The 144,179-nt window shown below is 42.2% G+C and overlaps 1 protein-coding gene across 1 annotated transcript; it reads right to left on the reverse strand.

Annotated features, from left to right (window-relative positions):
* Nucleotides 1-6,859: 6,859 nt before the first annotated feature.
* tnr (tenascin R (restrictin, janusin)) lies at nucleotides 6,860-98,605 on the reverse strand. The gene is made up of 29 exons (XM_079285375.1): nucleotides 98,600-98,605; nucleotides 79,003-79,123; nucleotides 76,848-77,070; nucleotides 76,602-76,702; nucleotides 75,810-75,972; nucleotides 74,492-74,968; nucleotides 67,672-67,791; nucleotides 67,397-67,540; nucleotides 66,175-66,290; nucleotides 62,366-62,516; nucleotides 59,546-59,724; nucleotides 59,171-59,261; nucleotides 58,660-58,760; nucleotides 58,235-58,337; nucleotides 57,229-57,318; nucleotides 55,595-55,728; nucleotides 55,216-55,345; nucleotides 51,895-52,161; nucleotides 47,203-47,322; nucleotides 46,679-46,822; nucleotides 37,702-37,821; nucleotides 35,814-35,957; nucleotides 29,137-29,267; nucleotides 25,620-25,752; nucleotides 24,444-24,595; nucleotides 24,145-24,241; nucleotides 18,868-19,029; nucleotides 18,248-18,411; nucleotides 6,860-8,785 (listed from the first exon to the last, which is right to left on the reverse strand). The coding sequence occupies exons 2-29, from the start codon at nucleotides 79,084-79,086 to the stop codon at nucleotides 8,666-8,668; spliced, it is 4,161 nt and encodes a 1,386-aa protein (XP_079141501.1). The 5' UTR covers nucleotides 79,087-79,123; nucleotides 98,600-98,605; the 3' UTR covers nucleotides 6,860-8,665.
* Between the last annotated feature and the right edge of the window lie 45,574 nt (nucleotides 98,606-144,179).

The raw sequence follows: 144,179 nt of genomic DNA on the forward strand, positions 1-144,179 counted from the left end.
GGATGGCTCACAACGCCGCTTTTCATCAGCTTCACCCCGTCACTGGCTCTATCATGGTCAATCCTCTCTAGAGAGATGTGGAGGCATCAGTGGATAGCTACAGTGAGGAGAAGAGAAAAACAAGTATTTATGTTGTTCAGCTGTGTTTCGCGACACAAATAAACACATTTTCTGTCATCTGTGCAGCATTTTCAATCTTATCATTACTATGTGATCAGAGGGTAAACATTGAAATTCGATTTTTCAAAGTGAATGTTGTATTTAGCCACGGGACTTGTCTGGCCAGAGAGATTGAGCCTTATTGTATAAATGGATAAACTAATTATTTTTCATGAGTTTATAGTTTTGGATGTACCCTAGGTCACAAAAAAAGTTGAAAAAAGCGTAAAAAAGTCATAAAGTTATGAACACGTCATAGTATAACATGTCGAAAAATGTCATTAAAAAAGTCAAAGTATAGTATGTCAAAAAAAGTCAGTGTAGCGAGCCTGTCAGGGTTCTGGGTTCTGTTTAGTTGTTTTTTCCGTTTTATTTTGACGTTCCCTGCCTCTTGTGTCCTGTGTTCTCTTCACTTCCTGTCATGTTTGTTTTTTGACCTCAAGGTGCCACTGAGACAGAACCAGCACATTCTGATGTAGCGATTCAAAATGAAAGCCCTTCAAAATCTCATTCGTAAGCTGACTTCAAATCACATTCACGATATCACAAATTTCAATTTATTGCTCACAAAATGATAAATTATATAGTAAAATGAAACAAACTTGAATAACTCAATTTGAGTTCAGGCTACAACAAGTGAAACAAAGGGAGGACAGTGTAAATGTAACGTAAGAACTACAAACAGCCTTTACTGCAGCAGACTGTGGCAGCGAAAACACAAATGAACCAGACAGTATGATCATGTTGTGTCTTTTCAATGGTGCATCCTGATACATTTGATCAGTTTTGAATTCAAAGCACTGCTTCCTATTGAGCTGGTTAAAGGACGAGTTAGGCCCAGTGTGCACCTGTGGCTATAGCAGAACGTGGCGTAAATGATAAAAACGTTAAAATAACAGGGAACTGAAGCTACTCGCAGCAGCTTCTGATACCTTCATACTCCCACATGTCTGGAAGAGAACCCAATCAAACTGTGAGCATTGTTTTCATGACGCAGCTTTTCATGGGAAGTGTTTTGTTTCGATAAAGGCTGAACATGAGCTTATCTCTCTGACCTTTACTGCACTACTAGTGCTGCGTTGCTCATTTATTTGTGTCTGACTCTAATATATTCACAAACCTCATGCATGCTCATTATTTACCAAGTTGCTTCTGCTGACCAGACATTTGAATGGATAATTACTGGATAATTAGAACATGCAGTAATTAAACAACGAATCTCAAAAGTGCTGAATCAAGGTTTTGCGAGTATCTGTTTTTGCGATCAGTGTTTGTGCATAGTTTATATGCATGAGTTAAGATGCTCAAATCAATGGTATTTTTTATAATACAATGTTATTAGAATTAGAATTATTCAAGCTTGACTTATAGTCAGCTTAAAACCGGTGCACTCTTTCAACCGTCTCAAATTCATTAAACTTTCTTACATTTGACAGCTTCAGCTCAGCCAAACAGACCCCATGACTGACCTGCTCGTCATTCTAGCTGTGACCATGTGACCAAACACACGAGAGCGGCACAGGTTACCAAACAATGGTTTGTGAGCAAGTTACTTTTTTAAGTGGAATCACCACCACATTGCATTGTGGGATATCTATGCCGGCTTCGTGTTGAGTGTTTGCGTACTGTAATAGTATGCAGTTCACAAGCTGTTGGCTTCATGATAAGGTTTCAGAAATACAAACAAATCTCTCAAACTGTTTTAGCGTCCTGAGCAGCATGTTAGCATGGGTTTTCATCGTTACTTCCACCATGTCGTCCGATCCGTGACCCGGAAATATTAACCGCTCAAATGCTCTTGCTGGAGCATTATCTGAAGGTTTTTGTTAATTTGTGATTGATTCAATTTCCTGTGACCAGTTATGCTAATTATACCTGCAGTCTGTCACTGTCATGAATTTTAGTTGACTTAATCGTCATACAAATAATTGCGACTAACGATGCCATGGTCTATTTCCGTTCATTTTATGCCACACTTTGCAACTTGAGTACTAGACTGCCGATTAGGGGAAACACAAAGCCTGTTAACCGTTTTTGCTACAGCCTCCAGACTGTGATGGGCACAGGGGACAATTTGTTTTGTCTCCAGGGCCAGAGTTGATGCTCACTTTGGGGTTAGACGGCACATTCACAACAACTAGGCTACTTTAAAGATAATGTCTTCTCTGCTCCAATCGCAGACACCTGCCTCTTCTGAGCGCAGCTCTCACTTAATCACACATTCGCTAAGCTTGTATATGCACTGAGCTATTCCTAAAGGGACCCACGATACTCTATTAACATATTGTGAACATAATTAGAGAAGCTGGATGGATGCGACAGCTCCATCTTAACTTTCCCCAGAGCTGTCAAACACCCCGCCGCACCTGTATGAGCGGAAACACAGTAATCTGCAGAGCGACAGCAGATCGAGACAGCCAAGCTCTCTTTATCCATATTAAACACACTTCCTGCTGCTGCTACTCAGCCAATAGATGTTATTCATACATGTAATTACCATTTTAAAAGCTCCTCTTCGAAGATGAAAATGTAAACGTTTGTAGAATGAATATGCAACCGGTATGTTGTCTTCAGAAGTGTTTCCATGTCCATGCAGGTCTGCTTTGTCTCTGTGCGAAAGCATAAATTAGAGCAGTGATTCTCAACTGGTGGGTCGCGACCCAAAAGTGGGTCGCAGACCCGTTTCCAGTGGGTCTTTGTCAGGCCTTTGCCTGACAAAAAAAAAAAAAAAAAGAAAAAAAAATATATATATATTTTGAAGGGCATTTTTATGCAGCGGAATTATTCCAGCATTTACGCCACTTGTTCAGCGGTGCAGGAAAAACACCCCAATGCGTTGTGAATCACATCACGTGATGAAGCTCAGCCAATCAAATATGAGTAGTCTGTCAAGTTTCCTGACTTGAGTGAGATGTTCACACACCGTGACACACAGGGGAGAGACGAGGACATATGAGCAGAGCAGGACTGTTTATTGAGGTGTGAGTCTTGAAAGTCAAATCATAGGACAATCTCCAAAAGAGAGAAATGGCCAGAGAAACCAGAGTCAATAGACTCTGAAGAATTCACCGATATGAGTCTGTCCAGTCAAACACAAATTTCTCTTTTTAGAAGATGAGAAAATTATTATTATAAAATATTATTATTATTATTTTAAAATATTGTGGCTTTTTCACTTCACCCTGAATGAACTGAATTTAAAGCTGCAGGGCAATTCAGTGAAAATTATTTTGCTAAAATGAATTTCGTTCAGTAATTTATTTTTTAATCCAGCCGTTATTTTACTTGAAATGAGAACATTTATTCATGTATTTTTATGTATTATTTATAGTCCATCCAGTTAAATATGAAAAATGAGATGCATATTTGTTAAAATATAATTGATGTGTACTTTCTTTATTTGATTTGACAGTTGTTTACTACACAGAGACATTACTACTACTAGACCTCTTCAATATAGATATACCCAAATTATATATATATATATATATATATATATAATATTTGGGTCGTGGGTCCCGGCTTGTCATTAAGGGGTGATGGTGGGTCCCGCAGCCAGACCAGTTGATAACCACTGAGTTAGAGGACCTGGAGCCACATGGCAGGCCTTTATGACTGCACTTTCACTCTTCACTTGTAACTGCTGCCGGCCTTACTTCAATTTTTAATGGCCTCCAATTAGAGGTGAAGAAACTTTGAAAAGTTTATGACATGGAGTCAGTTGGCTCTACTTCATTGTTTCATAGGAGTAAAAAGGGGAAGTAGTTGCAGTAAGATGGACTTCTGTTATATAAAACTTTACTCTAAAAGTGAAAAAAATGTTGAAGGCTTTTATCAACAGTTGTCTGAAAAGTGCACATGTAATATCATTTTGTTTTTACAGAGAAGCAGTACAGAGCACCCTGACAGAAAACACTACAAACTGGCACAGGATGTACACGGCCAAGGAGAAGAGGGCTCTACAGCGGGAGATTTAAACCACCCAGAACATCGTTGGTACCCACCTATCGAACATCAGTGATATTGATGACAAGAGGTGCCTGCGAAGAACCCAAAGGACATGATAAGACGATACCCACCGCAGCAACAGCCTGTTCACCCTGCTGCCGTCTGACAAGATATACAGAACTAAAAGCTGCCGTACAACCAGACTGCAGAGCACGGTCTTTCCTCAGGCTGTGATGATCCTAAATTCATCCTTCACCCTCCACATTTAATATATTTTTTCAGTTTCTTTTATGTAGAAAAATGTTACTATAAAATGCATTTTGTTGCACAACCCTGTTTTACAATTAGAATGAATCACCCTGTAACCTTTTATGTAATTAACACACTAAAATATAAACAAAAAAACACCAAATCAGACGATTTAAATATTTTATTAATATGTAGAAAATGTATTAAAAAAGGAACTATATAGTACATGTTTAAGTCAAACTAGAGCTAAATTTGACAGTAATAGCCAAGATGATCCAACAATAAATCCTTAGTTTCAGCATAATGAGCTTCTCAAACAGTCGAGATTTTGTCAACATTTATATTTCATGGCAAGATTTCAAATCAATGCAGTTTCAGTGTCTGGCTTGTATAAGAGATATTAGCATACAGGGTGGTCGTATCAGTTCATTCAACATGTAAAATAAACCCATGAAACAAAGCATTTTCAGTTTGATATCATAGAGGACCATGTGTCAATAATGACTGTATTTTTTTCCACAATGATGCATCAGTCAGTGTAATTGAAAAATAAATAGAAGTTGAATAAATAAGATGAACAAGTTTCCTGTAAGGAGCTCAGCAGAAATAAATAGTAATACAGTGTGAGTGTATTCTAGTGACGGACGGAGTTTTAATTTAAAAAGATGGAGGAGATTCTCTTTTCATCCCTCCAAAAAGATTTAAAATGAAGACTTTGGTAGCTTGCCATGAGGAAAACAAACTACTTGATTTATGTTAGCGGGACTGGCATCATCATACCAAGTAACAAGTCAGGCTCTTTTAACAATGTAATATCAAACATGTTATTACCATGTTATTACCATGACAAGATGGCCAATAGTTGTCCTGGAAGTTGTTGTTTTTTTCAAACAAATGGAAAAAGAATAAAACATATCCACAGTAATGCAACTTGTAACAATTTGTTTTTGTGGTTTTCACATTGAAACTTAAGTTGATGAACGAGTAAAGGAAAACAAATTACAATAAGAGCATCTTATAGTTTGCCATGAGAGAAATCTCTTACAATACAAACAACATTCTGTTTCTTTTCTGCAAAGCTTCGTGACCTTTGACCATCGTACAAAGATGCACCGAGGCAAACTTCATCTAAATAGTTAATGAAATAAGTACTTGGAGAATTCCCTATTCTACTATAAATCACTGTGGGAGATGGATCGCATGAGAGGCTCTGAAACAGTCACTTTGACGGTGAACCATGAGTCAGACCTGGGAAAGGTCACATGTTGAAACCGTTTTCTTATAGATTGTATTTTAGGTTATGTTGGTTTTCATTTTTGCCCATGTGGGCAATTTCACTGTTTGGACAAGAGCTTAGAGTCCCGATGAATCTATTTCATCTACATCTTGTACCGTACAAACTATTTCAAGAGAACCGTTTACCCAGATCAGGAAAGAAATATGTCACAAACACATTCTTATGACATTTGTTATTTACTATCAGACTCTTGATTGAAATTTAGTCAACATGCGGTGGGCTCCATTCATCTTAAACACAACAATGGTTAAAAGTACAGCGGTTAAAAGGGAAATGTTTCAGAAGGCCATCTGAATTAGTTTGCATCTAAAGGGGAACACATTAAAAGTCACATCATCTTCTATATCTACGTGAGTATATTAGTAGTTTAAAGAGGGGAAAGTCACCGAAAAACGAATGAAAAATATATACAAATATACCAGATGTTCTGGTTTGCTTCAATAAGAGAACTAAAAAGAAGAACTGACGAAGGCTACTTAATTAAGAATGAGATTTCCAGCTGTTAATATTTGGATTATTGAACATATATTTGAGAACAAATGTCTCTTGCAGCGATGGTGACATTGATTGTATTGGACGACACATGTTCGTTGTTGATAGTATGTAGCCAGAGAGGAGAGTTTTAGTCTTCAAACATTTTCCAGAAAACTGCAGTCAATTAAACGCACTGAAGGCTTTGTGTGACAATGTGAACACTGAATGGAACAAAATGCTCGGTGGGTATGCTGCAGATTACGCCCACCCTACTAGAAGAATTCATTCTCTGCCACACTTGCTGATCGTGTTGTTTCACTGGGGAGCTTAAATAGCGAAGCAACTTAGAAGAAGGGCACAGAAGGAACAACTTGGCTCCACTCCACGCACTGTTCTGCTTTGTTAAGTTCATGTGAGCTAGCAGTGGGAGAGAGGCCAGGATAAAATATATGCACTATGCCCCCCCCCATGACTTTCTTTTGCATAGAAGGCAGTGTTCACATTGCATAAAATGCCAAGGGACACGAATACCATAAAAGTTCCTTAAAAGTGAGAATCTATTAATACAGGAAGAAGCTGCTTCAGTGATTTTGGTGAGAAAAACAAACTGGCATCTTTCCAAACAGCAGACGGAGTCTTTATTATGCAGATCTTTGGTTAACGCTGCGGTATGCAAGGAATTTTAGGCATCATTGGGAAAGAATTCCATAATAATCTTTAGCATATTGTAGTTTAGGTGGACTGAGAGAAAACTAGCCTTCTGCACCTCCTCCTGAATCCAGCCAATAAGGGCACACTTTGGCCAACCACAGGTCTCAGGTTTCAGATAGAGGGTGTATCCTATTGGCTGTTCTGCAAATGCAGATGTGTGGCTGCGCCGCCCTTCGGTGAAAGCCTGATTGAAAAGCGGGATATCCTGAAAGCAAAGGGTGCTCTTCAAACATTGGCAACAACCTACACTACAAAGCAACCCCCCAAGAAAAGGAAGACGGCCTTTTCAAAAAGAGAGACAATATTAGGGGAAGCGTTTTAGAGATGGAGAGAAAACATTGTGAATAGCTTCACGGCTACTGTAGCTACGGCTACGGTTAGCAGAACGCTTAACGAGTAACATTGTCTCTCCCATCCCTGAAATGCTTTGCTGATGTTGTCGCTTTCTAGAGCCTTGAATCACAGTAAAATCATCTCAAAGGGCTTAACAGGCCCAAAAGATTGCAAAGAGAACAGGACTGGAATTCTTATGGAGTTGCCGCTATTCAACGGTTTAGGACAAAGAGGGGAGCGCTGCAGGGTGAGGGTGGTATTTTCCATCTTTCAGAAAACTCCCTTCCTTGGGGTTACTACTTGAATTACAATATGCTGAAAGGTAATCATGGAAGTTGTTTTTTTTACCAGTAATGCTGAAATGAAGTCCCTCAGCTTCAAATGTTCCATCTATCTGCACCATCTCTGCAAGCAACCGCAGCATCGACGACAGGAGCGACGCAGATATTAAAGTCGAGGAAACAATATCTAAATGCCCACGAACGCCGAAATAAATAATTGAATTGAGTGAACAAGAATAGCTTTGCTGTGTTCCCACTTGTAGTGCAAATTCTCTCAGTGTGGCTACCAATAATAATAGAGCTTAATATTAAATATTCATTCTGCTTAACACAACTGCTGTATTCAACAGTAACACAGACGGAGAGAAATAATAGATGGTAATGAAACTGTTGCTGGTGCACTGCTTGGTGAATGATAATTCTGGATGTTCAGTTTAGTTTTTTTTACATTATTTTTTTATCTCTAATGTCCAGTATTTGTCATCATGTTTTAGGATTACATTAACTTAATATAGGCTCAAACACCAATGCATCAAATCATGTTAAACAGATGATTCTTTTTGTCACAATATCAGCTATAAAAATATATATATATCTTAGTTAAGGGTTTTAAGGGCATGTACAGCATATTTTTCGTTAAAAGTGGGTTTGTTTTCAAAATGGTTAAAATAATGTTAGCTCTCGCAGTCTTGAGCACATTTCCTCGCATCCTAGGGAAAGGCAAATCACAGACTAAAAGAAAAGAAAAAGCTTCTTGGTTTGCCTTTCCTTTCCTTTTTTTTTTTTTTTTTTTTTTTACAGCAAATGGAACCATTGTCATTCAAAGTATTTCATAAATTACATACAGCGTCCTCTATCATCTGGGTAGAAGTACAGCAGGAGAAGACAGCTAAAGCCGGGCTGGAGCAGCGATAAACAGAGTTCGGACATTGTTTCGCCCTCTCTCATATTTCATGACCACATCAATGGTTAGAACAGTTCCTGCGTGTTGGTAGTACATTAATAATGATGAGTTTTGCTTCTTCTTTTTTTTATAACTATATATTAATAAAATATTAGTAGCTTTTTGTCATATCCCCACTCTTTTTTCTTTGCAGCCACACTAAAAGGCATTAAAGAGCACATCAGTGGTGCACACAGACAGCAGAAACATCAGTAAACATCGTCCGAACTCCATTTATCCATGACTCGGGGCTGGGTGGAGGCGGTTTGTTCATACAGGGGCAGACCGCCTCCTCTTGCTGCTGATGCTACGGAAGTTGAATGGCCTCATCTTCATCTCCACAAAAGGAATAGAGAATTCGTGGCCTTTCCAGTGGTACCAGTTGATACCCTGCAAGAGTGAAAAGTGTGGTTTTAGAAGCTGCTTGAACCAACAGGGTCATTTAAAGCAAGGCAAGGGCAGAAAAGAAATGTGAAAGAGACTGAAGATAGAAATGTTATATATTCAGTAAAGCATATTTTTATTTCAACCAAGGGAAGCCGCTAAAAGCAGAAGGGCAAACATCCGGACTTAAGAGCTGGCACAATCATGAATTTAGTGTAATTATTGTCTCACTCCATCCTTTCTAATCCCCGTCGCTACCAAAATCTTCCCATTTGCAGCTTTACGCCAAGAGGCAATTTCTCTCTGCGAGTCATTATGCCTGTCCATCTCTGCTCCCACCTGGTCTCATTGCATGTCAAGTTCTCCCCTTCTTTGTGCAATCTCCACTTGAAGGAGTTGGACATCTACCCAGAGTTGCTGGACTTCACTCAATAACCACACTTTTCTTTTCCTCTTATCTTCTTTTATTTTGTGATTTCAAGGTTTCAGGTAAGTCGGTACTTTGCAAGTAGTTTGCAAGCAAGCAGGTAGGTGAAAAACCTTTTGAACCAATAAACAAGAAAAGGGTTGTTTTTACAATGTTCTGGAAAATATACATTTTTAACAATTATTTCCTTTTCCCTCTTAAATTAAACAAAGTGCGACATAAATTCCCCAACTGTTATTATTAATGCATTTAGGGATTTCATTAAGTTAACTTCAGATTTTAAATATTTTACATTTACTTAATTTAAATAATGCCACCACAATAATATAATATCATAATCATTTTAACTAATTTCTCTGCTACATATAAGCTCACTAAACAATCATGACATCATTAAATTATGAATGAGAATCAAACATGACACACACTGGCATTCATAGGGTTAACGACCGCACTGCCGGTTCGGCCCCGTGGCTAACACTAGCGGCTATCGCCTGCACAAACATTTACTTTCAATTGTCCGCTGGGTCTCCTGATGGGCTTGGTGTCTTACCGGCTGCCTCTCTGGCGTTTGTAGATCTGTTTGCACGGGGTTGGATGTTTTTGCGCTAAGCATTGCTTCAGTTTGCGGCTTCAGTTTGCGGCTTCGCTTCACTTCCTTCCTTCCTTATTGATGTTGTGTGCCACCTCATTTATAGTCCGTGCGGCAACTCGGACTGCCGAAAGGTTCCTTTCCGGTTTGCAACATGAGTTCATTAATTATTTCTTTAGTTTGACTTCACACCTCCCACTCGATCTTCGCCTGGAAACGGTGTGAAGATCGACAGCTTCAAAGGCAAACTTGGTTCTCCTTTCCCTGCTGCGTTTGACTTTCTGCCTGTTCCTCTGCAGGTAATAGGACAACGAGCCGCCTGACGTCCCTGTGAAGGACGGTGGCTTGGATCTTTTCCCTCCTGATTTTGGGAATTGACTTGCCTTTCAGAGCTCTCGTGACAGGGACACAGTAGCTCGGGAAAACTCTTACATTGACGTCCCTTACAACGCCTTTATCATCTGGGGTCGTGCCGATGACTCTGCCAAGCTTGAACTGCCCTCGTAGCGCATTCTGGTCACACAGCCACACAACATCTCCAATGGCAACATTTCTTTGTTCAGTATGCCATTTGCTTCGGACAAATAAGTTTGGACCAGCGAGTTGGCTCCAGCTCCTCCAGAACTTGGTCACCTCCGACTGCATAGCTCTCAGTCTTTTGTACGGGTAGTTGTGAAAGTCAAAGGTTTTCAAGTCCCCACTTTGAGAGGCCCGGCCCAGTAGGAGAGTGTTGGGTGTGACATACTGAATGCAGTCCTCTTTGCTCTGTACTCTTGCGTCAATTGGACGCTCATTTGCTAGGTTGGCTGCGATGTAAAGAGTTGTCTGGAACTCACTGTAGCTTAGTGAAGCCTCATTCCCAAGATTCTGGAATGCCCTCTTTACAATTCGCACAGCAGCTTCTGCAGCACCATTCCTGTGTGGAGAATCGGCTGGATGGATTTTCCACTGCCACTCAGTTCCATTCCTTGCTGCGGTCTCTTCAAGGTTTGCTTTGTCTAGGTCAAAAACCCTGTAGAGCTCCTCCAGGACTGGTTTTGCTCCAATAAAATTGGTGCCTGGGTCCGACCACATCTTTCTTGGATGACCTCTCCTTCCTTCCCTTACAGAGATGACTCCTGTGGAGGAGATTGCCTCCCACTTTGGACTCTCCACAGCTTGGCTTCCTTTGCCAAACTGTTTAGCTGCTCTCCAGATCCATGCAACTGTCTTTACCAGACGGCTCAGAGTGCTGTATCTCCTGACATCCACCAGCGTTTGGATTGCAGACCCTGCAGGTAGCCTCCGTTGCTCTGTTTGTGCCTCCTGTTTCAGTTTGTGTTCCACTTGCTGCTTCTTAGCCTGAGCTCTGGTCAGTGCAGCAGCATATGCCTTTTTTTGAAGTTTTGTGACGTTCTCCCTGGCAGTGGCTGCGAGTTCTTTGGCTGATGTGATTGGCCACTCCTCCACTGGCAAGCTTAGAAACTTTGGACCTTTTTGCCACTCTGAGTCCTCATCGAGATCTTGATGGCTGGCTCCTCTTGTTATAATGTCGGCAATGTTTTGTGGGCCAGGAATCCACCACCAATCCTGGACCCTTGTGTTGCTTTGAATCTCCCCGATCCTATTTGCGAAGAATGTTTGATAGCCATAGCTTTCCCGTTGTATTGCACCAAGGATGGTCTGGCTATCAACAAAATGGTACCACCTCTGAATCTGGATTCGGCTGTGCAGTTCAAAGTACTTTTTCAGCCGTGAGGCAAACACTGCTCCACACATTTCTGCTTTGACAGCATCCCCTCCTTGATCCAAAGGAGTAAGTTTTGCTTTGGACTCCACCAGCCGGATGACCGGGCCCTGGTCTGAACTCCATCGGAGGTACATCACTGCTCCATAAGTATGCTCGATACCGTCAGAGAATGTGATCGCCAGGGGACCATCAGTAAAGCTTGGGGGAGTCAGTGCTCTGGTGAACTTGACTTTGGCAAGTTGGCCGTACTCCTCAAAGAGCTTTATTGCGTCCTCCCTGAGTGCATCTGAGAGCGCAGTATCCCATGAGTCCTTTACAGGTGCACTTCCACCCTTTGCTTCCTGGAATGCCCTACGTACCAGGATAGCTCCCTTCTGCTTGATGGGAGTTACCAGGCCGACTGGATCATACAGCCCTGACACTTGGCTCAGCAGTGCTCGCCGAGTCAGGGGGTTGGGTGTTTGGGCTCTTATCTGCTCCTGCAGAAGGTTTTGGCTGAGTCTCATCTTTTTCTTTCTCTTTGAGAAGTTTACTCCCACCATGACATGGAGTTTGTCCTCTTCTACCATGTAGCCAAGGCCGAGTGCTTTATTACCCTCCTCTCGCATCTGGTTTGGTAAGACCATGGTCTTTTCCGCAGCCTTTTCCAGCTTGTCACTGCACTCTTTCCTCCCACTTTGCTCAGAATAAACCCAAGGTTTGAGCTCGAACCCGCCAGCTTTCAGAATCTGTTGCACATTCGCCGTGATGGTTTTCAGCTGGTCTAAGTCATTGTGGGACGTGAGAATGTCATCAACGTAGCTGTCTTCTTGAATAACCTGCCGTTCCTCTTTGAGGTGAGTGAAAGGTGGGAGGTTGGCAGTTTCACGCATTGCAAGCTGTGCGATGCATCCTGCTGGCTTGTCACCGATGTTTACCCTGGTGATTGCATATTCCCCCAGCTCTTCGTCCTCTGAATCACGCCAAAGGAATCTATGCAGGTGCATCTCCTTTTCTTCCAGCCAGACTGAGTTATACATCTTCTTTATGTCCCCCAGAGCAGCATGCACTCCACCCCTGAATCTCAGGAGCACTGCACGAATCTGGTTGAGGACATCCGGGCCTTTCATCAGTAGGTCGTTCAGGCTCACACCTCTGAACTTTTGACTACTGTTCCAAACAAGTCTCACAGGGGTTGTGACAGAGTGGGGGTTTGGAGCAATGAGGTGACTCACATACCATACTGGCCCATGCCAGTTGATCACTGTGTCTCTGGATAACTTGGTTGCAGCTTTCCGATCTATCATGTCATGGACTTGAGCAGTATAGGCAACTTTCCATTCAGGTTCTTTGGCCAGTTGCTTTTCCGTCCTGAGGAATGTGGCCTCCACAGTCCTTTTATTGTTCGGCAGAGAGTCTGGGTTCTCTACCCATGGATATCTGGTATGCCAGTGTGGTTCTTTGCTGTGGGCGTCTCCTGTGACGTAGGTGAGACCATCTTTCACCACTTGGAGTTCTCGCTCCTCGGCAAGAGTCATTTCCTTGCCACCCGGCTGACAGTTCCCACAGCGGCAGCCTCCACACTTTGGCTCACATCCTGCGCCGATGCTGTCCCATCTCCACCACTTTAAAAAGTCCTGGTTGATGGCTGAAGTGCTTGATTCACAGAGCTGGATGGTGCCTTGATTATTTGCCAGCGGACCCTCTGGGACCATGCTGGTGAGTTGTTCCTCATATCTTGCAGCCGCTGCTCTCATCGACCTCGCAAAGTGTGTCTTCGACATGTGAGCTGACACGGTGAGTTCTTCAAAGAGTTCAGGATGCGTTCCTCCCACTGTTTTCCCCAGTGGACCGTCCCACAGCACAAGGTCTCCAACAGCTCTGATCCTCTGTGGCGCTAGTTGACCTTCTTTGTGGCTAATGAGCAGACTTATTTCTTTAGGTCTCCGGAGTTCATCCAGCGGTGTATCTGGGAAGAATCTCTGGAGCTCCTTTGGTTCCACATGTTTGTGTATCTCTGCAATGCTGTCCAGTCCATAACACACCAATTGGTGGGCTCTGAGAGTGCCTTTTGGTGTCTTCACTCTGATCTTGAGGAGGTATCGTTTCGTCTCTACACGAACCTCCATGCCCCCAACTCCATGGACGACAAGTGCGACTTCTTCATTTTTGAGGTTTAGCCTGCTTGCAGTCCTGTGGGTTATGTAATTGGTGTCAGAAGCCAAATCGATTAATGTTCCAATTTTCTGCCCAGCGTTTGCTGTGACCTCGACAAGCATCATCAGTACTGGCAGCTCTTGAAGTCCGCTTTCCCCTAAAAGGCTTGGTTGGTCTTTGACAGTATTGAAAGCCCTGGATGCAGTATTGGAAAACACATTTCGGCATTGGTTTGCCAATGCAGGAGAGAGTTTCCCGAAGAAGTCCTCCTGCTCCTCTGTGTACTTCCTCCTGCCTTTATCCCCTTCCGGACCGAACCTGCTCCTCTTCTGACCATCGCTGCTTCTCTTCTGACCATCGCTGCTTTTCTTTGCCTCAGCGTTGGGGCACAGATAGAAGTGATGCTCAGGAGTATCTGCATCCTTGCAGTCCTGGTTTCTGCACAGGAATCCAGGTTTGCACTGTGAGCCATCGCCATGAACCTCCAAACATCTTTTACACGCTCCCAACCTTTTTACTGCAGCTCTCTTCTCTGCTAGTTTCAGCGCTCGGAACTGTCTGCAAAAATAGATCTTCCACTTGTGTTTTACATCACTGCAGACCACACACCCTTCCTGGTCGTTGCTTGATTTGGTTGACTTGGTTCTGGCATATCTTGGCTCCACCTTGGTTTCTCTCTTGTTTGGCTCTTCCTCCATCAGTTGCTCAAGCTGTTCATATATGCTCTCCTGGTCTTTGAGGAATGCCAAGAGACCGTCGAACCGACCTCTTGAAGTCACATCATTCCTCCTGTCAGCTGCATACACAAGCCATTCCTTCTTGAGTGTCTCCGGGAGTTTACTTTCAATGGACTTAGTCACAAGGGGATTTTTTATAGCACCTGTGTCTCCAAGGTCACTCAAATCTTGAAGTGCTTTTTCCACAGTTTTAATTAAGTCGACGATTTTCCGTGGCTGGTGACTTTTGACAGCTGGCATCTTCTGTATCTCCTCCACTATTTCTATGGCAATGGATGTTTGGTTGCCGTAGCGGTTCTCTAGCACACGGAAGATGTCATCAGATGTGTTGTAAGCCGTGAGCCGAAGTTCTCGTGTGATCTTATCCTCCAGGCTGTCTAGTAGCTGGACCTTTTTCACTTCTTTTGAGCCTGTTGGCTCTCCCTGACTCTGCAGCGCTTCCCAGTCCTTCTTCCACCTGTGAAAATCACGTTTGATGCCACCAAACTTGGGGAGGGCTGTTGGCTTTAGCTTGATGGTTGGTATCCGATAATTAGATGTAGCTCTCACCTGGGCTTGTCTATCAGTATCCTCCTTTATGGTTGCTTGTATGAAGTCAGCCTTTCTGGAGACCATCAAGGGGACGTGAAGTTCGAGCTCTCTCACATGCCTCTGAAGCTCCCCCTGAGCCTCTGGTGGGGCCCACTGCTTCCATCGGCCATGCGTGTCCTTTGCTGTTCCTACCAACCCTTTCAGTTGGTCCAGCATGAATTGATACGCTTCCTGGTTAATGTTTGGTTGCACAGCAGCGACGCGTTCGCATGCTGCCTCTGCTGCTTGTAGTGCTATAGACATTTCCCTACTTCCAAAATTGACCCAAAGCGTCTTCTGGAGCAACCTCTTGACCTCCTTCAGCTTCTCTTGGCACTCATTTGTAGTTTTTTCCAGGTCGGCTTTTTCCTGCTCCGTTAACATGACTTCATCCGTCCCCAGCTCTGCTTCGAGATCTGCAATAAAGCCAGCTTCCAGCTCATCATTTGCCTCCATGACGTTCTCTCCTAGTGCCTTGAGTTTGTTGAAACTGTCTCTGAGCTCTTCTTCAGACATGTCCGTATGTGACCGGGTTATACTGTTGACCAGACGGGAACACACTCTTTTGGCTGTAGTTCTTTCAAGTTTCAATTGTTCAACTGATTTTCCAGCTTCTTGATTAGCCATGTTTACTTTTATTTTTAAGGTTCTTTAATTGTGAATTTGACAAGTGGTGTTTCCAATGGCGCCTTTACTGTTGCTTATGGTGCTTTATCCTCCACTCTTTTTCCTTTCCAGGATTCCAGGTTTTTTGCTCCTGCTGTTCCAGCTTTAAGCTCCTGTACTTTTTCCTGGCCAGCTTTATGGTACTGGCGGTTTTTCACTGTCAAGTTCTCCCCTTCTTTGTGCAATCTCCACTTGAAGGAGTTGGACATCTACCCAGAGTTGCTGGACTTCACTCAATAACCACACTTTTCTTTTCCTCTTATCTTCTTTTATTTTGTGATTTCAAGGTTTCAGGTAAGTCGGTACTTTGCAGCAAGCAGGTAGGTGAAAAACCTTTTGAACCAATAAACAAGAAAAGGGTTGTTTTTACAATGTTCTGGAAAATATACATTTTTAACAATTATTTCCTTTTCCCTCTTAAATTAAACAAAGTGCGACATAAATTCCCCAACTGTTATTATTAATGCATTTAGGGATTTCATTAAGTTAACTTCAGATTTTAAATATTTTACATTTACTTAATTTAAATAATGCCACCACAATAATATAATATCATAATCATTTTAACTAATTTCTCTGCTACATATAAGCTCACTAAACAATCATGACATCATTAAATTATGAATGAGAATCAAACATGACACACACTGGCATTCATAGGGTTAACGACCGCACTGCCGGTTCGGCCCCGTGGCTAACACTAGCGGCTATCGCCTGCACAAACATTTACTTTCAATTGTCCGCTGGGTCTCCTGATGGGCTTGGTGTCTTACCGGCTGCCTCTCTGGCGTTTGTAGATCTGTTTGCACGGGGTTGGATGTTTTTGCGCTAAGCATTGCTTCAGTTTGCGGCTTCAGTTTGCGGCTTCGCTTCACTTCCTTCCTTCCTTATTGATGTTGTGTGCCACCTCATTTATAGTCCGTGCGGCAACTCGGACTGCCGAAAGGTTCCTTTCCGGTTTGCAACATGAGTTCATTAATTATTTCTTTAGTTTGACTTCACATTGCATGTCATCAAACGACAGAGAGCACAGAGAGCGAAGCGGTGAAGCTCCGAAGCCTCGGCAGTTCAGCCTAATCACAGCTCCACACAACGCCTCGCTTTCTTTGTAGAGCCAGTACGGCATGGGAGAGAGGCTGCATCACACACTCGTCAAAAGGACCGGACAAGCACTCACTCCCACCTCACACGTAGTGAGCAAAACAAACACCTGTCAGTGTGAGAATGGGATACCAGGATTATTTTGAATCAAACACATGTTGTTTCATGTCTTGGCTCTGGCCTTTTCCTTCCACACGTTTCTGTAATTGGAATATGAACCCAGTGGTATGAGTGTTTGGATAAGAGTGTCATTCCCAACAGATGATGCAGGGGCTTTTTATCAGTCAAGACTGAGGTGCATCATCTCTCCAGGTTTGATTGAAATTGATAAAGTGGTGCAGCATTACGGCTCCTCCAGCAGGTAAATCAGTGTAAGCATGGAGATGGATGTAGCCTTTCAAATCAGAGTTTTTTAACCTTTACATAATTGAGCCAGTTTATGTGAATTTTTGTAAATGCCAAAATGCCACCCTGTTAAAAGGGTTCACCCAAATAAATGGTGTTTGAGGTTTTGAGACAACATCCGCGTTTCCTGCTGGCTTACCAAAAACCATGGAGGTAAATTTGTCGTTGAAAAATGACATTGAAGAAAATGTAAATCAATGTGTCTTTCCAAAAACAGCGTCAACGTTCCTTTGAATAATCCTCAGAAATGCGTGCCAGCAATTTTCATTGGACCTACTTTCTACCAATGAAGTAGTTCCTCCGAACACTTCAGCGTGAGGTGACGTGGCCACACGGTGTTTGGAAAGACACATTGATGTTGAATTTTGGGAATTTTTCAATCGTGTGAACGCCACAGATTCATTTCCCCCTCACTTAATTGGGGTGGTGGCTGATATTTAAGATACCAATATCTCACAACCGTGACAAATTGAACCAAAAATATCTGCCGGGCCAGGAGCATAAATAAACCCCCCGCCACTCCTTCCACTCTCTGTGCCTTGTTTACAGCATAAGCATAAACCAAAGGTCTTAAAGACTGACTTTGACACAGGCACGTTCTTTGAGACCTGGCGATAACGTTTAGGTCCCAGATTCAGGACCACAATAAGTAGGAGTGGTCTTTTGTAATTTGGAAAAACAAACTCTTCATTTGTTATGCCGGCGATGGCCAGAGGCGTTATATTTTTGACGAGTCAGTCCGTCCCCTGAACGCAATATCTCCAGAACTCGAGGAGGGAATTTCTTCAAATTTGGCACAAATGTCCTCTTGAACTCAAGGCTGAACTGATTAGATTTTGGTGGTCAAATGTCAAAGGTCAAGCTCATTGTGACCTCACATCTACATTTTAATGAACTTAATATCTTAGGAACGCCTGGAGAGAATTTCATTCCATCTGGTACAAACTTCCACTCAAGGAATTATACATATTCGACGGACATGAATGAAAACTGCTACTTGACTGGTTGGCGGAGGCATTCAACCGCGAGGTTATTCTAGTTACTAGCTAGCACTATTTTATTTGTCACATTCACTCTTTGATCAACTCTTATACAGACGACTGACCTGACTGTGTCTGGACTCTCCGTATTTGCCGTTGAGGTTTGCCCGGTGGCAGTTCTTGTACCACCACGCTCCTTTGTAAGACGAGGCACAGTTAGTGACAGCGATGTCGTTATCTCTGTCTTTTGTGGAGAAGGGCCGGCCCTGGTGGTAGCTCAGAGAGTCACCTGAAATCAGAGGAGAGACAGATGCAGAACCTTAAACATCAGCATATGCCGGAACACATCTACATATGGCCGCGGTGAATAACGGCGTGATGGGGGGGGGGGGGCATAAAGGGGAATGGGACAGACATGAGAGGGAGGGAGAGGAAATACGTCCTGCTACAGGCTCTTTAGGCAGAGAACATTATAATTACAAACATGAGGGGATGACAGGTAATTCTGGCATATGGTCCTGTTGACAGACAGAGGACAAAAGTGGAAATGTGGAGAAGCGCTGAGGCGGGTTCCAGACATCAGGGAGAAGATGGAGGGGAAGGGACAGCAAACAGTTTGCTATATTAAATCAAATAGTGTATTATTGATTGTAAATCATCCACGAAGCCAAGTAAAATACAAAACAATGATGTATGTTAACTTAGAAAACACCTTGTATTCAATGTAATGTTTTTAACCACGTACCAGCGGTGCCATTGTACTCTCCTATCCTGAGCTTGTAGAGATTTCTTGCATCTCCGATGGAGAATTTGTCATAGTTGGCGTAGACCGACTCTTGTCCGTCCTTCATATCAATTCTCAGCTCATAACGGCCCTGAGCAGCAATCCTCTGGATGTTGTCTAGACCTGTGGAGACACAACACACACATTATATTGCATTGAAGTTAATAACCAAAAGACATGAGTATGATAAGTATGATATGGAAGACATTACACTCATATTGGGATTGAAGAAAACTGCACTTCAACTTTACCAATCACACATTTTGCTCAAAGGGCTTTTCGATCTTCACAGCATTCAACACTTTCTAGCCTTTGGCCCTTGATTCAGATGAGGACAAACTCTCGACGATATCAAGTAAATAAAATTCAAAAATGTGTAAGAACATTGACAGGAGAAGACGTAAAAACGTTCCAAAAAGAATGTATTCTTGTGACTTAAAGACATTCTAGCAGCTGTACGTACACATAGACAGCTTGTCCCCGCCTGCAGCTTTGCAGGTTAAAGGTTTGAATCCCGATAAGCACTATGTCGGACGTCTTTGTCAGCTAGTTGTATGGATGAGTACGACTGAAATTTTGGAGAGCAGTGGACACTGTCACCACCAGCCCTTCTGCAAATGCCATATGTCCCAACTTGCTGATAGGGGGGCTTTGCTCTCTATCGAGGCAGCAGATGTGAGGCTCGCTTGAACACCGGCGGGGGAGATAAGAACCCACGCCGACCTGAGAGATTGGAACTGCCTTCACTCTCAGATTACAACAAGCACCTGTTTGGAAAGGAGTCTCTTTCCCTGTTAACCTCCAACAGAAGCGTCCCATGTATACGAAAAGCCTACACTGATAAAAGAGCAGAAAGTAGAACTCCGAGAGAGAAACGACAAGTCTGCTGTCAATGGAAAACAGATACAAATCGACGTAACAACCCAAAGGCACTTAATGTGACAGGGGGAAAGCAATCGTTGTAATAAAATAGTATTTAACACTCAGTCATCTCTAATTACCATTGTATAATATCACTGTATTACCAGCAATTAATCCTGCACCCATCATTTTTTTTAGTTTCAGTTTTATGGGGTCGGACTGCTCTATTCCAAACTGCAGCGATTAAAAATGCAGTTTTGACACACTATTGCACTCCAGTACTATTAAACTACCGATATTACCATCTAGTCACATTTTATTACCAGCCTTTCTCTCTCACTTACACAGAAGCAAGGGGGGGGAGCAAAGCCAGTGTGGGATAATGATCACATATTCACACAGACATCCTGGTTTCTCTCTCTTATTACATCATCAAACTGACATTGTGTTCAGCCTGAAAACTGGCTGAGGTCAGTGAGCAGGGAGAATAGATTGCCCTTGAGCAGCAATAAAAACGGACGTTTCCAAACTATAACACATAATAATGAAAGCTTCATTTCCATATTCTTTACTGCTGACCAGTCAAGTGCCTCTTCCTTTCAGTTTGAGTGGATTTAATGTCGATGTTTATGGTTCCGTACTCTCCAATATATTGCCGGTATGTGTGTGGAGGCAGCGATTAGCTAAATGCTCACTCTAATGGTTCTCCACGGGCTATGAACTAATCTGTAGAAAGAAGAGTGAAGGACAAATGGTCTCAAACTGCAGTGACCATCTGCAGTCTCTCTCAGGAAGACACATTTTAAGGACACTTCTTACACTGTAAATGCTTACATTGGAGAGCAAATACAGTGTGGTCCCAGGACGAAACACAAAAAAACTGCACAGAAGTGTTCTGAAGCCATCTGAAGCGCAGAGATGTTCAAAAGAGTGGTATTATTTTCGAAAAATAACAACATATCCTAAATGTTTAGGCGTTAGTCAGTGACATGTTATAACACAGATATAATGTCTATGGATCATACATTTATTTTATTGTGCATGCCAGTATTCTGAAAGTTAGTTATTGTAGTTTGGCCGCTTAACAACACAGCAGTTGAAGTGAGAGCGACTAAAGGCAGGGTTGGTAATCTTGAGAAACGAACAAGAGTCCGCTGAGAGTAGATATACAAAGTATATCTTGATCATTTCTCTAAAATACCACAGCTGTTTGAGTCAGCCCTTTGACGTGTAGGATCAATGGGATCATTCCAGTAAACTAAACTGAATTTAGGAGGAAGACAGCTCGTTGATGACCGCTGGCTTTCATTTTGAGATTCCACATCACAATGTCCTGCTATTGTGTGAGTGACACTCTGAGGTGGCCTGCTGTCATTTTGAAGTGAAACTGGTCTGTATAAATGTTCCTCAATGACATTCTGCGGCAGCGTGTATTTTGAAGTCAGACTTATCTTTGGACATGTCTTTATTGTGAGGTAAACTCACACAATTCACACAATTGACATCTAAATCTAAATTGTCTCTAAAACACATTTTGCAGCTATTAGTTATTTTAATTAACTGTCATCCCTTTTATCTATCATTTAATATTCATTCATTCATTTTGATCTACTATTGACAGACTGACTAAAACTGCCAATCACGTTCACTGAAAGGTTGCTATTAATTTGAAGATTACACGATCTTACTGTAATGCCTAGTATGTGTGTGTATGTACCGCAACACATTGTTGGGAGTAGACTGTCTTCTTCCAAGTGAAGGCTGGATTGACTGTAGTGTTCTTCACAGGGTGTGTTTAAGTGATGGAACAGATTCGTGGTACTGCTATCTTGAGCAACAATGGTTTTGAGACGTATCTTGCAGAGGATTGTAGTCTCTTCCACATCTGCTCTCCTGAAAACAAACCACCTCCAGATGACAGACCTGCTGTTCTTTTTTTAAAATGAATTATTTTGTGTTTGGCTCGTCTCTGGGACCGCTTGAATTGACGTGAACTCTGGACAATGATTTCAGTAAAACTGATGGATGTGGTGTCTGTCTGTGTGTGTCTATGAGAGGGAGAGTTGGTCTCCTGCATGTGAACATGGCCTGCTTTTAAAAAGCATAAAGGAATGACTGAAATGCGCGAGGAATATTTCCATATAATGACATGGTAATCTACCATATTGCACATAAAATGTAGATAAAAATATCAGATAAATTCGATACATCACCCACTCCTACTTACAACTCCAGAACTTGCTTGAGAATCATGTGTTTAAGTTTTCTTCAGTAACAAAGGAATCCAGTGATGAACAAACAGGAACTGCTAACAGCTTCTTTGGCATACCTTTAATGGTGCCTATTTCCCAAAATGTACGCAAATACAAGCTCAAACAACGGGGCGTAGAATAATAAGAGTGAGTAAAAAACTCGCCATTACAAGCCGTCTTTGGAGGTGCTGACTTTTGTTGAAATGAAACAAAGAACTAGAGTTTTAAAATGAGGGAAGCTATTGTATTAGTTGTATTGCAAAAACATTTCTTGATGACCTTCCTTTACCTCCTTCAAATACATTACAACCATCCCTATGTGAATAACCTTTTAACATCACCTTTTTGGTATTTTGTATTATTACAACCACTGGACCAACAGGACCAGTTTCCTGCAGCAGGCTCGGCATTTTGTGCCGTACTCTGAGGCTACCGGGTTCCCTGCTGGCGTGTTATCTGTAATCTGGCATCATGGGGAGAAGCTCTCACAGGAGCAAAGAGCAGCTTGTGATGCTCCGCACACCCCGAGGTTACATTAAGCTGCTTTTATGCACTGAGAGGACAGAGTAATGTAGGCTAGAAGAAAGACGCGCGGGTGAGTGCAACCTAGAAGGCACTAAAAAAAGTAAAACAAGACCCAAGAGATGGAAGGAGGTGCCGTCGACTAGTATACGTCACGAAACAGTGAGAGGGCAGATTATTGCTGATTCAGCTGAAGTGGAAATGGGTCAGATGAAATGTTGTACTCGCTGAACCAGATATGCTTCGATGTCTTCATTATACGGACAAAGCCAACATAAATCTGCAAGAAACGAGACAAATCTGTGGTGGGATGCTGCTCCATGAGGCCTCCAGCTGAAACACTGCTGTCAGTCTGCAGCTCACTCTGTCCATCCTTTATACGGTGTCGTGTGCACAGAGGAGGGACCTCTGTCCTGTAGGATGTGTGTGGTGTTATCGTACAAAGATGTTTGTCCAAGATATTTATCACACCTCCTGCGCTTCAGTGAGTCATTTTCCCCCACACTTGTTTGTTGACATGGAAAAGCTAATTATTAATATACCAGCAAAAAAAAGCAATCCAACTTATTTCCTGCTGTGGTCAAATGTTAAGAGCTACCCTTGAACACCCTTCCCTGCGGTGCTGTACAAAAGTAACAGGACCAGCTGACATTCTTTCTCGATTCCACTCGACAACACTGCAAACTACTGCTTTAAAAATACCACAGAGGCAACAAATCTGACAGACTCAACTAGAATTGCAGGCTTTTGTAGCCGAATCCGTATTTAGTGGAGCTCCTGTTCACGAGAGGTTGGATCTAAAATCTCTTTCTGCTTTCACATATTACTATGTTTAGCCACTAATGGACTAGAGCGTGCCACATGCTATCTGGTGTTACGATCCAATATGTGTCAGATGCAAAGTAACAGCCTCCGCTCTGTGATAATGCAGTGGCATCAAATCCCCACCCCCGCCGTGTTGTTGTTTAATTTCTCTAATCAAAAGGTTCAAAAGACAGGTTCTGATTCAGTTAATGGAATATTCATGTCATATTTTCCTTTAATCATCTGCACCAAAACAATAACACCAAAACTGGCCCGTGAAGAAACATGAATATAATTCTTTTTTTTCCATAATGAGATTTTTTAGGGAGGGAAAAGAGCTATTCAGCAGTCCATCAAAACAGTGAGGCTGTTCCGTTGTGTTGTCTTTGAATCAGAGCGACGCCAAAAACAAGACGCCTTCACAAAACTGAACAAATTGGGCAGCATATTGCAGCTTAATATCTGCCTGAAGCCCATGCAATGCAGCTGAAATATGTTGGGCAGGGTGACAAGAAGTAGGAATAAGGACGCAAACCTGACCATACATGTGAATTGTACACCTACGTGTTCATCGGTATCATATTAGAAACTGCTCCTCAATTGCTGTCTCGAATGAGGACAGATGTTTATCTTATCCTACAAGTATTCTTACAACTGCAGAAGCTGTTGTTGTATCAGACATCAATGACTGGTCATGGTGATGGGCTTGGTCTAAATGCTTGTATTTTAAACTACGGTACACTCTACACATCGTATTCTCTGTCTTAATTAACTCGGATTAAGTCTGATTAAGTCTTACCAAGCCAGAATTCATCCTCCAGGTTTCCAAAGCCGACCCGATAGTCACTCCACTTCCTGGAAAAGTCTGTGTGGCCGTTCTGACGACGCTGAAATACCTAGACACCAAAATATGACGACGTGACAAGATCAGAAAAATACAACTCGGTTGTTGTAGCTGAGAAAAACTCAGTACTATGATCACAAGGACATTCAGTACTGTATGTAGCCCTTTCTCTTAACCTAATTGACACAGTTTCATTCATTTTCTAACAAAAGTGCTCATGAAAGAAAGAAAGCATTATCGTCACAGTGACTCACAATCCAGCCTCCTTCATCGGTGGTCATGTCGCAGTACACCTGCACACCCTGGCTCAGGTCTCTGCTGATGTAAATGGTGTAGACGTCGCCCATCGTCTCTCCGTTCAGCAGGTGTTGGGCACAATTCTGAGGTGTCGCAAACAGACGGCTCCCTGGAGAGAAGAAGAAGAAGAGGTTTGAGGACAAATTATGATTTACTTGTTTTTGTGCTTGTAGAGATTTCTGGATAGAATTTGAAATGATGTGGCGTTGGGCAACATTCAGGATGTCTTTTTTTTTGTTGTTCTTTAAACTGCAGTTATCTATATTCAACTATCAATATGCCGATGTGTAATGTAAAATGAGATCCATGTAGTGATGGACCCGCACCTTTCAATTGCTAACTAACTTATCTTAAATCACATTTCACTCAACAATTCATCAGCTGGGGACAGCGCGCCACAGCTGATGAAATGAGTGCTTGTGGAAATCAAAGATAACATGAAATAGCATTAAATATTTGCAGAACATAGCGTCAACAGTTTTTAATAATATTTTCTAATACTTCTAATACTATAGAATCCAGAGGGACCACCTCACCCACAAGCCCCTTCATTTCTGCGTCCGACAATTCCTTTTCTTGGTCTTCCTCTCAGTAGTTTCCCCTCGTGATTACTCGTTAAGAACCATTGATCAGCAGGCCCATTTTCCTGCGTCAGCATTTATGAGGTGCTTTGCATTGACCATTTAAAGTTGAATGTTGGGGCGAGGCGGATCCATGTGAGCACATTTCCTAGTTGGTTTTTGGATTCATAAAATCCTTTGCACTGTTTTATAAATGAGACGCCAGGTGATTAGCATCTTCACGACGCTTCCTAACCCTTATTTGAGTGACATATCCGGCATCTAATTACACACTGAAGATTAGAGCACCCTGTTCAGCTCTAGGTTTGTAGACAGCGACCCCGCAGGTACAGCCTAATGAGAACTATGCAACAGGGAAGGGAAATGAAAATTGTGTCAGACTTTGGGGACCCATTATTGTGCACCTTGGTTATGCTGACAGTAATGTGAAACACCAGGAACAAAATCCAGGATAAGAAAACTCATCCCGTAAGAATCTGTTTCCAAACTTAAATCAAAGAATACCAATACATTGTGTGTGTGTCAATGTGAGTGAATGTCTGTGTACGGTACCGGTAGTGAAGGTAGTGGAGACTACAGCGCTGGTGTCAAGTCCTCTTGCAGCCTGGAGATTGACAGTGTACTCTGTGGTCTCTGCTAGTCCCTCTAGTCGGATCCATGTGTCCTCTGCATCCAGGATCAGCTCCTAGTACACACACGTGAACACATTCACACACAAGTTAAAACATATTAAGATGAAGAAATTGCCCTCCATCAAAACCAATAATTGAATGTGTATTCAGTTTACTATGTTCATGTTATACACCAGTACACCAAAGCCAATTCCCTGTTTGTGAAAACCTATATTTTCAACATGAATCTGCTGTTTGAACACATAATGAAGAACTTTTGTGTATCTTCTATGTAACTGATGGGCTTTTGCATTGTAAAAACAGTGGTATTTTGTACTGCTGTGTGTGTTTGGCATGACGCAGAAATAACAATCAACTAAGCCGTAAGAGTTACTCTTCCAACGTCTGCAGAGCAAGTGTGGCTGCCTCCACAGATGACTAGAGCCATAGAAAACACGGAAGGGGAGGACAAGTGGGGCCAACTAGACAGGGGATACAAGATAAAAGACTCTTATCCGACAGCCAAGCTGAGAAGCTGCTAAGCAAACAGGAAACAAATATTTCTGTTTGTGGTTAAGGAGCCACGACGGTACAGTCGATTTACTTCCCTTTGCTTTTTTCCAATCGCCTTTCACTGAGCCTGTCTCGGGGAGCCAAGACGTTTGACCGAGTATTCTCTGCGACCTCAGTTTTTTTAGACGAGACATAAATCCACAGGCAGAACGCTCAATTGATGAACAGAGACTTGTCTATTCGTGTGTGTTACACTTTGCCCTGGATACACATTAAATATGAACAAGTAAAAATGAAATATTCAGCCAGTTTGGGGAAAAAAACACCCATTTCTAGGCAATGTGTCCATGTGAATTATGCAGGGCAGCAGCTGGTAAATGGTGTCTCTCTGTCTCAGAGGATCTGACATATTCCCACCAGGTTTTCAGGGTCAAGATAAGATTTATATTACAAGCCAAAAGGCCTTGTTTTATAATACATATACCAATATACGCTTGCTGTTGATTGTGTATGTGAGGGTGAGTGGTTGGACGTTTGGTGGATGTGTATTTATCCTTGTGAGTGTGTGAAGGGGGAGATCTTTGTTACTCCAGGCACGAACAAAACCAACGGTGATACGTGCATTTACAAACTGGCAAGTACATGTTAATCAGATAAGAAATAATCTCAAAGCTCCTGTGTGTAAATGACAAAAGTCCATTATCTCTGTAAGAGCTGGCGGAACAGCTGCGAGGCTCACCAATATGTGGTTAAGATCAGAGCCGAGGTAACGCTACTGCATGTCTTTCACCAACGCCAGACCTCAAGTGAAGACGACCGGAGGAATTTCTCACAATGAGTACTTCAATCTTCCGCCACAGCAATCATTTTTGCTCTAAGCATTAATGAGGGATGTGACTCATTACTTGTTGAACAACATGAATTCAAAATGTGCACTTGTTGAGGCAGCTCACAGTAATGAACAGAGTCGAATACAATTTAAAGGAACATGCTCAAAGAGAAATTTATTGATTTTCAATTGATTGACAATTAGTTTAAATTGGATTTGCAAGATCTTCCAAATTTCAACGCATGGATTTAATAGGCAACTACTGGATGCAATTGGCAACGAAAAAACTTCAAAGCAATCTTGAAACTCATTGTTAATATTTTATATTATAAAAAGAAGAAGAAAAATCTTTGTATGCATGTATGTATCAAAAAGGTTCCTTTTCCTCTCAGTCTCTGAAGGACAAGACGCAACATGAGCACACTTTGGCGGGAAACCGTTGCTACTAGCTGTGAGCTAACGGTATTTTTGTTTGCAGTGGTAGTGAAGAGTCAGGACAACGGCAACACCTTAACAGACGGATATTACATCTGAGGAACTGATTAGCTCTCAAGCTTGCAAACTGATGCTAGCAGTGCACATTTCTCTGATGGACGTTTGTTTAGTCGCTCATTCAGCAACCACAGACATGTGTCCTTGTTTGCATTAGCAAGAAAGCTAACGTGTGTTGATGCTCAAAGCCCGTGGCTCTTGTTTTGTGTAGAATGCTGCTGTTTGGTCATTAGTCAGTATGACCATCTGCCTATGATGGAAGAGTGGAGTTAAAGCTCTATGCAGATATGGTTTAAAATGAATTTGATTAGCTGTATGAAAACAACATTTTTTTGGGGAATTCTAAAAAAGGGAGCAACTAATGAAACCAACCAGTATTGAATACAAATGTCTCCCTGTTGGGCACTGATTATGTACATGTATTATGCAGATATGTATGTTGTAGGAGAAAAATTATTGTGAAAAAATTATTTTGGTTTGACTTAAATGTACGCAGAGTCATGCAAGTGTATAAAATGTTGATTTAATATTACTCCTACGTAAATGCCATAATATTTCTAGACAAATGTTTCTTTCGAAAACGAACCATTTTTTTGGGGAAAAGGATGAAAAGGTAGAACATGGATCAACATGAAGACTGTGAATATATTTAAGAACAAATGTTGATAGAAGTCTGTATCGACTGGAAACAAGTGAAACTTAAAAAAGGGACGATCTGACATGTTACCGTTGCATTCTTTGTGCATGAGTGACACCCGATGGTCAACCACACAGCAGATTGTGTGTGTGAGAGAGAGACTTGAGGTCCATCATCACTGCACATAGACGTGAGCGTGTTTTATGACCGTTCTTTTATTAAATCCTGACACTACGGTGGCTCTGGGCATTAAGGGATACAGTCGGTGTGCATCTAGTTACATGTGTGCGCTTGTGTGTAAGACACGGGATTGCCAATAAAAAGGAGTCTGTTGCAGAGCATCGTGGGAAATGGTTATAGTCAATTCGTTAACAGGCATGGCGCGTGTCTTATTGCCATTACTCAGCCACATCAAAAACTTTAATCAAAATAAACAATGTCTCTCCTGAGACACATTAAAGTAATATCTCTATTAGACAGGCAATTTCACTGCCTCGGTCCCTTGTGTGTGCGTGTTTTTCAATCTGTGGGTTTGTGTGTCCCAAAATGCTTGCACGCTCCACATCAACATGATTGAAAGACAAAACTTGGATTTTTGAAGTGTTTGTCATGAAGTTGTGATTCCGCATTCATTTTCTTTTCCTGAACAACGTTCAACTCTATTATAATAAGTTGATTCAATTGGGAACATTTTCTCTTTTTTTTTGCAGAAATCCAAGAAGAGGTTTCAAATATGTGCTTCAATATCTGCAGAATTCGGTTTGTCTTTTCAGGTGTGTGGATTAATAAAAGTACAGCTTACCTCCCTGACACATGTTGGTTAGCATGCATTTTTTAAACAGGATTTGAATAAGATGGAGAGTAGATAAGGAAACACAGCCATTTTTTCGATAATGGAAATACCGTGTATAGGATATCAACAGTATTTGTGTAAATGTGTACAAGACAGAGTTGAGACACGAGAGTTCAGCTGTGTGCGCTACATACTTTACGGCTGCCGTCAAGTGTCTTGTAGGTGAGCATGTAGTTGTCAATTTCCGCGATTGGCGGCTGCCAGGAGATGAGAGCACTGCGGTGATTCACTTGACTGGCTGTCAGGTTCAGGGGCGCGTCCATGGCTGCCAGAACGAGAGAAAAACAAACTTATTGTAAAACATGGCATGTTTCCGACATACTGTAGTTCCCAAATAATGACTGAGGTGTCGAGTCCTCCGCCCAGATTTGCGAAACAGGATCGTTGTTATTCATACTCATTGTTTCAGCTTATTATAGGTATTCCACAGGGTAGGGTAAAATCTCCACGTCAGTAATCCTTAATCCCCACAGGACTGAGTGAGAGGAGCCCTTTTCCATGTTTAGTCAGTGTATGACAGCACGCAGCAGCATTCGAGCCCTTGATCAGCAAGCCCACCCACGTTTTACTGCACATTACATCACACCATCCAAGTATATTCTTAGTTCCTGCAGCCTCAAACAAGGCTTGATGATAGTGCCTGCCTTGATACCTTTAACCACATCACAAGGACACTCAGCTCCATTTCCCCACCTTACATCACCCCTTTTTTTGAGTCAATATCTGATCTTCCGACATGGTAGCAGAAGCATTGACACGTGGTAACCTCATTTTAGTGCATAATAGAAAATAGATGACCTTCTCTTCGAGAACATCGGTTTCCTGGAGTTACATCAGCGGTTCCCAAACTTTTTAGGCCACGCACCCCCTTCTACATCCCGACCGGGTTCACGCACCCCCAAAACCCCCCCCCCCCCCCCACACACACACCTTAAAAAATAAAAAGCAACAGAGCCTAAAAATCGGACCAATGAGAGAACAGCCAACACAGCGTAAATAAGAGCATTGCAATCAGACGTCACCACATATGAGATACAGATATTTACTGCATGGCTGTCGCTTTCTGTGATTCCCACTTCTTCACTGGCTTTCCTCCCATTTTCCTCTTTCTTCTGTGTTGAAAGTAACACTGGACTTCTGTAAACAGCGTGCACTGTTAACTTCTCCCCGGGACTTCTCCTTAACTTTTAGCTCAACATCTGACCCTACATTGAACCCAGACCTCACACACTCCTGTCTGCTGCATACACACAAAAACCTTTTTGTTTTTTTTACCACAAACACACACTTCCTTATCTGTGTGCACATATGGTAAGATCAATGACGGCTCAGTAATTAATAGCATGTGCCCGCCTTGATAACCTGCTGAACGAGGCGGTGGGCCTTCCCTTGGAGACAGTGAAAGGCAGATCCACATTGTGTGACGGGGATTTAGAGAGAAAGACACAAAGAGAGCGGGAGGGAAACAAAAGGGAACATGAGAGTGTTTAAGAGCGAGAGGCTGCTTTGAGATGAACTCAGCAGATTGTGCTAAAGTCCGCAATGATGTGCCGTTCTCCTCCTTTCCTGCACCTTCACGTCTTTATTGACTGCATCTGCATCTCATTTCTGCTTTCCCTCCTCTTTTGTCTGTTTCCTCCTATTCCCACATCAAACTGGCATCTTCCTCTCATTCACTCTCCTCCTTATCTATATGTGTGCTTGTGTTTGTCTCTCTCTCTCTCTCTGTCTCTCTGGCCTTCCCATTCTTTGTCCACCACCTTTTTTTTCCTGCTTATCTGACAGGCTGTCATTTTAACTCAATGTGCCACAGAATGAGCGGAGTTTATGCTTTTGTTCCCGTCTTCCCCTTGATGGACACTGTTGCTGCATTATGTGTGCGTCGAGGGATAGATGAGAGCAGGGAGAGGCGGGAGGGGCGTTTCATAGGAATGGACGGCCTGCCTATATTCTGTCTTTCTCTTCATTCACCAATTAAACCTTTCTCCTTGTCTCGTTCTCGATCACGCTCTTCCCTCCAATTAAACCTTTGCATGGAGTGTGACCAAGCAGGTGAGCAGGTGTCCTCTGAGTTGCTGGCAGCTCTGAAGCTCTGTCTCCAGACGTGGTGGTTTGAACAATGGGATTGAGATGAATAGGTTTGGCTTCATCTAGTGTCTCATTAACACACAGTCTACACAATACAAAAGGGACAAATATTAAACGCACACAGAGCAGCAGATGGGAAGGGCAGCATGGGCAGCAGTGATATGTTGTAGGAAGATAAGAGAGAGGAAAATGATTTTATTTTCACATCTCACATCTGCCGATTTGTAAGTGGATGATTCTGCCTGAATGATGTAAATGTAACTCCTCGCAACAGATGAAGTCTCCCGAATTCAACCAAATGATTAATCTCACAGATGGTATTACGATGTCACACCGTGTTTTTATCTTTTAGAAGAGCCAGAGCCATTAGCATCATGGACAATATCAAAGAGCCATACGTGCATGTTAGTGCAGGTTGTGGCCGCCACTCCGCACTGCGTTAATACAGCTGATAACGCCGTCCCTAGCGGCTGCGTCATCGCGGAAGCAAAGCACCCACCCTCCAGCTCCCGCTCAGGTAAACACTGTTAGCTCCGTCAGCACTGTTGTGCCGTTGTTTGCACCGTTAGCGACGTTAGCTGCAAGCCTCCAACTCTCCGTCACCATGTTGAGGCAATCGATGTGCTCTGGATTTAGCTTCAAACTTCTGCATCGGAGAGCACTTCAGCACACAAGGTACAGACAAGTAGGAGCAGAAGATAGATTAGATTAGATTGGTACTTTATTAATACCGCAAGGAGACATTCTTTTTTGCTACAGCAGCATTTATAGGTACAAAGAAGTTTTCTTCTTTTGCAATCGCTGTCACCTTCTTAATGAAGTTATGATAAGCTGAGCTTAGGAACAAAGAAGACACCTCCATGTTTTACAATTGCCTGTGTCTATTCCTGTGCATATTCTGCATACGTTCTTTATTATCTCTCACCTGGGGTGAGATAAGAGCAGATGCCTCATTGAGACGGTAACTCTGACATCTCTCAGCAGCATCACTACTGCTGCTAGAAAATGTCATTATATTCCAGTGCAGTTACTTTTCTTGCTGTCCAAATATTGCACAAAGACTGTAAGTTCTGGCTTTGGGGAACTTATTAAACCTTCTTGTCTTTCACTTCCTTTGCAACAAAACTTCCAGACTCACTTTGAAATTACAAGTTTAGATTCAACACTCAGATGCTGAATTCTACGTCATTTCACAAATGCTTTACAGTAATGGCTTTCAAAAGTATAAGTCATTATTTTTGCTATATATATTGCTTGATCAATTCTCCACAAGATCAAATTTGGAGATTTATGATGGATGCCATATCACCTTTTTTAATTTAATGTCCATGTCATTTGTTTTTTCAGACTGACAGAGTTTAATACAAGAGACAGCCTTCATGTATTTAGGCAAGGTCCTAACATATGTACAATAAGCCTTTCTTATGGTGATAAGGTTGAGACGAAATCACACTTCTCAGGCTCAGGTCAAGAAAACATTTTTCACATCTGATGAAATAAATTATTCATAGTAGAAATGCTACTTTTAAATTCTATATACAACAACATTTTGAAACAGTTCCAAAGTATTTTACATTAAAATGATTACAAAAGTTCTTAAAAGTACATTAAACTGTCAGAAATGCCTTAATTGCCTGAATAATCAAGATTACATTTCTGTGCTAGAGGTACTCTCAGTCCTAGGTGAACAACGATTAGCCGTAACTCACTAAAGCTGCCCGCATCAAGGATCTCTGCCGCTTCAAAAACCTGCCAAGCACTTTGAGCAAGTGGGCTCAGACACATCTGAGGGGAAAAGAGTCCCGGTGCTGCAGCCTACAGGCTTATGGCGACACCCGTAGCAAAATCCCTTATTTTCCGGTCTTATAGCTTAAACATCAGCTGATGGAGAGCCAAGCTGTTTTACTCTGTGTTGAACTCTCGAGGCATGGAGGCCAGACAACCAAACAACTCTCAGAGTGGTTAAGAGGCTTGGGAATCTAAAGAAACCACCCTAAATAAAAAAAACAGTCTTGGCCACATTTGTATATGAAGCCATTGCTTTCCCCTTTCTCTTCTCTCTTTGTGCTGTGGAAAGACCATCCTGACAGCAAAGCATATGGAAAGCCCTTTAACATGAAATCAGTAGGATAGACTAGTAGTAGTAGTTGATTATTACAATTTTTTACTGTTAATACTACAATTATATTTAAGTTATCTGGAATTAAATTCTTACTAGTTACAATTCCATGCTGCCATATCAATAATTTCCACTAGTATGAAAATATCCATTATGGAAATGTAGACTTGGAATGCTAACTAGTCAAAAAGCTCTGATATCTGCAATTTCTATCACTGCTAATTCAAACGGCCCAGCAAGACCCTTCACCTCTTTTACATCACACCTTTGCATCTGCACAGCTGCTGTAAACAAAAACGTGGAGACATCGTCCTACACATAGTAATCTGCTCTATGGAATAGTTTGTCTTTTAACCAAATATGTCAAACCTGATCCATCAGTCTCAAGAACACTAAACTACCGAGAAGAACTGAAAGCTTATCTTAAAATACCCATCCCCAGTCCAGATGTTGAATTCTATTCTTCAGCATGGGGCTCAGTAGACGGACTGAGACTCAAAGAGCGAGGGGCCGATGAAAGCAGACAGAAACAGAGCGGCGGACACGGGCAGACGGTAACAGAGCCATAGCTGGGGGAGTTGCCCAAACCAATCAATGGTCTCATCTTCCTTTACAGCCCCGTTCACAATGGGACATTTTCCACCGGAGCACAACAGCTGGAGAAAACAAGCTGTGTGAGTAGAGCTGGAACAGGCTTTAAGATTTCAATTAGGAAGTTTAATTAACAACACTAGAAGTTCCCTGTGATGTTGGGGTTGACTAAGGCGCCCCCTGGTGAGACATGTCATCATCAGCCCTGCAAAAGGGAAAACTCCACTGCTGTGTGTTGGTGTCCGTACGCTGAACCTTTAAACATGAAACACTTGTAATCCAAACAGTGTTAATAGTTTGACATTTGCCCAAGAGTATAGCACTTGATTAAGCTCAGGGATTATTCCTCATTGCGACCTTATTGAATTCTAGTTCCTCAATGGAATAACGCATGGCATGTTCCACTATGTCAGTATGCATACAATAATGTACACATTGCTTCTGTGATTGCAGGATATATTTGAATAACATTGGTACACCTCTGAATGAGCTGCAGCAGATGTCCCTTCCTCTTGTAGGGAAGAATTCTATCTCATTGTGTCTTTTCTACCCAATCACATTTCCTCTAAAATGGAGAATAAATTGAGTCTATCTGACAGAGAGGAGGAGAGCAGAAAGTCAAGCACCCGACTGTTTGCTTGATTCAATAAGACATGGTATTTAAAACTCTTTGTTCGCTCCGTGGTGCGTCCTACGTCACAGCAACTTAAATTCCTTTATATGCCAGAGTCTAGCCGGGGTAGAAATGCATGTTGTTTCTGTTCTCTGGAGAAGCTGAGGTACATAACGCACGAGGCAGAGCATCTGTTTTCCAAATTAGAATCCCCTTAAACTGCAAAGAACATTTGTTTATGTATGAGTTACTATATGCATGTACAGCATTGACATACATTGTAGGTACACCAAACTTTCCCGAGCCCCATTTATGTTTTGATGTCTCTGCAGCCCTGCTCTCATACGTTGTCAGAGTTTGTTTCTGTCTCTGCTGCAGTGCAGGACAGGTAGCTCTGCTACTCCTCAGGGGATATGAACTCCTCTGCTGACTGAAAAAGTTCTTATTTGTTTTCTGCAAGAACCCTAGAAAAAACAAACAAAGTTTGCAGAGCTGCAACTCAGCGAAACTGGAACAATTCCCTCACCCCTTAACTTTGCCCTCGATGGAGCAGCGGGTAAAGGTGAAGATAATTGGAGAGGTGGGTCACCTGGAGGTGAAGCAGGCAAAAAAGTTGAACAGAGAGTTCACAAATTGAATCCTCACAGCTGGTGTCTTTGACCATGTCAAGGTCTCTTGCACGGTACTACTGACCCCCGTGACGTGTGTGACTCTGCAACGAGTGTTACGCATAAAAGGATCAAAGAAAAACCACCCAGAATGACAATAATACTGTAACTTTATTTATATTGTGATGGTGACATGGCACTGGTAATGATTTGTTCTTATGTCTAGGGGAATTCATTATCACTGAGATCAGCGGTGACACCAGCCTGGCATCCTCTGGACTGGTTCACTTCATTCAGGTAAAAAATATGAACACAAACAGAAACTAAACCAAATCCCTTCAGGGATTCATTTTATTATTAATTGCTATTCTGCAACACATCAGTTTTAATTGATCTTTTTCTGGGTTAGTCATGGTGGTGGTGATTAACTGGTATAGCACATAGACACTGGTTGTATATTATTTGTCCATGACGTAGTTCTGTTGTTTGTACTGCACTTCATTAATCCCCCTGAGAGAAATTCACCAGCTGCATTTGACTCATCCTGATTACTTTGGCAGCAGTGGGTACAGCCATTGCAGGGAAATGTCTACTTAACATATTTGTTGGCCGTGAATGAAGCTGAGCGCCCGACCGAGGAAGCCCACGCAAATGCGGCGAGAACATTTAATTCCACACAAGGGCTCCAGTTGGGGCCCGGAGGAGCCTCCTGCTGTGAGGCGACAGTGCTAACCACGGACTCATGCACCGCCCACTGTACAGAGACCAGCTGAATAAAGATGGAGCACATACGTGTTTGGAGGTTGGTGATGACGGTGCCGCTGGTGAGGGGTCCTTTGGTGGCGTAGAGGGCTACAGAGTAGGTGGTGCTTGGCTTAAGGTTGGACAGCTGGTGCTCCTGCTTGTTTCCTTCCACAAGGAAAGTATCAGCTGTCACTGGAAAACACAGGAGGATTATATGTTTATCGTACATCTTCTGACCACATTCAATTGTAACTGTTAGAAAGAAGCTTCAGCGTGGGAGAGAAGTCAGATCTGAACCTCAAAGCCTGCACTGTTTGGCCACCTTTGGGGGTCCTCTTTGAAGTCGAAGAATTTCTACACTAATTATGCTTTTGGTGAAATATGCCTTTGGGGACAACTCTGCAAAAACGAGGCCCACTTTCCATGTCTTCTGCTCTAAAATACGACTGAATACTGAATACAAGACTGACAAAACACCATTCATCGCTTCTCTTATCGAACTGCATATTTCAAGAATCAATGTAAGATATTTTCATTCATTTAAAGGGGGTGATTACATATGAATTACCAATCTTCATTTCCAGTCTCTGATTTGATTCTTAAAAATAGTTGATTACCCTGTTTGCTGCTGCCACAGACAAATTTCCCCTTGGGGATGAATAAAGTACATTTCAATTATATTCTATTCTGAAAGTAATTGCAGTAATGAAAGTAATTGCGTAACACAAACAAGATATAGAATTTTCTAGAAAAGACATTTTTTGTGTCAGTGGCTCACTGACAGGATCTTGTTCAGTTAAAGAGTTTTAATTCAATGAGGAGAGCTGCATCAACGTACCAGCATGACCCTCACACTGGTGTGAAATGTGTAAACATCACAGTGACAGTGATGCTGCTGAACAAACCACATTATGTCCGCGATACACTGTTGATCTGTTTTATATGAAGTTTGACAGACTGACACCACGATGGTTTGGATTTCATGTGGGTGCTCCTGGTTGCCAATACAAATGTATTTTGTAATGCAGGACAGTATACTCGATAGAAATATGAGGTTTATTGACCTTGACTTAATACACTGACACTCATTTGTCCACAATTTTACATTGCGCTTCTCCAAACCCTGGCCGGGGCTGCTTTCTGAGTATGTGTCCAGCATATCGATACGATCTCTGTATCTGATCAGGCTGGAGTCCAGTCAGTCGGGGTGTAACATACACATCGACTCTGGGAGCCGAGTGATATGGATTCCTTCCGGATAACTCCCGGCATGGCTTCGGCTGTGGGGTCGTGTGCTAATGAGAAATATGCTTTCCATAACATTATACTCCAGCCGCGTTATAAAAGTCAGAAGGGAAAAAAATAGTTGCGTTCAAGTGTCGTTAAACATTTGACTGGTGAGTTTAAAATATACATGCAAAGGCTGATGACTGAATACACGGGCTGGTGTTTCTTTAGAAAACACGACTCCTTTGAAGCTTTTTATACTTTCATATTCCAGCACTCTCACTGTGTGTATGTCAAGCATACTTAATTGTCCAGAGAGCTCTTCTCAACAGCACGTTAGTTTAGTTTACATTTACTTAAACAGTGCCTTTCATAACCAAGGTTACGAAGTGCTTGATGAAACACAAACATGACGCCTACAGACGACGGCATTCAGAAAAAAGCTGATGTGTAAGAATCTCCCTGTTAAAATGAGCTGTTAAGCAATGTAAGCAGCAACGCTGTAGTGGTGATGTGATACAGACAGATGAGCAGCTGAACTGCTCACTATGGAGGCATTAAAAAGAAATGGGTGCTGATGATTTTATCGAAATGCTTTAATTCGTCTGATTATTGTCATTCAGAGGCTGTTTATTAGATAATGAAAGGATGAGTTGCATCCTTTCATTATCTAATAAACAGCCTCTGAATGACAGTCTGGATAACTCACCCTGGTTGTGTGTGAGGGTCAGCACGTAGTTGTCCACGATGGAAACAGGTGGATTCCACCTCAGCAGGGTTCCTTGTGGAGTGATGTTGAGAGCCGTCAATTCCGCCGGCATGTCCATCGCTGCAACAGAATACGACAAAAGTATGTATTGACAAAAACAAGAGCCGAAACGTGCTCATTCCAAGAGATCAGATTTCAGGACATTACTGAGACGTTATCAGTGACCAAGTCAACGTGTTTGCTTTTTCCGAACAGAATCATTGTTGCTAAAAAAGTTTGAAACGATTTATCAATCAATTTGGAATACTACTCTGCAATTAATCTGTACACAAACTATGGATCTGTGTTATAGTTGCTTTCATCAGAAAATATTTGTGATTTTGTTTTTGTAATGCTGGTATTATGGTAGAATTGCAAAGAGACATAAATTATCAATTATACCGGAACGGAGTTCTATTTGAAATGGAAAACCGTTATTCAAACCACATCTCAGTTGTAATTATAGAAGCCCAGACACAGAAGTGCTTTGCATTCATACTGATTGATAATGACTCTCTTTGCCATTTGGATCAGTGTTTCCTCAATTCTAACACACATCAAAGACAAATTATGCAGTCAAAAAAGGCTGTAGAGCGTCTCAGCTACTCTCCCGAGCCCACCCTCTTCCTGATTTCATTCTCAGACTGCTGGACATGCCAAAATTGAGTTTGAATTTAATTATACCTTTAACCTCGGTGTTTCAACCCCAATTTCTCCTCAGGCGTGTTATTGCAGCGCGGCAGTGAGCGTGGCAGGAGAACACAGAACACTGCATGTGCTCCAAAAGCTCGGCCCAGACGTGGTAATTAATATTGCCCTGCCCTCATCAGAATAAAAAAAAAAAAGAACTGTGCTCATTAGCACCACCAAGTGAGTTTGGGTCTTTCTTATCTCTACAATAGATGGACAAACCTGATTAAAATCATTACTTTAATTCCAAAAAGGTTTAAGTGAATTTAATGGATGTTTGCCAAGTCAATTAGACCAGCAATGGAGATGGAGTAGCGATGGCCAATAAAGAAATAAAATAAACGGGTCATCCACTTTTATCAGTCCCAGTGATAATCCAATCATCGCTCTCCATCTCCTGATTGCACCGGTGAATCGCAGATTGAGCCCCACACTGCATCACGCTCACATGATCTGGATCTGTATCTGAAAGTCAAGCCCCGGTGCGTATGATTCAGGACCAGAGAGACACGGTTTGCACTGAAGTCACATGTCAAAAGTAGTTTTCAGGAGTAACTCATAGTCATTCACATCGACAGCAGCACTGAAGTCAAGCAAGACAGCGCCGACAGTTTTTGTTGTCATTCATTTGACTCAGCCAGTCATCAGCCATCTGTGTTGAGGCGGTAGAGGTAGAGTCGGCATCTTCTCAGGCATGCTGAAACTCAGAATTAAGGCCATTGACAGAAAAAAAACCTCAAAATGTGATCGTATACTAGTCTATCGAAGAGTTTACGAGGAGCAGGAAGAATACTAATGGGTCTGCTGTAATCCCCATTGAATGTACTACAGTTCTTCCTCTCAGGTGAAGGTTAAAGACGTGAGATACAGGTCTTGTGATGTAATCAGCTATAATTCGTATTCATCAAGGTTATCCAGTCCAGACTGTTCATTATCTAATATGAGAAGTCTTTTTTTATCTCCTCCAGTAGAAGTGGTTTGAGGTTAAACCTACAGCTTTAGTTCTTTTATGATAAACTCTTCAATTCGTTTCTTTAGAGAATGAGCCATTTGAGGTATTCATATTGAGTCTAATGCTGCGTTCACACCGGTCGCGTTGATTTTTTGACGCACTGCAAAAAAGCGTCCAACGCACTGCAAAAAAGCGTCCAACGCGCCGCCGGTCGTGTTCACACCGGTCGCCGCAAAATCTCGTAGCGCCGGAGAGGGGGCGTGGTTTATCGTCCTGGAAGCCTCGATCTGGCCGCCATTGTTTTCCGCCGTCAACCATGACAGGAATAAGGACAATTGCTGCTTTGTACGTGTTGTGGAAGTCCCTCAAACATCGGAATGCCAAACGCCGTCATGTCTGGTTCATAATATTGTTCAGAGGAGCTCCGTGGATTGTATCGAGCTGTATTCACTGTGTCTAGCAAGCCACCGGTCGCTGTTTACTACAGCTGTAGGAACACAAAATAAACTGATTTGGCTGTGATTCAACGGCAATAAACCGACAAAAAGGGACTCCGAAATAACTACCTAATGATGCCGATTTGTACTTGTCTTCTCCGACAAAAAGGGACTCCGAAATAACTACGTAATGATACCGATTTGTAGGTTACTGGTCTTCTCAATGGAGCTCTGATGGATCGGTGCTAGGCTATGCTAACATCGTAGCAGCTCCACCAGCACTCAATAACGTCACGTAGACGTAAATACGGCAGCGTCTATTTATTGTTTGTACCGTATGGTTTACACACACACATGCATACACATAGTTTGGTCCGGTCTCTATTGATATGAGGTATCGTAGCGCTCTGGGTGAACACAGACGGCGACAGGATTTATTTCCTGATTCAACAACGGCAGGAAGCCAGTGACGACAGGGGGAGCAACTCAACGCTGATAGGCTATCGCGCCACAGCGTCACGCGATTATGTCGCTGAAGTTGAAAAATTTCAACTCGCGCGTTGGCGATTTTGCGGCGTCCAACGCGTCCACCGCGTCCACCGCACTGCAATAACGCGTCCAACGCGCCGCGGGATCGCAAAATCGAGGCGCGCCAGTCTCATCGCGTCTGTGCATAGACTTTGTATGTAATCTCGACGCGCGTCAAAAAATCAACGCGACCGGTGTGAACGCAGCATTATGCTGCGTTCACACCGGTCGCGTTGATTTTTTGACGCACTGCAAAAAAGCGTCCAACGCACTGCAAAAAAGCGTCCAACGCGCCGCCGGTCGTGTTCACACCGGTCGCCGCAAAATCTCGTAGCGCCGGAGAGGGGGCGTGGTTTATCGTCCTGGAAGCCTCGATCTGGCCGCCATTGTTTTCCGCCGTCAACCATGACAGGAATAAGGACAATTGCTGCTTTGTACGTGTTGTGGAAGTCCCTCAAACATCGGAATGCCAAACGCCGTCATGTCTGGTTCATAATATTGTTCAGAGGAGCTCCGTGGATTGTATCGAGCTGTATTCACTGTGTCTAGCAAGCCACCGGTCGCTGTTTACTACAGCTGTAGGAACACAAAATAAACAGATTTGGCTGTGATTCAACGGCAATAAACCGACAAAAAGGGACTCCGAAATAACTACGTAATGATGCCGATTTGTACTTGTCTTCTCCGACAAAAAGGGACTCCGAAATAACTACGTAATGATACCGATTTGTAGGTTACTGGTCTTCTCAATGGAGCTCTGATGGATCGGTGCTAGGCTATGCTAACATCGTAGCAGCTCCACCAGCACTCAATAACGTCACGTAGACGTAAATACGGCAGCGTCTATTTATTGTTTGTACCGTATGGTTTACACACACACATGCATACACATAGTTTGGTCCGGTCTCTATTCATATGAGGTATCGTAGCGCTCTGGGTGAACACAGACGGCGACAGGATTTATTTCCTGATTCAACAACGGCAGGAAGCCAGTGACGACAGGGGGAGCAACTCAACGCTGATAGGCTATCGCGCCACAGCGTCACGCGATTATGTCGCTGAAGTTGAAAAATTTCAACTCGCGCGTTGGCGATTTTGCGGCGTCCAACCGCGTCCACCGCACTGCAATAACGCGTCCAACGTGCAGCGCCATCGCAAAATCGCGGCGAGCCAGTCTCATCGCGTCTGTGCATAGACTTTGTATGTAATCTCGACGCGCGTCAAAAAATCAACGCGACCGGTGTGAACGCACCATTAGACTGTCAACCTTTTCAGTGAAGCGATCAATGAGATAAGTTAGCAATTTCAATGAATGCACCATCTGATTTTATATAGGAAGGATTATTTGCTTTTACTTAACGACTATTCCGTTACAGGTATTCCAATAATTTCTTGCCATCAGGCTTTAGTTCATGAATCTTGTTTTGGTCGCAGCGTGTCATTTATTTGAATCTACTTATTCTTGTGGCCTTGTTTCTGAGTCCACGGTGTTCATTCTCTTGATTTTATTGCCGCACGTTCCATAGCTACGGCCACTAAATGATGTTAACTTCAAACCAACAGGCATGGATATGACTCTAGAGAAGGTCTCGCTAGCATCTGTGTCAATATGCTCAATGCATGAGGCTGCTATTGGTAGGCCAGGTCATCATCTGAGTCAAACACATGATTACATAACACATGCTTACAACAAGTAATTGCTTTTTCCGAGCACAGGTCGAAGAACTGTATGGATCCGCCTGAAAGTGTTTCTCCATCAGCATCAGTGCCTTTCTGCAGCGCGGCACATATATCATCAGCGTATTGCATATTAAAGCTTGGGGGTCGATAGAAAAAAAGCAATAAATACTGGTTTGATGTGAGGTGAATTTAAGATCTGAAGGGCTTTTATAACTGGATCTTAACTGGAATGTGGCTTTGAACATATATATCAACACCTCCGCTCATGTCAGGTGTGGCTACTTCAGAGTCATGAACTGAGATGTGTTTCTGAAATATCAATCACAGTATATAATCATCTCTGAGTGGCATCAAGAGATCTTGAGACTACAGATATTAAGGTGTGCAATCCTTCGGTAAACCCAGAGACATTATTAAAGCAGTGACATTAAAGGCTCTGCTAAAACCCAAGCAGGTCCATTCAGTTATCCTGGTCTGACCCCTGTCCTCCCTTAGGCTGGCTTCATGGACCCTCTCTCTCTCTGGCAGCTCGAAGCTCAGGAAGTCGATTTCTCGGGAAGGTCTAATTAGTGTTTTTCTTGAAGTCAGCTAAAAAGAACTTGATAATCCATCTGAGTATAAAAATACACACCAATGTCGTGACCAATGTTCCCTCTAATTTTTCATGTGTCTGGGCATACACACAAGCTCCCTGAGCACACTGAGGACCACTGTGAGCAACATCAGATGTGCACGCTGTGGCCACACACCAGTATCACACCTGTTCAAAACCTTGGATCATAGCAAGTTACATGGCTTATTAAAAGAATCAAATTACAGCAGCAATTTTCACTAGTTTACTTTTAATATAAGTGATTTGACAAACTTTAAAGGAAAAAGACAAACATCTTGTTGTTCATGAGATGTGTAGTATGTTTTATGTGAGAGTCCTGCTTGGCCATGGGAAGAGTCTTGCTTTGGCCTGTGTGAGGTCCTGTTGTGGCCTGTGTGAGGGTCCTGTTCTGGAAGAAATGATACATATACACCTTTCAGACATAACATTTTGTTCACATTAAAACATTCACATTTTGCACAATGACGTGTGCTGTAGCTTGTGATACAGTGTAAATTCCTGTAACTCTGTCTGTAAAATATGTAATTACTCAGTTTTTTATTATCATTTCTACTACCCATAAATTATCTAATAGTAACATAATTTAATGATTAATATCCATAAGTAAAAAATCTTAATAAATGTCACTAGAATATGCACAAATCTGACTTAAATGTTACCTTATTTTTCACGTCTGTCCTTCTCACTTCTCCAATGGTTGTACACTTTGTCCAGGTTGATGGCTTCGTCTGCTTCTTGCTTTGACTTTATGCGCATCAGCTGGTCCAAATGTGCCACTTCAAGACGATTTCTGGATGCTGTTTTGATTTAATTTTTTGTTTTTTCTGCTGAATGTGACGCTTGAGGTAGTCCAACTTCCATTCAGTCCACATTTTTCCCTCGGAAAACTCATTTGCTACTTTAGCTTCGCTGCATGTTTTGCAGAGTAGACCCTTCTCACTCGAAAAAGAAAACATCTCACCCAGTTTCACCGCTTGTTCTTCTATTTGAACATACTCCGACAGCCATTCCATCTTAAAAGAACCACATTTCTTTTTTCCAATGGCTTGGTGAGTGGATGTGTCGCTGCCCGTTCGTTTCGCCATGATAAGGGGTTAGCATTTGCGTCTCGTAACTCCGCCGCACTGTTGTTAGCTAGCTAACCTGCACGGCGCGAATGGGCAGGGCAATAGTGTCAATGCTATGATTGGCTGCGTAGCGTAAGTGAACCGAATCGTATCATTGGCTGGACACCTGTCACTCACTGAGTTACGTTGCAAAATAGTACAGAAAACAAAATTATTATTATTATTATTGGTTTAATTGATTAGATAAGATTAGGACTAATATTAGATATTAATTAATACGTTTATGTTGAATTTTATTTTATGCGCTGCATAGATTTTCTTGTGCGCTGAGACTGTGCGAGCAGTGCGCGATTGCTCAAGCGCGCAGCTTAGAGGGAACATTGGTCGTGACGTTTAAAATCACTTATTTGCATTATTGTAATCCTTACATTCAAAAGTGGAATAATATTCAGTGGTGAAAGCTATGTGGTTGTCTGATGACAAACATCTAGCAAGTCACGTCTGGCAATTGAAGCTGAAGGTATCAGATGTCATCTGAAGGAGCATATTGAGAGCTCCGAGTCTCCTCTTTTGGCTGCGGAACTCACTTAACTTAATGTTAAATTCACCCGCTATTCCAAGCTGGATTAGGACAAGCAGTCAGCTACCGCACGATTGTTGACTGACTGACAGACGTATCACTCTGATGGTCTTTGTGAAAATCAAGGATTTGTAACTTTGTTTGTGTTTTTTCCCTCTCCAACAAACAGAGTGTACAGACATCAGCGTGCACTGCACGTTCACTAAGTAACAACGAACAGATTGTTTTGTAGTTTAGCGTGCCCACACAATTACTGGCAATGTTGATACAGTTCATAAGCCTGCTAACGGCTTTGATAACAACCTTGATTTCATGGGGGACAATTGGGCACATGAAGATTGTTATAAATGGAGATTATTAAAGGTCCCATATCATATTGTAAACAGGGGGATTTTCACGTCTTCTAGCAGGTCTAGGTGCTATATAAATGGTGTGAAAGAATCGAAAGGATCAATCCTTGGAAAAATACACAGTCCGTATTCAGAAACTGTTACTCCTAACAGTAGTGATGTTACAACTGTACAATATATGTACAATGTTACAGTTCTTTCAACATTTTAAATGTGTCCCGGTTTATTTCCGGTTACAGTTTAGGTGAATGACATCAGCTGACAGAAAGTAAAGATGGACCCAATGTGTTTCCTAGCACTACAATCCTGTTTAAACGAGAATACAAGTACATTCAGACGGACAGTCAGCTGTGACAGTGGACCGTGAGGTCAGTCTGCTGTGTCCATTATGTAGACCACACTGCAGCAGACAGTACAGTTAGTGAGACACATTGGGCCATTTTACTCCCCAGTCCTTCTCTACATCCCCTCTCATTACTGTGGAAGCTGTACTGCCTCCAGTACATAAAGAAGCAGGTTATCAGTGTTCTCCACTCTTAGTTACACTGGATGTGTCTGTGGCGCAATACTCAGACTAATACTTGCGGCCACAGCCATGCAAACATTGTACCTGTACTCATGCTTTTATTCTGCATGTGAGCGGCCCTTTTCAATGCTGATTTTAGTTTGTGAATGTAGAGTACTGTAGAGTACTGGACTAAATGGTTTCTCTTCCAACTTAAGTTTTGGGACAAGTAATACTTCACTAGGGGTCCTGATACTTTGCTAATGAGCACCGTTATTAGCACTCCATTAAATGGACCTTCACATCGTCTATTTAGTGTCAACCCTCCGAAATTCATCTTAGATTAGCGGTACCTGCTGTGTTAACACAGTGAAATATGGCTCCCTGCTTTTTCGTCCCCTGCGACAACAATTGATTACGGAAGTCAAGTAAGTAGCAATTCCAGCGTTGTTCAAGTCATTACATACTTGGCCAGGCACTGCTGGATTACTGCTCCAAATCCCCTGTTTCTGTTTTGTTGTTGAAAGCGGCATTAAAAAGTCCCTGGCTGGGCATTGTGCGATGTGAGAAAAATGTTATTTACCATTTCTAACAAGCTTGACTTTGGAGTTATGTTCTTTTCAGGCTATTACAGCCCTGACGGCTCTGCTTATTGTTAGTACACAGGGATTGTCAAAGGAAGACGCTGATGATAAAGAAGTGGAGAGGAAGAGCAAGACACACGAGAAGGTGAGAGACTCTTTTGCTTCTTCTTTTCTCACTGGATTGCTGGTGAATTGGCTCTCATTGGCATGCAAACACACCTCCTGCTCCCCTTTTCTCCCTCCTATCCTGGGCTCTCCTTAGCTCTCTCGCTTTTTCCTCTCTAACACACAACGGAGATTATTATGCATAGCACTGGGAGAGTGTGTTAGTGGAAGAACGGTATCCCGTTCCCAACGGTGTTTACATGCATAACTTGTGATTTAGTGCCAAGTAAAGAGTCTGAAAGCAAGGGAGCTTGAGGTTTCTTACGTATATTGACGAATCGGGAGGAAATTAGTGGAGAGAGACACCAAGAGAGAAGATTAAAGAATGGAAAGCAGAGAGGAAATGGAAAGGGGGGACAGAAAGATGGAGGATAGAGAAGAGAAGGATACTGAGAGACAGAGAGCGGCGTAACGATACAGTGGAGAGGTGAGGCTTAAGTATAAAGAGATAGGAAAGAAGGGGAGGGAGATAGAGGAGAGTGAAATGGAGCTGGGAGTAAGTTACCAATTACTGGGTCATGGAGTGGACAGTTTCATCTATTGCAGCAGTAAGGATTGCACCTCCTGCAATGTCAGCTGTACCCTTAGAGTTTGTCTGACGTCTGTGTCTGTGTGTGTTGCTCTTTCTGGCACATACAGTGGATCCCAACGCGCAGCTATTCTTGTTGTATAAAGAATAATTGGTCTGAGAGTCTAGCAAACATTTCATCCATGTCCCACCCCCTCTCACGGTGTATTCTCTTTCATTCTATTCGCCCCGAAATAACGTTTCCTCATCAACTCCTACCTGTGAAGATGGAGGTGCTGACCACTTTGCTCTCCTGACTCCCTCTGACAGCGCTGAGGCTGATGTCGTATTCTGTAGCAGGAAACAGGCTGGACAAAGTGTAGTTGGTCACATCGCTGTCAATCACCACGCTGTCCACTCGACCTGCAGGAGAACATCAAGACTGTTGCTATCGCTCCGATCTTACATTTCTTCAGCTACACGGTAACTGGTGTGTGCTTTGAATCGCGTGGCTGAATATTGAATTACTTTCTTTATGGAATAATTATTAAATACAGCATTTTAATTAAGAATACAATTACATTTCGCTGATAAAATGTTATCAATTAATTAGATACAACAGTGTGTGTAACAGGGTTCCCTGCTACAAAATATCTTACATCAGAGAGACGTGCTACAACAAATGCCATGTTCATTTCGCTGAAACATGAGAGCGCAGAGTGCCGGCGTGTATGCCAACGTTTATTAAACACCATGTTATTATCATGCAATGAAGGCAGGCGTAACAGAAAAGGATATGCTACCTCTGGCTGATTGGTAGGACAGCTTATAGTATTCAAATGGAGCCAGCGGTTTGATCCAAAAGATAGTCACTGCGTCTTCCATCACATCTGACACAGTCATCTCTTTAGGTGGGTCCATGCCTGGAAGGGAGAGGATGTGTGTTAGCAATGAATCAAAAGGGCCCACAATGGAAAACATGGGAGAACATAAACAGACCTGTCCTTGGTCTGTGAAAGCACACACATTTATAAATAAACAAACACCATCAAACGATACTCCAGTAGAAATATAGCTGGTGAAAGAACACAATAAGGCAGCATTAGACTGAGCAAAGCTTACTCAGAGGAGATTTACCCCCCCGCAGATAATTTGCTTTATGCGTCTCCGGAGACTATCGAGCAGCCATGGAAAAGGTTAGGGCGAAAACAATGTGAGCAAACAATTAAACTGGTGACAGGTCCTTAACTGCAAGAGAAAAAGCGGGATAAAGAAAGTTAGAGAGGGGGAAAGAAAAAGACAAAAAAAAGGGTGGAGGAGATTAAAAGATCACTTCAATCTCTCCGTGTGGACAAGAGGCGAAACAGGCAGCGCTTGTAAACTGCACCTGCTTAAAGAATAATGGCTATTATTCAAGCAGAGGGGGCAATTCATAACTCCTGGGCTTAATTGAAATTCAACCTTTATGACATACAGTAGTAGCTTTGCATGCATATCTGACGAATAATGTTTGCCTTGGCCAGAATAACGGCAGCAAATTTGCATTTTCTCATGAAGCGTCCTGAGAGGGTCTGAATGGGAGCAGTTGCAGAATATCTACCGCTATTGACCTGAACCCCCCCCCCCCTCTGGAAGAACACAATTCACTGTGTAAGCATAATAAATGAACGTGGCCGTCGGGCTGAGCGACATCAACGCACCCTTTGAACTGACCGCACAGAGTGACTATCAAAGTCTGGTAAATAACAAACCACCAACTGTATCTGGTTCAAAACTGGGCCGCAGACAATTTCAAATGCAGGAAATGCAATGCTAAAAGCATCCCTAATTACACAAGGAAAGACAGAGTGCAGTCTCTCATCAGCACTCGCATTCAAACATGCGAGATCAAAGCATCGCCGCAGTCTAAAGACAGGTGCAGGAAATACTGTACATCTGTTTCATAATCCCTGTCCAATTTCACCCTCAAAACCTGCTCAGCATCATGTGTGGGTGAATGTAAAGAGAGAGAGAGAGAGAGTGTGCTCGAAGCTGCTAAGGTATTGTGTGAAACTGGCACAGTAATAAGATGACAGCATGCAGGTGTCTCTGGCGCTGATGCACAGTTAATATCTCTTTTGTTCAATGCTCACATTCACCTCTCCTCTGCATTTGTCTTCAGTCCTCTCTTTGTTTCTCTTTTTGGTGATTTTCCTTTGATGATTTTCCAAATTTTGCCCGCTGTCTCTTTCTCGGGCAGGTTGTTCCACTGACCCCTCTTCTCACTCATTCTCTTCCCAGATGTAATTAGCGCACTCGTAATCAAAAGAAATGTTTCTGAGAGCCGCTTCTGACAAGAAGCCAATTAGCAGCTCAAAGAAGTGGCGTGGTAATTCTGTATAATATGTTAACAAAGACAGAGAAAGGTGTGGGGGATCATTGCGGCGCAGTGGGAGGATATCAATCGGAAGAAATGGAGAGAAACGATAGAGAAACTGTAAATGAGAGAGAGGAGACAGAATAAAGGGAAGCCGAGAAGGAAAAGACTAAATTCAAATGAATAAGACAGAAAACAGTCTCATCTATAAAGAGAAACTTTGCAATTATAATTTGGAACTTAGAAATGCAAGGCAGTCATTCTTCTCTGACATCATAACCAAAAACAAGAACAATACACGCGCCTTATTTGCTACCGTCGACAGGCTAACAAACCCTCCAGTGTCGGTAGCTGCTGAACTCCAATCCACTTGGGCATGCAATCAATTTGCCACCTTTTTTACTGACAAAATTCTGAAAATTAGACAAGCAGTCAGTGCCTCCACATCAACCACAGGATATGTGTTGTCCCGATCTAACATCCATTCAAATATCATGACACAATTTCATTCAATCGACCGTAGAAGCCTAGAAGACATCATACAACATCTGAAGTCATCCTCCTGCTGCTTGGATATTCTACCAACACACTTTTTCAAAAATATTTCAAACTGCATGACCACTGATCTTTTACAAATTGTAAACACATCCCTTCTCTCAGGTGTCTTCACACAAGCTAAAAACTGCAGTTATTAAACCACTCCTAAAGAAGGTTAGTTTAGACTCTGCAACGATGAAAAATTATCGGCCAATATCAAACCTCCCATTTTTAAGTAAAATAATTGAAAAAGCGGTTTTCCAACAGCTGACCGACTTCTTGGCCGTAAATAACTGCTTTGATGTTTTCCAGTCAGGCTTTCGACAGCACCACAGCACTGAAACTGCTCTTGTTAAGGTTTTCAACGACATCCACTTAAACATAGACAATGGCAGAAGTTCAGTCTTAGTGTTACTGGATCTCAGTGCTGCATTCGACACGGTCGACCATGCCATACTCCTAGAAAGACTACAAATCTGGGTGGGACTCTCTGGCACAGCACTTAACTGGTTTCAATCCTACTTGAAGGGCCGAGAATACTTTGTGTCTGTGGCTCATTACACATCAGAGCTGACTAAAATGACATGTGGTGTTCCCCAAGGCTCAATACTGGGGCCTCTACATGCTTCCACTAGCTCAGATTATGGAAAACAACAAAGTGTGTTATCATAATTATGCAGACGACACACAAATCTACATAACTATGTCACCAGGGGACTATAATCCCATACAAGGGCTGGGTAACTGCATTGAACAAATCAACAACTGGATGTGCCAGAATTTTCTTCAATTAAACAAAGATAAAACAGAAGTAATTGTTTTTGGTACCAAGGACGAACAATTGAAAACCACCGCTCAGCTTCAGTCACTGATGTTAAAACCCACAAACCAAGCCAGAAATCTAGGTGTAGTTATGGATTCAGACCTCAACCTGAACAGCCATATCAAGACAATTACAAAATCAGCCTACGATCACCTGAAGAATATATCAAGGATTAGAGGACTTATGTCTCAACAGGATTTGGAAAAACTTGTCCACGCATTTATCTTCAGCAGACTGGACTACTGTAACGGTGTGTTTACAGGTCTCTGTAAAAAATCAGTCAGAAAGCTGCAGCTGATTCAGAACGCTGCAGCTCGAGTCCTCACTAAGACCAGGAGGGTGGACCACATCACTCCAGTTCTGAGGTCTTTGCACTGGCTTCCTGTCCAACAAAGAATTGACTTTAAAATCCTGTTGTTGGTTTATAAAGCACTGAATGGTTTGGGACCAAAATACATCTCTGATCTGCTGCTACCTTATGAACCATCCCGACCCCTTAGGTCGTGTGGGACCGGTCTACTTTCTGTTCCCAGAGTCAGAACTAAACATGGAGAAGCAGCGTTCAGTTTTTCTGCTCCACATATCTGGAACAAAGTCCCAGAAAGCTGCAGGTCTGCTGAGACCCTCAGCTCATTTAAATCAAGATTGAAGACCTTTCTGTTTGCTGCTGCCTTTAATTGAACCACGTTCAATTAATATATTAATCAATTTCCTGCATTTCTGCATTTTACACTGTTTTTTAATTGTTTTTGAAATCTCCTTTTGTTTTGCCTTGTGTTTTGATGCTTTTAATGGTTTTATGTGAAGCACTTTGAATTACCTTGTTGTTGAAATGTGCTATACAAATAAACTTGCCTTGCCTTGCAAAGCACAAGACTTCTTCTCTTACACTACAGTAACAATATGAGCTCAGCCCACACACTGCACCTTTCCTCCCCCTCTCTCATTCTTCTTTCCTCTGTCCTTGTCTGTATTAGAACATTTCTCAAATAGCCTTAAATGTTATGATTGCCAATGAGTTTAGAATGAACAGCAAACAGCACTGGATCGTCATACACGCCGGCTATAGACACACATTCCATCTGTGTGGCAAACCTCCGTCATCTGATAACACAGGAGAATAAAACAAGCGTGTATTTGTGGTGCTGTGTCTGTAAGTCTGGCAAAGAATTAGAAAGGAAAACACCTCCAAGGCAGATCTCTAATTACAAAACTCATTCTGCTGCGGTTCTGTGCAAATCAGATGCTAAAACAAGCATTTTTTTGCAAATACATATTCATTCAAAATCACTTTGTGTTTCCATTTATTATGCCAATTTATCTCCTTTCCCACTTTACCTCACACTTGCCACAGTGTTTCCCCACTTTCTTTCCATTTCTCTACTGATTCCAACCTTCATCTTAAATAGGATTCAAGGACATTCCAGTTCCTCCCGTCTCAACAAACCCTAAAAAGAAGAGTAGTTATCGTTTCTCTTTTGTGAGGATCTGCTGCATCGTTATGGACATATTTTCACTATTGTCTGTAGACCAAACAACCAATCAGTCTGCACATTCATTGACAATGTAAATAATTGTTAGTTGCAGCCCTAACCGTGACATTAAGGTACAGAACAAGTCATCCATGCATAGACAAACAGTATGATGCAAGGTTGCGCAACTACTAAAACAGATCTCATAAACAAAGCCTTTATTGTGCTGCTCATGCTTATTCATCCTCGTGTGTGTCTTCCCTGAGTTACCTTTCATACCACTTACACATGAAATCAAGCAGCTCACCTGTCGTGAGCGACGCTGTAATGGGCTCAGAGGTAACGTCCCCCTGTATCGTGATCAGACTGACGGTGTACTGAGTGGACGGCAGCAGCCCCTGGACCAGTGACCTCGTCTTGGAGCCGTCCAGCGTCACCTTGGAGGTGTCGGTACCGTCTGCGGAGCTGTAGCTCAGGATGAAGAGGTCAGCGGGCGGTGCTGGGGCGCTCCACGCCACCGACACCGAGTCTGAAGTCACCTCTGACAAGTAGAGGTGGGTTACGGGCCTGATTCCTGGAGGAACGGGGGACCGCAGAGTTTTCAAGGACAGGTAGAACGCCGACCACAAGCAGGAAACAGCGACGAAAGAAAAGAAAACAGCTGCCATCGTTATGGAGATGTCAGACAAGCGATGTCAGTGATGGATGGAAGCAGTCCTGGATGGTGTAATAGATCGTTTATAATAAAGAAAATTAGCCTTGGGCATAATCTTGATGAGGCAGGTGAGAGTCAGAGAAGACCACAATCATGTGGAAGTGATGAGATTATCCGGCGTAAAGATGAAGATGTGATGGGACTGTTCACAGTCAGGAAATGGGAGGAATGATGATGATGACAGCAGATGCCGTTGTCAAAATGTATGACCTGGAGAGGAGATGATGTAATGAATACGAACCAGTGTAGCAGACGATGCAGCAACAAATGCAACATGATTGGAATTTAATTAGCCATGTGTGGACGTATAAATAGTGGGGAAGATGCAGTAACATTGACTTCACCTTTTATTTGTAATCAATCATCATTTGAAATCTGCGCAGTTAACACTGGTCTGCAATTAAGTTCTTCTTCTCTTTTATTAGCGAATAGCCGCTTTTTGTGGTGCATTTCCTTCAGCAACTGTAGCCATGCTTTCAAAAGAAAATGTATGTCGCGTAAACCTCCATAGTGGCGTCCTTGTGTGGAAGCCAGGAGAAGAGGTGGTACAAATGATCCAAGGAGACACTCGTCCAAACAAGGCTGTATAGCAGCAACAGTTGTTAAAAGCGCAACATGGCTTGGCTTTAATCTTGGATGGAACATTGCAGTAGAAGGAGGCTCCATTTCATGTGATGGTGGTGGTTATGGCGAAGATGCCGTTGATCAAGATGACAATGATACATCTTTTGTAGAGTTAGTTAGGACCTAAAAAGCCAGTTAACTGCAGCTACAATGACCTCACAGGCAATGTACAGTAGGTAATGTCAATTGATAACTGTAGGTTTTAATGATAGTTTTACAGATAAAGGTCAGAATACTAATCATGAGAAGTGTGACTTTGCCTGTGAAAAAAGATTGTGTAATGTCTTCTCTGTCTCTAAAGGAATTTCTAAAAAAAAACATGATGATGTCATTGCAGTTTTCTCGATTTGGCCTTGTGGACTTTGAACTTATAATAGAAAGCTGCATTACAAACTGGGGGAGCTTAAAAGGGCATTGATTAGGCTCGAACAAAAGCACCGGGCTTTGAAGACGCAGTGGCCAGTCTGTGGAATTAATGAATTAGAAGTTCGAGGTCCATCTCGTGATCACATTTGGCCCAAACAACGTTTTTCCATAGACTTATATTGGGAATTGACACCTGTAACTCAGCGGATTCTTTTTTTTTTTAGGTAAATCAACATCGCAGGGCAAACACTTCAGTAGCCCTTTTCAAATGATTAGGTTGTAAAAGTTATAACTAACTACCGTTCATGTGAGCGAGCTGTTACAGAGCGGCTCGGAAGCGGGATTAAAGAAAATGCTAGTGCGCTAGCTCTATGGACCCATGGATGCATTGGATTTTTGGAACAGGCAAACCTTCTTGGCTTCATGCATCCCAGTTGTCTTCTCATGCATCCATGGGCAACACAGATCGAATGAAAAAATGCTAGTATGTGTTGCATGATGGGAAATCTAGTTATTTTTAAGCTAGTCCTATACTATGGACGAAAAGTTAGGATATCGTGGCCTCGCTAGCTAAAATAAAGTACATTTCTCCTTATGGAATGGGTTTCACTCGTGCTGCTATTAGTATTACAAAACCTTACCTGGAACCTAGGAATACATGAATAAACAAACAAATGAACCCATTATAATGAGATGTAAATTAATACATATTGTTAATGCGTAATCCTCTGATAGAGAGAAAAAACACGGCTGCAACGATAAATGAATAATGATAGGCTTGCAGACAATTTCTTACAGCAAGCGGCAGAGTTCATATTCAGTGACAAAGAGATCAGGTTTGGGAAGAGACACACCTGGAGCTGAGGATAGGGCTCTTGACCGAGCTAGGTTTTCGGTTTTGCTTTGGTTTACTTTGAGTTATATGGATATGTTGATCAAAGTTCAAGATCAAACTTTTTTCCCCCGGTGATGAGGCAGACAGATGTTGCCAATATGGCCAAATGAACAGTGGATGAGTAGATGACGGGTAATTAATAATTCTTCCTCTGATTCTCTTCATCTGTCATTTTATCAGTCTCTCATCTCTCCTCTCCAGATGGTTCGAGATGTGTTGAAAGATGACGATGATGGTTGCGATGGTGACAACTGACACGACGGTCACAGTGGAGAAGCACAGAGATGATGGTGATGGTGATGATGAGAGAGGTGAAGAACAGAGTGACAAATCTGCCAGCAGGTAAGCTTGTGCCTATCCTATCTGACGCCATGCTTTGTGCAACTGATGATCACATCAGGCTTTCTGTAGAAATAACAAAGAACCAACAGCGGTGGGTAGATTGACAGGCAATCCCACATTTAGTTGGACGGCTACACACGACTTGTGATAATAAATTCTCAGAGAAAGAGGGAACTGAGAAAGAAGAGCAGCGCAAGCGAGAGGGTGTGGTGTTGAAAAGGAATCAGAACAAACAAGAGACACAAACGCATTCGGATGCAAAACGGAGGCGCAATTACGGAACGCTTGTAACAAGCTCATTAGCCGCCGTGAATAATTTACCTCCCCTAATTGCTTCTGCGATGCCTTTTAACGTCTTCCATTTTCCTTTAGTGTGACTCACCTTACCTGCTGCCACACTTTAGTTCATTATATTCACTGTTCAACTCCATTACGCGCCACTGTTGTTCAAACTGCTCTACAGAGTTGTGCAGTAATAGGCTGATCTTTTCACGTCATTATCTGAGCAAAGAAAACACTGGAGTGAATTTATCTTCGCGCTGTCTGATAGTTGAGTGGATCAGCAGCTGTACTGCAACCTTGATCCTCGGGAAAAAAAGTTTCTGTCCGACTGTAACAAAGGCAAGGGAGACGAAAATAACACTGTCTACCTGTTTGAGTACATAACACTTGAATTGACTCTCTACCTGTGTACGCATCTATGGTAGCTGCAGTGCTCTGCTGCCTTCCTCGTCTCGCTGCCACAGTGATGGTGTACTCGGTACCGGGCTCCAGGTCGGTCAGAGTGGTGGTGGTTACGTCTTTAGGCACATTCAGCTGGAAAAAGAAGACACGGTTCAATCACTCATATCGTGCTTTTCACAGACGTAAGTCACAAAGTGCTGAACAGGATCGTTATGACATACAAGACAGAAAATCACAAGTTCAATAGGACTGCTCTAGACACTTCAAGACTACTTCATAATAAAAGGTCATAGCCTTGTATTGGACGAGTATTGGGCGTCTGTGTCCAGTATACACCTGCATAGCTATTTATATTCAACGTTCATCCGTTCACTTCTTTACCTCAGCAGTGAGGCCAGAGGAGGACGTGTAGGTGACCTTGTAATGGTCGATGGGGCCCTGGACCACGCCCCACACCAGAGTGATGGTGTCGTCTGTCGAAGCCATCACAGTGAGATCCAGGGGCACATCCAGACCTAATGTAAAGGAAACACGATTTAAGAAAATGCTTTCCAAATAAAAATGTGGAAAGAAAAGAAGACCCAGCACGAGCACATTAAGGCGGTTAGTTACCCGCCTGAGTGGGCGTGTACCAACAGGGGGAGGGGATTTAAGATATTACATGACTTTTCCATCCAAGTGTCTTCATGTGCACATTTTCAAATTCCAAATAAAACAGCTGAGCTGAAACGCCAGACAATAGGAGGAAAGATATTTTTTTTAATTCAATGTATTCATCACTTACTTTTTAAATGTACTGTGCCCTCCCTTTGGTTGGGCTACCCCAAAAAATGATCACCGTGAAAAGTTCACAAAGCTTGATTTCTGTCGACTATTGAAGTTATGATGTTATGTTCTGGTATGTTTTCTGTTCGTTGCTCTCGTGCCTGATTTTCTTATGGTTTATATTTTTGTATTCCACACACAAAAAAATAAAGGAAAAGCAGCTGTTGAATGTCACAACCTTACATTTTATTTTATAAATTGTGTTGATGGAAACATTTCGGTGAAATGTCAGAGATGTGCTCCAACATTGTGCAACATTTTAGCAGAAAAATAACTCGTTCTTCCGTATATATCTACTGTTTATCCTCGTCTTTGATGCAGCACTGACATCAAAAGTAGGAGCGTTCCTGATTGAAATGTAAGAGTCAGCTCCTTCCTCCGTATTAACATAATGATCTCACGTTCTGTGTTTAATCTTCTGGTATTCGTTTTGTTCTCATGATTGCCATTTTCTTTCCTGCAGCAGGAACTCGCCCAATAGACTTTTTTTTGGGGGGGGGGGGGGGGGGGGGAAGTAAGACGGAAAGAACTTCAACTAAATCCACTGTTGGTAGAAATGATGCTTTGCGCTTTCAGCAACTCAAACTTAGCAGACAGGAGATGTTGTCATATTATTTAAAGCCATTTGAAAATCACGTGATAGCTGAATTTCATTTTTAAAGTTCAAAGAGTGGGACAGAAAGTGCTTGTTTGTAAAACAAATGCAGGCATAATTTAGCAAAGTGCAAAAATACTTTCAGCCATTAAAATGATTGCAACTGGAGGAAAGATGTGCTCGACAGTCAACGTTACGGGAAAGATGATTGAAGCACCTCTGTGCACTCACATTTCAAATAGAAGGTTGAATGGGATCTTTTTTGTCTCTCCGCCTAAACACAATAAAAATTCAAACGGCCGATCAAGTGCTGAGGTAAAGAGAGGGCCATTAGCAATTAATGCTATTCATGATTACAGCTTTAAAATTCCGTAATGGGAACTTCGACCCCAGCTTGTGATATAAAACTCCCTCTCCCTAAAACAGCACAAGTCTTGCCAAACATCTGATATGCTTAATGCCACTAAAATGTATTTTTAATGGTTGGAACAGGAGCACTGACCGGCCTGCTGTGAAGCTTTCTAGTACAACGCTGCTGTGATTCACTTAGTGTGTTCTACTTGCATCAGTGGAGTCTAAACAGTAATCCACTCACCCGTCCTGGCGTTCATTGTTGCCGGTGTACTCTGGTTGCTGCCTTTCATGGCAGAAATGCCGACCCCGTACTCTGTGCCTGGCAGCAGGTCTGAGGCACAAAGACACAAAAAGCGGTTAGTAATGTAACACACGATACAGCAAGAAGGAACATCACGCCGACTCGTTTCGCACTCGCCTTCTGAGTGCATGTCAACTACATTCATGTCAACTTCATTTTATTCTGTGTATGTAATTTATTGACCCTAGGGTCACATTGTGGTTTTTTATGCTTTTAAATTTCTGCTGTTAAGCACTTTGTGATATCATGTCTGTGAAAAGCGCTCTATCAATACATTTCATTCATTCATTCATTCATTGTACTTTCTCATAGCCCAAGTTAGCTCTCCATCGGCGATGAGGTCTTGGTGAAATTTACATGTACACGAGTATGATTTCTGAAGAAACGCTTTATTTTTTGTTGCCAACAGCACAATTAATCAGTTTAAAATCAATTCAGGACATCCCCAGAGATTCTCAAGCTACAGAAATAAGGTAATGAGGAATAGAAATGAGCGCGAGTGTGACAGAGATTATCAGCAGGGAGAAAGTGAGAGTGACAGAGAAGGAATGAGGGCGGTGGCAGCATCGATTGCAATGGCCCAACACAATAACACAAGGACCTTTTCCTTCTATTCTTATGCCGGCCGTGACCTTTCCAGCACTGTGGCCTTTCAGAAAAAAAATAAACATCCCAGCTGACCCCTTACTTTCTGACAGCCTTTCAATACGCCCGCAGGACAACAAGCGTTTCAATAGATACAATCAGTCGTCCTGTCAGCTAAATGTTAGAGCTGGAGATAATACCGCCATGTTAAACACAAGGGCACTTGCCAGCTTCTTCAGTACACATTAGATGCACTGCGATAACACTCAAGGCATTAGCAAAAGACCCCCATTCAATAAAAATAGACCAACAACAATAAGCAAATGAAAGACAACACAACACATGACGTCTCACTGCTTACCTGTGAGGGAGGTCTTAGTGGTGGCTCCCTCATTGCGTGGTACAATGACTTTATCATACTGGTCTCCTGCTAAAGTGCTGTACACCACCTGGTAGCCCTCCACCTACATGTAAACGTATACATTTAAACACTTACAAAAAGGGAAGGGAATACAACGCGTTCACTATGAGCCAAAGCAGCTTTACATTGGTTCATAGAATAAATGCTTTATTTTGCATTAGTGCAGCACGATATCTGTCTCTCTGCCAACACTCTGCAGAATCATGAGGATGAATACAGGCATCATGGCAGACTGGCTTCATGAGTCTGGTTGTGTACTTAGTGAGGCCCCGAGTGAAACAACCTGATTTACCACATTATTAAAACAACTAAAGCAAACTATGAAAATGAACATGCAAGTGCTTTTTTCACCCAGGTCTAATTACCTCAGCCTCACTGTTGTCCCATTCAAGCTCCAGGGTGGTGGAGCTCTTGGACAGGAGCCGCGGGTTCTTGGGGGCATCGATCTCTGAGAAGAACGATAAAGCTGACAATGTTGGGGACACTGAGACCAATTCTCAGGGATCGCGAACAAGCAAACATCATCAGACACAGATACAGTTAGTTATCAACTGTTAATTACTATAGTTGATCTGCATGTATAATGACATCACCTACTGTACACCAGATGCGATACATGTCTGTTTAAAGAACATTTTACTCAAGATGGAGCTGAAAGTGATGTCATTTTGATGAAGTTCACTTGTTGTTTACTTTCTTCTGCACAAACAAGGTCAATAATTGCCTTGAACAGATGTTCACTTCCATATATATCCAATATGAATGAACAGTATGTTTTACATCATCAACTGTTGACTCAGAGGCAGGCACAGGATCTCACACACACACACACACACACCACTATCACACAACTATCTACTAGCTGTCAGGCCTCACCGGTAGTAAATTCAGTGGAAATAGAGCCGCTCTCGTTTCCTTTTCTCACTCCACTCACGGACACCTCGTAACGTGAGCCGGGACGCAGAACCTGTGGAACAAAATAACAACAACACAGGGACAGTTTAGTCTGTGTAATCTCCAGACAAAGAGGGAAGGCAGACTCTGGGATGATTTAACAAGCATGACAAACGTACACACACGCACACAATATCATAACCCCAAAGCCAGCTCTCAACCCAAAGATAAACGGTTTAAGTTGTGAGGACGGGCCTTTCTGTCCCCAGATGGCAGGTGAGTGCACACATTTGTGTCTGTATGATCAGATCTGTGACACCACAACGTGATTAATTGCACACACATGCCACCGCTCACCTGCAGGGAGTACTGGCTGAGGGTGGGCTGGAGGCGGAAGGTGGTCCGTGGGCCCTCTCCTCCCACCAGGCCGTAGCGCAACACAATCTGATCAATCTTTGCTTTTGCCGGTGTCCACTCCACAAACGCTACGCTGTCCGACACGTCCCGCACAATCAGCTGAGTGGGGCCATCAATCACTGCGAAGAAAACAAGGACAGAAGAAGAAGAATTATTGAGAGTCCTGTTGCGATGTGTTCTTTACCTCACCATCTATTGCTGCACCTTTTTTTTTTAATTGGTCAAGGTATTTTTCTACACAATCACCTGATTTTTGGTTAGAATAGTAAGTTAGTGGTAAGTTAGTCAAGCCTTTTTAGATAATTCGCGCTTCGGGAGGGATGCAACTTAATTATTTTGACAATAAATACAGTGAAAAATGCCTGTGACAATTTCATGAAGTCCAAAGTGATGTCTTTAAATTGCTTGTTTTGTCCAACTAATGCTCCAAAACCTTGATAAATTCAGTTTACTGTCACATAAGACAGTGTGTCCCATATTTCTGGCTTGTGATCCCTTAAAATAAAGCAGTGTTTACATGCGACCCCTCTCACCAGAGGTGTCAGGAGTCTAAAAGTTACAAGTTTGACATCTAATCTTTTGAGATTGTGTCAGTTGAATATATTTTTAAGCCCAAAAAAGAAAAACAATCTGATATTTTACAAGAAACTAAGATAGATTTGAGAAAATAATTACATTTTGTGCAGCAGAATTAACCCAGATGTATGTTGTGACTCATTGCAGGGGTTCCTATGTTGTGAATCACTAACGATTAAGAACAAGAATTGCCGCCTCGCGGTTGTTTGCCATTTTACATCCATGTCTGTAATACATTTCATCACTTCATCATTTTATCCTAATAGATATTTTTGTGAAAAGCATAATTAGCATATCAATTCTTGCTTCATGGCTTGTGTTTTGTGAGAACAAAGTGACCTTTGACCACCAAATGATGGTGGTTCAAGTGGATGTTTGTGGGAAATTTGAAGTCATTTCCTCCAGGCGTCTCTTTCAGTTTTAAGTCTGTCAAAAAAATCATAGAAGCTAAACTTCTCAAATGTTAAATGTTATCTTACTACAACTACAGAGCTGTACAAGAACTTGGCGTGAATAAAATACAGCCTTGGCCAAATCGTGATAAAATAAACAAAATCAAAAGAATAAGATCTGATCTGACAAAACATTTGGTGCCAACTTTTGGTTTGGACACATTTCAGTCAGTGTGAAAAGGGGAAGCCAAAATGGAAAACTTCAAGCCCATGCAGTGGTATATTTAATTATCTGAAAAAGCTGTTCTCCGACAGCCAAGCATGTAAAGCTTATCAGCCCTCACCCACACACACACACCGAGACAGGAGGCTTTATCTGTGCAAGGTGTAAAACATGTGATAAAAGTCTCTCTATGCCGATTGCTGGAAAACCACATCTAGTGGTAATGTGGGCATTGTAACCGACCGCTGTGTTCTTGATAAATCAACACTTTTATTGATGTTTTTACTGCAGTTAAATGGGGCTCAAAGCGATTACTTAAAAAGTATGCACAGTGTTTGATGATAAATTAGCTTTTGAAATATCCAAATAGGTTTAAAATAAGGTGACAATCATCATTTAATATTGAGGTAGAAATCTAAATAGCACATGACACAATGTTTAGTTCAACAAACGTTTTAAATTGAAAGCGCCGCGGTGGCAAAGATAGCATTAATATTCTCCATTGATGGCCTCAGAGGGAACGTATGTAAATTATATAGTTCACACACAGGACCAGAACGTCTTCCTTGAAGCTTTTGAGATCTAAATAAGTCCCTCACTAAGTCTTGACATATTGCCGGTCCACCCCGATCCTTGATGTATTCGAAATTGGTCCCTCGGGTCTCGTCCTAGAAAACATCCTGAGGAAGAGCAGTTGCTGAAAACCTGGCTGCAGACATCGGAGCTTGAATTGTTATGGACGAGGTTTGAATTGGATCTATTACAGCTGACTAGTAACAGTGTCAGAGGGTGAGCAGTGGGGGCAATACCTCAGTGAGCTTTATATCAGGGACATAAATGGCGGCAGACCAACAAATATGTCAAGGTGAGTCTCACTGTTTATGCCAGGGTAGTTAGCTGTGTGTGTGTGTGTGTGTGTGTGTGTCTGTGTGTGTGTGTGTGTGTGTGTGTGTCTGTGTATGTGTGTGTGAGAAGGGGCAGGGAATACTATGCTACATGTGGTACTGAAATGAAAAGTTCATCAATTGACTGATTAACAGAAACTTAATTGCGGACTGTTGTGATAATCGTTTAATCATTTAAACCTTTTAAAAGGAAAAAATGCCAAACATTTGCTTCTTTCAGCTTGTCAACAATGAGGACTTGCTGTTTTTTTTAATCATTGTAAATTTAAAATCTATCGGCTTTGGACTGTTGTTTGGACAAAACAAGCAACTTTGAGATGTAACCTTGGGTTTAATAAACAGATGTATAATATTAAATAAAACCTGTCATTTGCAGTGCTGCTCACATGCATTAAACCTTTTTTTTGGTATTATAGTATGTGCATTATTTAAAAATGGCAGTGACTAGTTAGTCTCAGGCCACACATTTGTAACTTGTCTTAAAGCCTCTGAAGTATGCTATATTGCATCAAATGTTTTGGACTAAATGAGCAACAACCAGTTGTTATTGAAAACATAGCTTCTATATATTTTCTAGAGAGAAAATGTGCCCGTATTTTCATTTTATCGATGACATCGTATCCTGATGTGATAGTTTATCTTCACGGTTCCCATGAATACATACGTGTGACGACAGTAGCAGTGAATGGCTGGCTTCGGCCCTGGTCTCGGAGCGCCACTAGGTTGACAGTGTACTCCTCCCCTGGTCTCAAGCCAGTCTGAACAAAGGAAGTGATGGTGCTGGGCAGCTGGGCAGTCATCCCGCCATCATTGTCCTGGGAAAAACACAGAGATAGGAGGACTGTAAAGCACAAAAACTCGTTGCATATTTTGAGTAAATGCCAGATACTTAAACTTCTCTCAGTGGAGATAAGGGATCTGGCAGATAAAAACTATCCCCATCAGTATGACATTAACAATGCTGTAGATTTTCTGAACTGTATTTTTTTTTTACAGAATGTAATATTTTTTGGTTGGTTTCGAACATTAAATTCCCAATCCGTGCAGCGTACTGTATGTATGCTGTAGTGATATTTCTCAGGCCATATTCTGCCGAGGCAGCACTCTGTTCATTTCCAAAGGCCTGTCACTCATCCATATGGAGCGCCTGCTATTCCCAGCTGTTCTCAGAGAGCCAGAGTTGCACACGCACTTCCTGCCGACAGACAGATGTTACACCTACTGCTGCTCCAAGATCCCCAGAAAAAAGCCTGCGCTACGAAAAGGCTCATATTAAAACAGAACATATAACAGCTTGCTTCCTTTCCTGAATCAAAACTGTAATTAGAGATGTAATCCATTTAATCACCTCCGCTAAATTACCGGGGTGGGCAGTAACACACAGCGGTAATGTTCCAATAGCAATTGGTCCTCAATCTCAATAATAATACAGATGAACGGTGAATTATACAGAACAAATCAACGGCAGTACATCCACTCCCATCTCCGATGTGGCAGTCGCCGGTGATTAGCGGGCGGGAACCTCCAGGTCTTAAAAGTAAAGCCAATGCGAAAAAGCCTTAAACGTGCATTATTTCTAATAGCCATCAGGGGGCGACTCCTCCTGTTGCAAAAATGAGTTCAACTGAAACAAAGTCTAAGAGAAAAATGACTCTTGATGTATTATCACACAACATATTATGAACGTGAGTTTGTAGCCTCAATCGCTGGTTTTAAGTCTTCTGCAATACAGCATGGCGTTCATTTTGTGATTTATGGTCCCATTTAGAGTGCAACAGACGACAAAGCAAGGTCTGCTTTAGGGCGTGGCTACCTCGTGATTGGCAGGTCATTACCGCAGCCTTGTCCTGTGTGGGAGTTGAGACTTCAACCCCTTCGCAGTGTTTTCAGTGCATAGTTGTAACATTTTGGCAGAGGTGGGTAGTAACGAGTTACCTTTACTCTGTTTGATGTACATTTCTGAGTAAATTGTACCTGTCAGAGTAGTTTTATAGCAATACTTTTTACTCCTACTAGAGTAGAATTTAAGAGAGAAAACATTAGTTTTACTCCGTGACACTTGGACGGATTCATTGCGCTACGTTTATTTATTTATTACTTTATGCATTCATGATCCGTTAAAAGGCAAGTGGTCAGCTTGCCAAGCTGGTCCCAGGTCTGCTGACGCTCTGTTATCCTACCGCAGCCACAACTTCACATGCCTCTCTATTCAGAAAAGCATGACTGAAACCTCTGCAGGCCCAAATGTATCTATTTTATTTTTGGACAAGCAACTTCACGCTGAAGGCAAATTACAAACATCTGACAGATATTCCCCGATATCCCATTCTTTGCAAACATTATGAGAAGCAGATTAACACAGATAATGAGGGGAAACAGCAAGGATGCTCGTGAGATGCTAACTGGTATTATTGGGAAAAAATATAATTATTGTCTGTGACAATTTGTGAAATTTGATTTTCTTCATGCAATGCCTTGACGTCCTTCAGAATGCATATAAATAGACAATTGTGGGATGTCATACAGATTATATCTTCTGCAGAAAGTACATTAAATTAAAACTGTTAGGTGTGAGGTTTGTCGGGAGTAACAGGAACATTGTTTCTGGAAAAATGTGTTGAATATTTATAGTAGTCAATTTCTCAGAGAGGGAGATCTTAAAAACAGGGCAAATAAAACATTGCTGGATACCACCAGAGGTAAGTGATACAATATATTTTCTGATTTGGGTACGCAGATGAACAATGATACTAAATATATCTTTAAACTATATAAAAGTATCACAAGCTGTTTGTGGTTTATGTCCCACTTAACCACCTGATTCCTTCAACAAGATGCAGCTTCAGACGCTCCAATGAGCCATAAAGATTGATTTTTCCGTTATTGCCTGACACTGTCTCGTCTTCCCGGGAGTCAAGGAGAGAGTCACAAAGTGCATCTGAACGGTGTTAAAGGCACGCTTTAACATCGGGTCAAGTCCATGTTAGACGTCATGTGAACACATGCTTTGTATGAAGAGAATACTGCATATGTGCACAGCCTCATCATGTATGGTGAACTGTAGGCTTTGCACATTTGCTTGACTATTCAACGTGAATGACAATGCTTCAGGGAAACCTCAACAGTTATGCAGGTGTCATGTGTGCTTTTTCAAAAGAAACCTACAGCAGCTTATCCAACAATGAAAATGAAAAAAGGGAGCTTCCAGGAAACTGAAACAGCTCTTGTGTCCTTGACAAAGTCACCCAAATGATATAAATCATTACTGAGAATATTTATTATGGCCAGCCTAATCAATTTATTACAAAAAGCCCAAAATATGATGTTTTATTGGAGCATCAGATGTATAATGTAGCTGTTTCTAACAGTGTCACCGGCAGGTCTCAAATCTGGCCCTGCCGCAGTCTCTCTCCCTCCGTTTCCTTTTTACAGAGGAGAGCGTTCTGTTTGTTTGTATGGGCCAATGCTTTCATGCCTACTTCCATTACAAGATTGTCAAAATTCACAATCGCCATTGCTGGATTTAATCCGCAGGGGGTGGGAGCGGCAACTCGTAATGGGATTTCCCCCCATGGCTGGAGCGAGGGAGCGGCCGCGTGGAAAGATACAGGGAGGAGCGTTTACACAAGAGGATGGAGAGGAAGACGGAGGTGAAGGAGAAAGAAAAGGACAGAGGGCACATTCGGGGGCCAAGAGGTGGTAGATGGAGAGTAGAAACAAGCGATTAGGAGGAAAAGGGTAAAGGGATGGAAAGTGCTAGAAGAAGAGAGACATGAAAGCTCGGGAAGAAAGAGGAAGGAAGGCTAAAAGCAATAAAATGAAATGTTTATTCTGAAATGTTCTATCCTTTAAGGGATTGAAATAACACAAAAAAAAGCATCTTAACATCAGATTTGAGGCCGGACCAAAGGATATCTCCCCCGAGAACACCTTAAAGGAGAAAACCAATTACTGTGAGAGGGCATGAGATTAGAGTGCAGTGAGTACCTGAGTTTACAGCGGGAATTAGACAGAAAAAGCTTTTTGCTTTCTGGCTTTGAAGCTGGCCCTGCAATGGTTTTAGTAAGGGTTATTCTGCAAAAGGGTTTAATGGCTCATCCACCTAATAGCCAATAGGCTTAAGACAATCCGCTTGTCTAATTTGGTATGGACTTCAAGTTGAGGAAAAACCCAGAGAAAACCTAAATCCATCCAGTTATTTTTCTTCCTGTTTCTACACAGAAACTCAAAGTCATTTATAGATTAGAATTAGTGAGATTTGAAAAATAAAAATTCATTTTTCCTTCTGTTCGTCTCACACAAGGACAGTGCGCGTGTCTTTCAGCCTGCTATAGTGCTGTAGTGTCACATTGGGACGGACAGCAAACACATACACTGACGAGCAAATTCACAAGGAATGGATTTGGGCCGCTGATAGGCGGCCTCGCCATGTGTTTGTTGTGAATTAGCCCGCGTGTCACAGCTCTACTCTACCTTGGGGATGAAGCTGATCTCCCATCCGTCGAAGGAATAGTAGAAGGGCAACCACTGGACCTCCACTGACGTCTCCGTGATGTATTTGAAGACTAAACCATCCGGATTGGAGAGATCTGGAGAGGGAGCAAGAGACGTATTATTGTTCTTCGGTGACCCACACAGACCATAAATCACTTCCCCATCTCATGCTGAAGGTGACCAGTGCTGAACCTTTCTCTTTTAGATTTATTTTTCTGTTCTGTTCTTCCCTCTGTCTTTATTCATTTGACTATGTTTCGATCACCCTGATGCTGCACTAAATGTTAGGATTGACAGTTTCTGATAAAACAATGTGCTGTTTGTATAAAATGATGCCAAAAACTGATCAACAAGCAGTTATTTTCTGCCCGCTGAGAGCAGGCATCGTACTGATGATAGTTGTATGTAAAACCCCTGCAACATCAGTTTGAAACAAATGACTCATATTTAACAAAATGCTAAAATTACTTTTTTTTATTTTTACAAGCAGCCGTGTCCTCATAAATCTTTCCAGATAATCAAATACTACATTTCATAATTAAGTTTCGCAAAGACAACCCAACAAATCACCTCACATATGAAAAATGGTTGCATCAAACTTAATTGCCCTAAATTGACTTTATAACTCCAAACTCTGCTATCACTGAAATTAAAGTCACTTATCTGTGAAATGGGGGATCATTTAACCAGCCAAGACTAAAGTAATGTCAATAGTATGAAGCCAGCTGATGTTGAGTGGATACAATATTCTGTACGGCATTGAAAATAGGCTTTTGATCAGGGGATCGGTGTGTTTTCATACCTCTGATGAGCATGGAATAGTATGTTTTTTCTAGCCGATCCAATGACCTGCCATCAACACGGGCCAGGAGGTACACATTCAGACGGTGTTCATATTTGTGTGCGTGTATTTTTGTATGAGTGACATCAAGCAGGTGTTACAATTGGGCTTCATAACCAGTTGGCACAGAGGAGCAGCTGGTATTCTCACTCTATTGACACTGAGAAACATCTTTGGGAAGATTTAACCACAAACGTGGTTCCCCACGAGCGGCTGTGTCCATGTGACAATGCATGCACACAGCACACATTTGAGTGATTAGATTAATATACAGTTGGAACCAAACATGGCCTCGGTGGAATATGCTTCAGGGCTCCCACGAGAACAGATTTTCAAAACAAGCGACAGGACTGCACTCACAGGTCGAAACGGTGACGCTGGCAGGGACGCTGATACTGTTGTTAATGACAGCGAACACGTTGATGTTGTACTCCATGCCTGCCTCCAGGCCTGAGATAGTGTAGCTGGTGGTATTGCCTGGAATCCTTATCTCTAGTTGCACACCTGATAAAGAGACAGGTCAAAAGATACACTGGTACATTTAAACTGTGTGTGCTTCAAGACATTTTGAATCAGCTGAAACTTAAATCCCTATCTTCTCTGCCTTCGAAAGGCCGGTACAGGTCTGCACATACCTCCAGGGCTGCTTGGTGTGTAGGTCACTAAGAAATCTGTCAGCACAACAGACCCCTCCCACTCCACGTCAACTGTGCGATCAGTCACGCCTCGTATCTTCACATCCATGGCCGGTGCCACTGTTGAGACAAAAAAACACCAAATCATGTTTTTACGTGTTTTTGCAATTATCTTCATACAATGTAACCACTATATCACCTTTTGAAAGACTCTCTAGTATATTGCATGTGTCACAAGATTGCAGTAAGCCATTACATTTATATGGCATTTATAAGTTTTTCCACACACATAATTCATTATTTCAGTGTCCGGGGGGGGGGGGGGGGGGGCATTTTAGTTTAGTATATTTGACACAGGGAGAGAGAGCAGCCCACATCACACATATCTGCATGTACATGTCAGGCATTTGATGATGCAACTCATTCCAATTTCCTGCTAAACAGAAGCTACAGGAACAAATACCCATGTTGGTATTGTACGTTAGCAAGCTAAAGTCAGCAACACTAGCGCTAGTCTTTGTTTGAAAATGTGTGGTCTTGGGTTCAAATCCAACACAACACTGACCAACTTGCTCTGAGAGATCTGCCGTAAACCACGATCAGATTGATTGATAGTCAAAATGACTGACAGCAAGAGAAACAACCAGCAGTCTCAATGTTGCTTTATTGAGCTTTATTTTAAGAGGGACACAGCAACAGGCTACAAGTCATTTTCAATAGAAGTCAATGGCAAACTGACACGTTCGAAATGAATGGTGAGTCAATTTACGGTGAAGGCGTTTCCTTTGGTCTAAAAGCTGTTCGTCAGTTCCAAGTGCTGATTAGCAACATTACTACGTCAACGAGAGTTTGAGCAAAAGTTGTACAGCAACTCGACAACAATGCAGCTGGCCACGCTTGGCTGTTCTGTTGCTTTTGTCACTCGAAGTGTGAAAAAAAGATCCTGTACTTCTAACAGAGAGTTTAGCAGGAGAAATCTAACCGTCTAAAACGACAGTGGGCCTAAACATACGTTTGCTAGCACGACATGTTTTTTGGTGAAAAAACAACTTATTGTCCACAAACCAGTTTTTAATCTTTCTGAATTCTTCACTCACTTCACCTCAATTTGTTCTCATCCTCATGTGAAGCCTAACAAACTGAGTAATCAGCACGTCAGAAGGCATTTTCAGTACAAGCAGATCCCAAAACATCTCAAAATAATAGAAATAAGAACGTTCCTGAACGCTCCACTTGTTCGAACTTCAACTTTCTGCTGAGTATGAAGCAAACCATTTCTTCAGACCATGGTCGACAGTTAACTCTTTAAAATACTGACAAAATTGCTCATGCACATTCACCAGCACCGGTGGGCAATTCGTTTTATGCACGCCGTTACCAGCTGCACTATCAAGCAGCCCCTCCAACTCCCGGGCTCCCAGGCATGCAGTCCTCTCCCACTGCAGCACCTGATAGTTAGCCCTTGTGTGAAATCATGCTCTCCATTACATAGCACCGGGATCAGCGGGGCCGTGACAAGGATTAATTGTGGAGAGTCCACTTTAACAGCGGTATCAGTGTGGATGGAAAATGGACCGCAACACTGATGGATATACCTGGAGATTAAAAAGCCAAATTTCAGTTATGAGAGCCTCTTATTTTAGCCGGTCAGGCAGGTTCCTCCTTTCACTGCATGATTGTGTCGTTCAGAGGAAATGAAAGTCGAGTAAATGTACCATCAGTACCATAACCAAAGCACTTAAAACGATTGCCAACGCACACAACTTCGCTACATTTACCATCATCTCGCCTACTCTGCATCCGTAATCTTGAAAACCAGACCACATGAAAGACTGCATCCTGTGGCTCAGTGTTGGCATGAGAGGGAGACGCACTGTCACTGACTCGGGCTGAAGTGGAGCTCGTCAAGCCATAAGCCTGAGAGGTGGTGTTGAATGTAAATGAGGAGGCATAAACAAGAGTGTTTACAGCTCCCACTGCCAAAAACAACCAGGAGGGGGGGGGGGGAGATAAAGGTGAAGGACATAAAGGAGACGAAGACAAGACAGAAAGTACAAACAGTTTGAGTTGGAGACAGATTCACAGTCAGACAGAGGACAGGAGGGAGAAAGACGAGACGAGTAAAGCCTCAGGAGAGCGAACGGCTAACATAAATAGACGGTTAAATGAGGGAGAATGAGGATGAAACAGTAAATGAGAGACAGGGAGGGGAGTAAAGTGAGTTTGATGGTATGATAAACAACCCCTCACCCTCCTGTGATGCAGGAATCTACTGCACTGCACTGAGTTCTCCTCGGGCGAGCCTCCGGACACTCTGGTAGCCGTTTCGTCGACTTCCTCACACACTCGACAGATGGGGGCGCATGCTGCACGGTAGCTCGTTCATTTACCAAACTGTGAACCTGCACCGGGGACTAATTCTGCAGCATTCAATTAGCTCGATTCATTTCATCAATGACCCTCGGCTTTGTCACGTATATATGGAGGGAATAACAAATCAAATCAAGGAACAATAATCCGCGGCATAAGAGGAGAGTGATTGAATGAGGTCATGCAAGGAGGCTGAACAGACGAGCTGCTTGAAAGGCACTAACTCACAGAGAAAGTGAAGGGCAGGCTCTGAAGTCCACACTTCTCCTCTCCGGGCTCCTCTGGAAAGTTAGTCAGAGGAGCTTTTTACTGAGCGTACAGCAAAGACGGAGAAGCATCGAGCACCTCACCTTGTTTTTTTTTCTCGTTCTCAAACATGTATGTTTCTAAAGGTTTGCTTCAAAAGGGCAACTTGCTGAAGGCTTTAAGTCTTATTAGGTCTGATCTGTATGTTATCATGGGCCTATACAGCAGTATGTACTGAATTAAAACCTTGCGGCGGTTCAACTCCAGCTGACAACGGAGGTCAGTGAATCATCAGAGGACTAACTTACCTTCAGGTTCCTTCATGTGATGGAATTCTCTAGTTTGTTTGCTTATAAACTGAAACTTCCAGTGTGAAGTACAATATTTTGGCATGTATGTGGAGTAGAAAACATCTGAATAATACAGATTTTTAATGCTATTTTCTGTTTTTCACCCATGAATGAGGTTTTTAAACATTGGTGATCCTGGATAACAGGTATCACAAAGCTGGCAGCCAGCTGTCTCTGATAATTCAGCATTTACCAGTCCGGCTACACGCTTGGATGCATTTAGGTATGAGAAGAGAAATCAGGTAATTGTGGTGATTAAAAGTAATATCCAACAGGATAGAATAAGAAGCAAAGACAGTCATGTTGCAGTTTGTATCCATGTCTGTCCAAAATGTCATCACTTCATCTTTTTATTCTTATTATATGTGTGAAATTGTCATTTTAGTTTGGCTAAAACGTGTTCTGTGAGGTTAAACTTCTAATCAGTTCAACCTCACGTGCAAGTGGAAGTTTGAGCCACGTTTGAAGGAATTCCCTCAATGTTGTGTTCACGAGAATGGGTCAGACGGACGCACACATGTACGGACAAGCCGAACACATAATGCCTCCGACCACAGCTTTCTCGCCAATGCAGAGGAATAAAAACAATAAAAAAGAAATAATACCATGAAGAAATACTACAAGAGGGCTACAAATATATATGCCGTAATATACAGTTTACATGTTAAGTCGTTTTGAAGGGAGCTATGATAAGTTTAAAGGACAGTGTTTGTTATTCTGCCCCTTTTGTAATACTCATTTTGTTACTTATGATTCTGTGGAGTTCATATTCGATAAGAACTAAAAACCTTTTGGGGTGTCATATAGTAACATTTCACTCGAAACCAACTCCTCCAAGTTGCAGATTCACATTTGTACCTGCTCTGAATAATGCAACTGTTCATGTGAAGGTTTGAATAAAAAGATGCTGGGTGCTTGATGTGTATTATTGTAATCTTAGTGCACAGCTTCTGTAAAGTATATTCAAATAGTCCCACCACATATAACAGCTATAACGTTTAATTATTGCTGAAACATAAATTAGCTGACGTTAAGCTAAACCGGTGGGGTTTCTTATCCTACACTCTGCTACAGCATCCCAACAATGAGGAACACACTAGACTTTAGCGAAACCTCGGTGTTTCTTTTAGTTGAGTTCAATACATACCGTCAAAGATCCTTTGTCATACAGGGGAGGAAAAAAAGAGAATCGATTTCTATTCAGTGCAGGAGAATGCTTCTGGATATCGAGTGGCTTTTGTCACAATCTACAATCACAATTTTAGTCAAACCTCGATAACAGTGTGTGTTCCTCAAGCTGAAGAGGCAGACTGTGAATGGCACCGATAAATAGCATGGCCTTTCGCCAGCAGCTCAAGTGATTCTATGAGCATGTGACGAGGTGGACCGCCACATGTCTGTCAAAGCCCTATTTATATCACAGTTAATACAGCTAAGCTGGCTCATAATAGACACTGATAGACACAAGAAGCCGTACTGTTCTGTCAAAATCGATTGATGCAATACATCAGAATAGTCCGATAAAAATAAGGACAATAAATAAACACGCATAAGAGGCGACATCAAACTTCTTTGTAGTTTTGATACGCCACACACACACACACACACAGACACACACACACACACACACTGCAGAACTTTGAAGCTGCAACACAGCTCTGAGAGCCACAACTAAATGTCAGTTGTCTCCACTGCCGCACTCAGAGGATGTCAACAACGTGAGAATGTCACCGCCACTTTTCAACTGTAGCATCAGGACTCATGGAAATGATGCCGCCGAGATTAAATGGCACTCTTCAGCGCTACTTGATCTCTGCTTTGTGGGTGGATACATTTTTTTATGTGAAGATTCACTGTATCCTACCCGTACGCCTGGAACATCCCATTTAAATTCAACAGCCTCCGTAATTTGTCATAGTGGGGGAATATTGGCCGCCGTAATGGAGCACAAATACATCCCGCTTTCTTCAGCTTTTGATAACATGAAACACTTAAGCCTGTCACCCTACAGGTCTCTGGTAATTGAACTGCTTCGTTTTGTATTCAGCAAACTATCCCCTACCAGCGTTGGCTAGTTTAGCCTCTAATTGCAAAAATAAGCAATTCGGACTCCCTCACTTTGTACAGATATTTGACGGGATGGCAGCTCTCCTGTCTGTCCTCATCCTTCACTTCGATGACAGCTGCCTCAAATAATGCAAATAATGTAGCATATCTCTCTCTCTCTCTCTCTCTCTCTCTCTCTCTCCCTCCTCCTCCTCCTCCTCCTCCTCCTCCCAATAAATGAAATCCCCTGTTGAAATCCCCTGCTATCAGCACTCCATGGCACATGAGTGCCAATACCCACACACTACTGTATTTGTTATAAATTGTATGAAGTGTTCGGATTAATTCGTTGCTTCATCAATAAGTCAATCTTCAGAAAATGTATCTCCAACCAAATTGATTATTGTTTCCGTAATATGTCGTGCAAAGAAATGCACACTTAGAAGAAGAATGCAACAGCGTAACATCACATGACCATGTATGAAGGCCTGTGCTATAAGCTGGTATAAATATGAAATCCCACGAGGGTATGGAGAGGCCAGCCAGTGAGGAATAAATAGTCAGCAAGGGAATGATTCTTGACTGATCTTCATTACTGCATACGTTAATGAGTTTGCTTACCCGATTGTAAACATGGAGAGGATTATTGTAGAGGAGAATTAGACTTCAAGTGCGTTGTAGCCCACACCAGCATATTCCTGACTCATCAGAACCTTTGTAATTAACAATCATTTGACCTTATTTATTAGCTTTTATTTATTTGACACCTTGACTCTAAGATTTATTTTTTTAAGTATTGTTTTACTAGAAACGTAAATGCATTCTAACTGAATGGGAATAAACAAAGTTACAACAGTAAGGTGTGTAGTCCCGTATCTAATCCAGCCTTTGGATTATGGCTGCTACCTGTTTTTTCCTAAGTAGCCTGTATATGAGGATGTCCCCTGTCCATGCAAATAAATGCAATTCTTCATCTATTTCATCATCAGTTACTTTGCTAATATTTGTCAAACACTAAAGACGACTCTCGGGACACAACCTCTCAGCTGACCGGCACGTTTCTCAATCATCATGGCCGCATTGTTTTGAAGTGGAGCCTAGCGGTTTGCAGATTGCGACTTGTTGATAAGAACTATTTTATTATAATCAAAAATCTATATAATAAAGTTGGTGGATTGATTTAAATGCCTAATCTGCTGTTTGGCCGGCAGCTGTCTGATGTCGGGTGGTCTCGCCACTCAGAATGAAGCATACAGAGCAGCCACAGAGTGGTGTATTTAAAAAAACACTCAGATCTGGATTCACCCCGACGTGAAAAAAGTTACATTCGCCAAAAAAGCAAGTTGTTTGCATCCCTGATTGTTTAGTGTCTGACATTTTATGGTGTACGTTTGACAACCAGTATATAGGACTTTAATCTGAAGTGTGCTTTCAATGTGACCGCCCAAATACACCTCAGAGATAGTCCAATTCAAGGACAGAAAATGTGTCCACATTACAGTCAATGTCTCCCGGTGGTAATGCAGGCACTCAATCTAACGGCGCAGCTTTTAATTTCAAAAGGAACCTGTTCCTGCTTAAGCACTCAGGCTGAACCTGAATCTGAGGGTCACAGAGTGTCGTTGTGAAATGTGTTCCGGCTGGATTTCTGCTCTGAATTACTTGATCCTGGCCACACTGACAGCAAGTGTAACAGGAAACACATTTCTGCTTCAGGGAATTCAACCACAAATGTCTTACGAACTACTTTGACAACAGTCAAGAGGATTAAACTGACCAAAAGGTTAAAAAAAAAAGTAATAGCCTACCAGAGTTGCAGTCATCTCCTGCAAAGCCATCCTGGCAGACACAGAATCCCTCCTTGCAGACTCCCTTCTTGCTGCAGTTGTTGGCGCAGTAGACCAGCGAGCAGTCCTCCCCCACGTAGCCGGGCCTGCACTGGCACGCCCCGCTGACGCACAGCCCCTGGTCCGAGCAGTCGTTGAGACACCTCCCGACCATGCAGTCTTCGCCGGTGAAGGACTCCTCGCACACGCACTCCCCGTCGATGCAGAGCCCGCGACCCGAGCAGTCCGAGGGGCACCGCGGCTCCGAGCAGTTGTCGCCCCCGAAGTCCCGGTCGCACACGCACTCCCCTTCCACGCACACGCCCTGGCCGGAGCAGTCGTCCGGGCAGCGGGGCTCCGAGCAGTTTTTGCCGGCCCAACCTTCCTCACAGATGCAGCCGCAAAGGTCAAAGCTGAAGCTGCCGTGGCCACCGCAGCCTGGGACAAAGTCCAAATGACCTGGTTTGAAATAATTAAAATCGATATGTACATTATTATGTGACAAAATGATGCTCGATTCAAAAGATCACAATGCAATCAAACCTAAAGGGACAGTTCGGTTTTAGAGGATTATTACGTGTGCTTCTTTTCTTCTAATATACACTTGGACATGAACACATCCAATCCTCTTCATGTTCACATTAGGCCTGAGTACCAGAGAGACAAGACATCATTGAAAAGCTGTCTCGCTTTGTGCATTTCCATCTAGCCACCGTCCTCTCCGGCAGATCATTTCATCCTCATTCTGATTCACGTCGTGACTGCTGCGGATAATCATATTCCCACTGAAGAGACGGAGCATTTTCAGAAAACATTTGAATGGGGGTGATGGTGTCAATAGAGCAGATCCTTTAACCATAATATAGTCTATAACTCTATCCATTCTCCTCCCCTCATATTATAATGGCGGCATCTCCTGAATAGTGAACAAAATTTTCACCAGTCGCAAAAGGTTTCTCCACACCTTTTAGACCGAGACGGCGTGTGGGGGAAAAGAAGTCCTCCAGCATTATCATTCTGCTGCCGTCTGTCTCCTCTTCATTCACAGTATAAACAGGTTTTTTCGACATCTTTTACTTATAACACCTGTTTTTTTTTTTATTCCTTTTTCCACATATGAGACTGAGTCTGTTTTGAATGAATTCCTTGCAGCTTTTTCCATCTTTCCCTTTCAAAAGCCTAATGGTTGACACCAGAGGGTATTTTTGGTGGTCTGTCAGTAAAATGGCTCATATAAACAAAAAACAACATCCTCCAGCTTTATCCACATACTTTGTTGTCACTGTTTAACAGCACTCACCCATGGCTGAGCTCTCCCCACAGCATCCAGACCCACACTGAGCTCTGAGCAGGGACACTTCTCTCTCCAGCATCTCCACCCTGGTGGCGAGTTGCTGGATTGTGGTTGTTGCCGGACAGCCACATGCAGCTTTTGGGATGTTGATGCGGTGAGTGAATGTTACCTGAAGAGGAAGAAGTAGTACAGTTCGGTTAAGAAGCGCATATTGTCACCTCGGGGCAATAATTAAGCTTATCGGGCAATTTATCGGCAATTTATGGGACAATGCGGATTGTGTTAACTCTGAAGTGATACTTCACTCTTTTTTTTTTTTTTTTTTAAGTATCAAACACTCACCTTGCCTTGAAGGTTTGAAAAGTAGCAGTGAGAACTGAGGCCAGCGTCAGTGTTCATGGTGTAATGAAAAATATCCACATGTCCGTAGAAACGTATTACATCACCCACCTCTTCTTTGATCTTTAATATTGTAACTTTTTCCCCATCTTGTTAAACTGGTAACTATCAGTCCATCAATAGTTATGGACTTGAATTCACGACCACCGCCTCTAGATTCAGCAGTGCTCGGGGGTTAAGCACTCAAAAAACATCCTGCTATTTTGTTTTTGCTTCAATTATTTCTGAGCTAAGCAACATCAGTATGTAAATGACTGTGTGATGAAACAGATGTTGTCCTTTAGATGACGCCTTTGTTGTCGTTTCTGTGCAACGTGAGGCAGTCTGCCTAAATCACTTGCATCCTAATCACTGTATAACTCTCTATGATTTACTACAAAATACTGCTAAAACACATACCTGACTGTCTGCATCCAGCGTCTGCTCCATGTATTCTGTTGGTCCACTGGGATACATTGGTCCCTCCACAGAAGGTCTGGACCCCAACTCAGCACGAGAACCTTTGGATCAAAAAGACTTGGTCTTAAAAAGAGTCTAAAAACAACACGCTTGTGTGTCTCTCTGTGAGAACAAGAGGGGCCTCCAGGGCATGAGATGACTCTAGCGAGTTTAAACCCAAACACTCGATCGATGAGAAGCCCTCACCATCCCCTGGGGCAGGTGGTGCGGAGGCGTCCAGGTCGACGGAGCACAGAGACTCCAAGGGTACATTGATGTTGTACACGTGGTTAAAGACCACGGGTTGCTCCCGCAGGCTCTCGTTGGCTGAGGAAGCAGAGGGGGGCTGATCCCCCCCTGGGGTCTGTCGCCTCACTCTGGTGGTACGAACCAGCTTGTTGTCTCCTGATGGAGCAGCATGAACGACGCCCTGGAGAGAGAGAGACAATACGAAACAAAACAAAAACACGGCACGTGGTTTGGACTCAGGGTTTTGTTTTCGTCCTTTATATATTGTGTTTATAGCAGATGATGGAGTGAAGATAACAGCCCAGGGAGGACAAAAAAAAACAAGATGACACTAATACACAGCATATGACGGATTCTCTCACTGGTTGGCTGATAAAACCATTTTTACATTCAAATTTTGGATCATTTTCAAAAGATCTGGTGACAGTTCAGTATTTTTTAAGATTGTGCTTTCTTTCTATCTGGCAGAAAGCACATATCATTTCTGAGATTGGATAAAGCGAGTAACATTTCGAGGGAGAAAGAATGAAAAGCAGAAAATAACTATAATAATAATAATTTATAATGTTGCATTTTTTCTTATCATACTTTCAACCCTTGTGTTGTCCTGGGGTCATTTTTGACCCCAGAGGACGTTTAAAGTCTCTAAATAAATGAGACATCATATTTTTGGTTTAATATTGAATGACTTTTCCTAATTTAATGGGGACAACTGGGTAAACACAAACTCAACATGTTGATATGTAAAGTGATATTTAAAGCCATTAAAACACCCAAAAAACATCTCTTTCCAATTTTAGGTCAATCAGTGAGATTTGATGGTGATCTGCATATTTCTCCATAGTCCCGTAACAGGGATTCTGGATGTGTACGGGTTTGGGTGCCGGGGGGGTTGTTTTATTTAAAGAGCTATTTAGGTAGTCAACAAAAAACTAAGTACCTGACACATAAACTTTGGTAGCAATTTTAATTCGAATGATGTTCTGCAGGTTCAAATTGCTGGGGTCAAAAATGACCCCAGGATAACAAGTGTTAGTAAATGTGAAGGTAACAGGAGGCTTAAATGTTGCAGAAATGAATGTTGACATGTTTTATATGTCAGGTAATGACTTGGAATAAAGTTGACTAAGGAGTTGAAACACAGAGGTGGGTGATAATTTATACTGTATGCTTTATAAACAGTCAAACCTGACGGGGTCATTTTTGACCCCAGAGGACAACATGTGTTATTATGTGCTGCCATTAGAAAAATTCAAATGATTCAAGAACAGCATCCTCAGTAAACTTTGACATGTACCTCTCTGTGATCAGTCAAATTGTAAAAAATAATATAAAGTCAAAATAATTCATTGTTTCATTGTATTTTCACTCAAAACCAGGGTCTACTTTTATGTAAGGTCTATTGGCCCTAAATTCCAAAATGAAGGGAAACATTTGTGGTAATGTGCTGGACTGAAGTAAGACTAAAGGTGTAAAACAGAATTGATTGACAATTTATACTATATGCTTTAAAAACTCCCAACATTTTTGACCCCAGAGGACAACAAGTGTATGGCAGTCGGGAGGACAACACAAGGGTTGAAGCTCTACACTGCAATGCTGTTTCCTTATTTCCATGTCTTCGTGGCTCTTATGATGGTGAGTTTCTGCTTGGCAGCTTTGGTCTCAAGCATTGTATGTATATAGCCTTCAAGTGCATAGACACCTTTTTACAAGACTATCATTTAAAACCATAGTTGGAAAGTTAGCTTAATTAGCTTCGGTAGGTGGACATTTTAGCCGACAACAGTGGCGGTCTAGAAACGAGTAACCTGCTCTCGTCTACCTCTGTCTGACAGCAGGAACTATTCTTTACTGACAGTTTTGAGTGGTCAATTGTACCACTTTGTGCTTGCTCCCTTATAACAAAAGAAAAATGTGTACTTTGTAGGAGCAATGCACAGGAAAACACTAAACTGCAAATGATCACTTCTCTCTGAGTCAAGTGATTAACATGGCTGCCAAAAATAGTAGATTGAAAATAAATAATTGATATGGCGGAATAAAAAAAAGCCCAGGGCAGCTCGGGGTGGGGAAATGGACAGGGTTATTTTTTAACCCAACAAATTGTTACCTGTAGAGCAAGAAACAGAGAGAAAGCAAAGATCCAGACTGCTGTGGGCGCAGCGGCCCTGTGGTGCTGCTGTGCCAGTGGCATGCTGGGAAGAAAGCTCACCACTCCTGTGCACCGACACCTGCGGACGAATGAGAAAAGGTGGGAGGAGAGAAAAAGCCGTCAGTGGTGTTGTTTGTGTTGCATTAAAAATACATACCTCACACCTCACTGTTCCAGTGAGGTGTGATAAAATGGAAACATATGTGTTTGTGTGTGTGTGTGTGTGTGTTCAGTCCCACTGCCATCCGCTTATCCTCTGTAAATGGTGAATAAATGCCTTTGATCTGATGTGAAATAATTGGCTTCAGAAGAAAAAAAAAAAAGAAGAAACTGCTCAAGGGATTTTGGAAGTGGCTAAGAACCTTTGGGTGTATTTCACAAACATTTGATCTTTCCACTTGGGAGGAATACAGAGATGTTTCTCAGGGAGAGAGTTGATGGATGGATTTCAGTAGAGAGATGCTTTTGAGTGATGTCGCTGTAATCCGCTCTGCATTGAATGGGGGAAGTGAGAACGGGAACACAGCCGCTCGGAGGAAAAACTGATGTGGATCCTTCAAGCCGACAGTCACACATCAGCTATTTGACTTTATTGAGGTTTGTCACCAACGGCAGCCGAACCAAACATCTCTCTCAAGCTGCAGACATCGACCTAGCAAAGTGTGTCGACAGCTTGTGTCTGGAGCGAACGAAGACAAGACCGAAAAGCAATTATATGTCGGTGCGTCAGCCTGTCATAGCAGCACACTTAAGCACGATTCCCTTGAGTTTTAGCATGTTCACGTCTGTGTGCGTGGGCAGAAGACTGTTCAGATGGGGGGGGAAACACATCTCGTGGATGAGCCTGTGCACAATGCAGCTGATGTTGGTGAGGCAGGCTACTGCTCTCAGCTGGTGCCTCTTGTGAGGGCCAGATGGAAGACTTCTTATCACACCTAAACTGGCTCTGCCGTCTTTTTTGATCATTTAGGGTGAAAACGTTGAAACATCTGCACATAAAATGAGAAACAGGGAGAATCCCAGTGTGTGTGTGTGGCGTCCTTTTAAGTTTGTCTCATTGAGGGAAAATGAAAATGTTTGTTGTTGTTTTAATTCATGCATACTCACACTGTTCGCACAGTCACACTTCCCTTTCAAGATCTTTGGCACCCACCTGAACATCAAGGCAAAGTGGAACCACCTCTGTGTACGAGGTTGTGTACGTGTGTGGTGATCGGGCCCACTCGCATAAAGAGCGTTGACACATACAGTACATCATAAAAGTCCCGTAGGGGAACGATAACTGCTGATATGTTACAATCTACACAGCATGCCTCACTTCAGACGGTGCCACTAATGCTTTTAACAATGACTTTGTCCTTGATAGAATACGCTCCCAACCAAAGAGATGGAAAAATGTTCGACTTTTTTTTTAAACTCTCCCCCTCAAGCGTGCTGCTGTCTGACACGACACGAGCCGTTTAACTGGTGAGTTCACCAAACAAATGAGAAGCACGCCGACGATGAAGGAGCGAGATGGACAAAGCCAACTGGAACCGTCTTCTTCACAGCCATTAGCCAGAGCCGCGTCCCTTTCGGCTAGCTTCAGTAGACGGCTCCCATGCAGGCTGAAAACACGCGATGATGATAGATGGCACTGCACGGATGTTTCGCTCACTTCCTGTAACATGCATGATGGGAAAACAGCTCCCGGATCAAACGATGTGAAATTGGAGGCCGATACGATGTTTGGAATAACAATTCTGCAAATAGCAGATTTGTGTTGTTTGTTTTGGTTTTGTTGGTATTTCTGTGCCAGGGAAACAATTGAATCTTCATTCCAAAAATAACTGTTTTAAAGTCAGTCATCTCTGTGTTACGCTATCTTTGAATGAGCACGAATCCAATCGTACAAATGTGTGAAGAACCGACGCAAACATTTTTTTTAATGAAATATAAATTAAACGTAAAGAAAATTCATAAAAGCAAAAAATAAATCAATGAATAGATACAAACATAATTATCTGTCACCGCTTGTACAAACACGCTGGCGTAAGCCCTGACAGAGTAAGCAACGCTGCTGCTGAACTATAGGAGACCATGACAATGACGCAACATCGTGGCTGCTGACTCTCTGTTAGACGGGTGAACTGGGGGGACTCAGTTGCCTGTTTTGCACAATGCAGCTGGCGGTAAACGATGAAACAGGTTATCGTTACAGTTGGGCAGCTTGTTAGCACTTCTATCTTGTCGGTTAACAAGTTTCAGCTTTTGGTCAGAAAAGACCTATGAGTTTTGGTACAGGGAAAATACAAACCTTGAAAGAAAGATGAATAAATACAAACATTTAAATGAATAAAGACATAAATAAATCAGCTGTGACTTCAAAAGAGCTACCGATATTTCAGACAGGTTCTATGTTCTACCAGCTTATATCATATTCTGAAGCTTCTTCTCTACGACAAAGAAACACAGGTAAAAATAGATGTATCGTGAGATAAAGGTGTCATGCAACCTTCTTATCTCACTACAGACAAAGGAGAAGTCTTGCTTTAAGTCTTGCTTTACGCTGGCAAAGACACAAGTTTGAAAGAGTTTCAAAGTCACAGGGTTACACTTTAGTCAACGGGTCATGGTGCAGGCTGATGCCCATGAGCATTTCATCGCACAACGAGAGGAGGGTTTTTTTTCTTGGAGGCTCAATTAAGGACAGACCCACTCATTCAGAGTGAAGAGAATCAACATGCTGCAGGCACTAAAAACTGGCTTCATTTACTCGCTTTTTTTTCCCAGCAGAGAGAACACACGAGCAGACAAGCCCACACAAAACCAAGTGCACGGATGCATACTCCTTCAAATCTACAGTACTGCTGCATTTCTAGGCATACCCGCACTGGGAAATACACACAAGCACATCATCACACTGTCACGTATCAAGTGTTTTTTCGCATTTATTTTTTATACCTCCACCTGCGTTGATGGTAATTAGATCTGTCCGTAATCAGCCTCTCAAATTAGAGATGCTTTCCAAACGTGCAATTACAAAAAAAGGGACGCTGCAGGGAAACCGAGCGCGCATGTGTGTGTGTGTGTGTGTGTGTGTTGCCGCGTGTGTTTCAACGACTCTGTCTGAGAATGCTCTGAAACAATACTGTCACTTTATGTATTTTCCTGAGATAAATCGGAGGGGCTCACCCCCTGTGGGGCTGAAATGAAACTTGCCTGTTTCAATTATAACAAAAACCATCAGGACACGTAATGCAGCGGCACAGAGGAGAAGGTAAAATATTCTTTCTATACAGAAAAGGCAACTCTGCAAAATACCCCGAGTGTAAAATTAACCACAAAAACCAACATGCTTGAAAGTTGAATGTAAAAAACCCCAAAAAAAAACACTTATTTTTTTTCTGTAACTTTTTTCATCTTTGCTAGATTACATTTCTCTCTGAGGTGAGCGTTTGATAATTTTGTCTTGAATCTTGGGTATCAAGATTCATCCCAGTAGTGGTTTACGGGCAGGAGAGTCGATATCAAAAGAGAATTGAGTTTTAAAATGCACAGTGTAATGACACCGATACAGTAATCCAATCTTTGTCATGTGCGTGTACTTCAAACAGAGCCTGGGGACATGCTGTGGATACAGATGTGCTGCTGGATAAGAGCTAAATGACAAATAAGTGAATCTGGGTTTTTATGGTAAAGAAGCCAAATAACGAAGGAGAAAAAAAGAGAAAATGTATTTAAATGACTTGACCTTAATTCTGGTAATGATCTTTACAATGTGTAAGGAACAAATCAATTTCTAAAACAGTGTAAAGACATTTTAAAGTAGAATTCTTCAAGCTGTCCTTTGTTGAAATATAGTTATCAGCATGCTCAGCATCTCTACAGATGCTGCTGAACAAAGTCAATGACATTAAGAGAAAGATCTTGCTGGGAACATTAGCTATTGGAAAGACAATAGTAAACTACTCGGCTTTTTTCCTCAGGGAGAAAAATAAACATTTACACACCAATACAATTACATTAGTGTCGGATCTTTCACAAATGGCCCCCAAAGGTACACGAGGAGTCATTAGCGCTCACACTCTTAAACACAAAGCATGCCCCATGTAATGGATCCGATGCAGAATGAGGAAATGGAAACACATTGTAGATGAGGACACAAATATCCAGTTTTGAGTTAAATGTGAATGGAAGAAAAATCCTGCATTTGTTGAATTCCTGCCTTTGATTTTGACATTTGAATGGGTGATATTGCTGTATTTCGTAGTCTTCTCATTTTTAGAAAAACAACAAAAGAAAGGAGAGATAAATTGCCTGGTGCTACACACCATTATTGTTGGATTAAGTGAATCTACTGTCGCTCACTTGTGGCTACCTAAGAACAAACTTGCTCCAACAAGAATCCATGTCGTCAGTTGTTACACAAACTCCTGCATCGTTGAGGTAAGTGCTTGTGTCTTGTTTTTTTTTTTACCCTCAGAGGAGTCTTATTTTTTCAACTTGCAAACATTAAAAAAAGCCCTTGAAGGCTTGTAGTTCTCGGGGAAGCTCCCAAGCAGGCGGATCAAAGTTACAACCTCAGATCTAGTACGATATCTCCAGAAGGCTAACATTTGCATGACTTACCTCAAGGATTGGAAAAGCAACAATACTCTTTCGCCCAGCTCCATCAACATGGCCTCTGCTCAGGCTAATGAAATATTAGCAATGAGTTCAGCAACGTACAGTGTGCTCTTTAGACGAACACTCATTTTACAAACTCCAACGACACACAGGGGTGTGTCTGTGCTCCACCAGTGAAGAACTAGTGGATTAAATGGACCTGTTTGGCATTTTGGTACTGCTGCGAACTGTTAGAAGAGACAGAGTAGGAAGGGTGTCTGTAACAAACGGTGTGAATTTCACTTCAGGGATTACTGGCCTTTGTGGTTGCATACTCCAGGTCAAAAGCTAACGCTGCAGAAGCTTCTATGCAGCTTTGTGGCTTCATCAAGAAATGCCCATGCCGATAAACATATTCTGATTCAAAGGCTTACTTATCCTTTCTGTGGATTATATGTTGAGCTATTTGACCTCCATAATCACACTGTAAACACTTTATTAAGTATACCTACACACTAGTGGATAGGAGGTCCGATCCTTTGAGGCATACATCGTACATGTGCTGGGGATGCTCATTTGGGTCTTTGGTATATAATCTGTTCTGTTGCTGTATGGTGCTATCATTGTTGTTTTCCAGCCACACATTCACTCTGCTGCTTCGCTCCCTGAGATGTGATGGGACAACAGATGTCCCCTGTCATGTTTCTTAAATCATCCAGAGGTGACTCACAGAGCAGTCATCCCCTCGCTTGTTACTCTCCTCCCTTGTGTTCTCGTTTGACCTCTCTCGGTGACAGCTTAGTTTCTAAAGGCAGCGCACTGCACACGCTTCTTGTTTATTACGTTATCCACTGTACACAGTCTGTGGCAGTAACAGCCACTCTGCTCACATCACACATCTTGCTGATTTCAGGCTTCAGTCTAGCAGCAGCTAAACCTCTTGACCCCGTCTGCATACTTCACATATTCAGCTGCAGTCGCATCATTCAGTGCTCAGAGGAGCCGGCGGTTTGAATTAACGAGCGAGTTTATGTTATAATGTAGCCACTGACTGTACGTCCCTCAAGCAGCAGAAAACAGTTCATTAGTTTTTGTTATTCTAGCGCTTTTCTATTCGCTTTTGAAAGAGTTGACTTTATCTCACTTAAGATAAAGCTTTTTCGCTTGAGATGTTAGGACTAATGCTGTTGTGATGAAGGCATTTCCCCCTGCGGTGATAATAATTGTGTTTGGTTGTTATGACATGGAATATACACATGAATAAAAATCTCGGCACAAGGTAGAGTACTTGTTCTGGATGAAGGCTGAAGCCCGTAAAGAGAGAAGACGGGCCTGCGGGTCTATGTGTATGCGTTTCTATTGCTGTTACCGTTTGCACTTGTGGCCTCATGTAGGATGTGAAGGGGTTGGTCTTTCTGGCATTCGTCCCAACACTCGTCCATTGTGATTGGACGGCTGGGTGACAGTGACAGTAACGAGCGCCGCGTTTCACCCACAGTTGGAACATTTTTCAACTCTCGGCGACCAGAAAAACAAAACGTGCAGCGCTCAGCGCAATGCAGACGCTCGTAGATACGCGGCACTCCCACTGCAACAAAAATCCAAAGAAGAAATAACGTGGACATGGCGGTTGTGGCGTTTTCTTGCCGTACCCTGCAAAAGGCTTTTCAGTAACGTGGTATTGCATGATTGCGATTCTTTGGTTCCCATGTTCACTATAATGAACTGATATTTCTCCCAGCGTAACAATCAGGCTCAATGTGTTTTTTTCATGGGGTTTATATCTATTTTGATTATATATAAGATGTTCTTGTTTTGGAGGGGGAAAAAAGGCTCACTCTTGTGTCAACAGAAATACATAAGGCTTAATGGTGCTGTACAGCTTGATTTGAGTTTTCCCTGGATGTGTGAAGAGTTGTCTTTCATGGCTCCTGGGTAGGAAGCAACAAAAAGACCACAGCATGTTATTACCACAACAGTATTAACAGCTGCTGTGAGCGCTGCTCCGTCCCTCATCCATAATGATTCACTCACCACGGATGAGTGAAAGGACCAATGACTTGTGGGAGTGTATTGTGGTTTGCAGCTCTACAGCGATACCAAGTGGATGGCAAAAGCCACCATGGGCCATGACTTCTCGTACCCGCGAGCTTCCTCTCAAAACACATCGCACAGATTGCATTTACGCCAAGCAGAGCACCTTTGAAGCTGCTGCATCAGCATGTTTCCGTTATCCGCTTATAACTTTGTATATATTTCCATTAAGTCATCCATAAACAGACCGCATCTGAAGTAAAGTGAAAGTGACTTGCGTAAGTTTGGCCCTCAAAAGATGAACACACTAAAGTAGTAGAGATGAAAAGAGTTAGAATAACATGATTAGAGGGTTTTAATGATGAACAAAACAGGACAAATAATAAGAGGGTTCAAGAGAAACAGGAGAGCAGAAGAAAAAGAGCAAACCGCTGAATAAGCAAGTCCCTGGTTGCCTGTTCATCCATTCTATCCCTTTCAACTGTTGGTTGTCTGGAGCTTTGTGCTGATCCCCCCCCCCCCAACAGATCCAATGGCCCATCAGCAGTGAAGTCCTTGTGGGTTCCTCACGTGACACCAACATCAGTTTACCCATCGTCCGTACTCTGCCAGCTGACATCCCCTCTCACACACAGCTGAGGAGACTGGGATGCATGTTTTGCTGCTTGCTGTCCCTACTCTCATGTGTTATAAAGTAACGGCCGAGACTCGATTGTAAATTTCCCAAAACGGTTGCCAGTGGCAACCTGGTAACCCATCACTGTCGAGCCTCGCTCGTCCATTCGGCCTCTGAAGGCCTCCCCCTCCGACGCACTGCTCTCTGATCACGGTCTCCCTCTGAGTGAATGCGTGTGTGTATCTGTGTGTACCAGCAGTTAGGGACTCACAGGAGATTAACATCCACATTGGATTAAGGAAGGGATATGCAGTGGAAAGCTTCATTAACTCTCACTGTATGTGTGTGTGTGTGTGTGTGTGGTAGCTCTCTTCCCATGACCACAGGGCTTTTTAGACTGTTGCCTCCCGACTAAGTGCTCGCTGTCTGCCCGGCAGACATATGTCTCAATCTGTGTATGTGGTCTCGTTCCTCTCTGCGGCCCTCGACGGGGCTCGGCGAGAACCGGTAAGTCAGCCTTGGGGAGCAGCTCATTGTAACTATGCTTTTTACGAGTCGAGGACAGCGAGAACGTTTAATGAAGCAATCGCCTTCTGGAATCCAGCTGCGATGGTAATCTCCAGCGCCTCCCACAGCTGCTGACACACGCGGCCGCTCAGAGAGCCACTGTGATCACGAGCAGTCAGTCAGCGCCAAAGGACGGCGTCAAGTGTGGCGCTTCTGTTTTTAAGACGCTGGATGCGGGCTGGATGTCGGTCTCCGGCCTGAACTGGTACCAGGGGGACAGCGTTCCTCCATCTGCTGAAGCCGCGTCGCTGTCACAACGTGGAGTGAGGAGAGAGGAGAGCAGCCAAGTGGACATTTATTTGCCGTTGCTCGCACTTTCCCTCGCCCGTGATTTTATTCACCTCTCTCAGATAATGACCTTCTGTCTTTTTTCATTTGCCGCTCTCATTTTTCATCATCTCTGGTTGTCATTTTCGCCATCTTCTTTTATGTCTCTGACAGGCTTTTCATTTTCTCTCTTTCTTTCTCCGAGGATTTTCTTAATCCCCGAAAGTAATTTTTTCCCCTCTGCACTGTAAACCTGTTCTTCCACAGATGTGCTGCATAATGTCCTGATGAACAGTTAAATCAGTCGTACACTGTCAATAACACTGAAGCATCAAGACGTCAACTGCTCCCTATTATTGATGAGAATTTTGTGGTTTTTAATGCAGCAATCTTTTAGGTATATACATATACAGTCAATGTAAATCCTGTACATATATTATATAACCATCTTGTTTTTATTGTATTGTAGGTCATTGGTTATTTTTTTATTTTTATACATACAGTATTCATATAATATATATATATATATACATATATATATATATATTATAAAAAATAGCTATATATATATATATATATATATATATATATATATATATATATATATATATATATATATATATATATATATATATATAGCTATTTTTTCACATACTTATCGAATAGAACGAAGCTTCATTCATAACATTTACATCGACGTTCAAATTCTTAATCAACATTCAAATGTTGTTTTTTGCTCTTTTGATCCTGATTGAATCCAGCATTTCTGCACATTTACAGATAAATAATGACAAAACAGTGTCAGTAACATAAATAGTGTTATACTATTTGTAGAATTAGACTCCAGTGGTGACTATGTAGGATTGTTTCAGACTCATGCGATCCAAACAATTAAAATAACTCCAGAGCGCTGTTCAAAGAAATGATTCAAAGTCAAATTATATTGAAAACAGAAAAAAAACATGCACTGGATTTTGGAAATGAAAACATCGAAGGGAATGTTCTGCTTCAATCTCTATTTGTTGGCGTTTAACCTTTCAAAAACAACACTTTCACTGCGGTCAAAAAGCTGTTTCCTCTCCCGCTCGCTGCACACAAAGCCAGGCAAACACTCACGAGTTATTAAAAAGTTGATTTAATAAAATAAAGACTTACTCATTTAGTCCAATGAATCGCAGGCTTTTTGTTCGAGGATTCTAAGGTGATTATAAGGTCATAAAATATGGTGACAGACATTCAAAGCTTCATTTGAGACCTCGATACAGCCCCAGTGCCCCACATACTTGGCTAATGAAGGCGATTCTGGTACGATCACGCATCTATGGCTGAGTATCAAGCTGAAAACCACACACAGTCGAGATGGAAAGGCTACATTCTCTCTCCGCTATGTTCGATGCGGTCTCTCGCTCTTGTTTCTGTGGCAGCAGCAGCCCTTGTTAACTGCTCCTTACTCACCCTATGGAAGTAAAGCCATAACCCCCATTTGCACAGGTTAATGTGCAGCCACCTCGACATGAACACAAAACCAATAGCAGGCCTTCTTGCGTAGGCGATCGCTCTCTCTCTCTCCCCCGTTCTTTTATTCCTTCTCCGTCCCGGCTTCCCTTTTAGCTCTCAACTGTCTCTCTTTCTTTCGCTACCTTGTAAATTGGACTCTGGCACCATTACAATGCTTTTCTCATTATTCCTATGACTGACCAAATTGCCTTGTCTTTCAGGACCATTGGGCTCTGTTCATTGGCTGCTCCCGCAAAGCGGAGGGCTGCACGAGTCTTTCTCTCTTCCTCGTGGCTGTTTCAGAGCAAAGACGGGACCATGAAATGGATTCCAGTCTACAGCAAATAGTACAACCTCAGGCCACTGATGACTGCCTGCTCCATGCCGCACACGGAGAGCGATTTATCAAGGCAGATGTAAACAAATGTTCACGGGGAGCGCTGAGATAACATGCACTGAAGAAGTGCTCGGCAGTATTCAATCTTCTAAAAGCATTGCTCTAATCAGCTACTCGTGATTTGTCTTTTATCCTAATTAAAGGACTACTTGTACTATTTAGTTTCTGCTAATTAAAAACTAGATCCCAGTTGGAGATGGTATTAGAATAAAAGTAATCTAAAATACTCCTATAGGTTCTGCTGATTGCTGTAAATAGTTTCTTTCTTCAAAGAAATACATGCAATTTGTGTTTTCTTTAAATACAAAAGTTTTCGACCCATCAGTGGACAGATCTAAAAATCCAAATAATAAGCGTACCTGGCAATCCACAGACATGATAAAACAGTTCATGAGTGATTTTGGTCTTGGCGATATTTGGCGATTACAGCACCCAAACTCAAGAGAATACTCATTATTCTCACCAGTTCACCACTCATACTCACGCATTGACTTCTTCCTCAACAGCAATTCAATCATATTTAATATTTCAGACTCGAAGATCCATCCTATCATTATTAGCGACCATGCTCCCGTAACATTTATTTGGAACAGAGTTACCCTACATAAACCTATCACTAGATGGCGCTTCAATACATCTCTTCTCAAAGACCCTCAGTTTGCTGGTCTTATTAAAAAAGAGTGGGCGTCCTTCTTAGAAATAAATGATTCCCCAGAGTCATCACCAACCCTTCTGTGGGAAACATGGAAATCAGTTTTTAGAGGAATAATCATCTCATTCTCTGTTTACAAAAAAAAGAAAGAAAAACAACAAGAAGCTGAACTGGAACAACAAATCAACCGACTCGAAACCATTAATGCAAGTAACCCAACAACGGAAACCCAGAACAAATTAAGAAAGTACAAATTCCAAATAAATGAAATTATAAATAATAAAACTCAATTCCTCATACACAGACTTAGACAAGAACATTTTCACCATAGCAATACATCCGGTAAATATCTGGCAAATCAAATTAAACGAAATGAAGAAAAAAAAACAATCTCAATCATCAAGGACTCTGCAGGGAAGCCCACAAATTCACCCGATGAAATAAATAAAATCTTCAGAAGTTTTTATGCCAATCTATATTCATCTAAAAATAACCCAAATCAAGAAGACATCAATTCATTTCTCAACAGCATTGATTTACCACAGCTTAACAAAGAACAAATCAACATACTTGACTCACCATTAACACAGGATGAACTTTTTACTGCCCTCAATCTTATTCCCAATAACAAAGCACCAGGTCCCGATGGCTTCCCAGCTGAGTTCTATAAACACTTCTGGTTCATTCTAGCTCCACTCTTTAACAAAATGATAACTGAAATAAAACAAAATTTGCAATTTCCAGCCAACATGAACACAGCCAGTATATCACTCCTCCTCAAACCAAACAAAGATCCAACTCTTCCTTCTAGTTACCGTCCCATTTCTCTTCTCAATGTAGATATTAAAATCATCACTAAGGCATTAACTCATAGATTAGACAAAGTCACTCCATCCATAATTCATCCAGATCAAACCGGCTTTATCAAAGGTAGACATTCATCCACTAACACACGCAGACTGTTTAATTTAATCAATTACTCATCATTACAACAAACTGGTACCATCATAGCCTCCTTGGATGCAGAAAAAGCCTTCGACAGAGTAAACTGGACATTTCTCACAAGCACATTACAAAGATTTGGCTTTGGGGAATCATTTATTAACTGGGTTAAAATTCTATATACTTCACCGTCAGCCACTGTCATCACTAATGGACAAACCTCACAAAGCTTCACACTGCACAGGGGGACTAGGCAAGGATGCCCACTCTCTCCCTCACTTTTCACCATTTTCATTGACCCGTTAGCTGCAGCTATTCGTCAGAACATCTACATAAAAGGAATTCAAACACTCAACACCCATCACAAGATCAGTCTCTATGCAGATGATATATTGCTCTACAAAACCCCTACTCATCACTACAGGAAACTATTAAAGTCATGGAATCATTCTCTAATATCTCCGACTACTCCATTAACTGGAGTAAATCATCCATCCTTCCATTAGATAGTAACAGTTGGGATGGGGCAGCCCATACACCACCTATCCCTTTCTGCACAGGTGCCATCACGTATTTGGGAATACATATTTCCCCCAGGCTGTCAGAGCTGTTCACACTCAACTTCACTCAATTACTTAAAACAATAAATGACGACCTCCTCCGCTGGATGAACCTACCATTGTCACTCATGGGCAGAATAGCTACAGTTAAAATGACAATACTTCCTAAAATAAATTACCTATTCACAATGATACCATCTCAACCCACCCACTCCTGGTTCAAGTCACTTGACTCAATCATTACTCAATTCTACTGGAAAAATAAAACGCCAAGAATTAAACTGGCCACTCTACTTTGCTGGCTTTTATCCCACTGTTCTTGTCATCCTCTTGTTGTTATGTATATGTATTCTCTTAATATTGTCTCGTGTCTTTCAATAAAAAATGTATAAAAAAAACAAAAGTTTACGTGGTTTGTTAATTGATATGTTGATTAATTATATTATTATTTGATTCATTTTCACTACAGAAAAGTCTGAAGTTCTGTAATCTGAGCTTTCACCAGCTCTTCTGTCAGCTGAGGCAGAGGCCATTACAGCAGAGGTGGGCCACGAGGCGAAGGGAAACCCTGCAGACTTGTGAGATGAGCATCTTACGTATCCATCCTCTGCTGCCCTAGTATGTGAAAGATGAGCAACCAATTATAGGAAGTTTGTCATTTATTGTTATTTTTTCCATTGTAATTGTACTGTCTAGTTAGTGTCGCACCGCGCAGTAGACTAGAGCAGTACTGTTTCCTGATCCTTTATGATCAAATCCAACTATTAATATGGTTTATGTTGTTGATAGCATCACTCATATGACAAAATAACGTAATGACCTTTGGTTACATTGTAGCTGAAGTTTGGTTGAGGGAAAAGATGTATTCCTTTGACTCGGGCTCGTCTTGGACTCGACTCGTGTGGTCTTTCCTTCATCTCACGGTTTGGCCTGAGCTGAAAGATTACTGGTCTCATTACACATTTAAAACTAAAGATATTAAAAGAGACAGAGCAAAGGAAGCATTCAGACAGACACGCTGATGAAAAGAAGAAAAGTGGATAAGAGAGATTTAGACAAATGGCAGAGGAGACACAGAGGGACACAGAACGGAGAGATGAGAGAGCGTGAGAGGACAGTTACAAATTTAGAGAGTGAAGCTAAATGCTTACATCCTTTTGAGTTCAACCAGCTATGAGGTAGGAGGAATTGAATGGATCTTTTTCCCCCTCCTTCTCTCTCCCTCCCTCTCATTTCTGCTGCAGCTGAACCCACTGCTCTTCTATTGTATGTTGACACAATACATGGCTTTTAGCAAACTCATTTTCCATTTCACAGCTGCCCGCTGGTTATTTTAGAATGGACAGGAAGAATAAAATTAAAATAAAACTGGATCAAAGGTAGAAAGTGCTTGCAAACTAGATCAAAGGTTGCTTAGCATCCCAGGCAGGACATTTTAAAACAGACAACAAAAGCAGAATGCACAAAACAAAAATCTCTTTGCTTTCCTGTCTTTTTATCTTATTAGTATTTATATTCATGTGTATTAGGCGCAAAATCTACAGGGTTTGTAGAGTTCAGCACTATTTTCCAATCTACCTCTCCTCTATATGGCGCCTGCATAACACACGTCAAACAGTCAGTGCCTGAGTTTGACATGTGCTTGTAAGTCCTCCACCTCCCTTTCCCTTCACTCTCCTCCCCTATCTTCTTGCTCAGGCATGACCTAAAACAAAAAAAGAATGGACTAAACTTCAAAAACCTCCTGCCTGTCACCTCATGAGCTGTTTTTGTCTGTTTGTCTCCTCTTTCTAGGCAGCCATTTCTGTCATTTCATCTTCCCCTTTCAAAGGCTTCTGCTTCCTGTGGGACAGCGTTGACAGCGCGTTCTCCTGTACCTTTCACATACAGCGAATAGGTGGGGAAAAAAGTCGGCCTCCTCCCACCTGTGCTATCTGTTTTTTTCCCCTCCTCTATTCTGTGATTTGAAGGTGGGGTTGAAATGACACACAAAACGCAGCAACAATCCAATACCATAAGCTGTGCGGAGACGATGAAGCAACTACGGAGGATCAAAAGGATTGACGCGTCCTTCTGTCGCTGCTGTCTGTTCAATGCCACGACAGCGAGGGGAAGAAGAAGAAGTGCTCTCGGCGCTCAGTCCGGATTGTATTCAATTACCAAAAAAACAGCTCAATGCAGAGAACCACAAAAGGCGGTTATTTTAAAGCCTGCGCCGCGTTATGGCTTAGTGACATACATCCTATCGGCCTGTTTTTGTGGTGACACGGTCCCCGTTTCTAAATGTTGTCTTCTCTTTGGATTGAACAAACACAGAATAATCTACTGTAATGATCAGTGTGTTTCACACATGCTGAAAAAGGCTCGTCAATGACTTTTTTGTTTATTTGTTATTTCTTCATTACAATTCTAAAGAGAATATTTTTGGTGGTAAATGTGCTCTTTCAGTGGAACGTGAAGGAAAAGAAAACAGATTTAAATCACTTTTGTTTTTGGTCCATTAGACTCTGCATCTACGTCAGACAGAAGAAAACAAAGTATCTATACCAACAGATGCCATTCATACATAAATGTATACATCAACACAAGGTGCATCAGGTAAATGTCCACAGTGAATAGTTACACGCAAGTACATTTATCTCGTGATTTTGTCAACGGGTCTTTTCCCCGAAACGACCAAAATATTGTAACTTGTATAGATACAGTTTGCCCCAGACGTGTTGGATTGGTTGGACCACCGTTATGGACTGAGGTCAGGTCGGGTCACACTGGTTAGACATAAACTATTGGTCCTGCTAGAGTTGAACTCGTGAGACTTTTATTGTTGATTAAGCTACAAACTGCTGGAACACATCGGTGAGCCTTTCATTACTGATCAAGCTGAAGAGAGATCGCTCACACTTTAATCCCTGGAGCGATATAAAGAGTTCCAGCCGTGAAATGTAACACCAACAATCTGATTGGTCAAGTCCCTTGACGATCATTTTATGAGGGCAGGCGTCTTCAGGCACAAATCAACGGGTAAGTGTTCTTGTTTAAAGAAGCTGGAGGATCAAAAATGTATCTTAAAGGTGGATTCAACACAATCTTGTCGGAGAGTTTTCCCTTAAATAAGACTAGCCCTTACCTGAATTTATTGGCAACCATGTGCAAAGAAGGACTTCTCTAGAAATGTTATTCATTATCTTTAAGACACATCTTGGACTAGCGCCGAGCTGTCTGAGCTTTTAAGCCCTGATGAGCCCAGGCACAGTTTGGGATGCTGGCGCAGCGCTGCTCAGGTCATTTCACAGTCCAGACAGACGACTATGGATTGTCAAGCTCTCTCCATCAGAGCCCAGGCAGACTCTTTGAACAACCTTACCAATGAGATCAATCTTTAAAAATGTACTTTGAGGACTGTTTGTTTTCCAACTGCAGTGTGCTGGTCTGGATTCTGACTGCCCTGAGCTTTACAGTACATCATTTATTTAAAAAAAACACCTAATTCAAGACAGAGAGGAAAAGATGAACAAATAAAGAAAGAGACAAAGCTCGCCAAGCTTTGTGGTTGCTAAGCTGCCTCTTGTAGTAATGAGCGGTTTTACAACTTAGAAAAGACAATACAGCGTTTATCTAAAAGCTATAATACTATAAACATACATTACTTATTGCACCTGAACATAATCACGGTACAGAAAACCACCCAGGCATCAGGATCATAATTTAAGGAAAGGTTCAGGTTTTAAAGAGGTGGGGTCAGCCTGGTAAGACATCCAGTATTGATTGTGCTAACACAGGGTCAAACTGGAGGGAGGCACAGTCAGATTGAACGGGTTATCTCTGCACCAGGACATCAGATTGTGGTGCCATCGGCTCCAGGAATAGCCTGGTGAGGAGGAGATACAAAGGTCCAGTTCATTAGCAGAGAGCCTGTCAAAGTAACGGACTGCTCTGACTGCTTTCAGCAACATGGTCAAAACCGGGCAAAAGTAGAAATAGAATCAAATCTCAGCAGAATGGGAAGAGCTATCAATACAAAAAAAAAAAGCATCATGTCAAGGACAGCTCTTGTTTCCAAGAGTTAATTAGGCATTTATTTAGTATTTATTTGGCATGAAACGAGGTCAGGGAAATCTGTGAAAAAGTGGATGACATGGTTTGGTGGTGTGGTAATAAGTTCTTCTTCAGTTTCACCAGGTTACTCCTTAATGTTGGACTCTAATGTACACTTGGGTTAGTGGCATTACACTCTGGACCAAGAGACGTTTCAGCTAAACGTTCACCAAGCCTTTCAAACCGCAGCTGAACAACTATGGTCACAGGATCTATTAAGTCTGACTTTACAAATGTTAACAGAAGATTCCCTCCGGTTCATTTTTAGCAGACGCTTTTTTTTTAGTTACCGGTAATACGTTTGTTTCACCTAAGGCAAAAAATGTAGACATACAAATATAAGAAGTCACTATCCAACCTAAATCTTCTCATGTCTGTATGTTTGGCTCAAGGTTTGTCAAGAACCCTGAAGCCTTCAGTACCCGGTCAACACTTACTCGACTCACCTTTGTTCCACAAACCAGTTTGTCCTTTGTGATATGTTGTGGTTACCATTTGAATATAGAACAAAAGTGTATTTATTTTGTTGTTTGCTCAAAGTTGAAATTTTGTAAATAGCAGACGCACATTTGTGTGTCTAGTAATCTAGATGTATGCATCTGTTCTTGTACTACCTTTTGCTGTTGAGCCACTTTCTCTGCGTGGGATCAATAAAGGTTCATATAAGCTTGACTTGACTTGACTTTGGAATGAATAGAAAGAAAAACAACATTCCAATTATTATTATTTTTTTAAACATATATAGTACAAATACTATTATGGAGGTCATTTCATTAAAATGACTGCGATATTGATTATGGTCTTAAATTGGTCACGCAAAACGCAAAAAAACAAAAAGGTTGGAAACAGTGTGTTCGGTGTCATATTACAAAAGCTGTCATGGAAACCGCTGCGATGCTGCCATCTTCACTCCCTCGATGTACGCGCGGAAATCCTGGAAGTGGAAGTTGAAAGCATTCACATTCAAAGATTTGAAAGTGCTTCTCCAGGGTCCGTCCGTCCTCGTGTTGCAGTTTATAGTCTTCTGTTTGGTATGATTTCCTGTGTCGGGTATCCACAATGTGCACTCCCTTTCGCACTCCCGCCCTGCCATGCATGCAGTCACAATGCAACACTTCTCTTGCCTATGTGTGACAGTTCAGTCTCTGCAGAATGACATTTGTGCATGCCGAAGATTTTCATGCTTGGTTTTTTTTGTTATTCGCACTGTTTTCTAAATGCTAAATCTGTCTGCACATTGAATTTCTAAATCCGGACAAAAACAATTCAGACGTCTGATCCGATGCATCGAGACAGGGTTGTGCAGAACACGTCTCTCTGGAAGGAGGAGCTGTTTGTACTCTCCTAGCGCTGCAGCCATAAGCAGGACTGACACAGGCACACGGACCATCATCCCCATTGATTAGAAACCTAAAATCAAAGGCTTCCAGTGCTGTCACTCTCACCTCTTGTCTCCACTCTGCTTGTGCTGCTTCTTCCCTTGCCTCTCTTGGTCCTCGCTCACCTCCGAACGTCTCTCTCTCTCTGTGCATGTTCCTCCATATATTGAAGTTAACCTATTTTTTGCTCCTATTCCCATCGTACACATTTGTCATCTCATCCTTTGCACCCGTTTCAATAGTACGTCGTCAGAGAGGCCGTCATTCTGCTGATAACGAAGCTAAGCTCCATCATAACACATCGGTTTAACCAAACTGTTTCTTTCAGACACATTTCCTTCTTGCTTGGACACACAGGGTTTAGTAGCTTGGCAGATTCCAGATCATGGCTGGCGCTGCGGGCGACTCGCCCTCCCACGTTTAATGACTGCAGGAGTAATAAAACGGTTTCATCAGTGGAGAGGTTAACATTAAAATAACAGCAATTGGCTGTCCCCCCAGCTCACTTTCTCTATTTGGCTTCCTGTCCTTCTCCAATCTGCACTTCCCTTTTCTTCAGGTTTTACATTTAGACAATGAATACGTTACATCCCCAAACAGCTTCCCTGGTTCATTCGATTCGGAGTTCCCTTCTGTGGGAAACAAATCTATGAATATATTTTGCAGACACACCGCTGCACTATAGGATGCGCTCTTCGGTGTTAACCTCATATATATAGGATCAAACCACTGACAAAGTAAATCTCAGAGCCAGCTACAGTGAGCCGTGTGCACACATAGCATTGCAAGTCACGTTGCACGGTCGAACCAGATCAAACCTGCAGGGACTCACATCTGATGATTCAAAATGTAGATAAATGTAGATTCAAAATGAGCAATTAGATGACAGCTGTATCGGGGAAAAAAACCCAGTTCTGCATACTTCGAAAACAAACCGCTGCAAAGAATATGTGGGAAGCAATGGTGATGGAGCATAAACTGAGAGCTCCTCGTCATTTTCATTATCCAGAGAAAAATATTGAGTTTTGGAGCTTGGGACGAACCCCGAGCACAGTCCTGATAATCAATGTTTCAAAAGTGAAATCTGTGTGGAATATATTACCAGTCCGGTGTGCAAATAAACACATTGTAGGTCGTGGACCTATTTTGTCAAATCCCAGGGCTGAACATTTAATTAAGTGATAAAGATACCCGGGTTGTTTAAACTTCTTGTGCATAATTAGGCAGAGGAACGTCGCATACTCCCAAATCAGCGGGTGCAAATGAAATGCACGTATCATTGTTAAAGGCAGTCGCACATTTTCCAATTTTAATATAACCGAGTAGAGACGTTGACTTTAAAAGTGTACTTTGCAGTGGACAAGGACATGGCTATAGTTACAACAGAAACTGAAGAAAAAAAAACAGAACTGCACGAGTCAGAGATGAGAAAAAACACGTAAATAGCTGATTGGTTACATGCTTTCTGGTGACTAGGTGACGTTTTGTATCAGTTTAGTGAAACAATCCTTTTCAAGCCTGCATTCAAACAGTCAAGTCCGCATTTCTGCGTTTCAACTGGACGGCATCAGTTGGTTTATAGTCAGCTGTGTTTGTCTCGGTTTGATGAGCTTTAATCCCTTCGTCGAGCCATAGACAGAAAGACAGATAGAGGTGTGTGTGTGTGTGTGTGTGTGTGTGTGCGTGCGCCCATGTGTCAGGGAAGTGACAATCCATTTGTGTTCCTATTAGACCAGCAGTTATGGTGATGAATACATACATGGAAATTAGCCCAAGATGAGGGCTAATTGTCTGATTAGATGTGCTTCAGGTTGATAGATGCACAATAAGCCCATGCACATAAAGCAGTCATTAAGGGACATTAGACCATTAAATTGAACACTACACTATAGCTAGAGGGAAAAATATGGTTGTTCATTAATGCGTCTTGTGTGTGTGTGTGTGTGTGTGTGCGCACCGTACCTTTTCTGTGAGCACTTTGCTCTCTTGTTGCCAGCCTCTCTCTGACTCTGCACCTGTTCTGGAGAGGGGACGGATCAAATTAGTATTGCAGCAATTACACATTTGAACTGCTTTCTCACTGACTTAACAATACCGTTCCCTGGACAGAATTCCAAATGCTAATTGCTTTTCAATTCGATTCAACACGAGTTTATCATTCCACGCAGGCGATTGGATTTCGGGGCAGGTAAAAACTTGGTTGGTGTTGAAGATGCACATTCAGGAGTGCTTATTAATGACTCACACACTACGCACAGCAAGATGTTTACAAAACACCAGTGGAAACACGTATTTAAGCCTTTTCAAGTCTTCTATCTTATAGTTGGCATTGTTCATTAGCTAAAGCACCAAGAGGTGTTGTAGATCATTAGCAACGGAAGTCAGTATTTACATTCAAAAGGCAAACAAATGCCGTTCTTATAACCATTGAGGAACAATGAGGCATTGCAGGCAAAACTTGAGGTGCGCACACACACACACACAATGATATACACACAAACACAAGTTCAGAGAGGCATAAGTACATACACTGCTGAGACAGAACAGGCACATATCGAGGCTCTTCAATCAACATAGAAAGAGGAATAAGTACTCATATCCCCTCTGGTTTGCTGCTGAGGTTTTGTTTATTATGTTGTTGCAGCACACCTCCTGAGGCGCACACTCAAACTCACTCACTCACTCACCCACACACACACACAGGCTCTTGAGGGTGTGTCGCTCACCCTCCGAGAGTTTAAATGACATGCTTTGCTGGACAGGGGATCAGCTTAGAGAAATTGCAAATTCTCTGAAAATGGTGGGTTTCCTCGAGTAAAAAAAGGTTGATTAAATAAACAAAGGAGCGAGGCTCAACTGCTGGTTCTTTGGACATAGTATGAAGGAAAGATGCTCATCGATGTCCTCCTTAGGGAAATCAACATGCAAATTCAGTTTACACATTTGAGTATCATTTTCCACCCCAAAAATGTACATCACATTGTATTCGTTACACGATGATATGAACAGAAGTGTTTGCTGCGCTTCAAAAAATCAGCTGCACACTCACCGCCACCTCTGACATCTACGAGACCCGCAATCAGTGCAACGGTCTAAAACCACTGCAGGACTCATCCTGCCAAAACCGTCTTCATAACTCAGGAAAAAGACGCAGGGCTATTACAACTAAGGTTTCCCGTTTTCTCGACTTACTGCCGAATCATCCAATTACTAAATAGAAATGGAATGCCAAAGCAAAGCACTAAAGCACTTAAAATTGTGTTTTAAAGCAGCCGACACTTAGTTTTCTATTTTGCTCTCGTCTTGTGACGATCACACATCCACGGATGTATGTCATGTTTACGGGGATTATGTTTTAAGTGTTTTTATTTCTTGTAATGTGTCTCGACTTCTATGCTGTGACTGTCGTGAGCACCCTGAGGCAAAGTCCCAACAACGAAGTTGTACGGCAATACAGTATTACCGGTAAATCTGTATATATGCAGCATGAGGTCTATTTGGCAAGAACTATAGACGGTTTTAGACAACAAGCCCTTCAAACTGGCAACTGACTTAGCTTTCCATATTCATTGTTTTATTTACATATATTTATATAACATTTACACATATTTTACCAGTACTTGAATACATGACAGCCCTGTCTGTTCTTTACCTTTATCTGTGCAGCTTTGTCGTTCTTGTCCTTGGCTGCAAAAAAACTGAGTCAGATTCCCTGTGTGCAAGCAAACTAGGCCAATAAAGCTGATTCAGATTCTGAAAACGACACAAGGAGCATTTTCTGATCTGATGTCCCAATCAGCAGGAGGATTCTTTGTTTTTGTTGGTGTCTGTGCCGTCTAAAACAGTGACATTTGACTGTTTTGCCAGGAGGATACATATTGTATGAACGTTTTCTGATTGATGATACGGGGCCGGGGAGGGGGGGTTTCTGCAAAAACAAAAAACTGTCTCGCAAGCCTTACATGGCACTGCATGCATACACAAACATACACACAGGGTTTGTTTTGCCTGTCTCAGTAGGAGAGGAGAAAGTTACAGATGATCCTGTTTCCCTCCTCAGACAGCTTTGTAGTTGTGAGAACAACACAAAGATATTATGTTGCCGCAGTTTATTTGCCGGCCCAGCAGCCACTGAGAAATGCTGACATCGGGAAAAATCTGAGCGTACATAAAAAAAGACAACAGAAATGAATGTGTATCATAAATAATTTGCATTCCAATATGTTGGTTTGAGCCTAACCAAACAAACAGCAGTACGTTTTATAGAGAGCGTTGGAGGGGGAATAAATTACTGATGGAAGTGTGTTATAAAACAGGGATTGAAATCAGGGAAGCAACGATTCCACTTCTTCAGTCCTGATCCCGATACCTCGGCTCTGGATACTGAGTACCGATCCGATACCAGTCTTTAATTCATAAGCTGTGTGCCGGGATCTTTCTTTCACGTGTAAGGCAACATCTGGCCTGACCTAAAGTAAACATTGCTATACAAATAAATACATAGATATAGATTCATTGGATTGTTATTTGTCATTCAAATTATAAAATACCAATGAACATTCAATTGGTGAAAACTTACACAGGAATTACGATTACTCGTCAATAATGTATAACGCTATTTCAGTCAGTATCGGTGCCTCCCTAATGGAAATCATACGTTTGTCTAACCCATCAAGTGACTGAATTCTTACAGTTCACACAGCGTGGCGTGAAGGAGGAGGCTAAAGGGATTTAGTGTCATTGGTACCTCGACAGCTCTCATATGCTGTTGTTTTGCTTGCAAGCAATGGGTTTAATACAATTACAGATTAAAGACAATCAAGGCACTAAAGTGAATCCAACTTAATTTAATACAGCGTGCCAAGATTAGTGCATGCAGTAGTGTATTTAGTTTAAATAGCAGTGGCATAATAATTTGCAACAGAAAATATATTATAGAAGCAAACAGTGCAGACTGGATTATGTTTTTTATGAACAAATTACAAGAACGTGGCAATATATCCAATCTTGCAAAACAGTCACCTCTTACATTGACTTGACTTGTTAAGGAACTGGCACACGTGGTTAAGGTTAAGGTAAGATCATGGTCTGGTTTATTAAAAGTCAGCAGTGACTAGAGACACAACGAGGGGATATTCAATATTTTCACCTTTACGATATTCACATTATTTTTAAACATTACACACACATAAGCCCAAAATACATGCACAATCAGGGCGTATACACATGGATGAGTGGAGAAAATTAGGATTAAAGGGGGCAGCTTCTAGCAGTTGGGGGTTCGGTGCCTTGCACAAGGGCACCTCAGCAGTGCGATTTAACCAAAACTACAATCTTTGTGAGCTTTTGACCGCCACCCTGTGACTCCGATGCAGTTCATAAATGTAGCTCTTCATTCACTCAGTGATTACATATTTAGGAAACTAATTTAGTACTGAGACAGCCTTGCTCCCTCATTAAAGATAAAGTTTGTCAATATGCTAATATTTTTCATCTCAACCTGCCCGACACACAATCTCCTACCTCACTGTCCACTCTGTGTCCATGCACTTTGAGTTTTACTTCAAGCTTGTGTAAGTTGAAAACTGGACCATGCCACCAAAGGAGTACATATTTGTCATAAACTCAGATTTAAGGTGAGCACAGAGAAACGGCCTTCTGGTGTCAAAATCTGCACGAACATCATTCTACACAAAGTCACAACAAGCAGGAAGCTTGCTCCCTGACAGGCTTAGAACTTAGTTTCGTTGAATACAATGTAATTGCATACAACGCGATTGAATCTCCTGAACCAAAAAGTTCAAACACAAAGCCTTTAATGCACATTATTGTCCGTACCCCTAAACCTCAGCCTTATTCTACACCAAAGCAGCCCGAGCCACTTCATAAATCACACGAGTTTATTGAATAGAGGAAGTATGAAATATCTCAGATGATAGATAGTTGGTATTTTGTCCAGACAGCCCACAGCCACGAGTGGATTTTAGTGTGTGTGTGTGTGTGTGTGTGTGTGTGTGTGTGTGTGTGTGTGTGTGTGTGTGTGTGTGTGTGTGTGTGTGTGCTTGTGTGTGTGTGTGTGTGTGTCTCCGTGCGCTGTACTCCACTTGTGAGTTTGGGTCTTGTGTTGTGTGTGAATTAGGCTCGTCTCCAAGTGTGTCGTTTTTTCGTTTTTATCAGTGGACGATCCCGATACCGTGGTGTTCATGCAGCAGATGGATTCCATCCCGCTAACCATTCATCACCCGCTACACCAAGTCCTGCCCCCCCCCCCCCCCTTTACACCATTGAAAAGTAGGTTTTGGACATTCTTTCTCCTCTAGAAAATAAAAGCCGTTTACTGTGTCATCAAACAGGTCTCCTCCCATGGCTGCTTCTGGAGCTTTCTGACCAGGAGAAGTTTTTATTTGATTCTAGTTTCACAACACCAGGTGCCAAAGGGCAACGGGGGAACCTGACAATTTGCTGTGATCGTCAACGGACAGTGAGGAAACACAAAGTTATCAGTGATCAAACAATGATCATGTTTAGCCTGGACTACTTAATTAAATTGAAGTCTTAAAAAAAGACACATTGTGTCTGAATATTTAGCTTTTGTCTTTAAAGAATCATTGGTTTGACACAATGTCCCAAATTAATTCAGATTTTTATTATCATGCACCAATTCAAAACTTCCGCTGACAACATAAACCAATGTGATAAAAGCAAAGTCATTTGTGCATTTTTTGAACAAATGCGACGTCCTTTCACTGCGTCTTCAATGCTGTGAATGTCTCGTGTTTTAAATGAATCCATGCAGAATTATTGATATTTTGAAGAGGGATTTCGTCTGAGGGAAACAGCATTCATAACTCCAACAGTGATGAGGACAAAGGGAGAAACATTTTCATTTTCTCGGTCTATCAAGGTTATTAGTCAATAGCTGAATTTCAAATGCCTGGCTTAGTTCAGAGACGGCTCCACTGTTTCAGTCAAAGTAATGAAGGCGACGCCTTTGTTAGTGACACTGTTAGTGCAATGAGCTCGTTTATGGGAGGGAGGGCGGCTGAAAATGAGACATTTGTTATCTTTGCAGAGCATGAAATGAAATTCTGAGTTAACTACCCTTACAAGAGGGCTACTGCTGCTTAATGCCTGTGAGAATTAAAACTTTAGGGATGGAAGGCAAAAATGTGTAATTTTTAGTTTTCCATGTTGAGGAAAAAGATACGACAAACATAAACTATGTATGACACATTCCATTCTGACCTGTTCTGTGCTGTTCAGGCGTTCTTAAACACGTCTACAACATATTTACATGGATGCTACATCACACAGTAAAGGCCACACAGTCAATGAGCAAGGTGAGTGTTTTAGAGCATCGCGTAATGATTCATTCGATGTGATTGAGCTCAGCGGGTGGCGGTGAATGATCAGTCACATTGTACATACGCTTAATTAATCAATAAGAGCAGCACGTCTCAGTGTTGAAAAAGTAGAGGCCAACAGCTCAGACAGTCACATCACAGGAACTGAGCGCAGGGTCTGAATCTACCGGTAGTCGAGTTATTCTCCCAAAATCTCCTTCATCGAGCAATTCATATAATTCATTCCTGCAGGTTATATAATTAGACAGCACTATTCTTTATTTCTACGATCTTCAAAACGACAATAATGCGTCTGCTATTATGGCAATACAATAACTGGCTGTTTAATAATAGCAATAAACCGAGGGCTCTTAAGATATAAACGCAAAAATGGGAAAATAAGTGACTACACTAATGTTGTGCAATCAACATGAAACAGTTTGATTCACTGTGGCTAATTTCTTCAAATTGAATATAATCCAACCAAGTGTGTGAGTGTGCAAATCTGCTCTCTGTATTCCTTATGCATGTATGTTGGAGTCAGTACACTAAATGTTGCCGTAGTAATGTTTACAACATTGGGTATTGTTTATCTCAACTCTGCTACGTGTGTACACGCACACCGAGTAGACACAGAAACACACGTTAAACCACAGGTTTGCAGAATGCAGGTCTCCTGAATCACTGGGCCTTTATGGCTGACTGTTAATACAGACAGACAGACAGACAGACAGACAGACAGAAACTGGAGAATAGGCAGAACAAGTAAATGAATGGGAGAGTCGGCAGCACAGATCCACATTGTATCTGATGAATCATCGTGTAAAATAAAAGAACAAATGAAAAGCCCATGAATCAATATTTTAGCATCGGGGGTTTCAGAGTGGAGCTCAATAAAATAAAGCACACCGGTACCGAGGTAATGGGAGATCCATATTAAATCGGAATAGTTTAACAAGTTTGAAATTGAGATTTTATATATTTATCGTGTCAGATAACATTTTCATTACACAAGGTAACAAAATAAACGTCAATCATCTGAAATGATTTCATAGCATTCTCATACGAATCCCTCAGTGTGACTTGTGTTTAAGATATCAATGCATGTGGATGTATTATGGGAACCATCAGCTGCCCTCGCTGAGGCTCGTCAGAGCTGTAGGACAAACGTCTCGGACCAATCAGATCGTTGGAGTGAATTTAAGCTCCTAAGTGCTTTCATATCACTGCGTGACTGTCAGAGGTCAATACACCACTTATTTAAGTTGTCACACCAACTCAGATGTCTTTTGTGCAGGTAAATACTTCAGATGAAAAGCCGCATTTACCTTTTCACTGCCACGACATTGTAACAAAGAAGTACTATTAAAAATGACGTGTGTGACATTAGTTTTTGGTTCGTCAGGCCTTTTACCTTTAGAAATACGACTACAATTAAAGCTGCAGGCTGCGTTTCTCCTGCTGCTTCGATTGATCAATCATTCAACAGAATTAACAGCTGAAATAATGTGTATCAAAGCTTAATCCTTGATCCAGAGCTTGTATGAAATGTACTGTTACAATCTCCACTTAGGAAGTGAATGAACGCTGTTGTGCTCTTGTTGGTATAACCATCAGCAAAGTATTGAGTGTTGCATGTTGGGTCAATTTTACTCTGTGAAACAACTTGTTACAATACAGAAATATCATCAGGACTACAGTAGCCTCAATCACTTGTGTGCTTACGTAGTAATACGTTAGTTGTGTGAATACACTGTGGAGATAAGGTTTCAACGCGGTTTTCCATTGTTTGAGATCCGACACCCCTAATATTACCCACAAAATCCCCACTGCCGTCCACCCCTCTCTCTCTCCACATCCACCTCTCTTGTGCACACACACACACACACATCAGACAGCACGGTCCGAGTCAGAGAGGTTAGGGCTGCAGGTCTAGCCGCGGATATCCTGGGATTGTGGAGGGAGCGTGAGAGAGGTAGAGAGAGCACCACTCAATCAATTTCTATTGAATCTCTCTCCAGTGGGAACATGATAAGTGATATAGACCTATGGGATGAAATAAGCCGGTGCATTTCTTCAGATCTGGGGGAAAACAGCCAACTGGGCTTACACACTAAATGGCAAAATTGCTTCAGAGTCCTCCTCAATGTGAGAGTCGGAGCCTTTTGTTAAACAAAGACTTTATAGAGACCGATGGGAAGCGCAGTATAATGTACACGGTACACAGCTGTACCCTTGTTGTGCCCTTCACCACATTCAGACAAATAGGACATAATGATAACATTTCCCCAGTTGGGGCTGTTTTTGCCTGTTTGCCTAACCAAAGAACACTTGTCAGAAAGAAGAACACAAACATTGAATTAAGAGGTTCTGTGACAACAAATTGCAGAAAAAAAGATTCCTTTTGGTGCAAAGAAAAGAAGGAAAGCCAAAGAAGCGAAGGGAAGTAATTTAGACGGTATGTAAATGCAGACTTAACCACGGATGCACCCTGCATGTTGAGCAGGTATGTGAAAAACCCACAACAATACTGGCATGAAATTAGTGAATTAGGTCCCAGGAAGGTTAATCGTATTCCAGATGCAGCAAAATTAGAGTGCATCAGAGCAGTGTAATAATACTGAGGAAAGCATTTTTGGAATTACGTTTAAGTGGTAATTGTTGTTAGTTCAATGATCACATTCATAAGACAGGTATTTTACAGCTGTGACTGGTTTATAAATGCAATGTGGAGAAAGTGTTAAGTACTAGACTGGAAGCCTCAAACTGATCTTTTTGGGAATATCCAGATTGAAATCAGATTTGATCAAATTTGGTCTGCAGGACAACAAAACCAGATTATTGCAGATTAAATGTACCCCACATGAAGAGGGGGGTCAGACAGGTGTGACACGATCATGAAACACGGCTGCATTCATCAGCCTCCATCACTGAGGTCGCCTGATTTGACAGACAAAAACTATAAAAATATATTTCCCATCGTGATGGTTGGATAAAAGAAAAGGAGATCTGATAAATACATAATTATGCATAAATAATGATCCCTGTGGGACAGTCAGACTGCAAGAAATGATGTCAAATCACAGCTGTGGTCTGAACAAAGTCAAAGAAAGCTAGAATTCATGTTAAATAATCTAATTGAATGTATAAACCCAGGAAATGACCAATTATTATCCACTCTTGAAATCGCGCACATGCCAAATAATGTAGGTATAAAGATGGATGGGATCAAACCAAAAACCAGCCCGACAAACATATTAGAGCATCAAGTGGAGTTGCTTGTTTGAAAGGAGGGTGGATTCAGTGAATGAATTATTAAATGGTTCGAAGCCCAGAAACTTATTGTCGACTGATTGAGGACACAAAACTAATTCTGGCAACTATTTTGATAATCATTTGCGTCATTCTTTAAGCAGAAATGCCAAATGTTAACTAATTGAATGCTTTTCTTTGTCTTTTATGATCGTTAACTATATATATTTTAGGTTTTAGACATCTGAAGGAGACATCTTGGGCTCTGTGAAGATGCAAAGAACATTTTTCTTTATTTTCTGACATTTTATCGACAAAAATGATTCATTGATTCATCAACAAAATAGTCGACAGATTAATCGACAATGAAATCAATGGTTGGATTTCGTGCTGACCTCTAGAATCTTTTAATGTCACTGAACAATTTAACAGTTAAAAGTCCTTAATGTTGAATTCGTCTTTCATTCCTGGAAACGCGGTCCGACTTAAAATATTTAACAACAGCAGCAACGTTGTGAGGTCACAGTGGAGGATCTGGAGTAAACTCTGAGCCGACGTTTGACGCGATGCTCAAACTAAAAGCCTTGAATCCCTCTCGTGGTGGACATACAGCACTAACAGGTCCGGATTCATATTGTGTGGCTTCCAGCTTGATTTGACTCTGGAATGTGTCCTGCAACTCTTAAAAACACCGAAATAAGTAAGATACTACAGAAAGAAATGTGTGTGTGAGCGTTGCATGTGCACTAAATCCTTTTCTGTTGAATAACAGACCCTTTAATCGTCTCAGGAGAAGGCTCTGCTTGACAATGAGCAGAATTACCCTTGGAGTAAGGGAGAGCTTAGATAGAAGTTTTTCTATTACCTTAGTTATTCAAGCACAACCGGGGGAATCAACATTTCATGTTTCATTGATTCCCGCAAACCTTTCCATTTGTTTAAAATGCACCTGCTTGAATACAGATTCATATTTTCAGACAGAAAAGGGTGCGTGCTCTCTCTCGTTTCCTTTTCTGTAAAGGTGATTGCACTATTACGGCGCATGCTTTGTTTATAGGGGATTGAGTGAGGTTGTGGTGAATCTTAATCACAAATATAAAACACAGATCTTCATAAAAATACTGTGCGTTTACATTTTACTTTGGCAAACAATGCTGTCATTTACTAGCAGCAACACATGAGCAGGTACACCTAATAATACGGTTGTATATACCCATTGTGTTTAATTAATACTGAACTGAAGCGTGAACACATTACATCATGTGGACCACAACATTTAGTCATGTAGCTTTAAATGCAGCAATCACACCTCCTGTTCATGACACCATTCTCTCTATTAGGAGTGGAGCTTAGTTGTTAAAGAATACTCCATGACACAACCCGTGAAGTGTTACTCATGCAACTATCTGGAGATGTTCCTCTTCTCAGGATGTGATGCGATGCCAGCTGGCCCATTTAGAGAGACTGTCTCTGTGCATGCAAATTGACCCAACGACTAAGCAATGAACTCACAAATAATATCCTCTAAAAACAGATGAGAAGACTGGACTTGCTTCTGTTTTGTCTTCAGTTTTATTATTTTATCTCTCCCTCCCGAGTTGCCTATTTCTCCGTGCTGTCTTCTTGCTTCAGCGATGTTTGTTATCCAGAGAACAGAGATCAAGAGTGCTTCTGCACTGATTCCTTTGCTTTGTTATGACACTAAATTCTGCCTCAGTGCTCTCTGCTAAATGTAGGAGCGCCACAGATACTCAAGCGCGCGCTGACACGCTATGACAGATGGCTATGAGCACATAACTTGATGCGAGATAATTTGTTATTTCGAGACTATTGATTTGCGAGTTGTGCAACGAAACAAGTCTCTTTCAGCAATCAATTTTAACACGCTCGCCCATTTATTGCATTGTAATGACACGATCGATGGATCTAAGATGCTGACTGCACAGAAATACAGAAATAACACACAAAAAAACAAATATGACAAGAACACTACTGTGAGATGACATTGTTTTACATGTGAGGCTCCTGAGACGCAGACTGTGGAAGCACACAGCTTCCCTGAATATCATCCATCATCCGAACATCTCGGAAAAAAAGACGAATACATTATTCTATTTTTAGGGAGGTATCTCCACACTATAAGCCTCTATTATATTGCAACAAAAAAAATGGTTCAGTTGATATGTAAGGCGGTGAGTTCAGCAGGGAACGTCATTTACCGATGACGGTCAAAAGTAATGGAAAGTCATTTCACCGGGGGCTGTTTTCCATGTCGGATAGCTCGCGCGCTGCCAGCTAAACTAGGACAAATGGCGGCCTCATGCCCAAATCATTACGGTAACCTCGACTGAGATGCTAAGTAGTCCCAGCTGAGGGCTTTGGATGCCCGCATGTTTCCCTTGACCGTAGTCACAGTGCTGTCTGAACAACCTGCAGTGTGAATTACAAGTTGTTCACATCGGGTTTCATTAAACCCTGTTTTTCATTCAACTTCTTCTTGAATTTGGGTGTGTTTTTCAATCCAGATGTTCAGCAATTCAAGGTTTTATTGATAAAAACAAATCATCAGATGGTGGTGTGGATATGATATCGGGCTTATGTCAGACAAACCAACGATTGTTGATACTGGTAATGATGGCCAAAGCGGTGGGGGTGGACATTCACACGTCATGTGTCAGGAGCTGGAAGACAGTACAGTAAGTGACGGTTCACAGCTGTATTGGCGGGAGGGTGTTGTTCCCGGTAGTGGTGAGACATGAAATGCGATCGAAGGAAGTCCAGTTTGAGTGACAGATCAATGAGTATGAAGACGTTTCAGATGCCAAAACAATAGACAGCAGTTTCTAATAGCCTGAGACTGGATTTTTAATTCGAAAAAAGCAATCACGGCAGCAATTATTTCGGCATGACAAGATCAAAGTCCGTATTATGTTCTCGTTACAATGCAATCTAATAGTAATGTGCGCTTTCTTTTCTTTTATTGGCCACAGCAGCATCTTGTCGCATGACATCACTTCGCCTTGTTAAAATGAACGAGGAGGCTGTGTTCTTTATGGAGGTCTAAAGTCAGTCCCAGTGCGGTCTAAGACACAGCAGCCACTGGGCGGCTAATGAGCGACTGGCTCCAACACCGGGGGGGAGGGAGGGAGGGAGGGAGGGAGAGAGAGAGCGTGAGAGAGAGAGAGAGAGAGAGAGAGAGAGCGGTGAGAGCGTGAGCGCGAGAGAGCGAGAGAGAGAGAGAGAGAAATCCATTCACTATGTATGAGGGGTCACAGCTAACAGTCAAGCAGTTATTTATAAAGTGGTGCCAGGCAAAGCTTCAAATGATATCATATTATTTGAGCAGCTCCAAATCGAAAATAGAAAAAACAAAACCAGAAATGTTGAGGCAGATTACTCGAGTATTGCATTTCAGTCTCAAATGTCAAAAAGATCAACTCCGTCTTGCGCTGCCTCTCTTCCATAACTCAGAAATAAACTGCACGCAGTGGCAGTAAATAAAGCAAATTAAAGCCTCCTTTGAATTAAAAATTCAAAATGGTTTTAACTAGATAATGCGAGCCTCTTAACAGTTAAGCAGTAAAGCAAGTAATTGCTTTTTTCATGGATTTAAGATTTTGAATTTCTATCATGTGGTGGGACTAACAAAATCCAATCACATGGATAGCAATTAAACTCTTCAGTGAACTTCTGACATGGTTCAGTTCCAAGGTAATCACAGAACTTACTGTGATCCATACTCAATGTCCTCCCAGGATGTCGACGATGCTTTCTGCATGTAGCGTCGCTAAAGTTTTGTTAAAGCCTTGTACGACTGGCATGCACAGCATCTGCAACTCCATATGACAAATCAGAGTTCATCGCAAACAAGTTGGAGTTGTTTTTTTGGGGACTACTTTGCAGTGCAATATGAATGCAGGAGCTTGTATGTATGTATTCTTGTGAGAACTTTGCAGGTTATAGTTGAGAAGACAGCATTAGCAGGGATATCTGAAAATATGACTGCGTGATGTGATGTGATATGATTTCATTCTGTTGCTCTTGAGCTTAGTTTTGTACTGCGAGTATTGTTCATTTCATATCTTGTTATGCCGCAGCACACAGAGAGACTACCACACTGCACAATGTAAGCACTCATGTTCCCACAGACTCACTTCCCTCCCTCTGTCATTTCCTGTTTGCGCAAGTATCTGCATTTAATCTTATTAGGGCCCGAGCACCGACGTAGTCGGAGCGGAGGACCTATTGAAACCGTAATGTTTATTCTTATTTTATGTGTTTCGTCGCAAAAAGGAGGTGCTTGGGATATTGGGAATGTTGTGAAATTTGGCGCGCAAGCCAGAATTTGCGAAAATTGCAGTCTGATTGGGGTGTCCAGCTGCGGTATGAAATATTGGCTCGCTAGCGCCCCCTATTGAGTAGCCCCAACATCAGGATTCACCCAGCTGTATGAAATTTGGTCGGTATGTGGAACGTGATGAGACGCACAAAAAATCCTCTTGGCCGTTTTGTCTAAACCAAACAGGAAGTCGGCCATTTTTGTTTTTATGACGTTTTTTGGCCGTTTCAAGGCGTCATACTTTAACGAACTCCTCCCAGAGATTTGACCCGATTGACTTCAGATTCGGCTAGTCTGCTCTTGAGACCTTGGCAGTGAAAAGTTACTCAAAGATCAAAAAGTTATCGAACTATGTGGCCGTGGCGTGGCGTCAAAGAAACACTATTCGCCACCAAACAGGAAGTTGTTGTAACTCGGCCGTACATTGTCGAATCTGCTCCAAATCTCTCATATGTCATAACATCCTGACCCGGAACACACCTGTATGATAATTTAGAATCATAGTGATAGCGCCACCTAGTGGCAACCGGAAGTTGTACGCTGCGTACTTTGACATCCTGCTCCTCACAGATTCATCAGATCCCTCTCAAATCTTGTCAAACAAGCCTTAAGACCTTGATAATGCTTCATTGTGAAGATTGTAAGAAGTTACTGAAGGGCGGCGACGTGGCGGCTCGGCGAATTTCGATCCTTCGCCATGAACGAATAAACTGATGTAACTCGACTCCACATCATTAGATCTTTACCAGATTTCACGTGTTTGATTAGACTCCAGGCCTGAAGACATCTGCAGGCCAATTTTGAATCATAGTCATAGCGCCACCTACTGGTAACAGGAAGTTATAGTCTTTATACTTTGGCTTGTTTCTCTTAGTAGGTAAATCAAATCAATATCAAATTTGTTCCACACAAATACAAGAAGTTCATAATGCCAGATCATGAAGCTTTTGATGTTTCGTCGAATGCCGTTGCCGTGGCGATGCAGTCTTCGCCGTTAACAACGAAGGTCATTTTGAGAGGCTAAAAATCCTCTTGGCCGTTTTGTCTAAACCAAACAGGAAGTCGGCCATTTTTGTTTTTATGACGTTTTTTGGCCGTTTCAAGGCGTCATACTTTAACGAACTCCTCCCAGAGATTTGACCCGATTGACTTCAGATTCGGCTAGTCTGCTCTTGAGACCTTGGCAGTGAAAAGTTACTCAAAGATCAAAAAGTTATCGAACTATGTGGCCGTGGCGTGGCGTCAAAGAAACACTATTCGCCACCAAACAGGAAGTTGTTGTAACTCGGCCGTACATTGTCGAATCTGCTCCAAATCTCTCATATGTCATAACATCCTGACCCGGAACACACCTGTATGATAATTTAGAATCATAGTGATAGCGCCACCTAGTGGCAACCGGAAGTTGTACGCTGCGTACTTTGACATCCTGCTCCTCACAGATTCATCAGATCCCTCTCAAATCTTGTCAAACAAGCCTTAAGACCTTGATAATGCTTCATTGTGAAGATTGTAAGAAGTTACTGAAGGGCGGCGACGTGGCGGCTCGGCGAATTTCGATCCTTCGCCATGAACGAATAAACTGATGTAACTCGACTCCACATCATTAGATCTTTACCAGATTTCACGTGTTTGATTAGACTCCAGGCCTGAAGACATCTGCAGGCCAATTTTGAATCATAGTCATAGCGCCACCTACTGGTAACAGGAAGTTATAGTCTTTATACTTTGGCTTGTTTCTCTTAGTAGGTAAATCAAATCAATATCAAATTTGTTCCACACAAATACAAGAAGTTCATAATGCCAGATCATGAAGCTTTTGATGTTTCGTCGAATGCCGTTGCCGTGGCGATGCAGTCTTCGCCGTTAACAACGAAGGTCATTTTGAGAGGCTAAAAATGCTCGAAACATAAGCAAACTTGGCAAGTAGATTACAAGGCCGAAATGTAGTTAGGGAATATGATTTTATCGGTTCAGAGTGGCAAATCGGCTCAATAGCGCCCCCTACAAAATTTCGACGAAGCAGCCCTCGCAGTACGTTTGACCTAGATGTATGAAATGTGGTAGGAACATGTATCGCATATGGACTTCAATAAAAGTCTCTTGGGGCTATGCTCTAAACCCAACCGGAAGTCAGCCATTTTGCATTTTTTATGAATTTCTCATGTCGTTTTTGTCATTTCCAGGCGCTGCACTTTAACGAACTCCTCCTAGGGAATTCATCAGATCAACTTCAAATTTGGTCGGTACAGTCTAAAGACCTTTGTGATGAAAAGTTACTCAAAGCTTGTTGTTTCGTGAAAAGCTGTTGCCGTGGCGACGCATTCTTCGCCGTTAACAACGAAGGTCATTTTGAGAGGCTAAAAATGCTCGAAACATAAGCAAACTTGGCATACACATTTAAAGCCCAAAATGTAGTTGTATAATATGATTTTATTGGTTCAGAGTGGCAAATCGGCTCAATAGCGCCCCCTACAAAATTTCAACGAAGCAGCCCTCGCAGTACGTTTCACCTAGATGTATGAAATTTGGTAGGAACATGTATCACATATGGACTTAAATAAAAGTATTTTGGGGCCATGCTCTAAACCTGCATGCAGTGTCTGACGGTCACAGAACTGAATGGCAGCATCGGCCAGAGTCCTCGCGGCGTCCGACGGTCGCGGACGTTCTCGGCCGCGCAGGCCGGAGTCCCGCCGGCACCCCGACGTGCATGCACCCCGACGTGCATATTGCGAGGGCCCGCCCATCGCTGCTCGCAGCTTTAATTTCAATTAAAATGCTTCACAATACTGTTAAATTACAATGTTGAAGGCCGTGACAATACAATTTCACGTGACACTTCCCTTAAGGTCACTTAATAGACATTCTTATGTAGCAAGATGGTAAGAGCGGCGGCCATTTTGCTTGTTGCGGGCTAACTTCTAACTTCCGTACATACTGAACCAACTAAGGTGAGGTTAAACGATTATAAGTAACTTTATGAAGTCACAGAGAGCCAGATAGTACATGAGTAATAATTAACAACTCCCTGCTTCATCCACAAGCTCTTTGTCACAGCATAGGAAAGCACATTGCTATCGTAAGATTCATTTCCTGTAACCAGTGTAGCATTACAGCATGGCGGAATTTGCAAGCTAACTAGCGAACAGCTGGCTAGTTAGATTGCTTGTAAATTCAATGCCAGTTCTACTCCTATTTTCTTTCTATGGTTACTTCGTTATCTCCCTACAAGTTAAGTTGACCGACAGTATGCACATCAAGTTAGTTGTGAATTAAAATATTTAACATTGACATCTGCATTAACACATTTGATATGATTTTTGTTGTCATTCCGCCACTACAAATGTAAGTAGTTTTCAAGCTTATTGTAAATAATTGACTAAATATAGAAGCATGTACATACTGTATGTACATACACAAACTGCTGCAGGTATTACAGGATAACATGTGCCAGTTGTTCCACAAAAGCTTTCCAAAAAAGGACGGATCCAAGCATTGCTTTTGATTTCCTGCTTGTTCCGTTCTTGATCCAGCCTGAGCCACCCTGTGACCGCTTCCATATGGTGACCTGTCCGACAGCAGGGACAGATTGCATTACTGGAATGGTCACAGCGAGTGGTTGCTGCTAACAAGTTGCTGCTCCTCTCTAACCCCTGTTTGTGAGTGTGTGTGTGTTGCTGTGTGTCTCCGTGGATGTGTATCTGTGTGTTTGCATGTGTACGTAACCCCGAGTGACTTCTTTCCAATGAGGAAATGAAAATCCATTGCAGGGATTTTCTTTCCCCCCCACCAGCGAACCATTTTCTTTTATTACTTCACCTGCACTTCCTTGAACCACTGGGTGTGCTCCCGCACCGCAACAAACTCCCAGACGAGCATCGGCAGCATCTATCTTGTGGACAGAAGTGCTGAGTGGCTATTACTTCTCAGCAGACCACATAAAAACCACAGCAATTAAATGCTATTGGGCCATTCGACTTTGTCCTCTTAGAGGAAAAAGAAAAGGGAGTGAGCGAGCGAGAGAGAAAAAACGCAGAGAAGAAAGTGGGCCAGAAAAAGTCTGATCCAGCAGACAGAAAGATTTGTGTGTCAGTCGATTGAAATGGAGAAGGAGGAATTAAAGAGGGTGAAGGCGGCTGTGAAATCGCAGATGATGAAATACAGAACCTGCTCTCAAAGAGACATAAGAGAGCTCTTTCACTAAGGTACAATGGAAAGTAAAAGTTACAGTGAGGTCTCCACTTTTAACTAGATTTATAGTTTAAGTGATTCTGCTGGAGCTGCATTGTTGTTGTGCCCTCCAGAAGGAAGCTTAAATCATATTCCGTGCTCTTCAGAGTGCTCAACTGAGAAGCACTTTTTGAGTTATGTCTTTTTTAAATCGACTTTGCAAAACTGGAAATTGCTCAGACGGGCGAGAGCCAAAGCTGTAGAGAGCGTCCTGTACGAGGTACTCCTGGCAATCCGTGTGTCGTGTGCATTTTCTATTGGCGACACATTAAGTTTCAACAAACCAAAAGAGAAAATTGAATTACACCGGATAGCAACACAGATTAAAACTGATGTCAGCCAGCTACTCATAAGGGTTCTAGATTAATTTTAGATGTATTCAATGCAATAATATAATTTGTATTATTATTATATAGGTTAGTAAAAGCATAGGGAGTTTCTCCTTGAAATCCCCCCCAAAATATGCACATTTAGTTTTTTCACTGTAATCAGCAGGTACCGAGAAACACAGACACTTGGCATGGGTCTGGAGCTGCTGTAGCATTTATCGGCCGACTGCACTAAACTGCAGACACGCTGCACTGCCACGTTCACGGTAGTGATGCACGGGTCGCAGTTATCGCCGGCATACGGTTAACGTGTGGATCGGGCAGGCCAGCTCATAAAGATTCATATTTCTGATTAATAGCAGATGGGCTGCTGGTGTGGTGAAATAAATGCATCATAGATGATGAAAAATAACTGAAGAATAGTTCACAAGATTTCTTTAAAAAACATTTACTGCGGGCCCTGGGTGGAAATGAACCCCGTGTGTGTTGTGTCACGAGCAGCATGTTGGTCCAACGAGGGGTGAGCGGAGTGCAGCAGCACAGCAGGCCGCTAAAGTCGCACCGATTGTTCCAATCGGAACACAAAAAGTCTTCATTTACAGTGGACAATTAGAGTATGTCCATACACACCATTACCATCAGTAAAGGAAGATGAATCTACAATACAAATGCAAAACAGAAATACACTATTTAAAACAGCTCGTAGACAACTGAAGCAAAGGGTCTCTTCTAACTACTTCCACTTGTACTAAAGATGAGTCAGACTACAGAGACTACACAGACTCGTCTGGCACACGGAGAAAGAATAAAAGCCTCCCCCACGTTCAGACTGAAGTCAGCAAGACGTCTGATTTTGGCTTCAAATATTACAATAAATCAAATGTGTTTTTAAATTGGAATGAATATTGTTTTGCTTGAGCTCATATTTCACACATGCAGCGTAGTAACTAATAGAACTACAGCAAATGTCTCAGGATATTGCGCCAGATCTGTGATAATGTGCCGGTCACAAAGTGTTGTGGATTCTAAGTGGAAGGGATTCCTCCAGCATGGTCACCGTTTTCACTCCTTCTTCCCGTTCGTTAGGCAAAAATTTGGTGTTTCTCCTGCCGACTTAGCTCATCCACGAGCAAACTCAGCAAATCCAAGCTAAACTTTGAGCGAACAAAGCCCTGTTTGTCTCAGTGTGATGTAGTGACAGCATTATTGCCAACGCTACAGTCAAACCTGCGACTGTTGTTGTTGCCGCCACAATGGAGGACCGTCCCCATTCATCACCGTCTGTCTGCGTACCTTCCAGGCAACTAAAAATAAACGTCTCGTACTGCTCGCTAATCAGGACGGGGATGTAGGTGCACGGCGCGCAAAAAAAGCACGACGAGAAGCCAACTAACACTGAAAATTACAAATGGCTGCCTGTCTCATTACCCACGCAAATCACATTAGGTATCCTTTGGAAGCCCAACACAGATGCTGCACTGTATGGCCCTCTCGCTTACGATCAGTCTTCCTATCCGTCTTTCTCTGCGTCTCTCGATATGTCCCTCAGTCTCTTTGCCTCACCAACTCCCTCTCTTATTGTCTTGCTTTCACTTGTCGTCCCGTTGCCTTTCTGTACTTCTGTCTGAGCCGCTCCGTCTTTGTCACTTTCTATCTCTGCTGACCAGACAGATATATTCAAATGGCTGCTGAGAGCAGAGTGTTGCATTATTCAAACCCCTCACAGGAACAATGACGGGGAAATTCCCATTAAAGCAAGCCGTTTGCTGAGACAACACATCCTGGGGCCACGGTAAAGCCAGGTTACAGGCAGCAGCACTCAGGAGAGGAATTAACACATCCACACTGGGGACAGAGTCATCATCGTCACCGAGGCATGCGTTTTTAAATTATCAAACATATATTTTTAATACTAGAAGACTCAAGCGTAGAACCTGTAAGCATCCCTACGACTGGCTCGTGTATCCAATACTGACACCTTTGAGTTTTAAACACCCAGCACACAGTTAGCGTAGGCTAACCTGTGCTTTGAGATCAAGGGGGCAAGACTGAGCGGCCCGGTAGCTGGCGAGCTTGCTGTGAACCTCAGTGGAAATACCTGTCGCATCACGAAATGAATGTGGAAAATCAAGGGGCTGGAACCAATATCCTGGATACAGCCAAGCTGGCTCACAGCGCGCTCCGATAGAGCCCTCGGGGGTCACATCGAACGCTGTGTGTGATCCACATAATCAAGGTCCCGCTAACGCCGGTGTCATACACGGGGTACTCAAACTCAGGAAGTGAGCAGCTGGTTGCGTGTTCAAATTAATTCACTTCAGTCAAACTGCCAAGACCATTTTGATGTTCGAGATAAGTAATACAGGGTGTGGCTGGATGATGCACGGAAAGCATCTGCTTTAGGGAGGGAGGTGTTGCAATGAGAAGATAGAGAGATTCTTAGAGTTTTAAGACTCAATAAGTCATGGCTCACACTTTGCAAGCAGCTCAAAGTAGAAATATATGAATCAGACAAAAATGAAACCTCTGATAGTGTTTGTATCGTCATTTCAGGACGGTAGTATGCGTTGGTTGTAAGTGTTTACCATGATGCAGTAACATTTGTGTAAAGAGTAGGAAAACTCTGTGATTATACTTTTAGTTTCACTGTATTTCTTATTTTTTGTAGCCCATCAGATAATTAACTCCACTGGCTCTTGATGTTGAGATAAACAAGCATCTGCACTCGTTTGCACTTGACATATATCATCATCTCAGCATCTGCAATGCAGGCATTTCATTCATAAATAACTACGGTCTGTATTGAACTGTGGCATCACATAACATTTTGTTCCCAAAAATATTGAAGGACACCAGCTGATTAATTGTAGCACTCTTTCTGACCTTCTGACATGGTGATGTGTTTAGACCACAGGGAGGGAAGTCTTGTCATTTTAGCCAATGAGAACAAACATTTTGCCGATAGCCTTCGGCTATCTGGATGTGCAAGTAAGCACACTGTTTCCCCCGGCCAGATCGATGTTCCTCGATTCGGCTGGGCGGGCCAAAACCAATGCAGCAACTTTCCTATTCGTCAGCTACCCAGGCCCATTTTCATTTAACACGTGCGCACATAAATATGCAGCAACACACTCTCATGGACACACACACACACCCACGTTTTAAACACAAAAAGACAAACTGATGTCACAGACACCGCCGACACACGGACGTCATTCGTCTTGTGGCATTTAGCGCAAGCGTCAAAGAGTGTAGAGCCCTGCTAAAAAAAAATCAATGTGCATTTGCAACAATCAATGGCCGGGTTCCTCTGAGAACTAATTAGAAAGGCAAACATGCAGCGCCGCCTCCTTCCTCCTCTCTGCCCATCACTGCGAGTTCCAAACTAAGTGCTTCTCCACCGGCGGGATCAAAGCAGAGTTTAACAGTGAAATTTGGAAGTAAAGATCAAATAGACACAAAAAAATAAGAGTATTTGTGATATATTACTGCTGATATAATGTGAAATTGAGAAGAACAATAAATATCGAAGATGAAGAAAGGTCTTGTTGTGTCTTTCTTGTGAAGATGGACTTTTTGTTTCCGTAAAGTAGATAATAGTTCAACTCAAAGTCTTGTTCCAAGTGACACTTTCTTCACAAGTACAATTCTTAGCACAAGAGATGTGATTCCTAATTATTTGGTCTGGCTCCTGGCATGCCATTCAATCCACTGCTATTAAAAGGCCTGTGACCCCTGAGCACCAATAAAGCATCAATAAAGCCAGCGAATTTGTTTTCATGCATTCTCTCACACATTAAACTTTACTCCGACACGCCACTACCAACATGTGGAGGGGTGGATGGACTCTCACAGACTCGCTCATCTCCTCTTCTGTGCAATTATTCTGACTTAATGTACTTCGCTGAGCAACACTAGCAATGAGTTATCTCACCTTCATTGTAAGAGGAATTGGATTGGTTGACGTGTTGGATAATTCCTCAGTTTGACGATGCTGAGAGGAAATGTGAATAAGGCGATTTCTTTTCCCAGATTGATTTTCTCTGGCTCTCTGTCTAAATATCTCCCATAGCTCATGATCTATCTGCCGCACTATTGACTCCCTCTCTCTGCGACACACTTGAGTCCAATGAGCTGGACACTGGGCCACGCAGCCATGCGGGGTGTGTGGTCGTCACTTTCTACTTTGCTAATTTCTGACAACTCTGAAAAGGCTCAGTCTGCCCAGAGGCCTGTTGGCAGTTGGCAAACAAGTCGGGATATTAAACTTACTGTACAAACATCTTTGGCTGAAAAGAACTGAACCTCGTGCCCCGCTGAATGCCGAATGGGACGGTGACACACAAACTTAGTACAGATGATATACAGCTGTGGAAGTGTGAAGTTAATACATTACCTCAATGGAGTCAGCTACACAGTAAACCTATTGCAAGAAGAGTAATGCTGTCTGTAGGTCATTGAGATATGTGGCGCACAGTGATTGGAACAGCTCCTAAAGTATGTGCTCCAATGCTAATGTGGCTAAATCCAGGGAAACAGACTCATAGAAAATGGGCCTTGGGTTATCCGAAAAAAAGTCCATCTGAGCTTCACACAGATGATGTAGAAGGGTTTCAGAAAACATCAAAGATCAACAGACAAGGTATGCAGCTGCCTCTTTCAAAGGAGCATTACGATGTGGATTGAAAAGCAAAGAGAATGATTCCCTTTTCATGTCTTTTCGGCATTACAGGTGTCACGCTGAGCTGCTTTTCTCTGAGTGTGTGTGCATCCATTCGTGCATACTTTGCCTTGCATAGGCTCTCATACATAAAGAGAAGGAGAGTGCCTTTTAAATTGAGGAAAGGAGTGATCATTACGCACACACACGCACACACACATGCACAGAGGTGTGCTGTAGCATGCATCTGAATACGCAACGCACCTTGAGGGCTCCGACCGGAGTTGATCCTTTCAGTGTTGGTGTTCTGAGCCGCAGCTGTCAACACAAAGGAGAGAGGGTGCGGATGTTTTAAACATGTGAAGACTTATTCTCTGCTCCAGATATCCAGGAGGGAACAGGAGGAATACTAAATTATCACATTCAACTTTAAAAAAGGGAGGCGATGAAAGAGGAGATGAAAAAAAACTAAAAAACAGATACAAAAACAGTGCATCATCTCTGATCTAATAACTCCTTCCCTAACTAACCCTCATATGCGCAATACAAACACAAACATTTACAAAATCGCGAATTCAGCATCACATGGCAAAGATGGTGGAAGCTACAGTAGCATAAAGCAGCAGGAACAGTTGGTTGATTGTCGTCTTTCGTTTCAATTTCCTGCCCCCGTGTCTCAACTCAAACTTCTGGTGAAAGGTAATGAAGCTGTGTATTTTACTTAAAGTTGTTGTTAAGTTGTGGTCCACTTTAAACATTCCTAACTGTGAGTAGTAATACAGTTCTGTATGACAACACGTACTGTGCAAACATGCGTTCATTAGCATTCTCAGTGGTTTTGAAGGATGCTAGAAATGACTGATTTTACACTTGAGACATGAGCCAGCACTTGATTAAGATTCTTGATAGAGTCACAGGATGCAAGCGTGTGTGTGTGTGTGTGTGTGTGTGTGTGTGTGTGTGTGTGAGCAGCATTACAGGAGATGACCTTTCCTGTTGCATAAGGTACTTGTCTTATGAGCTCCTCTCATCATCCTAATTAGGCAGCCATATTGTTCCAGCACTTAGACTTAATATCAGTGTTTGGTCAAGTTCAAACATTTATTAAACATAGTATTAAAACGCCTGTGGCACATACCGTATGTAGGCTTTTACACACACACACACACACACACACACACACACACACACACACACACACACACACACACACACACACACACACACACACACACACACGTGCTCAGCTGTAGCTGTTATCAATCTCTCTGAGTGGTTTCAACTGAGCCTGAGGTCAAACTGTAAAGCTCCATGTTTCAGAGAGACATATAAAAGCCCATCGTATCCAGGTTGTGTTCAGCATGTGAGGAGAGGTGGCTTACTTTGGTAATAAATGTATATCATGATGTCAGAGTCTCGGCGAGGTCAGACTCAAGTGTGAATTAAACATTTGTCTCTCATCGTTTGTAAAACACAGCTAGAATCAAACAGATATAAAAAAAAAAACAAGCTGCAAACTGAAGTATTGACAAGGACAGAGAGGGAGAAAAGACTCAAAGAGACATTTACATCCAGCGCAGCAAGAGCAGGATGTGAAAACACTCAGAGGGTTTTTAAGACATGAACACAGGTATGTTGCATTTGCAAATAACGGGCTCCAAATAAGAGATAAATGAATCAAGGCAGCACAGGAGTTCCATATTGATCTGATTTCCCCCGAACTGTATAATCTCTCCAGAAGATGGGGAGGTGAACATGTCCAAGAAAGTACAATTTTTAAAAAAAAGGCTGAAAAGGAGCCAAAGTTGAAGAGACAGGCTTTTGACTGTTTCGGGAAATCATCCGGTTTTTGATCCTACGGTGTCCCGCGGAGCGACTGCTCACATTTTAAGAGCTGACAAAGCAAACCACTCCACTCTGCTGAAAATGGGACTTTGGAAAACAACCAAGGCTAAACTCAATCAGCGGGATGAAAGCACAGAATCAATCTGAGGCAAGGAAGATAAATAGTGAGAACTTATCTGGTTCCTCTTAAGTGGCATAAGGGACTCAGCGTGAGTTCTGTACCCGTCTGTGTCTGTTCTTGCTTTAACATATATTGTGTACATCCTTTTCATATATGTACCATTTTAAAAAGGTGTACAGTGCTTTTTTTTAATAGGATTTCTCAGACTAAATGGCATCTGTTGTTCAATGTGGCACTGGATGCAAAGCAAAACCGTTATTGAATGTCCTTGTTTTGTTTACTTACAAAGGATAAAGAAGAGAGCCTCTAAAATGACTCTGGAATACAAAATAAATAAGGGAAATTACAGACGGTGATTATGAATTATAAATTCCATTACAAGACACAAAGAGATGGAATAAGTGACAGTGATGACTTGCATCCAGTGACATCTGCTGCCCCGGCAGACAGAGCCGCTAGTGAGAGACAGTGAGGGTGTGTGTGTAGGTGTGTGTGTGCGTGCGTGCGTGCGTGCGTGCGTGCGTGCGTGCGTGTGTGTGTGTATGTGTGTGTGTGCGAGATGGGGTGCATTTTTATTTTCACAGCTTTCAATCCATCACTCATTCATTCTTGGGGACATCCACGAGTTTGAAGGAGAGAGTGACAGAACAAGAGGGGTAGATGGGAGATGCAAGAGTGTGGGAGGTGAGACAACGTCAAAACTCAAAGCTCAAAAGAAGAGAAGACGGCTGGTTGATTTTATATATTTTTTTACTCCATCCAAATCCGAGGCTATAGAAAAAAACAGCGACACGTCTGCAACACCGCAATCATATGACGGCCCACCATTTGGCTCCTCACCGCCATCAAAATCTAGCACTGGACGTGGACGGCAGCTGCTGCATGTGTCACGCTTTACACGGCTCAAGCCGTTGGCGATATTCGTCACTACAGGACGTGCAGAGAGGAACACGCGTGACGCCAATACATTAAATGATCACAGAAAAAGAAATCTTCAGCAAAATATAAATACAGCAAGTTATGATCCGTCCTTACATTTTGTCTTTACAAAATATGTTATGTGACGATGAGAAAATGAAAGAGCTCATTTGGTTTTATAACATGAGCTCAGTTAGTAAAGCACGTGGAGGGAACAATACAGCATCGTAGAATATGAGAGAAAACCTACATTCAAACTTTCTTACGATACATTTTAAATCATCTAAATATCCAATTTGCCTTCAAATTATGGAAAAGCTAGCTTCAATTGATTTGATCATAATTACACATCATCCTCTCAGGGAAGACAGGGGCTCACACTGTATTAGTGTCAGTGAGAGATGTTACAAAAGTTGACTTTCTCTGGTGGATGGAATCATTACTGTCATTACCCTGATCTTTCACAGAGGAGTGCACTGGCACACAAATTTAATTGCCAATTTTGAAAAGAGAGCCGATTGTAAATGATACAAACTTCTGAATGAAATGTCGAGTAATGAATATTTTGTCGGAGGTAATCCCGACACCGATTCTGTGAGGTTGAGGAGCGCATCCCGTACAGTAAGGTGTCACAGCTTATTGTCTAGTATAGTGGGACATATCAGCTGCTGAGCAGAAAAAAGTTTGGACCGGATTATTCAAATGACTGATGGCAATTTAGGGCCAGTGTAGATTTAAAGTATGTATCATGGACCAGGTTGAATGAGTAATACTCCAAGAAAAAGCTCAAGATTTTCAAGATTTATGTTGTAAATGTATGAGAAAAACAAGTGTGAAACCAGGGGAATGAAAACTAGCTTTGGTTTTTTTTTTGTTAAGAAACCACATCGCTTCACTTTGAAAGGTTGCGTCAACCTCATCACACCACAACTTCCCCCGTTAAACACTGCGGTGAGCCGGTGAGTCGCCGGACTCTCCATCCATCCATCCATCGATTCATTCATTCATTCATTCATTCGTCATCCTGTTATCCGGCACTGGGTCAGACTGAGCAGAGTATTCCAGCGTTCCCGCTCTACACTACGAGGTCTTGCTGTGTTGTTTTCCTCTTCACACACTGTGACACGGTGACGGTTGGGCATGGTCCCTTAAAAAGCTTCAGTGTGTAACGATGGTAACGGTTTCTCAACAGTTGGGTTTTTATCCTTCACTACACACGACCTTTGTGTAGTGAAGGATGGAAGTGGTTTGTCAGTTGTGGTCATAAGAGAACACAGATAGAACATGTATGTATCTTTCAGGACCTTCACCTCGCTCAGGGGCCTTTTTTACCATAAATATGCACTTTAATCAGACTTTTTCTTGTAATTGAACGACTTTTTTTTAACCTACAATGGGCTTAATACGCCATCACAGTATTAGAATTTAAAATACCAAGAGATTTACCGTATTTTCTGAAATCTAAAGAATAGCATGTCCTAACTCCGTATTTCAGTTGGTTTTATGTATTTATTTTTGATTGTCTCATCCCCGCTCACAAAGCTGGCATGCTGAAGCTGAAATGTCACAGTGAGCTGAAAGTATATTGCACCAGGAATATTTCCACGGCCAGCTCCAGAGCCTCTGTCAGTCGACAAACTTCTCAGCTATTTGTCCTCATTACAGACCAGCCTCCGACTGCCCACCTTAATCCCCCCGCCCGTCCCTCTGGGGGCTCTTTTTTGAAACCCTGCCTTGGCATGAGTCATTTTTACGAGCGCCACTTTGGCCCCCGTTGGCCCGGGCCGCCTATGCTTTAAACCCAGCAAGGCGAGTAAATCTGCCAGCTTTAATTAAAATAGCTTCTTTTGCAGCACTTTCCCCCAGCTCCGTCCCTCTTGTCCCCGATGACATAATGGTGCCGGGAACCTCCCTCTGCAGGGCTGCCTCAAAGGGACTGACCCTTTGGAAGAATGTGTGGCGCACTGTTTTATGATGAGTTGGCAGGAAATAAGCCACATCTCATCCGATCTGCTCGTTGCCTTGCTCCGACCTGGTTCCGTGAGTGAAAAGGTTCATTATGAAGATAGCGTGGTGAGAAAGTCTACGTAAAACTAATTTTAACGACGCAACAAAAATAAATCAATGAGCAAAAAAAACGTCCATCGTGGTTTAATTGTGTGTGGAGTGACAACAACCTCGCTGTCTTTCAAGGTCAGCCTTTCTAGGACAAGTAACGATCTGTGAGGCTGAATCAATGAAGCTCATTGAAGCTGCTTTCCTACAATATTGTAAAGGGACCAACTTTGGTGCCATTGATTAGCTGATTTATAGCTTGCATCTGTTCTGGGCTCACGGTGAATGTAGAGCCGCTCATTACGGACGGAAAAAAAGAGACGAGTGGAGAAATAGGCTGCAAACTGTGTCTTAAAGCAGTTTGAGTATTCGATGCATCGTATAATTCATCCAGTGCACCAAACATGCTGGAAACGCATCGTATGCGGAAACATCAGCGTGAAAACGGCAATAATGTAAATTAAAGTCTTAAACAGCATTGGCACACAGAGGCCAGAATAATCCTGAAACACTTGTTTGCCAAATGCGTCCAGCGAGCCACCTACGTTGGAACGAATGAGGCACCAACGCCGCACACAGTTCTTTTCATACATCTGTGTCTTTAACTGGAAGTAAAGAAGAAATATATGTTTTTACATAATCTTGGCCATGTCAACTCTCAAGCACTGATTGCACAACCACATCTACCATCCTCCCTTCTATTCAGCTCCCGTCTCTCCTCTCCTGGCTCTACCTTACTCTTCTTTCGTCCACGCACTCGCTACACGAACACACCACCCTCCCTCCCTCCCTCCTTCCTTTTCTTCTCCTCTTATTTCCTCTCCTTTCTTATCTGCACCCCTGAAGGGGTTGTCTGTCTCCTGACCAGCTGAAGCAGGGCTTCCGCTGCTCTGCGCCTGGCCCCTATTATCGGAGCATGACAAGGAGCTGCAGTGTCAACTTGTCAGCCTAATAAACATCCTTTATGGCACCGCCTGGGTGTGTTTTGAGGGGAGTATGCCAGCCACCACGCAGTGGACCATTGATTTCATGGATGGCGCACAGTGCTTACACTCCTATTAGTCTATTAGGCAGCGGACAGGCTGCACTTGTTCTGCCATGCACGGCCATCCTTATGAAACTCGTGCTACTGGAGTCTGTCCATTCATTTTGAGATGTGGTGGAGATAGAGGCAGAAAAAAAAGGACCGGGACAATTAAAGAAGTCTCCAGCACAGGTCACGTATGGCAGCACTCGGGGCAGCAGTGCATTTCATCATAAACACATTTGTTTCAGACCTTTACATAAGACCTTTTGCAACCTGTGGTTTGCAGGTCAGGGTCAATAAGGCTTTTGTATTTTCTTTTTCTCCCTTACCTAATTCCTGGTCGGGGAGGTGAGGAGTCACACAGAGGTTGAACAGACCATTCAATCACATACAATAGCAATCACACACTTCTTTTTTTCTTTCTCCTGCAGCACTTACAACATCAACTGTTCTCAGACCGAACGGAGAGGGACAAAAGGATGAGGGGAAGAAGAGGAAACCATGGGGGGGGGAAGAAAGAAAGAAAGAAAGAAAGAGAGAGGGCGAGAGCCCACCACCCTTGAGAATGACTGGAGCACTATTTCAGCACCAAGGACAGCAACATATCTGGACTACCAATCAAATAGGAGCCAGTGAGCAAAAATCCAAATGTGCCTCTTTAACCTTTGTCCAGGAACATGTTATGAATATTCATAAGAGGTGAGCAGAAAGATGTCATCTTAGCAAGCAAGCAGCATAGGCTCCCCCCCGAATGTTCATTAACATCACGACGAGCAGGTGCGGAAAACGGAGAAACATTCATCCAATGCTTCACGTAGCCAGACGAGCCTCGTGCGCCGTTTTGTTTTCCAAGCTATGAATCAGCCGCTGGATGTTTCCAGCGTTCATAATAGATGTGAAAGCTTTTTTAAAGCATTTAGTCTTTTTACTGTTATTGCTTTTGACAGCTAAAAAATTAATAAATCTGTCAGCTACAAGCATGATGCGCTGCGAAGGCCAGTGCCGGAATCCATTGAGCGTTCGCAGGGCTCGTATATTGATCTGTGATCAGTGACAAACGGGGTCACCGTGGTTATCTCAGTTCTAGCTGATAGGCAGAAATTATTTAATATCACGTACATCTCCAGGAGAGGATGATTACACAGGTTGTATTTGAGCGGCCATTAGGAGCAGGGTAAGCTTCTTCGTATTATCGGGAGCAAGCGAGCCGAGGTCACATTCAGTCTAATGCAGCTTTGATTGTATTCGTTATCTTTCGAACTGGCCGTCTGGCACGACGCGACGCGATCAGCGGTGCTGGAAAAACAGCTTTACAGAGCTTTGTGAGGCAACGGCAGGCAGGCGGGCAAACCTGGCAACCCGTAAAACTGTCAGAGCGACCTTCACTTACCCTCAGTATTGATGGTCCAATCATATAGAGAATTAGCACCTTCTGGGATTTCTGAAAATGGGGCATAATTCTCGGATACGTCTAAAGAAAGACGGATAAATCATATTGTGACTTTATGGCAGTGCCCGGAGAGCCTGCGAAGATGAATTAAAAAAACATGTTTCCCCCCCTCAGTCCTCCCGACTGTAAAAAGATGTCGTGGTCAGAATAGCGATTGGAAAAATCGACGACAAAACAAGTCAACACATAAAAAACAAATATGTCTCGTTCGTACTGGGATAGAACTTTTCAGAACATCATTTTTGATATTGATGTTAAACTGCTGGTGAGCATCTCAAGCATTCATCTTGTATATTCAGGGCTCCGCTCAAGGGGCTCCCCTGAGAAAAGCACAGCAACAGCTTCACACCATATTTCACAGTCCCTGTTGAGCTCCCCCCCCCCCCCCCCGGGTAGAGCTTTTCATCTGGTCTTTATCACACAGCTCTGTTGCTGTTCCAGAATCTGCCAAACAGGTAAAAATAGCACATGGTTAAAATGTAGTGTTAAATAAATCACTGACCAGATTGTTTTAGGAAATTTGAGACACATTTAGAAATGTAGCTACAGTTTGGTCGATTTTCTCCGGTTAAACCAGGGGTCTCAAACTCCCGGCCCGCGGGCCAAATCCGGCCCGCTACGTCATTTTATGTGGCCCGCGAATCTGCCAGCAAAACAAAAAAAAGTAAAAAAAATATATATATATATATATTTTTTAAGTTAGACAAATAATAATAAAAATATCCCCATAGTCGAAATTATGAGATAGAAAGTCGAAGTTATTAGATAGAAAGTCATAACTAGAAAGTCATAATTCTGAGATAGAAAGTCAAAAAGATGAGATAGAAAGTCTAAATTATGAGATTGAGATTGGCAGTCAAAATTATGAGATTGAAAGTCAAAATGATGAGATTGAAAGTCAAAATTATGAGATTGACAATCAAAATTATGAAATAGAAAGTCAAAATGATGAGATACTTAAACAGTTAGAAGCAGCTCTTTGACTGGTTATTGTACATTTGACATGGAAATGTATTGTGAGTACATTGAAGACTACTTTAAACTGTGAATGCAGAGAGTTATTTAACAATATGTTTCGAGTAGTTCCATTTACAACCGGCCCTTTGTGGGCGACCATGATGCTGATGTGGCCCGGAGTGAAAATGAGTTTGAGACCCCTGGGTTAAACAAACCGGGATTCTACGAATTTCAGTATAAAAATCTAAAAGTAATAAAAGTACAACCTATTAGCATGCGATCATCTGTGCTCCACAGTATGAAAGCTTTATAAAGACACTGCCGGTGGCGCCTCTCTCTCTCTCTCCCTCTTTGTTCAGCCTTATTCACCGTCTTTAGCTGTTCTCACTATAAATAGATGTCTGTGTCCATTACTGTTTCTCAACTCCTAAAAGACCTGGTTGTACTTTCCAAGCTCTAAAAGACCCGGTTGTACTTTCCAAGCTCCCTGTGCCCGTCAGTATCTCCGTTTTCAGACACTGGATGTACCCTGCGCACTGAAATATTTTAGTAACACATGAAAACAAAATGAGAAGTGATCCTTTCTTTTGAAAAATGGTGGGCGATAATTGACAGTAAGTGAGCTGTATTTAAGGGGGTAAACATGGACAACCACCATTATGTTCCATTAAGACCTCTGTACAAACCTGTTGAGCATAAGAAATAAATGGCTCTGTCTTTATTGGTATTACAGCTACCGGAGTGCTGCTAGATCTATTATTTGTGTTATCAGTTCTTCAAAAAATACCAGAATCAAGGATTTAGCTCAAGATTTATAAAGAAGGAAAATGGAACCAATGATTTTCATTCTGCCACAATCATTAAATAGTTCATTCTGATGATTCATATGACACACAAACAAGAATCCAAATAAATCTGATCTGGTTTGACCCTATTCTCTAGATGTGTTTCACCAACATATCTTGTATTTTGAATAGGGATGCACCGATACCAATATCGGGCCGATACTGTGTCAAATAGCTGGATCGGGTATCGGCCGATTAAATTCTCTGATTACTCTGATTACCCATCCGTGTACTGCGTCATGCGTCAGTAGCATGCCAGTAACCGCAGAGCTGAGGGAGCTAACAAACATGTCAGCTGTTTGGAAGTATTTCACGCTTGCTTGTTTTAAATAATGCAGTACATTTTTATCTATGTTTTTGTTACATTTAGTTTGACAAAGTTAGGAAAGCAATGTTCAAGTCAAGCCAGATGTTGCTTTACAAATAAAAGACTGATCCCAATTTCTTCCACACAGCTTAATTAAACACTGGTATCGAATCGGTACTCCGTATCGGCCGATATCCAAAGCCCAGGTATCGTATCGGGACAGAAAAGTTGGATCGTTGCATACCAAATTGTTTATCCTAAATTCACCCCATAATTCCAGTTTAACACCCTTTAAAGTGTTTTATAAATGCTACTATAGATATGATGAGGGACCACACAATAGCTCAAGAGTGGGAGCTGTACTGTCTATGGGTGCACTTAATAAAGTTGTATTGTTTAAGGAGTGTCGAGCAAAATCAAGATCTAAAGAATTCAACAGATATTTGTAGATTTGTATCTGCTTTCATTTTATGTATTTACACTTTGTGGGTGGAAGGACGACTGACTGACTTTTTTTGCTATTTGTGATTAAAGCCTTTTAAAGGAACGGCAAGCAATGAGCCTGCATAGCACAGAGTCAAAACAATTAGATTCATCTCCTGCGCAAAGGGGATCTCTTATGACTCTTAAAATGAGCTTTGAATCTTGATTCAAAAGAAAAGCTCAGGCCACGACAGCAAAGCAGTTACATCACGCTGTTTGAAAGAAAAACAGGAAGGAGGAAAGGCTGAAATGAAAAATGGGAACGTCTGCAGTGCATATATTCCTCCAGTGATTGAATGATTCTGAAGGTGTTGATGAATTATCTGAGATCATAAACTGAATACTGAATACTGAATGGACTGAATACTAGTGGGTAAATAAAACAAGTCAGAAAATAGGCACATGCGTCACTTATCACAACACCAATGTGGGAGCATTGAGAAAATAACACACACACACACACACACACACACACACACACACACAAACATATAATCATCGTGTAAATGTTGTGTCGACAGTAAATTTGTATTTTGACAGTGTTGTCAGAGTTGCCATTTGAGCGTGACAGTTTGGTAATCACAGTGGCAGGATATTGGATTTAACCGAAATGCCTAATAAATTACATTCATTTATTCAGTGTGCTAGCAGCCCTACTCAAGCCTTAAATGCATGTGTGACGTAGAAACACACACACACACACACATGAACAAGCACACGTGCACACTGTGTTGAGGTGTTAGCTCGCTCGTCGACTCAGAGCTGAAACACGTCATTTCTGTAAAAGCAAAGCATAACGGACGAGATTCTCTACTTCCGATAGCTATACAGCAGCAAGTAAAGAGATCATTTATGTTTAATCTGAAAAACATCATGCTTTTCCATCCAATTCATGTCTTTCTCCAAAATCTACATGGATCCACTTTTTTTTTTACTTGGTTCTGCACTGATTGCACTGGTCTTCCCCAGCGAGATCTCCCATCACAGCCCAGGCTCTCTGCCGGCTCTTCTGTCAGACTGGCCTTCAGGTGTTTGGTCTCATTCCTGATCAAGGTCTTTCCTCGCCTGGTCAACTGACCTACTGAACAATTTAGATTGTTCTACTTCTTTTTTTCTTTCTGCAGAGGCTTCAGTGTTCTTGTGAAATAGTTTCGCTTTGCAAACAATTGCCACCACACTGTCAAAAAGTCCAATGACATGGGCCTACCGTCTATATTATCAGAAATGGGCCATTCTGCATAAAGAGAATACTTCTACATTGGTACTGTAAGTTTATTTCGATGCCAATATTCAGCCCACTCGTTGAAAGTTGTAAACATATTTGCAGCTGACTCTAAAAACTGAGGCGAGACAAAAACAAACAAAAAAAGAGACTTTGCCGGGCCGCCACAGTCTCGGTAATAAAGAGGAAACAGTGACAGGAAGGCTATTTGTCAGACATTTGTCTGACATATATTTAGGGATGTTGGAGGTCCCTTCCATAAAGGTTCAGTATGACCAACAATCTGTCATCCAGTCAGCCCTTTCAAAAAGAGTCCCAGTCGTATATGCTTTTTAAATGAACAAAAGCTTGATGAATGGCTCTTTTGACATTGTTCGAATGGAGTTGTATTGATCTGAACTGTTGATGTATTGATTGACGGGATGGTTAATAAGGTTTCATCAGGTTGAAGATGAATTTCAGCCCTTGTTGACGACAGATTACGAGATATTGCTCCATATCTTTTAATCTTTTTCAGTCCCTTATGAGCTTCTGTGTGCACACAATATTACAACTATGCTAAACAATCCCTGAGTTATTGAAAACAGAACTTGAGAGGTACCGTCACTTGTTCAGAGTCTGTGCCATCGATCACTCCGTGGCAAGATGCCAATCAAAGGATATTTCATTTGGGAGCCATAAGCTGGACATCCTGTACCTTCTGTGGGCCAAACATTAGACAACTAAATCCTGAAGCTGTTATATTGACGGTGATTGACAGACCATCTCTGTTGACACGCTGACAGCAGGTCAATTTTATGGCCAATGTGGGCAAATATTGGAGTCTGATTATGAGTGTTTGTTTTCAATTCACTGTCAAAGAGCAGCTTAAGAGTTTTGTTTGTTTTGGAACACACCGGTCCAAAAAACAATTGGATTCAGATAACTGATACGAGGCCGTCCTATGTTTCTATACTATATACATTATATACAGGAATTACAATTCCTGTTTGAGTTTTGACCAATTTGTTTGCGGCATTAAAAAGCAAAAAGACAAAAAGGAAAGGCTGCAGAGCGACCCGGGCTCTGGCCACACGTGGATCCTCTGAGAGCAACACAAGATCAATGAGAGAGCTTTTTTTAAAACAGCAGGGTTGTCCTCCAGCCAAGGGAAGAAATGATCTATGTAGATCTCATTAGCCCCCTATGATGACGGACGTACGACCAAATGATTAATGGCCAGCTGGAGAAACAGGAGAAGTATTGACGTGACCTTTAGGGATGCCTCTCTTTCAGGCGCAAACGCACCGACATGTCGTCCACAGAAATGATCGAGTTTGACATTTCCATCGTTTTCCTCTTCTGCCACTCTCTCCATCTCTCTCCATCTCTCTCTCCTTCTCTCTTCTTAGAGTATTCTGTCTGTATTTGTTCGTATTCACAATGTCCATAAAAGTGTTAAATTCACCTTTAATAAAAACTGCAGTTGAATGGTCATCTGCCAATTGGATTTCATAGGCACAGCCGTTGAGGGGGGGATACAAAAAAAAAAGTGAAAGTCGATAACAGTAGACAGTGTCACATCAGATGATGAGGATTTAATGATGGGGATTCGTCCAGTCACCTTTCCACAACCCCCAGAGATAAAGGACCACCGACGGTGAGCAGGAACGTTGACGGAATTAATTCAACATTGTGTGTGTGTGTGTGTGTGTGTGTGTGTGTGTGTGTGTGTGTGTGTGTGTGTGTGTGGTGCAGGCATTGAAATGCGGGCATGTGATTATAGATAAGAAGCCAGAAAGAAAAGAAAGGAGGAGGAGGCTAGGGGAGAAGGGAGGACACAAGAAGATGATCTGTGATCTATCTTTTCTGTATATTTCCATTATGTACGAGACACAAATGGTGTGATAATGAAAGAGACAAAGAGGTGGAGAGTGAATGGAAGAGCGGAGGGAGGGAGGTGCAGGAGGATAGAAAGATGCAGAGGGAAATGGCCTGCGTGGAGGGGAGGAAGGAGACAGATGACGGCTAGGAGGGCCAAAGATGAAGATGAAAAAAATGGCAAGCAGCATTAATGAAGGAGGAGTGGAGTGTGGGAAGCCCTCGCAATTAATTGGTCTGAACAAACACAGATGTTTGCATTTTTCCTGAGGCCGCATGCTTTCCGCCCCACTTTCTTTGCCTCCTATGGCGGTCCACACCATGATCGATCGGGAGAGCTGCTGCCCGATTAATCTATCTCACTCTGAAGATCCTGACGCAGCCTCAAGTGGAGGGACTCAAGAGCACCGGGGTCATTGATCCGACTTTCTCCTTCGGAGGTTTAGAGAGTATTTTTTAACAAGTCAATGTGCAAAATGCACATTCAAACACAAGAAATAAGAAAAATAATTATCATTTCCATCCTTTTTTCCACATTCCATATACTGTGTGTATACTGTACTTGATTTTGAGATAATGCGGTTTTTAAAAGGCTGTTTTTGTATCTTCGACCTTTGTCTCCATTAGTATTGGGCCACATCTGCTCACCAAAGCCTGTGATCATGTAAGTGAGGAAATGTCAAGGTTGCAGGGAAAAGGTATTGGACAAGCAGATTACAGGAGGAGCATATCAAGAGTTTGGATCCAACTTGCCCCCCCCCCCCCCCCCCCCCATGGCAAAACCAGTTAGACAATGAACAATACAGTACAATAAAGGATATAATGAAATAAGCAGCAGGACAATTGTCCAGAATCTAAACTAGCTTTAGATAATAATTTAAATTAAAATGTATATGTGATTGTGAGATATACTGCATGTGAAGAGCAGGTCATTGCTCAGACCAGCTCAGAATATGCAGCTTATCCAACTTTATTAAGAAAGAAACTATTTAATAGACTTAACATAGGAAAGACCCAATGGCACTGTGTTCACCAATCCTGCAATTCTAGAATGTACAATGCAACAACCCCAGTGGTGTAACTGACCGTAGCTGATCCGTCATCTGGTCGAAGTCAAATATAACGTCGACGTGACCAAATGTAATCTTGTAAAATGTCGTTTTGGTGAGACACTTTGAAGGAGATGTTTTCGCAGCAATATAACATTCACAAGAATGTAAAGGTAAGCCTTCATAAAACTCTGCGCCACATGTTATATCCCTACTGTCCAAGCTACTCTAGCTGTCATATTTGTCGACGCGGCGTTGAGGCTTTCGTCATACGAAAGTGGGCGTGGTGTCACCTCTCAGACCATTGTCTACTTTTTACATTTTTGCAGCGAAGAATAACCGTAATTTACAAAAATGTTTGCCTATTCTGTCAATTATAGTTCTTAAAAAGAATAACAGAATCTGCCAAAATCGGCCCGGAGAATTACAATTGGTGCATCTCTAGTCGTTTTTCTGTCCTGCTGACCAACAGAGAGATAAACAGTCCAAACTACAAACATAACCTCCATGATTGATGTGATTGATGTGTTTAAGAAGCCTAAATCCATCACAGCACACGTCTTTCCTTCTGTAGTTTGTGGGCAAAGTTTCATTACCATTGTCAACTACGAGCAAGGACAAAGTTACAATTTCTCCTCAGAAATATATTAAAGGACAATATTAAAGTATGCTTTTAGAAAGCATGTTTGCTCACAACTCAAACCAATCGACTCCATCAGAAGGATTTTGTGAATTGATTTGATTTGCATTAATATTGAGCGGTTGAGCAGACGACTCTAATTTAATCGGCTTAATTGGTGTAAACATGCAAAACCATGGGAATAGTTCAATTTAATGTTGAAAAACTGAAGTTCAAGTGAACCATTTGCATAAATAAAGCCCACTCAAAACAGCTGTATGTATATCGATGCTTATTACATTCAATGCTCAAGGTAATCTTTCAGAAGAAGAAAAATGAAAGCTTACAAAGACAGGCATTTATCTTATTGTTGAGTGTGATTTATTATAAGGCTGTAAACTTTGGTTGAAGTGTAATTTTTATTGAACTATTCTCGCGCCCGGTCTCCCAGTGGCCGTCGTCTTTATTGACAAGCGGTTCGGGAGTGGTATGTCTCACCCTTCACTATAATGGGAGGCCTGGGGCTCACTGGTGTGCTCTGCCGGCTCGGACACGCACCATAATATTTCTGCTGTCGTCAAATTGAGTGCCGGTCCCAGCTGTGTCGGATCAAAATCTCTGTCTCTCCATCCATCTTTTCTCTCTCTTATTCATTCACCATTAAATAGACGTGTGTCTGAAACAGCACTACAACAAAGCATGGAGTGCTGGGTTTCTGCACAGGCCAGAAGAGCAGGCGGGCCTTTGAAAAGACAAATCCAGCCATGCTAGTTAGTAGCATGCTCTCAGTAGCCCTTAACTCAAAGCCTCCCTGTATGTCAACACCTCTTTGGGATGTTGTTTTTTTCTCCGATTTCTTTTATCTGTTTGTTGACATTCGTTATGATTCACTAACAGCGCAGTGCCTCTGGAGGTTAAGAGCTTTTGCCAACCTGAAATAAAGTCAACGGAAAGATCCAGGGAAAGAAAATGCAAGACACACAACAACAACAACAACAACAACAACAACAACAACAACAACAAGCCAGCTTAGTCAACACCCACTTTTAAAGAGAATTACTCAACTAAATGTCCATCTTAGATTCCCATGGTAAGCAGGATGACTCAGGCTACAATGTGTTGTGATTATGTTAAAACAAGGTAAATATATAAATCTGCTCTATATTTAGCTTTTATGTAAATCAAAAGAGAGTTACAAACAAGTCTGTTTGCAAGAGACATTAGAAGGATGATGCGATCCAGGTGTTGGCTATTGATAAGCATACAAATGAGTTGACTGTATCACTCTCCAGATATCACGCCGACTTCACCAACATCTTAAAAAGTCTGTTCTAAAAGTTGTGCTTCGGAAAGTCTACATCAGATTCACAGCGTGTTCTTAAACCGTAAAATAGTTTGGAGCCGTGTTCTTGTAATTGTCCTTCTAAATTCAAGGCGCGTGCCAGCTGATCTTAATGAGCATAGGCAAACACCCAGCCAATCCTTGTTAAAGGGCATGAGACTGCAGGGCCTTGTGCACACAGAGAAGTCAAGAATGGCCAAACTAAAGACGAAGGGCGTGTGTCCACACACAGCGCCTTTTTCTGAGCGCCAGAGTCTTTCTTTCAATCGTTCCCAATGAGGAGAGAGCGCATGCGGCCGCATGGAGAAAAAGCGCTGCGTCCAGCACGACTCCTTTGTGTGCACTTCAAGTTGAAAATCGGTGAAGTTTTTATAAAAGATTGTTTTGGCTGTCTGTCTGTGCTGAACTTTATATTTCAGACAGACGGTATCACAATAAAGACCGAATCGCCCATTTGTGGGAGCAGATAAGCGGAGCAGACACTGACCGTTGCCGGTGCTTTTCGTGCCGTACGTGTCTCGCCATCGCCCGACGTTACGGCTGTCAGATTGAGCTTCAACAAGCTCATCTGTACGTAAAGGTATGAAGCAGACATCCTCCGCTTGATGCTCATGGTTAAAAAATCAACGAAAAAAATAATAGATAGTAGCTTTTAATTCATCAAAAACAATATGCGGTGGTGATGCAATTTTAAGTGAGCATTACCACTGCTGACCATGTATATTTAACCTCTATGACAAATACATTGCATTTCCTGTGGCTGCTTCACAATAAAAGCATTCCAAATGGTTTGTTTAAGGGAAGCGACGGCATCACAAAATGTTCGGTTATTAATTAAACGTTGAGCGGCTGATGCTGAAGAAATGTCGACAACAAATAGTATCAAAACTAGGACCAGAATCCTCCTGCTATGGCAACCCCAGATAGAGAAGTGTGTATTGGGTCTGTGGAGCTCATAAATCCTGCTGGTGTGAAAGGTCAAAGCTCTTATATACAACATTGTGCGTTTGTCACGGCTCAGTGACGCTGACCTCGCACAGGCCTCCATGTCCCTCCTTCTGTCTGTAAATGTGAGTGTATGGGTCTTCATTTTCACTGTACGCTCACACACTGCAGATTCACAACACACACATAAATGTCGTCATCACACACACACACACACTAAAAACACAGTCGTTCTCTGGAGTGACCTTGGTCTAGATTAACAATGGTCCTGGAGGAACAGGCCTCCTTTATAAATCCTCTGGGAGATCCACGGCGTATTTTTGTTGTTCTTCATGAGCATACACTCGTATATTACCTTCATATGTTGTAATCCACATAAAAGCAATGGGCATTAAACACAAAAGAAGGAGAGGATGTTAAAAACCTAAACATTAAATTAGAATTTGCTTTAACCAGGCGGCAACCTCTGGTTCTAGTTCTAAGTGAAGACAATGTGAGTCTTTTAACTTGCATTCTTGCAGGGGCCGACTCCTCTGGTTGTATAGGAGTCTATGGGGAAATGACCCTGATTGTCACTTGATTTATTACCTCAGTAAACATTGTAAACTTTTTTTTAAAGTTTTGGGATTTAATCGCTAGTTTCAATACAGCATGGTGTTCCTTTAGTGACTCATCGTCCCGTTTAGAGTCACATAAATAATAAAGCAGAGTGTGATTTAGGGCGTGGCTACCTTGTGATTGACGGTCTGGGAGTTTCTTTTCAACTTACAAGTTAAACCCTTTCAAAGCTCATTGTTTTAGTTCATAAAAGTAAAAAATGCCTTATTCAGCATTTGGTTGGACTTAGCTCCACCCTCGGATGGTAACGGCCAAAATACCAAAATTGAGGCTTCAAAACAGCACCCCACAAACCAATGGTGACGTCAAGGTGACTAATTCCACTTGTCATATACATTCTCTGGCTTTAACTTGTCATTATGAAGTTAATGCTGATTGCACAATGTAATGTAGACAGAATAATCACCCCCCATCTGGGTTTAGATCGGTTCCCTTTAAGGCTCAATTTCACTATGAAAACTCTGCCACCTGGTACGATCTCCCAGTAAAAGGCTCGATTTACAGCACAGAGGAAGTGGAAAAGTTGACGCTTTCCACTTAAATCACTGTCGAGAGGCAAAACATGGTCAGAATGGTAGCGAACCAGTTGCCATGCGTCACAAGCTCATCCTTCGATGTTGCCTGAGGATAAGTGAATGTTAATAGTTGTTGAGCTGCATGTCAAGTTTTATGGAACAAATTCCGACACTTTAATATCTGCAAAGGACATTGATCCATTCACGGTGTACAAATGAGTGTGTGCTTGCTGTTCAGTTATTAGACTGGCATCAACAGACACATTCAGTATTTCATGTAATTCTTGTTTCAAACATACTTTTCTGAACACCTGTATTTGGATAAAGGTTTGATATTTATTGTGGATTCTGGGGCGACCGTACCAGGTTCGGAGGTCAATTGGAGGATAAAGAACACCGTGTTCGTACAGAGTATTTCGTACAGAGAGGCTTGCACGTATTTTTCAATAATGCCACCGAGTGACATTGAAGGAGAGGCTTACTGCGGAGATGAAAACATGCATTCAACTTGTAGGATAAAAACACAGCTCAAAGCACTTAAAAGCGTATTTTCAGTGAAGTTAAATGACACAGATGCGTGCCTTTCGATCCCCTCACACTTGTACTTTTCCGATTAAGTCTATTTCAGGGAAAATAATGGCAGTTATACAGAGGACCTTGGCTGCACTATTTGGGGTGTTTTCTAAACACAAGGTACCAATCATCCACGCCCTCCCCGTTTTATGTACTGCCGCTGACTGCCGCTGACGATTCAGGATAATTTGGGGATCTGTCTAATGCTACTGCTGAGACAAGCAATCTCGGCAGACTGATGCTGCACCCTGTCATCACGTCCGAGGCCACCACAGTTCGGCTGAATCTTCAATGTCAAAAACCCCGGTGTGTTGTTTTGGTTTGGGACAAAACCTGCCGCTGATGAGTTTCCGCATGGCCCCGCAGAGGCACCCTCTGGATTTATGCGTCAAGTCCAGCTGTCTGTAACACTGAAAAATGGCAAATCAGCATATAAATGACTGCTTTATTGAGAGTGCTAAGAAAATCATCAACCCACAAGTCCATTATATTAATTGGAATCGTCCTCACCGTGGCAGGCAATGGCTCCGGTCGGACGATAGGGTCGAGCGGTGATGAATGAAAGGTCGGAGTATGAATATATCCTTGGCCAATGATATAGCAGACCATGTGAACAACTGCTCCCTTTTGTTTATACTGACCTTGTAATTAATCAGAGGGAGGCAGGGATGGAGGAAAATGTATGGGAGTCAGGAGGAGGAGGAGGGTGAAGAGGAGGAGAGGGATTTAAGCCCACTAAGAAGAAAACACACAAAGAAATCTGAGTAAACACCGGCGTAGTGCACAGTGCTTCCACGATGATCTTGATAAAGAGATGGAATATCACAGGGATCAAGGGTTTCTCACTTTAATCCGGGGATGCTATAAGCGACGGGTCACTGTGTATCTCCAGCTCAGTGCTGAAGACTGTGGTGTCAGGCTCCAGCGATGCTGCTGAGCAATCGCTGAGACGTTAAAGCTCGAGTCTGCTTTCAAGTTTCTAATGTTCAGCCATTTCTCACTGTTTTCTGAACTTTAATAGACCAAAAATGTATTGAATATGAGGAAAATAATTGAAAGATGAATCAAAAGTGAAAATAATTGTTAGGTGCACTATTTTGAGTGACCCTTATTGATAAGGACTGGAGTTTAGGACTGTGTAGACGGCTTTGAGATGTTTTTAAAAGGGCTACGGGTGCTGACTCATACCTACAGGGAAGTGCACATTCTTCATAGGGCCCAATCAGAAATGGACACTGGGAAAACCTGCCACCAACTACATTTTATAAAGAAAAAGACCCGATTGGGAAATGGACCCGAGGACAGCGAGATCCACTGGGAATAAACCCCAGCAAAGTCCTGCCCTGGGCAGTACGGCGATAATCTTTCCTCGTTCATTGTACTGAATATTTCTACAGATTACAGCTGCATGACGCTATTTAAATATTTGCCTCTTTGTATCTCAAACATGTAAAACTGTTCTCCGAGGGCACCACTTCCATGTTTATCAGTTTGTACTTCTGAGAGCGAGGCCTGCATTGTCTGCTCATAAATATATAATCACATATAAAGAGAATGTATTCTGCTCTGTAATAGAATCCTCTTTAGTCTGCCAACTATCTCAATGAAGGGGAAACATTATGAGAACGGTCCAGAGCCTCGAGGAGATGAGGACTCAGAAACATACGGCTTTAGACTGTATTTAGCTCGGTGTATTGTAGACCTTAAATATTCAGGATTGTGAATAAAATAAACAGCAGCACAAACCCCCAAAGGCTTGTTTATGTTGACTTTACCATCGCGAAATTCATTAACTAACAAGGTTAAACATGAAAACATAGCTCCAGAACAGCGATTGGCCTTAAAAAAAGAAAAAACGAGTGAAAAATAAACAAGAGAAGGAATTAAAAACACAAACTAACTTCTGCTTTAGTTGATGCGTGCTAATTGTATAGCCGCTCCCAGCCGACGGCAGCCATTATGCAAGAGGGCACTGTACACAGGGAGAGATACAGGTTTATTTAGCAAATACAGGAGATTTATTTCAGCTCCACAAAAAAAAACAAAAAAAAAAACAGAACTATGGCACAGCTTTATCGCGGAGCAATAATTCAGCCACGCGAAAACATATTCATGGACAATCTGATGCATTACAGGAATTTATAATCAGTTGTGCAGCTCAGGCCATTGATAAATACGCAGCTCTCTGGCTGCTGCCGAGTGCATTTCCACACAGAGAGATTTGATAAACTGCATAATACTCATGAAGATGAGTTATTGTGGAAGGCGGTTAAGCAAAATGTCGTGCGCTGATTAACAGTGCATCGGATAAGGGAAACTCACATCTATGTGACGTACAGTAGCAATTCTTCACAGAGCAACCTCTGTCGCGCACCATTCAGAAAGTTCTTAAAGCGACGACGACACTAAGGAGGTGTTGACAACTACTACTTGAGGTTTCCATGAACACGTGCTGGATTCTGGTCTGAATGTAACTGACACTCTTTATTTTCACTCCCTTAACTCTACAATAGAACGGATCACTTTTCAATGTTGGAGTCTTCTTCCATCTTGATGCATGTACAAATAAAATAAACTTGCACGACAATTAAGAAATGACTTGTAATATATTATTATATTATTTTTCATCTAGACTGATCCCAAAATCCTAATAATGTGACCAAATATAGGTTGGAAAAAATAATAACATAGCACCTCTCAGAATGACACGACAAAGGGCTTTACAATTTAGCAGTAAAAAAGCAGACGTTTATTTTCTAGACGTTTTGATGAAACAAACCACCATAATAACAAAACTCTTGTCCTGAGGGCCAAAAGTTTCCTAATATGGTGAACTGCTTACAATAAAAACTTCATGTATTGACAAACTGTCAAGGTCCTCGCGGCGACCAGGCAACTTACAATCCACTGGCTCGATGTGTTTCACCGTTATATACTGTAGATAACGGTGAAACGGCTGATGGTTCACTTGAAGTTACTTTTACAGCTTTGACTACCGAAGAACAAAAACAGAATCGTATTATTCCAATTTAATGAGCGCATACTGATATTTTGCATTTGTGGTCTCTTATGAGTTCCAAATCGCCTGAATATGCTGTTGCAGGTCATTCGCATTATTTACACTATACTGCTTGCCTTGAATAAGCAGAATCCATCCTCAGAGGTTTACGCATCCACATGTGCCTATTCTGTCTGTGTGTGCGTGTCTTTGTGTGTGCGTGCGTGTGTGTGCCCCTGTGACATCCAGCCCAGCCAGCCAGAGTAATGGAGCAGCCACATCTGGACTTAGCACATGGGCCAGACTGTCAGGGGATGAATGTGCTCCCGAGACAGCGTCTGTGTGCGTGTGCGTGTGCGTGTCTACTTGAACTAGAGACGGAGGCTCCGAGCGGTCAGCCAGGAAAACCTGCACCTCTTACTTCTTCCAAGACAGTCCAGACGGAGAGATTACAGACAAAAAGGAGGAGAGCTACAGTAGAGAGCAAAGAGGTGGTGGGAGCGATAAACAGAGGACAAAAGTGAAGACAGCAAAATGGAGAGACGCAGGGAGAAAGAGGAGCAGGGAGCCCGCGGGGTTTGTTTGCCCATGTCTAGCCTCTAACTCTCCGCTGTGTGCTTTGTGGATCACAACAACTTGATCAAGGCCTAACTTTATCATCGTGGCAGCTTTTGGCTGCCGTTGAAAAGACGGATCCATTTGGCTTCTCCCTCCGACGTAGCCCCGCCATGCAGCCCATGACTCCGCAAAACATTCAGCTGCTTGGCAGCACAGAATGGGCTGGCGGGCCCCAAAAGAAATTAACTGTGGCTTTTGCGAGATGAGGACTCTACTCCAGCCCAATGAATGAGCTCATTTTCTGCCCCCAACCCCACCCCTCGCACCACCTCATTCTGCACTGGCACAATCCACTGCTGTGATGTGTACTCCAACACAGACACATCCCACTCTTCATCAAAAGTGACTACCAATTACTCTTCCTCATATTCGTAAATTCATAGAGTAGAGCCTCAAAAACAGGAGGACGAAATAATCACGACGGTTCTTTTGGGGAGTGTGGACTCTATTGAGGATGCTCGATGGATAGAGAATATCCGGCTCATTTATCATATCAGGAGTGCAGCAGCGGACCGAAAAACAAAAAAAGAAAATAGCCAGATGGCACCACCAGCTTGATAGACTTTACAGCCATGAAAATAGTCTCTTGTTAAATGTTGCTCGCACAGGAGAGCGATTCAGTCTGCCTTTCAGAAGTGAATCATGTACACTTCATCATCTGCAAAGAGAAAAACTAAACTCAGTGTCACAAAGCTGCAGGCTCCGAGGCTTTCACTGCTGAAAGGTTGTGAAAGTCACACAATCACCTACTTTAAAACGCTAAGGGTCTCACACACACACACACACACACACACACACTTTCCCTTCCTCACATCCATCACCCCTCACGGGACACTGGCACACTGGAGCTGCTCAGGTGGGATGATCTACCTGTTGGACTACAGGATGCACTTGGATCTACATGACTCACGAGGATGAAACATTTTGCATTACAAAAGCGACTAGTCTGCAGGTATGCATTTACAGTATATTGAGGTAATTAACGCTGAAGGGTAGCCAATGAACTTAATCCATGCAGT

The sequence above is a fragment of the Melanostigma gelatinosum genome, assembly GCF_949748355.1.
Source record: "Melanostigma gelatinosum genome assembly, chromosome: 15".
NCBI classification, from domain to species: domain Eukaryota; kingdom Metazoa; phylum Chordata; class Actinopteri; order Perciformes; family Zoarcidae; genus Melanostigma; species Melanostigma gelatinosum.

What these genes read in the sequence shown, in the direction of transcription:
- tnr (XM_079285375.1), bottom strand. Translation starts at nt 79,086, where the DNA reads ATGCCACTGGCACAGCAGCACCACAGGGCCGCTGCGCCCACAGCAGTC. An exon ending in TACCATAGATGCGTACACAG is followed by an intron (nt 52,162 to 55,215) that starts GTAGAGAGTCAA and finishes CCGTTCCTCCAG; the next exon opens with GAATCAGGCCCGTAACCCAC. An exon ending in GGAGGATGAATTCTGGCTTG is followed by an intron (nt 19,030 to 24,144) that starts GTAAGACTTAAT and finishes GTGTCTCCACAG; the next exon opens with GTCTAGACAACATCCAGAGG.